The sequence below is a fragment of the Ornithodoros turicata genome, chromosome 1, assembly GCF_037126465.1.
Source record: "Ornithodoros turicata isolate Travis chromosome 1, ASM3712646v1, whole genome shotgun sequence".
Taxonomy (NCBI): Eukaryota; Metazoa; Arthropoda; class Arachnida; order Ixodida; family Argasidae; genus Ornithodoros; species Ornithodoros turicata.
In genome coordinates this window covers 183,050,229-183,194,407 of record NC_088201.1, presented here as the reverse complement: position 1 = coordinate 183,194,407, position 144,179 = coordinate 183,050,229, and the positions used below count along the sequence as shown (strand labels likewise).

The 144,179-nt window shown below is 45.9% G+C and overlaps 1 protein-coding gene and 1 long non-coding RNA gene across 2 annotated transcripts; one reads left to right on the top strand and one right to left on the bottom strand.

Moving 5' to 3' along the window:
• Positions 1–22,911: 22,911 nt before the first annotated feature.
• Positions 22,912–102,002, bottom strand: LOC135373742 (uncharacterized). Its single transcript, XM_064606833.1, has 11 exons — positions 101,868–102,002; positions 93,852–93,893; positions 86,695–86,804; positions 80,372–80,440; positions 64,902–65,092; positions 58,725–58,774; positions 51,138–51,249; positions 48,056–48,211; positions 35,299–35,431; positions 26,435–26,536; positions 22,912–23,010 (listed from the first exon to the last, which is right to left on the bottom strand). The coding sequence occupies exons 1-11, from the start codon at positions 101,923–101,925 to the stop codon at positions 22,957–22,959; spliced, it is 1,077 nt and encodes a 358-aa protein (XP_064462903.1). The 5' UTR covers positions 101,926–102,002; the 3' UTR covers positions 22,912–22,956.
• A 10,412-nt stretch (positions 102,003–112,414) lies between these two features.
• On the top strand, positions 112,415–113,333 carry LOC135373735 (uncharacterized). Its single transcript, XR_010416570.1, has 4 exons — positions 112,415–112,708; positions 112,931–113,010; positions 113,077–113,141; positions 113,207–113,333. It is a non-coding gene; the product is annotated as an uncharacterized LOC135373735 (long non-coding RNA).
• Positions 113,334–144,179: the final 30,846 nt, after the last annotated feature.

Below are 144,179 nucleotides of genomic sequence, written 5' to 3'. Positions count from 1 at the left end.
GTAGCACTGGCGTGATTCTTAATAATTTTGCCATGAGATTAGTTGAGAAAGTAACCGCTAGAAGGTGCAGGTGCGGGGCTTTATACAGGAGAAAAAACCATTGCGAGGCAGTTCTCTGCCTGGCTGTCGGATGGAGCAGTCGCATCGTTCTGCGCTCCTGTTGCGGTGGGCTCATTTGTTGTGTAACTAATTCTTTTTGTTGTTAGCTATTGAGGGTTAGCATATTTACTCTTGCTTTCCCAGTCTCTGTATTACGAGTGTTTTTCTCCTCGCATGTCCAGAGCTGTCCTAACCTTCCCAGACATGTCATGATGGCGTCACAGCTGACGTCACAGGATGTCCGGAACTTGTGGGCTGAGATGCTTTGCAACCTGCCTCTGTGCTCCGTCGCCCGGCGATGGTCAGCGGCCGTTCCGTACCGCTTTCTTCAAGGTGGCGTCGTTGATCTTCAACTAAACTCCTTCTCTCCACTCTATCTCTATCTATTTGTTTTATTTTCTACCTATTTTTTGTTTCCTGTAAGCCCAAGTAGCCGGAAACTCACACAGTGGTCTGGACACGTCTTAGAGGCTCCCCAATTAGTGTAATGACTCACTGAATGATCCTAATTACTGGGGGGTCCTAAATTGCTCTAATTGCTAATTAATGGCGTTGTTAAGTTCCTTGTTGCTGTTGGTAATAAACCTTTTTGTTCGTTGTTTATTTGGCTGCGCTGCGTTTTCTCTGCTCGTTGAACGGACGGGCCGACGCCCCGATAGTGGGAACATTGGTTCCCACAAGTACCATATTTCATATTCGAAGAATTTTGTGTAATTTCTGACATAATATTAGTTGTATGGCTTTCTGTTCCAAGCTACAGGCCCTGTTTCTCAAGATGGCTGCCGGATTCTTTTATGTTCAGGAGCCTGAGGGGTACGCGTTTCAATGGGAGTATACGTATCAACAAAGCAAGTGTAGTGCAAGGCACGCGAGACAATTAAACATAAGACGACCACAGCGGAAGCCTCACAACGCCCATTTACAGGCTACAATTGTACTCCTAGCACTGTTCCTAAAGGTATAAAGGTGTAATTTTATATATATATTAATAAAAATTAAAAAGGTGTTATTAAAATTATAATTTCGATTATTTTGATAAACACCAGATACGGAAAGAGGGTCGCAGCACAATGCATGCATTATTTATGTATATTTTAATGACTCCTTTTATTCTGTAATGTAGACAGCATGAATCATTGCCAAAAAATTTTGTGCAGATAACTTTAGTGCATGCCTTCCATCAGCCCCGCAATGTCCCATCCCACCAGACACAGACCTTTTGACCATCATCCCTCAAAACATCACGGTTCATCACATTCTACCTGATGTACAATTAACCTTCCACAAGGACCCATCAAGAAATCTTCATGGTTCATCAGACTCCACCAGAAGCGCCCAGACTTCCCACTAGCCCAGATCGAAAATCTTGGTGGGCCACTAGAATTCCTGGTGTACCACCAGGAATTCTTGATGGACCATCACACTGATTTTCAGTCGGGTAATGTCATGTGCGGGGACTGTCGAGTAGATTTTGCGTTCGGAGCTTCCTTTTTGGTAGTGGTATTCAGTGTGAGTAAATGGTTGAAAGTGCGACGTCTATGTCTGTGTTGCTCTTCACCTCCTGTCGCCTCGCTTCAAGGTACCTTGAATGCTAGCATTCCATTGACAAAGCAAAGCAGGATCCACCTTGGCCCCATGCTGCTAACGGCCGTCAGTATCTATATACGTCCCGCGGTACAGGTCCCGTGGAGCGACCTCGAACGCTTACTTGGTTCTCTGGAAGCCCCGGCGCTCGTGCTGGGTTTTTCAATGCCCATCACCCGGCCTCGGGAAGCCGAAGGACAAACGGTAGGGGAAGGAGGTTGTTGAAGGCAATGGAGAATAATAACATGTGCCTGCTGAACAATCAGGAGCTAACTTACATGCGATCCCCAACGTCACTCGATGTATTGGACCTCTCGTGGTGCTCAACCGACATCATTCGCCACTTGTCGTGCGCTACGGACGTCGACACTAGAGGTAGCGATCATTTTCCTCTATATATTTCACACGACAGACTGCCCCTCTCAGCAACTACTGGTCTGATTTCTTTCACAAACTGGATACTTTTTTGTGAGGGCCTCAGGACATCTGTACACACTGGTATGTCCCCAGAGGCTCTATCGCAAGCAATTAGCCGCGGTATTCAGAACGCGGTGGTCATGTGTAAAAGGGTAACAGGACATGTCGGTCATTCTCCAGCAATTAACCACCTTAGGGCATTACGTCGCCGAGCACAAAGAACGGCTCATCGGACAGGGCAACTTACGGACATTGTGGAATACCGCCGGATGAAAGCTAAAGTAACACGGGAACCTAAGAAATAGGACAGGAAGTTTTTTTCACCATCTTTCACCCTTTCACCCGGCCACGAAGATCTGGCGGACAATCCGATCTCTGAAGGAGGCGCCCCTTCAAAAGAATCCTCTCGCGGCCTTGGCAATCGTTAAGGGTGTAGACGAAAACACGCTACCGACTGTGTGGTACTAACGACACCGGCAAAGCTATTCTTCACAGGATAACAACAACAAAATACCCTTCGGTCCCTGTTTGCTCGAAGCCTTCGTCGCTGCCTCGGGGTTCCAAGAATGGCTGAAACACAGCAACTACTGGCTGAAGCTGCTGAACTTCCGGTTGAGGTTCTACGTGAACGTGAAACGGCTCGGCACTTCCTACGTTTGCGTGCTCACATTCCTCGTCACCCGCTCCTCAGGAAAATTCGATACCGCCCTGAAAACGACTTCTATCGAGTAGCGCAGAGGACACTCCCGACTCTCACTGGCTTCATAGCTAAGGACATTATACTGCCGGAAGCCCCCTGGTCTCTGCCGGTACCGCCGACTTTCGTAAACCTTCCGAACCTTCTGGAAAGAAGGGATCAGGTCCCCCCTCAAGTCCTCCGAGTCCATTTTCATGCTCTGGTAGACGAGAAGTTTTCTACGTTTACGGCAGCATATACAGATGGTGCATCCCGCAACAACAAGTCCGCCTCAGCAATTCGTCATACCATCCGAAGGCGTAGTGCAAGGACGACGCCTTTCACATCCAACCTCCTGAACAGCTGCGGAACTCTATGCCATCCTTTTCTTCCTACAACACATCGCTGATTTTACCCCGCGGGAATGGGAAGTCTTCACAGACTCCAAATCTGCACTTCAAGCTATTGCAATTTCCGGCATATGAGGCCCATCCACACCCCTAGTCACAGATGTGTTAATGGCTTACCACACTGTCTACGCAGCAGGCCACAGGCTAGTTCTCTAGTGGGTTCCAGCCCATTGTGGTGTCGTGAGGAACAAGCAGGCCGACAGCGCCGCAGAAGCAACACTCTCGTATCGGACACGGACCAGTATTGCTCTGCTGAGAGGAGACCGCCGTTCCATTCTGCGACGCCTCGTGACACCCCCGTCTTCCCGCCAATGGACAACCTACATTCTCCCCCCATCTATGTTGAGCACAGTTGATCCAACGCTCGCTTTCCGCATGCCACGAAACACCTCTCGTCAAGATGCTGCATTAATCCACCGAATGCACCTCGATGTGGCCTTTACAGCTCAGTGGCGTTACCGCTTGAGCCAAGTTGACTCTCCCACCTGCTGCCACTGTGGTGCTCTTGAGGATCTGGAGCACATTCTTCTTCATTGCCCCCACTACCAACCTTCTCGAACCGCACTCTCCGAGTCGCTTAGTCAGCTGGACTCTCGCCCCTTCTCCCTATCGAAATTGCTCGGTCCCTGGCCCAATCCAGCCCAGAAACGATCTGCGGTCAAAGCTCTTTTGACATTTCTGGACACCATCGGACTTCGATCGTTATTGTGAAGGGGCTCATTATTTTATTCCCCACGTCCCCACCAGTAATGGCCTCTGGCGATGAACCTCCCCTACTCTTCCTCTCAAAATAAAGTTGCAGTTGTTGGCTATAATGCGCCGAAACGTTGTTATAAGTGTCGTGAGTTATAAGTGGGATGATAACGTTATAAGCAGTACATGGTTTTAAAACAATTGTTTGCTTAAAATTACACGACATTTAAAAAAATGGTGTCTCTAATAAAATTGTAGACTCTGCTAACGGTTAAAAAGCGTCGCACAGCAGTAGGGCTGGGTGGAGCGGTAGGTGATTTCTATAAATCTCCCGGTAGTGACGATGACGACGCGGTCCAAATAAATGAAACAGTCCAGTCCTCCATATGCATGTACAGGACTCGTCTGATTTATGGTTGTTTCATATTATGTAGAACAAGAGAGAAACCTGATGTTCTGAGGCTGGAACAACATAGAAGGGACAGATACAAACAAAGCCTGGACCGGTAGAGCCTGGACCGGGTAGAGCCCTGGACCGGTAATCCAGAGGATGTGGGTTCGATCCCTACAGCTGGCTAACCTTTTCAGTGACTTTCATCTTTCATATTATAGAGTGTTGTTCTATACTACGATTCACTGTCCTTAACCGACGTTGCAAGGTTCTAACCACTGATCTCTATAGTAATAGGCTGGATAGCGGATTGAGGGTGCAACCGTACGGTCACCGGCCGCCATCTTGGGAAGCTCAAAACATTGCCGTCCGCGACTCAGCTGCATTATCTGCATGCGCCTTTGCGTAGCATTTTTGTAGTGTCATGCCCGCCTGCTGTGGTTATGGATGTGCTGACCGTACTGGCAAGGCTAAGGGGACGACATTTCACAAGTAAGTGACTTGGTTATACAAATAAATGTGATTTATTAGTCCACGAGCGGGGTGACAGAACGTTGCTGTTGAAGCATGTGCGCGGCACTTTGTGAATCGTATCTCAAGATCTAAACGTTAAACTTTAAGCCGTACGTTATCTGGATAGAGTCATTGTGATAGTCTAGACTTCCTGCACTTCACGGGTATGGTGTCGGCACGCAGCAGGCGTTGAAATGCGCTTGTCAGGTGTGGTATCTACGGCTCAGTTTGTTGGTCACGGTATCGACGATTGCTTGCTTGGATTAGCCTTGTCATACCTTCCGTAATTGCTGGCATAAATTGTTCAATGCAGGTTGACTGGACGCCGTCGACGACATCACTGGTCTGCAGCAAACATTTTAAAAACAAATGCTTCGACAGAACGGGCAAAACCGTTCGACTGAGGCCTGACGCTGTGCCCAACAAGTTCGACTTCCCAGAACACCTCCAGAAAGTAATAATGCATGAGTCATATGTAGAGGCCGTATTTATATGCACTAAAAGCTGGTTGAACACACATGCATGAAAAATTCATTAATCTTGCTCAAAATGTGCACCTCTAGGAATTCACTTGCATGCATTTAAAACACGCAACAAATTCACAGGGGCAAAAGTATCTTACTTTATGTAGTGTACAAAAAACATGCACAGTTGAAAGCATAGATCGAGAAGTTGCCCGTCAAAAGGAACTCGTTACAAAGTTACCGTGTGAAAAATGTAACTAAGTTAATAACTAAGTTATTCAGCCCGAAACGTAGCTCGCAGTTACAGAGTTACTTAAAAAAGAACGAGTTACTCCCAAGTTACTTCGGACACAAAATAGCACTACACAGGTGCAGTTGAGTTCGACCCTGAGGTGCCTGCGTTGAGTTTTCGTTTATGTCCGTCAATTCGAACGCTTTACATCTTATTCCCTGTGGGCACACGATGGTTGAGCTTCATTTCAATAGCAGCAGTTCTTACTTCATGAACAGAATACTGTCATTGACTGGACATCACGTTTTATGACATAAAATGCCGTGGAAGAACCGTAGAGAAAGCAAGGAAATAAGTGGACGTGAGTGAAAAGCGAATTAAAAGTAACTTGGAACTTAGCTTAAGTTACTTTGGCAAAGTTACCTGAAAAAGGAGTTCCTCTGAAAGTTACCACGGTGTAAAAGTAGCGAGTTATATAGTTACCAAGAAAAGGAACAGTAACGAGTTACCTCGAACTATGGTTGAAAGTGTGTATTTGCATGAAAATCTAGCCTCTAGAATTATGTTCCCTAGTTAAGAGTTTCAAGCGATGGCTGATGATCGCAATTAGTACTGCACGAAGGTCCAATATATGAAAACACTCCTGAATTATGCATTCATATGCAGTAAAAGCCACTCCATATTGGATAGGACAATACTAAGATGGGCAAAAGCATATAAAGAAAAAGTATTGCATGGAAATTTTGCCTAACGTACAAACTCGTATTAGTGGGACATACAAACACACCAGCCACATGTCTCTTTGGTGCGTTCCAGCATGTTTACTTTACTTAGAGACAATAAATAATTTTTCAACCTCGAATGTCTACTCTTTATTCTCCCTGCTTAAGTTTGCGACAATATATGTTTGAATGCAGCCCAAATGAAAACAATGTGATCCGTCTGATCAAAGAAGTTTCCCAGTGCTACAGCAGTATCGGACTGTACCACCTTGCCAATGAATATACAGAGAAGGCGACAGCCAGGCCTCACTACGAAAGAAATTGTCAAGGTTGATCATATTCAACAACCAGTAATGCACTCTGCCCACTTACCTGGTTGACTGCTTCAAACTTGCTGTTGCAACTGGACTTGTGATACTTTGATGTTGGAGCTTTCACCACAAGACCTTGCTGCTTAGCCTTTTTATGACTTATTCACTCTACCTCTAGTCATTTTGAACTGTCTTTACCGCCAGTTACTTCCCCAGCGCACATATTTCTAGTCGATATGTTTTTACCGTCATATAGCCTTTATATCACATATCATTCTAGTCCTTTGGAAGTGCTTTAGTGCCGTACGGCATTTCGTGTCATAAACAAACAACATAAACAAACGTTCGGTTACATAAACAAACGTGCTAAACATTCCTTGGCATTCCACACCCCCGAGCAGAAAGGAAATGGGAGAAACACGAGAAGCAACACGCTGCACAGGCTGACAGACGACAAAGGAAACGTAACACAACAAATACAACACCACACAAAACCAGCAAATCACATAATCGAAGTTCAAAGTACAAAATTGGAACGACACGACCTGACACGAGTACAAAATAGACAGGAAATAACATGTATGTGACGGGATCTCACACAAAAAGCGTCAGGAATCCAATCACGAGGGATTTCTGCAGCGATCCGTGGCAAAATTTTAGCGAAGCAGCAAGGGAAGCGCTCACAAACAGCAAAATTTGTCACAGCTTACATGCATTCCAATGGGCTGTAATGGCTCTTTTGAGCACCGCAATATGGCGGCCGGTTGGCGTACCCTTTCCCGCGATACCCTCACCCATCCGCTATCCAGCCTTTATACATAGAGATCAGTGGTTCTAACAGTGTAGACAAAATAGCGCGGGTGTACCGACGATGAACGAAACGAAATTTATAATCACAAATGCCATTATTTGCAAATATACTTCCACATTTTAATTGGGCGCTCTGGACGCTATTGGACGATACCTATCACTACAAAGTTCTAATTCCTTCGCAGGTCTCCTGAAGGCGGCTCTTACGATCACAGAACTACCGAAGACAAAGTGGTGCTGTAGCTGGTGTCGGTAAGTAATGATGGTTGCGCCGTTGATTTCTGGATATACACACTAGGGGCAATGTTCAACACATCCACGCTGTTGCCCTCACCACTGTAATTGGCGCGTGTCGACTTGTAAGAAGAATTTGTAGAGGCCATCATATGCTCGGTCGGCGAGGAGACAAAATCCTTGCTGGAGGTGGCCCCTGACGAAGTCCTTTTGTGAACCCTCGATGGGCCCAGAAACGCAGCGGCGTACGCACTTCGAAGAACTCGCGAAGCACTCACATTTATGTGGAATAGCGAAGGTGTCGTAACATCCCTTCTCCTTGTCGTACTCAAGACGAGTTGGTCGTGCCGCTGTGGCGAGGAAATCAACTTTTGGGGCTTTGCTTTCTTTGGTCGCCAAAACCACCAACCTTTCCTCCGAGTGGGCACCACCTTTCTACTTGTATTCACACGCTTCGTCACGGTTGTATTGTCAGACGAGATTGGAGCGAAGGGCACAGCGGACGACGATCTAGTCTGGTAGACGAATAACAAGATGGAAATAGTTCCGAACAGCATACAGACTATCCCGTAGCACATAGCGCATTTGAGCTTCCAAGGCTGCGGAAATGTCATTCTCTGCACCTCCTCTGCGGAAATGTGAAATTGTAGTTCCCCGGTTGGCATAGTATAAGCAGGACGAGGCTTTCATGTGATAAAGATAGAAACGAACCCCCGTTATTCGGCTTCCGAGTTGCAGTGTTTCTTCTTCTTCAATTCGCTTCGTACTTGGCCTCTTCTTCCTTGCTCACGCGACGCTCAGTGCTCCTCAGAACACAACAGAATGTATTATCGACGGTTTGCTTTCTCTCTCATAATTGGAAAGCTAGCCGGACCATTCATTATCGCGCGTATCTTTAAGGCCGTCACAAGCCGCATTTACATGAACTCGACAGGAGCGGGTCGAGTTGGGATGACGGGTTCGACTCGCTCATTTAAAGGCGTGTTGACCCCGCGTCGCGTCAAGTCAACCCGACAGCAGGGTGTAGAGCACGAGTGCCGAAGCGACGGCATGTGGGTCGTATGCGACCTGTCTGCGGTTTTCATGCAGCCCGCATGGCCCATCAGATAAAACCGAAAAAAATATTCGGCCCAAGCTTTATGAGCGGTCGTGGTGTTAGCATGAGCTATGTACTGGTGCAATTTACAAGCAGCAAACCCTGCACGGGTGCCTTCAGTGGCACCAGAAACGGACATGTTCAGTCGCAGGCTTGGTGATCTCCCGAAATTCCAGCAAAGATTCTTCGAGCGCGGTAGACTTGGAACTCAGCTTTTTTCTTCCCGATATTCCGCAGCCATCATCAGAATTCGGGGATACGACACAGAAAGCTGGCTACGCATGATAGCAGATGCACGAAAGCCAACTCGACATATTAGCACGAGGATATGTGAGGAAGGAAAATTCGGGGAAGGACGAGAAGGAGAGATAAGAAAGATAACTTTTAACGTCATCTATCCGGCAACTCCCGACCGAGGACGGTAGCAATGTGGGGGAGGTAAACATTGCTTCCAGCACCGTGTGTAGGAGATTTCCAGCGCACGTCAACAGAACCCCAGGTGGTCCAAATTATCCGCACGCTCACGCACTTTTGTCTGAGGTTTGCTTTTACGTCCCTCCAAGGCTAACTAGGTTTCCTTCTACATTTTACCCTGGTTTCCCTTGTATATCCTCTCCGATTGTTCGAATGCAGTGTTTTTACAATGACTTCCAAAATAATGATGTTAATATTTTTTCTGATTTTAAGGTTTTTGGAACTGCTGTCTATTCTTGTTTGTGTGTCTGATGTTTCTGTTTTATCTGTATTATGTACTGTATTGGTGTTTTGTCAATTAGAGGGCACCTCTGTGTAGGCTTCAGCTGTTGGCGGGCACTGACAATAAATAAATAAATAAATAAATAAACATCGCGACACCATTGTTATTATCCGGCAGCGCTTGCGCATACGATGATCAACAACACCGAAGGCAGTGGGGCACGCACCTAGGGCTCGTGCTCAGGTCTATGAAAAAAAAATGCAGTGCATGGCTATGGTGAGCTAGAATGACTGGTGTGCTTACCGGCCTATCCAATGCATGGGAACGCTTGGTCGCGGTCGTGGCACCACACCACGTGCGATTGTTTACATGGATGCGTTGAAGCTCGCTGCGCGCCTTGCGGAAGGATTTTTGTGGAGATCCGAGGTACTCTTCTGTTTCGTATCACATGCCCTTTCCGTGAAATGCAGATGTTCGCACCGCGCCGGCCGAGAAACGGAACAGTGTCGATGGATGGTTTATCAAGGGCATCACGAGCTCAGTGCAAGGTCGTTGCTTGCTGAGGTTATCTCTCATTCTTCTCATCTCTCGCAACGGATAATTTGTTGCTTACGACAATGATCATAAGCGATTCAACAGTGGTCGGTCTGTGCATATCGCAGTATTCTCGCTCAGACTTGAGGGATCTTTGCGCTTCGGGGAACCCTTCCAGTAGCATTGGCAATGTGTTGGGCGTTCGCTCGCTGCGCGTGCACAATCTATAAGCAACTTGTACAACTTGTACCCCGCCGAAAAGCTGATAGCCTCCTCAGCCGGAATCGAATCCACTACCTGACGCCAAACAATTGAGGGTTCTAGTAAGGGGGCCTCCATAAATCACTGATTGTAAAGTACGCGTAGACTTGGTTAGACGATGTGCAATGGCTATTGCTTGCAATTTAACTGTGCTTGTTTTCTTGCGTTCGAAATCGGCTATCGCATAAGGACCGCGTCCAGGCACAAGTATGCCAGGATTGTGTATCGAAGGCACGAAGGCAAGAGAAGGGACACTACAGGACCACACAGTATGACCCGAGACAGCACGGTTTCAATAGAGAAATCAGCAGCAACAAATTGTTGGATGTTATAGTTTCTAATTTCACACAGTTTTCAGAAACCGTTTCTCTCAGTGATTCACAGGTTAGAGCACAGCGTCGGACTCGTGCGCAGTGCAAGAATTATCGAACCTGGTCAGAGTTTGTGATGCGTATTATTTCGCGTTTTATTAAGCCGGTAACTGGCCGGGATAAGTAGGGAAGCGCACCAAGTGTGCGGATAAACAGTTTTCGACAGTTTAATCAGGGGTCAGATAAACCCTCGTCGCTTCGGACACTGACCGGGTGACAAACGTAGGACCGGGCAGTGCTTTACAGACGATTCCCTAATCAAATACCGCGATCATATGTATTAAACCGCATTGTATTTGATGCGATATAAATTACATCTAAGCATGCGACATTATCTTCACTTGTTACCCCTTAACGATAAGCCACCCGTCGTTTCGTTTGCTTTTCTATTCATCCTGTTCTGAACTCCTTAACTGGTGTACGTACAAGTGGAAAGAACTTCGGCGATAATGTGCCTGTTGTTCACAGTCACATAACTACTGCTTGTTGCTCGCTATTTTCAAGAAATGAGACTCTATATAAGAACCGAAGGAAGTGTGTTTGGGGAACCCACTCATTGTTTTGGCCCGTACAGCCTGTATGTGTATATCTCGGGCTTTTTTTATTGTACACACCATCAAATAAGGCCAATAAAATTTCTTTATATATAACTGGTTTGTTGAATGCCAGTATTCAATAGCAAGCAATGGACGAGCGTCGCTAAAGTTGGAAGTAAGAACAACAAGATAAAAACTGCAATGAAGTAAACATTACAGCGTCCTTGTTCCCCGAATATTCACCAGCAACGCGTGAAAGTGCGGGTAGTCAGACAACAATACTGGTGGTAGAATTTCTGAAGAAAAAACCTAAGTTATGGAGCAGCTTCGTTTGCAGCGTACACACAAAACTTTTCCTTAAGAACGAAGATGAAAATAGCAGCGGCGCTCGGCATGTATCGTGATACCTGATAACAGCGAGACCATGTCTTTCTAGAAATGAGAAAGATTAGTGAGATTACGGGGGGGTAACCCGGAATGCTGTTTCAAAATAGGACGGTATACACTTTCTGCGTAGCATAAAAGGTGGTGGATACTTCCGAGCGATCTTCCTGCTTGTCTGGCGGCACATGCTGCTCGAACGGGGCGGGGGTGGGGGTGGGGGGCGCTCTGGACAGACTTCATAGGCAACTGTGCTGACATTTGTCTTAAAGTGTACGAGCAAAGCCCAGCCTCAGACAGCACAGCTTCCTCCGAGATTCGGAGCCGGATTACCTCCCAGTCTTGGCATGCCATGTCAGCATAAAAGGGCACCTCACAGTCTAACACATAGTGACCCCCAGCACCATAAGGGCCGCCGCAGATTTGTTCGCGGTGTGACCCGGGCTTGACCCCGTTTGGGATTGCTGGTTCTGGTGCAGCTATCTTCCCAAATTTGGGTGGCAGAACAGCTGGACTAGAAAGCATGGTATGCTTTCTAGTCCAGCTGATTCATTCTGATTATATATCAACTGTGAAATAAGCTTGTTGCATCGCGAAAAGCCGGGAAAGGGGGAGAGCAGTGACATATATGTATAAACCCTGTTTTGAAATCGTACCATTGCCTCTACCACGAAAGTGTAAAAGAGACAGAGTGTTCCTACAGGATGTGTCTAAACAGGATCTCACCTTACACTACGTCTTGTACGATGTTCGCGGCAAATATATAGTACACCCCGACTTTTTCTTGTCAAACGACGCGATTACATGTTATGAGGTAAATAAGGAGATGTCCTTCAGCTTGCATAATCTGATGTCAAGAATTCGCTTAGGTATCTGACTGATTTTCCCAATACTCTGCATCTATTAGTACATGACACTGTTCTTGGAAATGGCGTCTTCAACAAAATTTCAGCGTGAGTGTGGAAAGATTTGTGTGACTTTCAGAGCGTGTATCACGATGGTCAGTCTGTCGCGCCCAAAAACTTTATACATTGTGCACCAGTGTATCATTGCATTATACGACAAGCGCATCATGTTGGGTTGTACAACAATGGCGTGTAAAAAAATCCTGCAGCCAAAATTTTAGCAGCCTTCCACCATGTCTCAAAACGGAAGATAAGTTGAGTGACTTTTCTTTGAATGTTTCAAGTGGGTCGGGGCATATACAGACAAGCAGCAAACGAGTATGTACTCTGCTGTGAATGCAAACTACCTCAAGTATACCTTTATGACTATCAAAGGCACTTCCAAGTACATTCATCTATACATAACGTATCTGTGTGATGTACCCAAGGAGACTGGAATGGAATGCCTTTGTGCCTTCTCACAAAACATGTGAGAGCTTCAGACAGAATTGTACATAACAAAAATACTCTACTCAAGTTACTTTACCTTAAGTGCTTTTGGGAGTAACTTGGTATCTTACAAATACTTTTAAAAGGCAGTATTTAGTATCATGACTTGAATACTTTTTTAGTATCTTGTACAGGCTTGTCTCCATGATATATTGCAGCAGTGAAAGTCCACTCCATTCCTCCTTTTTTATTATTTCTTGCTTTTTTTTCCTTTGAGTTATATATGGCTAGGCGAACATTCCCTCGAAGAAAGTATGTAACTACAAGGTCACTAATTACCTAAAATTCATTAATTATCCTCTTTAATTAGGGGATTTCGCGCAGAAGCGATGTAGCGAAACGAGAGGTATTCCTTATCCCCCGAAGAAAATTATCTCTCGATTATCCCAAGAAGGAATCGAGAGGCTTTGAAAAACTGCCTTTACCACAACATTCCAAAATGCGAACTCGTCCGTCCGTCGTAATCATATCTCCGAAGTGTGATGTATCAGCACGCCCACATTTTTTTCTTTCTCCCCCTGTATCTGCCAGATCGCTTCAATTTCGGCAATCGCGGGAACTCCCTGGCTCTCCAAGGTGCTCTTTGCGCACGGGGTCACATGGCTGTGAGGGCACAAGAAGCGGCAGCGGGTCGAGCCCTTGGTAGCCACCTATCGGCAGGCCCGTCGTCACGACCCGGTTTCAGTCGCCGTTCAGCACACCATTCATTCTAGCTCACCATAGCATGGCTACGCAATGAAGACATGCGTCAAATCTTTTATTGTGCGCGAATATCGTTTCAAAATCAAAATTCATGCTACAGAAGCTCGTGAAGCGAAATGATTGGTCCGCGTTACAAAGGCACGATCTCAATATTAATAATTTGTTGGCTTTACGTTTACGTTTACGACGAGCTCTTTTACAAGCACTATCACCACTACGGCTTTACGTTTGTTTGGCTTAACAACGACTACACACGACGACAACGACGGCTTTACGTCGCGAGCCGACTATGACCATGAGCGAACCCACAATGGTCGGTTTGTAGATACATTGTCATAGTGATACAATTTAATGATGCAAAAGCCGCTATGGCTTTAACGTAACCTTTAATTAATAGACGAAAAAAATATACTCCAAGACCTGGGAGATGAATACATAATGTAAAATATTTTACTACTTCCCCCTTACGTAACAATATAAAACGAAACGGTTGACGTTTCGCCACACATACAGGCGGCATGATCAGTACAAATGGTCAAACAAGGGTGCACGTCAACCTGTTGATCCAGGACAAATGAAGACAGGGCCCGACAAATGAAGAGAGGGCAGGTGGCAGAAGTCCTGGGACATGTGGTTAGTATGCGTCCTGGGACAACTTCAGGGGAAGTGTGCCGACATTCGCCTGGAAAGTCTCCCGGAAAACCCAGGGGAAAACCTCAGACAGCACAGCCAGTGCTGGGGTACCCGTGTCACCTCCCAGTCACGGCGTAGGAGGCGACATCCTAACCACACACCCTGCGAGCTGCTCAGCTGGAAGTGAAGAAACAAAATTTTATCTTGATATTCACCTTTATCCTATACGTGCCGTTCGGGTAAAGCACAGCTGTCCGAAACACCACAGGACTCGCTCCATTCAGGCTTGTTCATGGCAGGGAAGCCAGCATAAAGGGATGCTGCCTGATGCTGAAGACGATGACATCGATCCCGGCGTAGACGTTCAACGCGCAAAAGAGGGTCGCCAGTGGACATATAAATTGTCGGCCACGCCACTATACAAGATGCTGCAACGTTTGACGCATACGCTCACAGTGTCAGCGCGGTGTCTGGATCCGGTCACCCATCAGATGTCGAGGCCCCATCGAGGAACTGTTTCCCCGTCACGCTGTCCCATACAAGATATTCGACGTCGGTGAAATCCACTATGAAGTCTTACCCGACCGAATTCGGCTCTCGTCGCGACAACGCGCGCAACGTTCCCTGAATTCTTGTACGTCGTCCGTCCGAAACCAAATAACAAGAAACGAAATAACAGGCTGTCCAAGTCCAACCAACCGAGTCTAAACCAAGTCTAAATAAACAAATGAATCAGTCCAGTCCTCCATATGCATCCACAGGACTGGTCTGATTTATGTTTGTTTCATATTATGCAGAGTTGTTAAAAGTGCACACTTAAAAACGAACTTCACCACATAGTACGCTCCTAGCCTACCGTCCTCTAGAATGATAACGTTATCAGCCCTGGGGGCTCAATCGCTTCATCGTCGTTACGGTCGTTACAAGCTAACGAGTGGCGGGAAATTCAAAAAGGTGGGCACGTGACACATTGCGCGTGACGTATACCACGACCTTCACGTATCGCGCGAAGAGCGCCGTGCACGTGCTTTATCACGTGCCAACCTTTTTAAATTTCCCGCCCGCCTTTTTGAATTTCCCGCCACTCGTTAGCTTGTAACGACAGTAACGACGATGAAGCGACTAAGCACCCTGATTTGTTGGAAACGGGAGGCGCACGTCTTTTTTGTAACACTTATGCTCTTCATAACTGTCACAAAAAAGGCGACTGCCTTCCAACAAATTATTCGAGAGAATGGTTGTCTAGGAGCGTGCTATGTGGTGAAGTTCATTTCGAAGAGTGTGTCATGAGTTATAAGTGAAATAAGGTTAAAAGCAGCACGTGATACAAATTAATTCAAGTATTCTGTTTTTTAAGAAAATGGCTTGTTTAAAATTACAAACCGCTTTTAAAAAACGGTGTCTCTAATAAAATTGTAGACTCTGCTAACGGTTAAAAGAGCATCGCCCTGCACTAGGGCTGGGTGGAGTCGTAGGTGATTTCTATAAAACTCCCGGAAGTGACGATGTCGAAGCGGTCCAAATAAATGAAGTAGTGCAGCCCTCCATATGAACGTACAGGACTGGTCTGATTTATGTTTGTTTCTTATTATTCAGTGTTGTTCTATACTACAATTCACTGTTATTAACCGGCGTTGCAAGTTTCCAACAGTGTAGAGAAAATAGCGCGGGTGTATCGACGAAGAACGAAACGAACTTTCTAATCACAAATACCATCATTCGCAAAGATACTTCCACAATTTATTGGGCGCTGTGTCGCTCTCGTCTCAATCTTCCACGACGACATATTACGACGTTATTTCATTTGGGCGCAAAACACATCAACGATACCTATTACTAGAGAGTTCTAATCGCTTCGCATGTCTCCTGAAAGCGGCTTTTACGATGACAGAACCACCGAAGACAAACTGGTGTTCTAGCTGGTACCGGTAGAGAATGATGGCTGCGCCGTTGATTTCTGGATATACACACTAGGGGTAATATTCATCACTCCCCCGCTGCTGCCTTCACCACTGTAATTGGCGCGTGTCGACTTGTAAGAAGAATTTGTAGAGACCATCATATGCTCGGTCGGCGAGAGGACAAAATCGTTGCTGGAGGTGGCCCGTAACGAAGTCCTTTTGTGAACCCTCGATGAGCCTAGAAACGCAGAGGCGTACGCACTTCGAAGAACTCGCGAAGCACTCACATTTATGTGGAATAGCGAAGGTGTCGTAACATCCCTTCTCCTTGTCGTACTCAAGACGAGTTGGTCGTGCCGCTGTGGCGAGGAAATCAACTTTTGGGGCTTTGCTTTCTTTGGTCGCCAAAACAACCAACCTTTCCTCCGAGTGGGTGTCACCTTCCTACTTCTATTCACACGCTTTGTCATGGATGTATTTTCAGACGAGATTGGAGCGAAGGGCACAGCGGACGACGATCTAGTCTGGTAGACGAATAACAAGATGGAAATAGTTCCGAACAGCATACAGACTATCCCGTAGCACATAGCGCACTTGAGCTTCCAAGGCTGCGGAAATGACATTCTCTGCACCTCCTCCGCTGACATCTGGAATTGAAGTTCCCCGGTTGGCATAGTATGAGCAGGTCGAGGCTTTCACGTGATAAAGATAGAAACGAACCCCCGTTATTCGGCTTCTGAGCTGCAGTTCTTCTTCTTCTTCTTCTCCAGTTCTCTTCGTAGTTGGCCTCTTCTTCCTAGTTCACGTGACGCTCAGTGCTCCTCAGAACACAACAGAATACATTATCGACGGTTTGCTTTCTGTCTGATAATTAGAAAGGTAGCCGGACCATCCATTGTCGTGCGTATCTGTAAGGCCGCCACTAGCCGCATTTACATGAACTCGACAGAAGTGGGTCGAGTTGGGATGACGGGTTCGACTAGCTCATTTAAACGCTGTCGGATCAGGTTGACCCCGCGTCGAGTCTAGTCAACCCGACCCGACAGCAGAGTATAGAGCACGGGTGCCGAAGTGGGGACCGCGGGCCGCGTGTGACGCGTCTGCGGTTGCTATGCGGCCCACGTCGCCCCTCAGCAGGAAATCAAAATCTTCGATATTCGGCCCAGGCTTTATGAACGGTTGTGGCGTTATCATGGGCGAGGTGAGTGCAAGGTGAGTACAACAAAGTGAGTACTGGTGCAGTTTATCTTGTGTTAATCAGTGATAAAAAACTGTTGTCACTGACGTGTAACAACCGATGACTCTGTAAGAGAGGAACGGTAGAAGTTGGCACGTGACCACAACGGTGACGACAAAAGTAAAACAAGAATAGTCCAACCTTTTATCCTAATCAACCTTTAATCATATTATAGAAGATTGAAAGTTGGACATTCCATTTCTGCCTCTCTGTTGATTCCGTCGTCTTCGCTGATGATTCTCTCAGCCTGTCCCATGTGTGATTTTTATTTTATCGATATTACTAGTACATTATGAGCAAACGCTACACGGGTGCCTTCCATGTCACCAGAAGCGGACAGGTTCAGTCGCAGGCTTCTTCTTCGAGTGTGGGAGACTCGAAACTGAGCTTTGTTTTTCGCCATATTCCGCAGCCATGATCAGAATCCAGGGACACGACACAGAAGTCCAGCTTCTCATGAAAACAGATAACTATGAAAAAAATCCAACTTGCCATACCAGCACGAAGATATGTGAGGCAGGAACATTCGAGGATAAGGAAGAGAAGTTTTAACGTCATCTATCCGCAGCTCCCGGCCGAGGACGGTAGCAATGTGGGGGAGGTAAACATTGCTTCCAGCAGCGTGTGTCGGAGATCGTGGACGCACGTCAAAAAACACCGAGTTGTCCAAACTATCCGCAGTCCTACCCTGTGGCACGTGCAACAAACTATGGCAGACTGCGGCAGACAAAATATGGTGAGCTAGAAAGACTCCGTTCGCGATGCCACGGTGCGCCAACGCGCGACAGCTGGGTTACAGCTATTGTTTTATGGTGGGCTAGAAAGACTGGTGTGCTTACTGCCACATTCAATACGTGGAATGCACGATGCCCCTGTTTTGAACCAAAGCTCCCGAGCTCCTGCGCTATGGGCTAGCTGCGAACCAAGTGGGTTCTCGTTGAACTAGTCCAACATGTCCCGTGTGTGACGGTATATCTATGCTCGACTATTCTTATAGTGACTATATTTGGACCAGCACTACGTTGGCTTCCGTACTGACCGATTCCTAGCATTCGTACCTCTTTGTAACGAAACCACGTGACATTTTTTACCGTCACGTCTCCCTAGCCGACGATCCCTGCAAGCGAAAGATATCGGAACGTTGCGAAGCACGTGCCCACATGTCTTATCTTCGTCGGGTGATGGCAGACGGGGCGAAAAACAAAATAAAGAGTGATTACTGCTTCAGAGAGCTAGCCTTCTTGATGGTTACTTTTTCTTCTCTCTGTTTTCAGGCTAGATGATCGAGTTGCTGCGTGCAGGAAGCTGGGAACATTTTGTCACGGAATATAGGCTGATGGTAGATGATTCAAGTAAATTGTCGTTTAGCTAAAATATAGCTCATTCTATGCAGTGTACCTTGCCGCACATCTTATTTGTTAGGTAATTCTTTTGCTTCTTATATAGCTATAAAGGAACACTGTATCGGCGATAAAACACGAAATTGTATACTCGTGTTGTAGTGGCATGCGCCTGTACAGGACACGCGTGGAACTTACCTCTGCCTGTAGGACCGCAGTTATATTATCTCTGCGCGCACGACTTTACAGTTGATCAGTAGAACAACGGAGTTATATATAAAACAGAAGAAAAGTGTCCAACTTGTATTATTACCTGAAAATGCTTGGATTGAAGCGATACTATAGAAAGGTTCCTAGAACATCATGTTAAATGCATTTTATCCACTGTTTGAGCGGTTTAAGAGCGATCTAAATGTCTGCTTGGTATGCCCCCCCCCCTCTCCAGTGAGATTACTTCTGTTATCCTACCCTCACTCGATCTGAAACCTTTGTCCTACATTTTGCACGCTAACCAGTTCACCATATGTGTATCTGTGTGCATTTTCTCCCCTTGTAGGCGTCCTGGGGTAGCCAGTCCGACCCTGTTGTGGCTAACATCCCCATCTTTTTCTCTTACCTCATCATCACCATCCTCAGGTTATATTAAAAAGGGTATAACGTAGTTACAAATGGAACCTATTGAATACGGTTAAGGGTTTAATGTCACGACTCGATTCTTTAGAATATAGGCCCACCTGGCGATATTCGTGACGTTGCCCGCGTAAGTGTGGAACGACTACGGGAACAGGTACATGCCTTATTTCTTGAACACATTATATGGTTACATGATTTCCGACAGTAACACACCATCAAAAAGTTATCCTTGCGGGCGATTTGATGTGTAAATTAGGAAACATTAACAGGAGTTGCAGACATCATGGATGGAAATGCAACACTGGATATAGATAATGCAACACTATGAACTATACCAGGTCGTCAAGAGCTGCACTAGAATTCAAGAATTTTCTGCATCAATACTTGATCTGTTCCTCGTTTTAACACCTTTGACTGGAAACGGGACTGCCATGTACTTGGTGCACTTTCAGATCACAAGATGATCATTTTGAGGTGCACCGTATAAAGTAAGCCTGATAGACATTCCATGCATTCTACGATTTTCCTAGGGCACATCCTTGTATAATTTTAATCAGATCTGTAGCACAGCGAGAAATGATAACATGGCCTGAAAATATTTCAAGGCCACTGAACACACGTGCATAAGTACCCAAGTTCGTGCCCAAGAAGTCTCGCAAGGTTTACACTCGGAGACCATGGATAACACGCAACGTTTAGCATCTTAAACGTCGCATCATCAAAATTAGACGGCGATGTAAACTAAGCCTGGTAAAAGGTTTAACGATGGTTCTAAAGCATGAAAATAAGCGAGGCTAAAAATAAATATTTCAGCCACGTATTTGTTGCATACCTCCAGAAAATTTGGCGTATGATTACTCGAGTTTTGAGCAAAACAGGAACATAACGACGCACAGCAGAGAACAGATGATATAGAAAATGTGGCGAACTCCTCTAATCATAGGCCTATCACCGTTGTCTTACGACTTAAAGCCCCGAGTTATTATTAGTATTACATTACTTTAAATCGGTACTTGCATCTGTATATCTTATTATGCCACTGACGAAGCTAAATATCTAGAAGTCTACTGCGGGTTGGTTGGTAAAGGAAAAAAAAGTGGAGATGCTAGTCCGAAAAGATTCGGGACTGGTTACTACAGGACGTGTTATTGAGGTCTTCTGGGTTAGACATTATTCCGAACGATTTTCTTAGAATGTACGCCGTATGGGTTGTGCAATTCCTCAAGATTATTTTCCAGATATCGCTGGACGAAGGGACTCTCCCGAACGAATGGAAATGCCCTCGTGTAAAACCGATACGTACGGCAGGAGACCCGTGTTTCGTTTTGAATTATCTCTTCTTTCCTGCTGTGGATTATTAGAGCACATCTCTTTCCAAACAAGTAGCATCATGATCAAGTAACACCATTCCTGGAGGAAAATAGATTGCTAACTCCCTTGTAGCATTGATTTCGTGAGGATTACTCCGCTGTCACGGCCCTGTCTGATTTCATCCACGACTTGGCACTAGCTTTATATAGTAACCTACAAATTGACATGTTGTTTTTGCATCTCTCCAAGGCATTTGACCTTGTACGTACCCTTTAAAAGCTGACACCTAATACCAAGATCATGGTTTGGCTCCGGGACTCCCTGTGTGATCGAACTCCAGTTTGTGAAATATAATGAACTTAAGTCATCCTGCGAAGGCTGGGTACCACATCTGGGGTACACCAAAAGAATCAGTCTTGAGACCTTTGCTGTTTCTTCTTTATATAAACGATATGTTAAGTAACACTGATTGTAAAGCATGCTTATTCGCTAATGACTGCATAATATATCGCGCGATATATTCTGAAAAACATAGGGATATCTAAACGCGGGTCCTAAATATGCCGATGGCTAAGCCGACCGCTTTTCTTTTTTTCTTTTTTTCCGGTGTGCTTTGCTTATGGCTCACTATGCTGATCGGCCTTGCTTATCCGTATAATGAGGATGCACCTTTAAAAAGCAGTTTAGAACACATCAACGAGTGGTGTCAGAAATGGCAAATGACGTTGAACATCGACAAACCTGTACGTATGTAGTTATATGTAGAACAATGGCTCTGCCAACATCATACTACTTGCAATGTGGCTTAGTAGAGAACCGGTACAAATATCTTAGGGTCACCATCCCGTCCGATTTGAGATAGAATTTTGACGTGCGCTTAATAGGGATTATTATAGGCTTACATTCAAGAGAAAGCTCTTCTATTCTAGAAGAACACTGCACTACGCTACTGCTTAGGTGAGACTATCGGTATAGTTGAGCACTTGTGTTAACGATCGTCACGTACAGAAAGGCAACTTGGGACCCTTTTACCGCCACAATATGAGTGTATTATAATTAAAGTACCTTCCCCAATCCTTCCAGGGTCCCTTCTGGGACCAGCAGTATTCTGAAATTAATAAATACATTGTTGTATTTTCTGTGTCGTCCTTTTTGTCTTCTGGATTTTTTCCTGCTACAGACTGCTCATATACAGACTGTAATCATCGACTCTATCGTTTCCGTTGCTTAGCTGCAATTTACATAAGTATATCTCACGCTCAAGGCCCAAAACATTTCTATCATAATTCCCCGTTACTGGACCTCGCAACCTAGAAGGTAAATGGCGCTCGAATAGAAGAAAGGATGAGCACATATGACCAATATCACTACACAAACGCAAAACCGGTTGCTCGAACACGTCTTTAGCGTTATCGCAGTACACATGTCTCAGATCCGAGGGGTGATCGGGACGCGCCAGCGGATATCAGGAGTGATATCTAGGTGTGCCATTCGTTTGCTACTGTAGGAAACACTTAAGGGGTATTTCGCATGCAGAGCAAAAAAAAAAAAAAAAGAAGTCACGCTCATGGGCTAACGGCAGGTGAGTAGTCACGTGACATGTAACACTGAAATCAGCCGCAAGATGCGTTTAGATCGCATAGCGCCGAGGTACGTATGGCGCCATCTCTCAGCAGGAACATCGGGTAGCTATGACAACCGGCGCACGGCACAACAGTCTTTCTAGCCCACCATACAAGGGGGCATGTCAACCTGTTTATCCAGGAGGGCGTAGTAAACTTCCGGTAGGGGGCCCCGATTTCTGTTAGACGCCGATATATCGCATCTAATAAACCAGCATTCTAACAACTTTCTTGGGCCCCATTCTGCCGCCCGTGCCAACGTTTTTTTGCGTTATCAAAGTCACACACGTGTCCACTTACCCAACACTCCACCCATCATCGAATTCAGTCATCATTCGTGTGGCATTCGTGGCCTTGGCAACGTCCCTTCTGTTATTTAAAACATGTTACTCGCTTCCTGCCTGTCTCGCCGATGTAAGTTTTGTCGCACTGTGGTGTACTCACGCAAACGCCACTGCTTAGGGCTGTGTTGTTTGAATGATTTCTAACTCGCGTATAAAAAGGACAAATTTTCTGCCTATTTCGCGGAGTACATGTGAAAATCCAGTATATGTTTTATTTTGTTCTTTTATATATATTTTTTATTTGATAGTATTTTGTTTACGCGGGACCAGCACTATGGCACGATGCGCGAGAGAAACCGAGAGACTGCTTCTTCTAAATTTATAAAGTTTATTAGGCATAATGTACAGTTAATTAGGTCAAATGGCATGGTCCGCATGTTGTCACACGGGCATGGTCCGCAGTCGTACTACTCGTGACCGGCCGGTGCGCGATCGCTGCACAGGCCGCCGTAGCAGAATTGCTGAAAAAGCGAGAGACACACAGGCAGACATTATGTTGCCATTGTAGTATACCGAATACTGGGCTCTATCTAAAAAGCGTTAAAAACCGGGCTGTTTGGTGGTACATTCTAAAAGCGATAAAACCCCAGTGCAGGGGACAGGGACGGACGAAGCACTGTCGTCTGTGTTTCATTTTCCGTGTTTTTTTTTTTTTTTTCAGTGCTTCGTCTGTGTTTCGTCTGTCCGTGTCCCCTGCACTGGAGTTTTATCGTCTCTATTTAAAGACAGCAATAACAAGATGTCGCACGCACTGTGTAACGCTATAGTTCTGAAACAGAATGCAACAAAAGAAAGTTATTGAACACTGGGATATATGAGATCGGTACTAGACTAAAACGCATGTGCCAATACTGCATCAACTTGGGCCCATTGGGTATTCATCATTAAAATCGGTAAAACTATGCAATAAGGTGTTTTAAGTGCGGTGCTTGTCGTTGTTTTTTAGTCTCCGTCTTATTGCACTGTTTTACCGACTTTAACATGCGCCAATGAGTACTAGATCGCAACTAGAAGATGGCACAGGGGTATTTTCAGTGTAAGGCAAACTAAAAGGACAGCGAAAAGCTTAATCCGTATGAAAAGGTTTTAAACTTTCCAATATGATTTTTTTTTCTCGCGTCCTTTTTTTTTCTGTCATCGCATCACAACGGTTATAAGATACTGCACACTAATTAATTTTGGTAACACGATGATGAATAGTGGCGGCAGATATTGCACATGTGTAATGGAATTCATGCGTTCATTAAACAACGAAAAACAGCTTCGGAGCACCTTGCTCCTGCCGCTTCATAATGTATGCTCATGCATACAGCATGCAGACGTGGACGGATGGAGAGACGACAGCAGGAAGGAATAGGGGACAGGGTGGTTATTATGCGTCTTGGGCCATAGCTCTTTTTTTTTCTGTTTCCGTTTTAACGCCACGAAGCAACTGTGGCTATTTAGCAGCATACATACGTGGACGAATGGAGAGAGGGCATCAGGAAGGAATGGGGGACAGGGGGTTAGTATGCATCCTGGGCCATAGTTCTTTTATCTACTTCCGTTTTAGCGCCGCGAAGCAACTGTGGCTAAGAGCAGCATACAGACGAGGACCGACGGAGAGACGACAGCAAGAAGGAATTGGGGAATAGGGCTCAGTATGCGTCCTGGGCCATAGCACTTTTTTTTCTCTTTCCGTTTTAGCGCCGCGAAGCAACTGTGGCTATTTAGCAGCATACAGAAGTAGCGGCGGCAGGTCGGCGCCACCGGAAGGTACGCGCCAAAAATAAACGACGCGCGCTCACGGGCTCCTGTTCTTAGCGAGCCGAGTGCAGCCTCATTCTGTTGCCTCCTTGTTGTCTGCCTGTCTACTTTTTTCTGCGACACTCCACACAGACGTGGACGGATAGAGAGAGGACAGCTGGAAGGAATGGGGGACAGGGGGGTTAGTATGCGCCCTGGGCCATAGTTCTTTTTTCTGTTTCTGTTTTAGCGCCGCGAAGCAACTGTGGCTCTGAGCAGCATACAGGCGTGGACGGATGGAGAGGCGACAGCAGGAAGGAATCGGGACAGGGGCTCAGTATGTGTCCTGAGCCATACCCCTTTTTTTCTGTTTCCGTTTTAGCGCCGCGAAGCAACTGTGGCTCTGAGCAGCATACAGGCGCTGACGGATGGAGAGGCGACAGCAGGAAGGAATCGGAACAGGGGCTTAGTATGCGTCCTGAGCCGTACCCCTTTTTTTCTGTTTCCGTTTTAGCGCCGCGAAGCAACTGTGGCTCTGAGCAGCATACAGGCGTGGACGGATGGAGAGGCGACAGCAGGAAGGAATCGGGACAGGGGCTTAGTATGCGTCCTGAGCCATACCCCTTTTTTTCTGTTTCCGTTTTAGCGCCGCGAAGCAACTGTGGCTCTGAGCAGCATACAGGCGTGGACGGATGGAGAGGCGACAGCAGGAAGGAATCGGGACAGGGGCTTAGTATGCGTCCTGAGCCATACCCCTTTTTTTCTGTTTCCGTTTTAGCGCCGCGAAGCAACTGTGGCTCTGAGCAGCATACAGGCGTGGACGGATGGAGAGGCGACAGCAGGAAGGAATCGGGACAGGGGCTTAGTATGTGTCCTGAGCCATACCTCTTTTTTTTTCTGTTTCCGTTTTAGCGGCGCCAAGCAACTGCGGCTCTGAGCAGCATACAGGCGTGGACGGATGGAGAGGCGACAGCAGGAAGGAATCGGGACAGGGGCTTAGTATGTGTCCTGAGTCATACCTCTTTTTTTTTCTGTTTCCGTTTTAGCGCCGCGAAGCAACTGTGGCTCTGAGCAGCATGCAGGCGTGGACGGATGGAGAGGCGACAGCAGGAAGGAATCGGGACAGGGGCTTAGTATGTGTCCTGAGCCATACCTCTTTTTTTTCTGTTTCCGTTTTAGCGCCGCGAAGCAAATGTGGCTCTGAGCAGCATACAGACGTGGACGGATGGAGAGGCGACAGCAGGAAGGAATCGGGACAGGGGCTTAGTATGTGTCCTGAGCCATACCTCTTTTTTTTTCTGTTTCCGTTTTAGCGCCGCCAAGCAACTGTGGCTCTGAGCAGCATACAGGCGTGGACGGATGGAGAGGCGACAGCAGGAAGGAATCGGGACAGGGGCTTAGTATGTGTCCTGAGCCATACCTCTTTTTTTTTCTGTTTCCGTTTTAGCGCCGCGAAGCAAGTGTGGCTCTGAGCAGCATACAGGCGTGGACGGATGGAGAGGCGACAGCAGGAAGGAATCGTGACAGGGGCTTAGTATGTGTCCTGAGCCATACCTCTTTTTTTTCTGTTTCCGTTTTAGCGCCGCGAAGCAACTGTGGCTCTGAGCAGCATACAGGCGTGGACGGATGGAGAGGCGACAACAGGAAGGAATCGGAGACAGGGGCTTAGTATGTGTCCTGGGCCGTAGCTCTTTTTTTCTGTTTCCGTTTTAGCGCCGCTAAGCAACTGTGGCTATGAGCAGCATACAGACGCAACGGATGGAGAGACGACAGCAGGAAGGAATCGGAGACAGGGGCTTAGTATGTGTCCTGGGCCGTAGCTCTTTTTTTCTGTTTCCGTTTTAGCGCCGCTAAGCAACTGTGGCTATGAGCAGCATACAGACGCAACGGATGGAGAGACGACAGCAGGAAGGAATCGGGGACAGGGGGGTTAGTATGCGTCCCGGGCCATAGCTCTTTTTTTCAATTTCTGCTTTAGCGCCGCGAAGCATCTGTGGCTATGAGTGGAGAACAGATATGAGCAGATGGAGAGAGGTCAGCAGTAAGGACTTAAGGACACTGGGACGTCACGCCGATTGACGATCACACCTTGTTTAGAGTCGATGGCGTTGCCTAGGCATGTGGAACGTAAGAAAATGATAGAGCTGCTAAATACCGTACCTCATCTGTGCAATGCTGTCCGTCAAGCATCTGATATGTAAACAATCCTCCGACTGATACGCCAGTGTGCTGGCATTCTAGCAAACATTGGTACTTGTTCCTCTGAAAGTATATGAGAAAAATAGTGACGCCTTTCATAACGCCAACGCGCGGTTACACAAGCATACCCGCACATTCTTCTCCCGCACAAACTCTTAAATACCAGAGCAGCTACACATACCCCAACCCATCCGACCTATTTTCTTAGATAGCACACCGCCTCCGGAGTGAGGGTGATAGAGGGAGTGCTGTGGATGATGGTAGGTGCGAATGCTCGCCTTCGTTTGCTAGACTTCCATCGAAATTTGGCTGCGATTGCAACGTGATAGAGAGGTATATGAAGCCTTTCTTATCCACCAAAAGGGGGAAGAATGTGTCAGCACTCCCTCTTAAATTGTAATAGGTTGTGCACAAAAAGTTCTCAAGGTATTTATGTGTGGAGGTCATCTTCTTTTGGTTAACACAGACTGGCATTCTAGGTTAGCAGCGGAAATAAAACCAGCTGCATCTCTTCATAATATTGTAGAGATGCAGCAACGAGGAAAACAGGACGACATAATCAGACAGGACGGCTGCTTCGCTGTCTGATTCTTTTGTCCTGTGTTCTTCGTTACAGCGTATCTATAGTATGATGTACAAGTACCAACTACCTAACCTTTTCACCCAACTTTTAGACCTGCTCCATCAATCATTTTCATTGAGGCACGAATTATCCTCAGAAAGAGTAAAAATTGGTGCTATATTCCTTCGCTGCAACTGCATGTGTCTCCACACGACATAGAATGGTGTGTACTTTTAAAGCAGATGCAATAAATATTTACGCGACGATGCTGCCAGCGTGAGAACGAGTTCAGACAATGCGACCGCCACACCTTCTGGTGTTCGAGGGAGTTACGACAGCTCCATACAACGGCACCCGCTTTTAGAGCACCGCTTTCACCCATACGGGGTGAATGCGGTGCTCCTCACCTTTCTAGAACTCCGTACCTGTGTCCGTGCAGCAGCAGTCGGTGTTTCATTATTCTGTCTGTCTCTGATTTTGTGCTGATATACGTGATCATCTAGAGCGCGGATAAATATGCACCAAAATCTCCCGAAATATTCATGCAACTATACACTGAAAATCCTCAAAATATGCAATGTTGCAATGCAAATATGCAATGTATGCGATATCATTGTTCTTGGTACGAAAGCAACAACAACAACTTTATTGTGAGATGATGAATCGGGAGTTTCATAGCCAGGGGCGAAACTCTACCTCATTGTTGGTGGTGATTCGGGCAATGAAATAATGAGCCGCTTCACAATAAGGATCGAAGTCCTATGGTATCCAGATAGGTCAAGAGAGCTTTGAGGGCAGAGCGTTGGTTGGCTGGATGTGGCCCGGGACCAAGCAATTTTGTGAGAGAGGGGGGGGGGCGTGAGTCTAGCTTGTAAGGGATCCAGAAAGTACGGTTCGGGAAGGTTGTTAGTGTGGGCAATGGGGACGAATGTCCTCTAAATCTTGCACAGCACCGCTGTGACAGCATTGGAGAGAGGCAACTTGTCTCAAGCGGTAGCGCCACTGCGCTGTAAAAGCCACATCGATGCGCATTCGATGAACTAATGCTGCATCTTGACGAGATGTATGTTGAGGCATGCGGAAAGGGAGCGCTGGATCAACTTTGCTCAGCATAGCTGGGGGGAGAATGTCAGCGGTCCATTAGAGGGAAGCCAGCGGAGTCACGAGGCGTCGAAGTACGGAACGACTATCTCCTCTCAGCAGCGCAATACGCGTCCGTCTCCGAGACGAGAGAGCTCCTTCTGCGGCGCTGTCGGCCTGTTCATTCTCTTCGACACCTCATGGGCTGGAACCCACTGAAGAACCAGCTTGTAGACAAGGTTCTAAACCATTAACACAGCAATCGTCAACGGTGCGGATGAACCTCGGATGCCAGAATTTTCAATTGCTTAGAGGAGCGCTGATTTAGAGTCAGTGAAGACTACCCATTCCCGCGGGGTAAAATGAACGATGTGCTGCAGAAAGAAAAGGGTGGCATACAGTTCCGCAGCTGTGGATGAGGTCTGATGCGAAAGGCGACGTCCTTCCACTACACCTTCGGATGGGATGACGAATGCCGAGGCGGACTTGCCATTTCGAGATGCGCCATCGGTGTATGCTGCGGCAGAGGTGTTAAAGTTCGGTAGAAAAAATCGCGTCTACCAGACCATAAACATGGACTCGAAGGACTTGAGGAGCATCCTAATCTCTTCATCCCAGGAGGTCCGGAGGACGTACCAAGGTGGGTGGCACAGGCAGAGTCCGGCGGAGCGACGTCCTTAGCTATGAAGCCAGTAGGTGTGTCTGGCGTGTCCTCTGCGCTACTCGATGGAAATCACTTTCAGGACGGTATCGAATTTTCCTGAGGAGTGGGTGACGGGGAATATGTGCACGCAAACGTAGGAAGTGTCGAGCCGTTTCACGCTAACAGAAAGCCTCCACTGAGAGTTCACCAGCTTCAGCCAGTACGAAACCAATGCACCAAATGCCTATTTGCCTAATTAAAAAATGAGTATTTGATTAGGGATAACATGGTAAAATAAAGCCGCCTTCGTTCTGCTGTCATTCCCCACAGCACCATCAGCAATGGGGTAGAGTATCGCCCCAGGCGATGGAACTCCCCATTCATCATATAAAAGTTGTTGCTGTTGTTTCGTTCTGCTGCACCCAACACATAATACCTGCGTCGCAGATATCAATCAGAGCTAAAGATTTTGCGCCCGTTATTGATAAAATAGCGTAAACGCAGGCTAGCTGGTGGATGAAACCCGTGACGAAACAAGCCAGAGAATGGGCAACATGAAAAACAGGAATATACAGTACATGTTAATGTTTGTCGTGTTGCCCCATACGCCTTGTTTCGGCTTGGTTCGTCTTGCCTTTGCGTTCAACACTGCATTATGGCGATTTTGTCTCTGTTTATGAAGACGATTCGTCAGAATCTGATCCTAGTCCACCATACACTACAAGGTATGGACGTGTTACCAAACAAAGCGTACCTGTACGTATCTACGGCCTTATTTGAATTTGTTCACTCTTCGTGCAAGCGTTGCAAAGTACACGCGTTTCATAGAGACGCCTCAGTAAATGTGGTTCATTCACGGACAGGGGCGCTCTGGTCCATAAATGACATTGTACTTCGTACTTCCTTTCTTTCAATGTGTGGCAGTGTCTGCAATGTGACTTTCTTCCCTTCTTTTTTTTTTGCGGTCATATACATATTCTCTTCGATTTTACTTTTTGAATTAGCTCTCTCACTTAGTCACACACTTCTTAACCAACACGCTCAATCATAACCCCACACACTCACACACATTTACATTGTTGCCGTTTGGCTTTTCTCATCCACTGACCCCTTCAGATCAACATTTTCTTAGTGCACATTTCGAATTTAGTGTCAGTTCAAGTATTTTTCCACTCATCTTAGTACGGAACTTCGCATCATTCACCGTGTATGCATTACATGTCACTTTAACATGTGATAACATACCCTCTTCAGTATTAACTTTAGCGTATTTCAATGTTAACCAATTCACAATTTGTTTAGAATCAGGAGATTCTACTTCTTTTGAGGGTGGATTAAGGGGACCATGAAACGATATACAGCGAGATACCTCTCTACTAAAGCATTCACTCTGTGAAATACGAAGTTTAAAGTCGCTCAAATAACGAAAATATTCTATATCAACCACGGCCGTGAACAGCAGCTGCTACGACCGTTTTGCGTCTTGGCTATAAATTCTATCAGAGTGATTATTTGAATCTCATAAGCACGTGTGCGTCAAAATGAACGTGCCTCAATAAACGGGTGATGTATGATTCGTTCGGTCCGTGGACTAGCCTGCCCAAGTCTCATGACTTCGAGGTGGCCCCGCGGTACGAGAAAGAAGATCATCCCAATTCGCCTTCTGTGGCCGGGTTGTGTGTGGCGAAAGATCCCTGTAGTATCCACCCCTATATTCCTCGTTGTAGGAGGTTTAATTGATCTACTGTAGATTGCTGGGGCTTATTACTTCACTTGCGTACATCGCCACTGGGACGGCTGTTGTTTGACAGTGTAATCTTCCCACCTGACATGGCTGGTAGGAATGCCTAGCCAAGTGCCATGTGTGACCTTTGCTTCTCTTGAGCTTCCGTATTAGCGACATTTCATGTCTTTTCAGTTAGAGTTCCGAATTTTCGATTACTATTGCGAGGTAGGTGTAAGAGGTATAGTAGGCCACATCTGCATTTTGCAGCAAGATCCGTAGTAAGTTCGTGCCATCCCGAAACTTCACTACGTTGCTCTTCTCCCTGCTGAATCTTCTGGCCGCAGCAGTCTTGTTCTAAGTTAAATATGGTGAGGGCTTTAAATGCGAACTCTACCCACATATGCTCTTTGAACTTCTTTGTCTGTTTAGCCTTAATTAGCTGGTGCCTACACAACGATTAATAATCTATGTTTTCCTAGTTGGAGTGTCCCGCTATAGGTTTCTGTGTTTGAGCTTCCATTTGCCCTTGAGCGTAATCCACCCAGTTGTGTTGGGGACATATAGGTATTAGAACAAAAGAAAAAAGGAGGAAAGGTCAGTCAAACGGCATGTCGGCTAGAGCGTTTTGGATGTTCTGCGCTGATTGACTGTTGTTGGCCACATGGTTGGGCTGGATGTGCAAAGCGGTATCTGAGTAATGCATCCCCCCTTGACCGTAGTAGTAGCTTGGTGGTTTCACTGCTAGCTGCATCTCTCCTGGAGACGTTCTCTGGCCTGCTTGTCTGTGGGTCGAGGGATTTTAGACGTATAGTTGTTGCTGTTGCTGAAAGCGTCCTCGGGGATGCGTATTGTGTTCATTGTGGCTGGTGCGTCGTTGTTGTTGCCCGCGGCTCTGCGTAACGTATTCCAATTTGCTTCTTCGCGGGATGTTCGGTCGGTAGCTGTACCGGTGTGTTCTTGCGTGTGGCTGCCTTCGCCACCACGGGCGCCAGTTGTGCCGCCTCGATTGTTCCTGTCCACCGTACGCCGGAATAGTGAGGTCATGTCACTTTGTATGCCTGGCTGGTGGGGGCACCCGTTTCCCTTTGGCTAAAAAAGCCTTTTCTCGCCTTCCCAGCCGGGTTTTGTTATGTTCTGTGTGCTCCGGGCCGGGCCGAGACCGAGCCGACAAAATACGCCGGCACCGCGCGCCGGGTCGTCAAAATACGCCACCACCGCGGGCCGGGCTGGCCACGGGCCGACAAACATGTTTCCGAGAATCAGGCTCGGCCGGGTCACGCAGCTAATTCCACACAATGGAACACTATTACGTCATATCATCACGCGCTTGCGTCATTCCGGTGCATATACTTGCAAAGGCAAAAAAAAAAAAAAAACAACAAAAAAAAACACTGCATTATGCGTATGATTCGACCCTCTAGAACATTCTCAAAGCCACTTCGCATTGCTCCTCACTCCTCACGTATTTCACGATCACGTTGACAAAGCTTAGTGAGATGGGGTAGGGACTGGGATAAGGAGTTTGTCGACAGCATCCTCTACCTCCGCAAAAACTTGACAGTGTAACGATAACGCCCATGCCCGCGTGCGTTCTGGATTTAATTTGGTCTCGTGCTGTTACGGTGCTAAACCGCCAGCACTTGTATGTTTGTGGCCTTGTCTTCTCTTCTTATAAATTTTCTAATAAATTTGATTGGTTACCGCCAGAAACGCGTACGTCACGGCTGGAAATACTAGGTCGGGGCCTGGGCCGCGCCCGGCTCTACTACCTGTGCCACCGGGCTGGGCCGCACAAAAATTTGAAGGTCCGGGCCCGCCGGAAAAGACGGCCCGTGCACGGCTCTACGCTGTAGTAAACTTAGTTAAAGAGGTAAACAACCTGGAACGGGATTATTCGCAGGTCCACCAATTAGAGTATCTTATTCAGGCAAAGGCATTCAAGGTCTTCGGTAGCTGTCATGATAATGGTTTGGGCTTCAGGGCCAAAATGTGTCACCTAGGGTATTGTGCAGACCTTGAATGCAGCTTCTGTATATCCTCATGCCAGTTTTTCGATTTTGTTTTGGATGTCATCCCAGTCTCCCATGTCTAGGCATTTCATCCAGCATACACGATAATGGACAGGCCTTCATTGCGGGTCATCCGGGGCATTTCTTTGCTTAGGATGTCTCCCACAGCTTTGATTGCCTTTCCTGGGAGGGCTATCATCTTTACGTCCTTAGGGTGTGGGACGCCATCACCCTGTCGGAACGCTAATCGCAAGTCACGCAAGTGTGGTGATTCATGGGGCGTGGCGGCACCGGCACCTGCGTTATCAGCTCACCCGAAGCAGGCAGTGCGCATTTAAGACGAAGGAAGCGAGGGAGGCGGAGGTAGTCTGGAGGCAGCAGCGGAGCAGTCGAGTTGATCCGTACGTCGTAAAGAAATAAACCTTATGTCTTTTGTTAATTACTGTGTTCGTGTTCATCGGGGTTACGGCGGGTCGGACACGGAACCACCCCGGGTTTGTGGGCCACGGATCCCACAAGGGCAGTGGTCGGTGAGATATTTATCAAATCGTCTCACCTTTAAGTCGAGTACTCTCCTGTTGTTCTCACTTGCCACAGCTTCATTTGTGTTCCCTGTCAGAGCAGTCCTGTTGTAGTCTTCGGCCGTTGGGCCGAAGACTACAACAGTACCAGACGAAGACTACAACGGTGGTCCCCAGGAATGGCTTGTGATTGGGCCTGAGTGATGGTTTCTGTCCCGCTTTCGCATCCAACCTCACCAACAGCTTCGGAACTCTATGACGTCCTTTACTTCACGCACCACATCCTTGATTTTACCCCGCGGGAATGGGCAGTCTTCACTGACTCAAGATCTACACCGAAAGCTATTGAACAATCTGGCATATGAGGCTGATCCGCACCCATAGTGACGGATATGTTAATGGCTTACCATCTTGTGTACGAAGCACAGGCACAGGGTACATGCTGGTTCTCCAGTGGGTTCCGGCTCATTGTGGTGTCGTGGGGAGTGAACAGGCCGACAGTCGCAGCAGACGCTGCTCTCTCGTCTCGGAGACAGACGAGTATTGCGCTGCTGAGAGGATACCGTCATTTCATTCTTCGACGCCTCGTGACTCCCCTGGCTTCCCGCCAATGGACAACTCACATTCTCCCCCATCTGTGCTGAGGAGAGTGGATCCTACACTCCTTTCCACATGCCACGAAACACCTATCATCAAGATGCTGCATTAATTCATCGAATGCGACTCGATGTGGCTTTTCCAGCTCAGTGGTTTTACCGCTTGAGACAAGTTGACTCTCCCAGATGCTGTCACTACGGTGCCATAAAAGGTCTTCATAGAAGGTGTTGTGCACATTCTTCTTCATTGCCCACACTCCCAACCTTCCCGAACGCTCTCCCCGGGTTTCTTAACAAGCTGGAGTCTCGCTCCCTTTCTCTCCCAAAATTGCTTGGTCCCTGGAAAAATCCAGCCCACCAACACTGTGCCCTCAAAGCTCTTTTCACGTGTCTGTACACCAAAGGACTTCAAACGTTATTGTGAAGGGGCACATTATTTCATTCCCTGCATCACCATCAGCAATGGTGTAGAGTATCGCCCCTGACGATGAAACTCCCCATTCATCATCATCAAAAACTTGAAGTTGTTATTGCATTCATTGCATACATTCATTGCCCTTTGCATTGTGGAATTGTCTTATCTTTCACTACGTCGTCCTGTTCGAAGTATGAGGCATTCCTCCCGGAGTTCTTTTACATACCCAACGAGCGTAGAGTTAACCTTTTCCAGAAGCAGTTTCTGCTCGGCGTGCGCCTTTGTCAGGTGTTTGGTTTCATTTGTTATTTCTGCAAGTGCCAGTTCCCTTAGTTTGCATATTTTGCACTGAAAGTCGCATTCCCTGGTCTCGTTAATGGTTTCGAAAAGTGCTTCCTTTAGCTACAGTCAGGTATTGCACTTGTAGCACTGTATTTCTGGGACCTCCTTTGGCAGCTCCGGTTTTGATCTCGTTTTCTTTGTTCGCGTTGTCCCCGCCGGCCATGTGAATAGATATTTTGTCGAGGACCTCGGGGGCTTGAAAATGAATCAGCTGGGGATTTCAGGTGTGCTGCGTAGGCCTAATCGTTCTAGTTTTCAAGTTGTTCGCGTACCTTTCTTACGGAGGGAACCACATTCAGAGTGGCATTCGCCTTCTTGCTTGTCGGCGTTTCGATGCGGTCAGCGTTTGAAAGCAGCTCGCTTAGCTGCATCCGACACGAGCCGACACTCCAGCACTTCACGCATCCGCCGCAATTGGCATTAGTAACCGAAACACCCAAGTTATCCGACTAGGGCACTCGGGGTTTTTAGAGACTGTAAATGGCCCTACCTATTGCTTGTGAGTCCAGAAGCTGGCGTTAATATTGTTCCGGCTGCTGCAACCACAGAAGCCCAGAGTATAGGCTTTGTGAGTGGAATAGCCCTCAAGTGCACGGCTAAGGATAGACCAAACGACGACAGTCGTGGCCATAATATTATGCCCCTCCATTTTGTGGCTTTTTAATCTCCGGTTTACGAAATGGGCATCCCTTCTATGACGCCCCGGCAAACTGACAGCTGACCACGAAGGTCAGGATGGGATACAACGTTTCAACAACACGGGTACCAGAAGCTGAACACAAATTAGCCCTGTTGTCTGAGCTACCTATGTCCCAGGTGGTTTTAATAAAGACGGGACAAGAACCTTTGACCCCACTTGAGAATAGCTCCAGGGAAACTGACCTTACAGACGGCATGCGAAATGTTGTTATACAGTAGACGCTCTACGTACCCCAGCCGCAACATAATTGGGCCGAATCTTTTTACACTGGACTTCACGACTCATGTCTTCGCCAGGATATTTAATCGTTGAGTTGATCTTGTACTCAGGTGGCTCGGGCCCTGTATCCGTGCACGTCATATTTCTGCAAGGAAACAAATCGATCCAAATTGTTTTCGCATCAGAATACAGCAAACAAATTATAGATTTACGCTTTGTTCGTCGACAGTGTGAAGGGTAACTCTCATAATTATTGCGACAAAGTAATTATTTGCACTAATGAAACAGACAAGGGCCTGTCATAACGGAGGAACAGCGCTTCGTCCGTTGCGCTACATAATCCTGAGTTCAATCTTTTATGCGCTTGAACGAAACAGTGTATTGATAGTGTAAGTGCATGTGGGTAGACCGATACACCAAGGTTGTATTATCGAGTACAGCTCCTCTAGGTGGAGCATGGCACTGATAATATACCCACCAGCCACGCCTGTGCCCGGGATTTTCAATGCATTGTGCTGGTTTGGATGTTACACAAAGCCACCTACATGCCCTCACATGGTTCGCTTCACCTCCTTAGCAAACAGTCTCAGTCACAAAAAACGGTGTCTATGGCTCCTGGAAACATTCTTCTATTTAGTGTGGACATCGGAATTTTTGTATTTGCAGCATACATTAAGAAATACGCCTTTAAAGACAGCCTAGGAATCGGTACTTTTTTTCGATATATTCGAGGCCACCACACACAAAATAATAATAACAACACACAAACGAAAATTCTGTTCTCCACACTAAATAGCTTTCGGCTTTCTCTTCGTAATGACACCATCAGTGTCAAAATTGTCTGATTGGTTGCTGAAACAAGGCGTACGAAACTTTCCATAGAAAATGTATGGGCAACGACGAGCTGGTGTGCCTTCTTAACTAGGTACATCAAGGGTAAATGCCCCGGGGTGCAAGGGTGATTTCGCACCGGAGCCTACATAACACACCCACCCATTGGAAACACTCTAGAGTCTCGGATAAAGCTAATCGCAGTTTATTTATTAGCCCATTTTCCTTTTTCCAGCGAAAGCACTACTGACGAAACAAAAGACCTGAGCGAATGTGAGAGTTTAAAGGGCCCCAGTCTACACCTGTGGGCCACTTGAGGCGGATCGGACAGACGTTTGCCTGTCGCAAAAGTTCCTGCACTTCAGCGTCGTTAGCCGGTGTTTCACTTTAAGCGGTAACTGTATCCGGCGTCTCTGCGACGGAAAAGCGCTGAAAACTTTTTCGCTCGACTCACGAGACCCCCCCTCGCCCCGCCGCCGCCGACTCGCCTTCCCGTTTTGGCGACTCTGCGGTTCACGTGATGCCTCAGTCGCCATCGTCCCATGTATTCTTCTTCTTCTTCTTCTTTTTTTTTCTATTCCGCGCGGTAAGCGTCGGCGGCAGTTATATCCTGCCACAATAGTTATCAGCGTAAAATATACCTCATCCAAATCTTAGTCAAAGTTGAACTTATTTGCATGCATTGTGCTCCGATGTCTGCTCATAGCGGACTGTAGTGTGCAACGAATTCAGTCCAAGTTAAAATTGAACCGCTGCAGCGGTAGCCAGAACACTTTGTGACATAGACTTCAAACAGCTATAAAGGATTCCAACGTTTCATAGGAACAGTAAAAAGCACGCTTCGCGAATCATCGCTTCGTCTTGAAACGTTTTGTTCGCCTTAGAAACACATTTGTTATGAAACACCTGAAAGCTTCCGATGGGCAACTCTGGGCGACTTCCATTATTTGACATGCGTTCGTGATGAGCTAGGGGCACCCGCGGCCGTGAGCAGCTCCTTGGGGCGAACGAAGGAAGTGATTCGCCCGTTTTGACCATTCGAGAGCCTAGCAGGAAGTGTTACCAAGCATACCGGCGCATAGGACCGGAAGCTGAAATATGAAGAAATAATTCGAGCTGTTACGTTTTTGCGTATGGTGTTTATTAAGCCCTGTGGACTAAATACATTTATTTAGTTCTCGTCTTCGTTTCATACATTCAACGAGTGAAGTCTTATATGTATATTTTGTGTATGCTCTTGGCGATGGCGTATGGCTCTGTATATGCCGCGGCCCCAGTGGCAGCGGCTTGCCCTGTGATGTCAGAGCACACGAGTTTCTTTATTCGCGGTCCCCTTTTTCTCCTCTTCTATTACTCTTTTCGCTGTGAAACTTTCAAGTTCAAGTACACACTGGTGCAAAGAACCGTCTTTTACGTTTACCAGGGATAACGTGGGATAACCTGTCTCAAACCCTTTAACGTCTGCATTTTCATACGCCTACTCCAACAGTAGGTGTATGAAAAGGCTTACTCGCTGCTGTGAGCTGCCTTACACCGTGAGCCTGTTTCCTTATCATTCCAGTGCGTTCATCTCACGTTTAACAGATATATCGAGCTGGTTGGTATATAGCTGACATATAGCGACAAGGAACAAAGGACAGAGACCCGTAGGACAAAGAAAAGGGGCAACACGTCCCGTCTCTGTCATTTTTTCCTTGTCGCTATTTCACGTTTGATTTCACCCTCTTTAGGGGAGTATCCCGAAATCTCACAGTTAAGAACCCACAAGTCTAGTATACCGGGCGTTCCAAATTCCAAACCGACACAATCTGATGCGGGCATCGCCTCGGACACTCGCGAGGACCTCTAGTCACCAGACGTAGACTAACCCGGGTCTTAGTTAACCATAGAACGTTGTAAGTAAGGGCTCTGCCTAACGTGCATTCTGTCCCTCGTACTCCGGTACGTCTACTAAACGATCGTTCAGAGCAACGAGCGCGATACGCGCCCAGACAAAGTTTTCAGAGGGATCATTCGTTTTCCGGCCTCCCCTTCCCTCTATACGTCAAGCGGCAGGAACACTTACGCCTACATTGGCGCACTCCGACCTGCAAGCTGAAGCGTGAGAGTTTCATCACGCTCGCGAGAACTCTCGTGCTCCGCTTGCAGGCACAGAGCACATAAGTGCCGTAGAGAGGTAGAGTAAATGGGAGCTGGAAAACCAATCAGCGGGCTTGGAAACTGCGCATGGGCCCATATCGCACTCGAGGATCTCACAGACCGTTTAGTAGAAGTACCGGAGAACGAGGAACAAGGAATACCCCGCGCGTCGGGTGAAATCGCTACTTAACGCGCCCAACGTCTGTTCGTTTTCTGCTGCTCCAACCACCCAGTTAAGCATAACCATGGCTATGTGGCGACCACCTACCGTCGACGACGACGATGTCTATCGCAACAGCTGGCACGCGCTACGCGCCCGAATAAACAGTTGACCTCTGGGCTTCCTCCTGTGTGGCTGTCTGCTAGCTAGTTCCCACAGTTGGTGACCCGAACATTCGAACACCTCGGACTATTCGGCCTTCTTACCACCCTAAATTCTCCATCTTCTGCACCAAGCTTCCCAGGCCCACTCAACGTCATTCCCAGGAGGAAGCTGCCTTTTCCACCCGGCAACAGAGGTCACTCACCGCACGGCAAACCACCACCATGCGCCAATTCCACCTTCGGCAGCCATCGCCGTCAGCACCGCGTCCTCAGGTGAGCTTGGAAGGTTCGCACGAACGTCACCTAATTACCACCGCATTACCATCACCTGCCGGCCGTGACAACAGAGCCTCGTGCTCGCCGAGCGGTCGCGCTCGTCACGGCAGCCGACGTCACCCTCCCTGCAGCCGACGTCTCGGCAGTTCATCAGCGCGGCGAACAACGCCACACACGCGCAGCCAACACGGCTTTCAACCTCTCTACAACCAACTTGTCAACCTCTCTTCACGGCCCCGCAAATCTCTCTCCACGGCCTCGCAAACCTTCTGGCGCACATCGCCAAGCTCTTCCAAAGCGACTCAAAGCCACTCACGCGACTCAAAGCGATTCAAGCGACTCCTTCAGCACCGCACCTGCCCCCCATCATCGCATCACCCATCTGCGTTCCATCCCATGCTCCAGCTACTGCTGCAACCTGCAACCACAGCCCCCGCTGTCTCTGGGCGGGAGTACCTGTGGCGACCACCTACCGTCGACGACGACGATGTCTATCGCAACAGCGGGCACGCGCTACGCGCCCGAATAAACAGTTGACCTCTGGGCTTCCTCCTGTGTGGCTGTCTGCTAGCTAGTTCCCACATGTGCATGCAATGTGCATTTCATTCGCTAAAATTATTTTGACCGACATCGAAAACACACGAAGCTTGGCCATTCCAGCCAAACCAGCCAAAGGTGTAGCTCTGCCCTCGTACATTTCTCTAGCAAAAGTTGTGTGCATTCCGTTAGGGGTGTGTATGTAGGATATAAACCTATTTGATTTTGTTTCTTGAACACTGGGGCACCCCGAACTTGGCCCAAACAAAAAAAAGTGTTGTTCGTTCCACGCGTCTTTCTGACACATACAGCATTACTGCGCTTTCTTTTCATTGTGTTAGAGGGGAAGGGTCCATCTAGCTTCACGAAGAGCATATGGAACGAGAATATGTTGGAAAACGACGACAGCTGACATTTGGCACGCACATCCCTCGCGCACCAGTTCTTCTGATCACTTGCGCTTTCGCATCCAGACAGTAAAGCTGTTCTTACTTTCGCACCGTGGCTCGTCCCTTTCAACAGAAGAAATTCGATGACGTCGTAAGAGCTCAAGAACGGAGCGCGTTTTGGGTCAAGTTTACGATATATATTTTGCATGTTAGCATTCTCTCAGGATCCTGATATTATTTATGCTCATAAACCACTGCATGGATATCATTCTTACGATCTCGATTCGCTGTTTAACTAAGTGTCCGAGAATATCGAGCAATCGTAAAAACAGACACTTTTCAGATAATGTCTTCACATACTTGAGGTCGTCTTGGAAGTGAAAGAAATCGTGCCGTTTGTTGAACAGATCCTGTCCTATAACCAGGCTCTCACTGGCTTCATACCTAAGGACGTTACCCCTCCGAATGCTCCCTGGTCTCTGCCTGTGCCACCCACCTTCGCACTTCTTCCAGACCTCCAGTACCGCAGAGATCAGGATCCTCCTCAAGTCCTTCGAGCCCATTTTTATCCTCTCGTAGACGCGAAGGTTTCTACCTCTGCCACCGCATACACCAATGGCGCATCTCGAAATGGTAAGTCCGCGTCGGCATTCGTCATCCCTTCCGAAGGCGTAGTTGATAGACATCGCCTTTCGCATCAAACCTCATCCACAGCTGCGGAACTCTATGCCATACTTTTCTTTCTGCAGCACATCGTTCACTTTACCCCACAGAATTGGGTGGTATTCACTGACTCAACATCTGCGGCGCAAGCAATAGAAATATCTGGCATCCGAGGCTCCTCCACACCGTTGGTAATGGATGTGTTAATGGCTTACAAACTTGTCTACGAAGCAGGGCACAGGCTGGTTCCTCAATGGGTTCCAGCCACTTGCAGTGTCGAAGGTAATGAACAGGCTGACAGCGCCGCCCAAGCAGCTCTCTCGTCTCGGAGACGGACGCGTATTGCACTGCTGAGAGGGGATCGTCGGTCCGTACTTTGACGCCTCGTGACTCCTCTGGCTACTCGCCAACGGACCGCTGACATTCTCCTCCCGCCATGCTGAGCAGAGTTGATCCAGCGCTCGCATTCCGCATGCCTGCACGTATATCTCTCGTCAAGATTAGTTCATCGAATGCGCCTCGATGTGGCCTTAACAGCACAGTGGCGCTACCGCTTGAGACAAGTTGCCTCTCCCCACTGCAGCCACTGCGGTGCTGTTGAAGATCTAGAGCACATGCTTCTCAATTGCCCACACTACCAACCTTCCCGAACCGTTGTCTCCGGGTATACCTCAACGAGCTAGACTACCACCCCCTCTCTCTCATAAAATTGCTTGGCCCCTGGCCACATCCAGCACACCAACGCTCTGCCCCCAAGGCTCTCTTCACCTTTCTGGACACCACAGCACCTCGATCCTTATTGTGAAGGGGCTCATTATTTCATTCCCCGCATCACCACCAGCAACGGGGTGAGCATCGCCCCCGGCGATGAACCTCCCCCGTCATCATCCCGTAATAAAGGTGTTGTGGTTCCTTAAATGAGAAACATTTCGTCACCATACTCCGCTGCAGCTCATTGGTTAGTTGAGGTCGTCTAGTAAGTAAAAAGTGATGTCTTTATGACCCTCTCTTGTGAAAAGTGACGATTTCCTTTTTGATTTCGAAAAATTACAGGTGCGTCTGTTCTTAGGCGAGAAAAACGGTTCGTCAGCGCACTCGCATTACGTCTGTAACGTACCATTTTCACACATTGAACGAATTTCGCCTTCTGCTGTTCTGTCATGTTCTACCGAATACTCAGAGTCGCTGTTTCGTAACAGCTTCACGATTTACGATTTTCACATGCATGAAGTCGTCTCGGAAGTAAAAAAATCACACCACATCAAGAACATATCCTATGCTGTAACCACAGTGTAAGATACAGAGAGATGTTGACACCCACGCCAGCGGAGCGTCCAGATAATGTTCGCTTTCAAGACCCCTCGTCTGATCGCCATCTCACGGTGCGCAAGATAGCTGCCGAGGCCAAGAACCGAAGACCCACACTTGCAACGCCTGGAGAGGCGAAGGTCACATTTGGCTGTACTGTCAGTCCTACTACGCACCGAGAGATGGCGTTCAGAATAGGGGGCTCAGGAGACGAACACTATCTACACGCGGCCTTCGCATGGCGAGATGAGAGAGTGTCATCGCCGCTTATCTTTATCTTTCAGCGTGCCTATAACATACTAAAAAATCTCCGTAGGTATTTTTTCGTAAACAGGAAAACATTTTGTCAGCGCATTTGCATCCCGCTCTGTGAGGTAGAGGTCCCGATACAAGTTTACGGAACACGCGATCCTGGTGCGACGCCCAAGCTGCAAGTGGTGATGATGATGATTGGGAGTTTAATGGCGCATTGACAACAAAGATCATAATGCGCCATAAACTGAGGTATGGTTGAGACAGTGGTGATCTTATGGTTATTTAAGAAAAACACGATGACTAAAAAAGATGACTGTATACATGTAAGACATTACTCTGAGGCTACAAAAAAGCCGATAACGCCAACGTCGAGAGCCTCGTCACCAAGCAATAGGACTCGGTGAAGAGGTATGAAGTATTTATAAAATTCCTTGAAATCATGTTTGCGATGTATTTCATGATGTGTGCATGTGATGAGTATGTGTACAACAGACAGGAGCTGACCACAGTACTGAGGTGGCTCCTCTCTCCGAAGTAAGAACCCATGAGTAAGGTGCGTATGGCCTATACGTAACCTTGCTCGTAAAGTGCACAACAGGCGGTTTTCCAGCCGGTCTCCTATATCTTGAATGTGAGGTTTAATGAAGTGGAGCTTGTTATTTGTTTGTGTGTTCCAAAACGCTTGCCACATTCCGTGGAGTGATTTCTTGAGTGCCGATCTTATTGCCGATCTGGTCTTGAACAGACATATCGAAAGGTGTGACGTCATTTTGGAGACCAGCTGCAGCTACTTGATCTGCTAACTCATTGCCTTTGATGCCTACGTGGCTGGGCACCCAGCATAGGATGAGAGAGTACCCCTTTGTTCTTATCAAACTGGCTAAAGATCTCGCTCGCTGCACAAGAAAGTTGTTTGTTGCGTGCTGATTACAGATAGCGTTAATGGAGCTCAAGGAGTCTGTATATATAACAGAAGACTTTATGGAATCTTGAAGGATGTAGTTAAGCGCCAACATAATGGCGTAAACCTCGGAAGTAAAAATTGATACAAAGGTTTTTATACGGTGAGACCTTGTGTGCGTGCCACAAATCATCACACAAGTCACTCCTGCACTGGACTTGGGCCCATCTGTGTAAATCTCAGTATGGTTATCAAAGCTCTCTTTCAAGTGTGCAAACTCTTCTTGAAGTACTGAATTCTGCCAAAGAGGTGTCATACCTTGGAGGGGGTTCCCAGGGTGGGACCTCTCTGCTACACTCTACAACTTGTAGGTCACACGAAGAGAAACCGTGACAATCAAACTCTGATGCCATTCGCAAGGAGAACGGAGGGATGACAGAGGGCTTGTTAATAAACAGCTGTTTAAAGCGTGTGTGCTTGACGCAAGTCGAGGCTGAATTTTGGGGTAGACTACTTATTCTAAGTGCGTATGACGTACCGAGGTGAGAACGCCGTCTTTTCAAGGAGCATTCCTTCGATTCAACGTATAGACTCTGTACTGGAGACGCTCGGAAGGCCCCAAGCATGAGCCTGAGCCCCTGCTTGCCCCACGCTTTCTTTTAATAATTTCCTAATCAAGAAATGAGCTATTTCCACTGCGAGTGAACCCAAAGCCAGCGTTCTAGAAGCCTGCCCTCGATACAGAGAGCCCCGTCCTTCCTTTGAGGCCGCACTAGCCCGCCTCGACAATCGACCTTTCTCCGTTGGGAAGGTTCTAGGCTGATGACCTGCCCAACACCAGGTGCCGGCATTGCGCGCTCTTGTGGACTTCCTTACCGCCTCGGACTTGCTTGACACTCTGTGAAAACTTCGGTGACATTGTGTTCGCACTATATCTGACATTGTGCAGTGAGTGTTTCTCGGCGTCGAACGTCTCCCCCTTTCCTTTCCCCCGTTTTCCTTTATGCTTTATGCTGCTACACCCACTCTACCCCTTTCTTGTTTCCTGTTTATGATTGTTTGTTTGTTTGTTCTTCTATTTTACGTAGCTAACCTTTCGTAGCATATTTTTCTTTCTTTTTCCAATTTAATCCAAGCCGGCGTTTCTCGCGTCTGTGATGTTGACTTCGCAAAAGCTGGGGTGTAACAAAGAAAACGTTCACTACAGTCAATAACTCGACTTCGCTGTTGTTCGCCATCTTGTCAAACACGGTCTCAGAAGCTCTCGCGTTGGACGAGATCTCGCTGTGGAGAGCGGCGGCCGGAGGCGTATTGCTGGGGCGGCATGCATACGCGCGGCAAGCGGCAGGGGGTTGCGCACATCTCTACCGCATGTGGGTGGCGGCCTTTCTTGATATCTCACCACGTCACCGGGGGCTTAATCGCAAGTCCACCTTACGAACTAAGGACAGCAACAGCGATCGTTAAAACTAGCGCGAGACGGGTTTCACGGGGCATATTTCGTGCTCGCTTTGTCAACGGGACAGTGGCGTAATCTCTGACCACAACTTCGACCGAACATACTTGGCTGCATACCGAAATGGGGGAAGTACAGAACCCGAGCGATGCCGCGCGGTCCTTCTCATCATCTTCTCCGTCCCTAACACGGCAAGCGAAGTAGTAGGCTACCGAATAGAACAAACGTAACGACGATATCCCCTTTGCGCAATCGCATTTCTTCGTCAACCGATGTCGTTAAGCTGTCGGTGTCGCTACGGCCGTGCACGTGATATTAGCTGACTACGCCTGGGGCGCGAGCGCGTCAACGTCATTTCCGTCACTTTACATCTTCAGTTTTTTTACTATTCTTTGGAAGGCAGCAAGCATGCCGTCGTCTCGTGGTTCTCGCACTGCTCGAACAACTGTCCAGCAATACGAGGTTCTGGCCCGATGCTTGCAAACCAACGGTAATTTAGGGTGTAGTTCCGTATGGGGATTACTCGTTTTTAGAAAAATTAGTGAAGGAGTTAGGAAGGGGGGGAGTAAATATTGTAGAGAAGAAGGTCATATACTGAATCTAAAAATGTAACAATTATAAAATTCTGCGGACTATAACTTTTTTATATGCATTTCAACAACCCCACCTGATTCACTTTTAGCGTAGCAGGAACACGGGACTGCTAACCCTAACGGAGTCGAAACTTGCCATCTTGCAAGAGGCAGGGTCGTTGAACTCGCCATCTCACATCAGTGAGGTTAGTCTAGGTTAGGTTCTACAGATTGGGGGGTCTGGGGGCGCCCCCCCCCCCCCCCCCCCGGCACGCACTATGCGGTCCGGGCGTCGAGACTGTGCCTCGGGTTCCTCAGTAAAGATGGCGGATCGCCTTCCAGAAACGGGCGATAAAATTAAATTGTTATACGTTTCACGCAATATATGAGGGTCATTCCTGTTAATTTCTTTACTAATTAGCTCCTCTTTCACGTAAAAGCGTTTGATTTCTGTTTGTTTGTTTTTTTTCTTTAAAAAAAGCCTGTGGTCCCGATCAGAGCCCTGCACGGGCCGACTTTTCCGGGCCCGACCCAGCCCGGGCGAATAAAAAAATGGCCCGGCCCGACCCGGGCCCGGACCTTCAGGGTTTTATGCGGCCCGACCCGGCCCGATGGCCTCGTGAATAGAACTCGGCCCGGCCCTGTGACTCAGCGAATAGAGCCCGACCCGGCCTGGCCCGGTGACTCAGCGCGTAGATAGCGGCCTAGTATTTCCAGACGTGACGTACGCGTTTCCAGCGCTTATAACACAAATTTATAAGTAAATTTATAGGAAGAGAAGACACGGCCATAGACATTCTGTCGGTTTGACACTACAACACCAGGAGACCAAATTAAATCCAGGACGCACGCAGGCAAGCCCGTTAACGTGACACTACCAAGTTTTTGTGGATGTAGAGGATGCCGTCGACAAACTCCTCCCAATCCTTACCCCTTTCACCAAGTTTTGCGAACATGTTGTGAAATACGTGAGGAGTCAGGAGCAATGTAAAGTGGCTTCAATTGAGAATGTTATAGAGGGTCGAATCATACGCATAATGCAGTGTCCCTTGCTTGTTTCTGCAAATACTATGCACAGGAATGACGCACGCACGTTATGACATGAACTAATAGTCCTTCATTGCGTGGAATTAACTGCGTGACACAGTACAGCCTGACTCTCGGAAACATGTTTGTCGGCCCGGGCCCGGCCCGGCCCGCTGTGCTGGCGTCTTTTGTCGGCCCGGGTCATGCCCGGCCCGCGGTGTTTGCATATTTTGTCGGTCCGGGCCCGGCTCGGCCCGGAGCACACAACCAATAACAAGCCCGGCCCAGCCCGCGGGCCGGGCCCGGGCCCGTGCAGGGCTCTAGTCCCGATACGGAACTACATCCGTAATTTATTCCGAGGAGCATTTTCGTCCACATATACTTGTCAACATCGGGCAGAGACTGGAAAGACTTCGCAGCCGGGCAGAATGCTGTTGGAGGTGCCGTGAAAACCGTGCCGGCGAAAACGGCCCCACGTTTTCCGAAACCATGTATTATACCAATATCTGTCCTCCATTAAATCCTTCCACGTTGCTTCCTGCGTGGCGAGTAATCTGCACGAGCTCCACTCTACGTTCTACACCTGCACATTGTGAATATGAGTTTGCGGGTACGTTTGTGTGCGTGCGTCTCCAGGGATTTTCTTTCTCCCTTTCCCTCTCGCCGTAGTTGATGTTATTAGAGCACTTGTCCTCAATATTATTTTCTTCTAATTGTGTTACGAGCTAGATCATGAGAGTGCCACTCTTATACAAAGCGCTGAAATAAATCGAATATACCAGTTTTCCAAGATTAGACCCCGCGTTTGCAAATACACATTCAACGGGATATATGCTTATACCATTAGGTGCAAATAATATGCCTTCAGGGAGGTATAAAATTACTTTACCTCGAAGCGTTTAAACATCAAAAGGTATGCGCCCTGGAACAAGCCGTTTATACCCTAAAAGGTTGTAGTACGTGGGCTGCTCTTTTTGACAGGCGGAATAACTTCCTAAAATCTATTTCATCCAACTGAAATCCATCTTGACGGTTACGGCTGCCTGGTTCACGGTTCGCAGCTTCCGTTATCTTCCAGGCAAAGAAACCTTCCGCCATTTTCTTGTTCTCTGTGGGCCCATGCAACGTTAACGTCTTTTCACCTGGGTTACCCTCTCGTATAATACCGATCACGGTATGTAGTTTGCCAAACATAGCGCCACTTTTAACGAAAACGAGGAAGTTACGTCATGCGTCACGAGGAGCAAAGCACGGGCCCGCTGGGACAGCCTTGTTTCCTCGTTATGCGTGCAACTTTGTTATCATTTTTCGTTTCGGTAAGATAACGATTCCTTATGTCGGTTCGTTTCGCTCGCGCAGCGATTAAGCCCCCAGATTTGTTATCGTTCCATATGCCTTTCACTCTAATACCAGGTAAAGAATGCGCAGAAATATCATCTGTTTGGGCAAAGTTCGGAGCGTCCCCAATGTGCAAGAAAACAAAATCTTGAGAAAATATGTTTATATTCTACATACACACTTTTTTTCTTTTTTTGCGAAATTTAAGAGAGTCGAGCTGCAACATCCTGCTAGTTTGGTTTGGCCAGGAATGGCCTATTTGATGTTTTGGCCAGTGGTATCCTATTTTGAAACACGGTCATTCTCAGACCTCGGAGATACAGGATTTTGTCGTTATAAATTTTGAGACCTGAGATTTCGAGAGCTGGGATGCCGCGGCATCCTCGTGTTTCGTACGTTTCACTTGTCTTTGGGGGGATCTTGAATTCAAATTCGCGCCTGGCTTTCTCCGCATTGTACGACGAGGCTTTTAACTCATGCAGCAAACAGAAAAATGTTATTCGGTTGCATTTTCAACGTTGTACTCTGTTCCCGGCGTTGAAATATCATTTCGCTCAAATGCCAACTTGGAAAATCTGGCGACATTGATAATCCATTAACAGCTCTGCTCACGATTCAGCGCCAATTCCCCAATGCACGAAATTAGAATGCAGCACAAGACACCAATGCACTGAATGAATTGCACACAATTTGGGACAAATCAACTAAGTAATGTAGTGTGACAAAGGGACTTGCGTAGTTCCAATTGACTTACTTCAGTGTTGCCTCCATTTCCTCCAAAGAGCAGTCAGAGAACCTGTTAGACTGCTCCTTGTTTTCAAAGCGAGACATCACGAAACGGTCGGATGCTTGGCAGTCTGGGTTGCTTGCACCCTTGCCTTTTCTCAAGTCATCATACTCCGCTCCCATCCTGGAAGAGAATTTGTGCCGATGCAGAGGAGTTTGCACAATTGCGGAAAAATTATTCATGTAAATGGTACGAAAACTTTTCGGTTATTTCAATATGCTGTACTGCTGCGAAACTAAAGGATACGCAATCTATCAAATTGAACAGTATTTGAGGAAGCATTGCATTGTGATATACAAGAATGTTCCTCCCCCTAGGGATCATGTTGGGTACGTTATTAAAAAGGGTTGTTAGTCTAAAGAGCAAACATAAACCGTCTATTGGTTAAGCAGCTTAATATCCCTGTTATACGAACAGTTTTTTCATTCCGTGTTAGCGCCGCGAAGCAACTGTGGTGATGAGCTGCGCACAGACGTGAACAGATGGAGAGAGGACAACAGGAAGGAGCGCAAGACAGTTGGGTTAGTATGCGTCCTGGGCCGACTTTGGGGAGAACTGTACCGACGGAAAACCCGGAGAATGCCTCAGACAGCGCAGGCGGGGGTAGGTTTCGAACCCACCACCTCCCAGTGTTTTGTACAACCTGGGCACACAATGACAGTTTTCAATTATCATTGAAACGGATGGCCGTTGAACATACGCATAGCGCAACCAAGCGTGTGACGTAATAACTTCTCAAAGGACATTAGATACAATGCTCTCTTACAGATGACACGCTATGCGCTTGGTGGCGATACGCGCATGTTCAATAGTCAGGATGTTTTTTTTTTTTAATGGAGATAGATTTTTCATTAAAAAACTATATGGGCTATAGCCATGCTGTTTACACTTCTATCATCTCTGGGCCGGCGGACGCTCTTGGCCATATGATGCTCGACCGTCAAATGCCTAATTACCTAAAAATCGCTAATTAACTTTTTCATTGCAAAAGCTACGAAGTTGTCCCAATGAGAACATCTGTTCCTTTCGGTGACCTGATATTGTAGCCGTTTTCAGAACAAAAATCCGTTTGGTAGATCGTCCGCAAAAAATTCGTGAAGGGGCACCATTTTTTTCTTTATTTTGTTCATTGCGCATCTTCAGAGACCCGTCTTTCCTTCACCCCCAATGTGAAACTGGGGGTGAAGGAAACTCTTGAGGGTGAAGGAAGGTCAACTCTTGCGTCCTTGAAAAAGATTAAGAGAAAACAGAAAATGCAACCCAAGATAAGGGCAGTTCCGATAACGTCTCCCGATATACGTGTATTTTGTGTGCGTGTGTGTGTGTTCTTTTTTTTTGTACGTGTTTGTTTCCGAAAGTTAAGGCTAATCTTCGACGCATGAGGTAGCAAAGTGGCGGCATCTTCGACGTCATGAGGCTCTTTCACCATCTCACACTAGGGGTGAAGGTAATACCCATGTCACACGGCAGATTGAATGTCATTCCCAGCGAATGATATTCGCACTGAATGACATTCGTTTCGTGTCACACGGCGAAATCAAATGGCAATACTTGCGAATGATATTCGCCCAGCGAATGAGTTGGGGGAACTCATTCGCTTTTCTCTCTCGCGCTGACAGCGTACCCTCGCAGTAGAGAGGCATCAAAAACAACAACGATCAACCGTTCGAAGAAATGAAAGATGAATGAAAAGCTGTACCATAGTTGTACTCCAATATTTTATCACAAATTTGATAACTTTTGACACGAAGGAAAGAAGGCTAAACACTGTTTTTCGAGAACTGCCCTCGTTCCCAGTCGCTACCTTGCCAAGTGCGGTGCAGATAGGCTTCTTAGTTGTCTTTGCTTGCGGTACTTAGCCAATTATGTGTCTTTGAAAAGGCAACGATTTTGTGAAATAATCGATTGTTTCGCTAGTTTCGAGCAAAAGAAATAAAAACATAACTAATGTACCTGTATAATGCTTCAGATGGTCGGCCCTGGTGTCTTAATTATCGACACGGACATCATTTGCGAATGACATTCTGTTTCTTCGTGTAGCTCGATGTAAGAGACGAATAACGTTCGGTGCGACTGTCATTCGCTGGAAATGCCATTCGGTTTGCCGTGTGACAGGGGCATAAGACGCGTCTCCGAAGATGCGCAATAAACAAAATAAAGAAAAAATTGTGTTCATTCACCATTTTTTTGCGGACGATCTACCAACGGATTGTTGTTCTAAAAAGGGTTACGATATCAGGTCACCGAAAAGAACAGATGTTCTACGTGGGACAACTTCGTAGCTTTTATAATGAAAAAGTAAACCAACGATTTTTAAGTAATTAGTCATTTGACGGTTGAGCAACATATGGCCAAGAACGTCCGTCGGCCCAGAGATGATAGAAGTGAAAACAGCATGGCTATAGCCCTTATAGTTTTTTTAATGAAAAATATGTTTCCATTACAAAAAAATACCCCGTAGAGCTGTGTATAAAAAACGGAGTCTGGCTGTTAATGGGACCTGTCTATTGAGGGCCCTCTGTTTACAAACATGTGACGTCATGGGAAGACCAGTTCGATATTAAATTTTGCTGTGCTGGGCACGAAGGGGGAAAACGCGTCCGCTGATAAGCTGCTAAAGCTGCTAAAACCCACCAGCAAGCTCTGCGCGGAGGCGTTACGTAATGAACGACGTAGTTGCTAAGGTCGTCTATACTTGAAGTTCCACCCAGAAAGCCACTGAAGAATGCAACAGAAAGCTCCTGAATATGTCGTTCAGGTGAAGATATCTGCAGGAACACCCCAGACGGCACAGGCGGCGCGGGGAGTCGAACCCACGTCACCTCCAAGCCTCGACGTGGAAAGCGATCATCCTATCCACTATGCTGCGGGAGCTGGTACTGTGTGATGTCACGAAGCCGCTGTTGAGCAGCCGTGGTTGCCATCATGGCTTAAAAATAGGATCGTCTATTGCCTTGAAGAATAACAAAAACCCCATTGTCCTAATATAAATAGCAATTTACAGGATTTCGGCTTTAGAAGGAAATATTCACATGTTGCATTTACTTACAGGTGACCAAGTACTCTCACGGCTGCAAGCACTCCAATGTAAACTCCCGGCATGTCGGGAGAGATCGCCAGGTTATCCTCAGTACATATTCCTGCTTTTTTTGATGCAAGACCTGCGTGAGCGTTACAAATGTATATTAATCTCTTGATTAAATAACGTCTGTCGATCACCCCATGTCGTGACGTTTTGAGGTGGTGCACACAGCGGTTCAAACGCCCCATACGTCGCCGTTGCATGGTATCAGCAATACTGTGGATCACACTGTGCACAGAAAGAAAGTAGATACTAGAAAACAATTGAAGCGAAGATTACGCAATCGTAACGCGATTTTAAGCGTGGGCTGTGTGTGAGTCAATGTTTAATGGTTCTTGTAATACAATGGGGGAAATGGTGCATCTTCATGCGATGTCTTAATCCGATCGTGCCTTCGTGATCACCCCATGCATTATAGACCTTTCTGGCCTACACTCGAACCGTGTTTCCATACCCTCGGCAACAGGTGGGTGTTGTTTTGCACTGAGCTGCTATGAACCATGCTAGCTGCCGTGTTTCGTAAGGGTCGTGGGTTTAAAGGGACTACGGTATGATTTTTTCTCTTTTTGTCAGAAAGAAAACATTATTCTGAGTCGAGAACCAAACTTTTACCTTCGTCATGCGAGGAGTATTCTCAGGAGCGAATTTAAACGGAGCGGCGAGGGGAGTACTGCTGGCGCCGCGCCGTGGAAAGCTGCCGCACGGAAACACACCGAGCAACTTTGCAGGACCACGGCCGGGTCCGCGACACGTCATCGTGACACGTGATCGCGCCGTATGATCCCGCGTATGCATTCATCGGGAGTGGAAAACCAGGGTGTCGAACCGAAACGTTTTTCGTTCTGGTTCTCGTTCCGGTTACATCGTAAACGATCCGGTACCGGTTCTGCTCCGGAGCAAAAAAATAACGGTTCATACCGGTTTTTAACCGGTTCCCCTTCTACTGGGAATATTCATCCCCACAAAAAAAATCAACGTTACAAAATGTAAACTCGTTTATTGCGCATACATGATATTTAATATTAATAGACAGCTGTGAAATTGGTAGCTCCTGGTTCCTGTAGGTTACTGTCTGTTCAAATGGGCTTTCTCCTTTCTTGAAGCACATGCTACAAACGGACTTGTTTGTCGTGATGTCATACGTAAAGTACTTTCTTGCTGGATTGGAGCGATCGCGTCCCATCCGAATGTGTGCTGCTACTGTCTCGTCAGCAAGCACCACCGCACGAGTAGGATGCAAATCGAGGAACACCTTCACTCACAAACGCGCTCGACGGCTCCGTTTTATTTTCTTCGTGTCCTGTCTACAAAAGAGTTGCCACTTCGCACGGGCTTGCCCTCGCGTATACCTAAATGTATTCAACTTAGCTGCTCTCCAACAAGGGACGCGTTGCGCGACATTGCCGATAAAGAAGCCGTTATGCAGCCCCCTTGGGTCGCTGTTTAGTTGAGGAGAGTTTGCGGGAATCAAATTAAAACGAACACTACGGCACATTGCTGGAGAGTCACATGTACCTCTAAGTCTGTGTGCGTGCGCGAACGATAAACCATTACAAAGGGAGCCTAAGGGTCATAGTATACCGACATACATGCCACCGTAACCGTAACCCTCGTATAGTATCAATGACATGACCACAGAGCACACGACGTCTGTTTCATTCGCCTATCCGTAGTCCAAACTGATGAAGTTTTTTGTTGGACCAAAAACCGTTAAATATATTTTTTCGGTTTCCCTCCTGAGCGAAAAAATCGTATACGGTTTCGATTCCGTTCCGGTGCGCACCACAATAGCGGTTTTTTCGGTTTTCGGTTCGCTCCGACACCCTGTGGAAAACCCCATGAGCGCCAGCTTCCGCGCGATGGCCGCAGTCTATTGCAGTCGCATCCTGTCGTTCGACGACATGCCGAGACGATGTTGAATGGTTGGTTGCCCTAATTCACGTCAATATTCGACGAGCATGCAATTTCATATGCTTCCCAGTGACGAGACGGACATCTTTTCACGCCACGACGCAATCGGACAGCCTATGGAAAGACGATGCGGTGCCATCGACTGCTCGTGTTTGTAGCGAACATTTGCATGATTGCGATTAGGAAGGGGATGCTGAATCTCTTCATCGTACTGGATAACGAGCTCAGTGTTGTTTGAATCAACCTGTAGCACCATCACAATACCTGTCCGCACCAGGGAAAGAACATCCACCTAAACAGCGCAAAAGTGTGAGTGCTTTTCGTTATTGGTGCTAACAAAGGTCTCTCAGTCCGTGTGGTCCAAATGCTACAACAAATTTCAGGATTGCGTAAATGGGTTAATTCTCATCTGCGTGACGTGGAACGTTGCGGCCGCTTACGGCACACAAGAGGAAGAGAGAGACAGTAAAAAAAAAAAAAAGGCAAAATAGAAGTTACCGAATCTAGTCACTAAACTCAGGTGGTGCACTGTTGATAAAAACAGACTTCGTTTAGCACGATCTTAGAAACCATACCTTAAGAGAATATTTATGTAATATATTGAACATATGTATCCGTTCGTTTCTCTTCACTCATCTGCTTTCATGTTCACAGGTAACTTCCTCAGCGGAGCCTGAAACCCCTGAGGTGAGACAGCATGATCACTGCAACCCGAGCAGACAAATTTTCTGCACCCTCCTTCCAGATTCCTCTTCCTCTTCCAGATTCCTCAGACACTTTCTATTGGTGACGACGATATAACCAATACAACGTTGCGGTGAATCGCTAGAGGCCCACGTAACTCGTCAGCAGAAACCTCATAGTCACGGAGATGATTGGGTTCCTTGTTGTGAACGGCAGCCGAGCAGAAGACGATCACATCGCATCTGCTAGCGCAACTGCAGCGAACGATTCACACAGTTCGCACACAATTCACGCAATTCACACAGGAAAAGAGTTCGTACAGTTACTCAGTCTACAGGAGAACGCGCGCGGGAGAGGAGGAACGCGGAAGAGACACTTTAGGCGCACGCTTCTCACAGAATGAAGCGATTTCGCCCGGAAAAATTTCTGGCATATTAGTTTCATGACGGGAAGAACAGTTTCCAGAAAAAGCACCTCCAGCAATGGGTAGAGTATCGCCGCCGGCGATGAAACTCCCCACCCATTATCCTGAAATAAAGTTGTTGTTGTTTTGCCAGCAAAAATAAAAAATAAAAAATGTGGGGGTTCGGGAAATTTGATAGTCCCTTTAAACTCTGCAGTTTTCGACTTCGTGGAGTGCGGGGTGTAGTACGTGTTCAAAACTGTCTGCAACGCATAGCATTCTCTTTGAAAAACAGCGGGTGGCAGCCCAGCGGGGGCAAGATGGCGAATACCGAGGTTTTAGGGAACGTTTCGCCTATAGGCTGTCTCCCCACCAACCTTGTGTCTCCGTGCTTTCCGGTCTTTCAGCTCATGCTTTAGCACTCTGGGTGCTATAGATGAACCCATTCTTTTCTCGAATGTTTTATCTCACGAGTACGAGTTAAAGCGCTCTGTATTGCTGGTTGGATTACACTGTGCGGGGGTCACGTGACGCGCGTTTTCAGCTCTCGCTATCAAATATCACCTCCGTTCACATTTCGAACCATAACTCCCGCGCAAATTGTGATACGCGCGTGCAATTTTAACACACGATAGAGGAATAAATTTTCTATGGCTTGACGTCAAGATCGCGTTTGTGGACCAGATTTCCAATCCGCGAACAAAGTTTCATCTGCCTACAGCAAGAAACGAGCGACGCGCGGCAGTTCGGCGTATAGGAAATTTCCGTCATACGCTGCGTCTCGAACGCTTCGATTACACTCTGCAGGCGTCATGTGGAGCGCTTTTTCTGCGGACGCCGACCACGCGATCTCGGGTGGGTGAAGTATAGGGCTGCACATGAAATATTCGTTCATTCAAGAAACACACCACTATTCCATCTGAACTCTTGCCGAGATGCACTGCAATCCCTAAAGCGTGTCACACCCCTGCGATGTTACAGTGAGTCACAAAGTGGGTGAAACGGTCGTCCCCAGCTGGGACAGGGTCAGCCTTAATCAATAAAAATATAGCGGGAGAGGCCGGTTGCGGCTAGTCATGATAATGGCGGCTGAAAGCTCTACTCTCTGTCCATCCTGGTGAATGATTAGCCACCGGCATTATCGAGAAACTGCCATAAGCTGAGAAAACAGGGTAATGATCTGTTGTTGTAACTTGAGAAGTCGTCATACAGTGTCTTCTTCTGTCCTTGTAGCTCGTCTGCTTCGGTGGGCTATGTCGACCTTAGACCTTATCGACATACCAACAGCCCCCAAGTCTCCACGTTGCTACAAGTTGTAATTTGAACATAACGTTGGTGATAATGTTCTTCGTTGGCGCCAGCCAATTTATTGTTTTATCATGCAAAAGAACGCTGACGGGTTACTGACAAAGTTCCCTCGTGTGGCTATCTCAATTGACTCCCTGAAAAGCCTTCGCCTGGTTGCTTCCTCTTTCCAAAGAATAAAGGTTTCGGAGAATATGGGTTGACAATTGTTGCATTCACGCACGTGTTCAACAAGTGCGCTAGAGATGTAGGTTCTTTCAATGCTAGGCTGATGCTCTCTAAGCTTCTCGTTAATACACCTTTAGGGTGTCAATTGAGCTAGCCACACGAGGGAATTGTGTCAGTAATACCTCATTTATTCCTAGGGTTCCTGGTTTTCGGTGCTTAATTTTTCAGAGATTCGGTGGGAGAAATCGGTGGCTATTTCGCTATCCAGTAATCGGTGTGTTTCGGTGGTAATATTTTAAAACGTGAAGACACCTGTTGGAAACCGGCGAGGAACGTGACGGGAGTTTCCCATGCATACAGTGAACAAACACGGATGTGCTTGAGTTTTTTTTGTTTTTTTGTGTTTCATTACTATGCTAACTGTTCAAATCAGGGGTTAGTACGTTTGCGATGTACATGTTAGCGATGCATGTGACATCGGACACCGCTCTTTTCATTGTAAGGAATTAACATCGGAGCTTTCCTGTGGAAAGCAAATCTTTCATTCGGTCCGTGTCCTAGTTTTCAGTGTTCGTGGAATAGGCGAATCGTTCGCACTGGTACACTCCATGGTCTCTAGGCTCTAGCTGGGGCACTTCCTGACCAAACAGACCTATTCTCATTATGCAGATCTATTTGTAACTGGCCTGGATCCTGACTAGGGTTCGGAGCCCGGGATCCCAGGATCCGGAAGTCCCGAGATTTCAGCATAATTTCATGTCCCGAAATCCCGATTTCGAGATTATAAATTTCGGCTTTTTTGACAACAAATATTCGGTGGTACGAGTGAAAGGGAAAGAACGGTGTCCAATCGACTTTTTGTTTCAAGCGTCCCTTCCCCGAAAAATATCATTTGCAATCCGAAACCGAACTAACCTTGTCGTCCACGACGCATTACAACAACGTTAGCTGCTGGCTCATGTGAACTACGCTAGCCATAGCGGATAACAGCCCTCAAGTAGCATAAAACTCGCATGAAATCAGAAGGAGTCTTCCAATCCTATACAACAAGAAACACTGCATAATCTCTCTCTCTCTCTGCAGAATCTCTGTTTTTGTTCTTTTGATCCTCACATGTACGTATATTTCAAACGTCAATATATATATATATATAATGCAGGGGAAAAAGTCATCGAAGACACAAGTAAATTACACTAGACATGTTTGAAATTCAAAATTACAGATTAAGATGGCTTCTATGGCTGCACGCAGAGAAACAGATACTCATGGAACGATGCGACAGCACCAGAGGACACGTGTTTCGCCGTGTTTGCGGCTCGTCAGCTCTGGGTAGCTGTGCATCGTTCGGGATTGGCAAACCAGGGGTCGCTCAGCGAGCGATATACACCTGGGAGGGTGACTGAGCACTCCTCAATGCCACAGTGCAAGCCAAGACAGTTTTTTTTCCTGCATTATAATCCACTGGCTTGCACTGTGGCATTGAGGAGTGCTCAGTCACCCTCCCAGGTGTATATCGCTCGCTGAGCGACCCCTGGTTTGCCAATCCCGAACGATGCACAGCTACCCAGAGCTGACGAGCCGCAAACACGGCGAAACACGTGTCCTCTGGTGCTGTCGCATCGTTCCGTGAGTATATATATTTGAAACTGAAAAGAGAAAATGGAGACAGCCTTTTCCGAAAATTATAGACTGGGCTTCTGCAGACTAGAACACAACAGTCACTGTGGATGAATAAAAGGCAAGACGAGCAAACCGCATTGTTCCATGTATTCACACAAGTGACATTCCCCAGAATACTCCAGCGGATGTTGATGATACGTCATTGATTTTAGCGGCTGTGTAAGTAGAATTGCTGTGCGTCATAAGTATCTATCTTCTCGTTCACTGCTAACTGCGGGAAATATCCTGGAACGCAGCCACAAGATATTCCGTAGCAGACGACAAGAAGGGGCGCATTTCATTGCGAAGTTGACATTCCGGCACGGTGCGAATGCTTAATGAAATACGCAGGTTTTGCCCCTTGAGCTGTTGTTTTTTGTTTTTTTTCGCTAGAATGTTGCGTGAGGATGACAGAAGACGCGATCTATATCGCAATTTGTGATAGCATGGCTGTGCAAGTGGATACAGTCCTATACGACATCCTGGGTATAGTTGCGAAAAAATCCCGATCCCGTCCCGGGATCCCGGGATCCACATTTCGAAATCCCGGGATTGTAAAAACGGCTCGGGATTCCGAATCCTACTCCTGACTACGGGCAACATTAAAACTAAAGGAGAAATATCTGTTCTTTCAAGAACGACCTCATGTCCACTTCCGTGGCCAACCAGTTCATAGCGAAGGGACAGGAAATGAAATCAAGACATTTGAATTCGACAATAGGTGAATAATTATTTCCACCGAGCTTGTAAAAAATTTACCGGCGTACGTTTATCGGTGCTTTTCGGTAAATACTGAAGACCGGGAACCCTATATTATTCCTTTGCATCGTCTCTGGAGTTTTCTTTTTTTTTTTTTTTGTATATAAGGTTTGATGACCAACTTGTCAGCTTCATTTCGCTTTTGTTGTCATCTCGTTCTTCGATTTGTTTACTGATCCAAGAAGTAGTGTAGTTGTCTCTAACAATGCACATGGGTGTTTGAGACGTGTAATATTGGATGATGATTGGATTGGATATTGGATATTGTGATGCGGTGAGTTAGCGCCGCACCACTTTCTTTCAAAGAAGACGAATTGCATTAACAGAAATGCGGTTCCCAATTATGTACCCAAATTGCCCTTTAATTAGAGTATTTCTTATTCTCCTGCAGTCTGTCCCATACATGCTCTGCAATGTAACCACGAACTGGTCAAAGTGACGCAGATGTATGAGAAAGCTTTCCAAATGTTTGGACATTCATAATATTTGTATATATTAATAATCCAACGAAATCGCGAAAAACCTCATTTCGTGCGAGCATAGAAAGGTTTGTAGAGCATAAAATGTCTTGAAAAGCATCTAATGCGTATATTCATCTTATCTCCGGACGGGTGCTACTCGTGGTGGACAATTCAGAGACCATTTAAAATATGAATAGCACATACCTGGCCATGGCTGGAATCCTGCGATGCCTCCTACCTTTCTTGTTTCATATCTGAGGAGATGCTCTCATTAGCCCCTTCGAACTTTTCCACGTAGAACATTTATTGTATAACAAGCCCGCGTATATCACTTGCATTTATCAAGAAGATTTTGCATAGAGCTTTTGAATAACAGATTTCAACTTTTTGTAATGCATCCACATTAGAGTGCTCGCTACGACAGATTGCGTCAGACAGCGTGGTCTGTCTGGAGCCACGGAGGTGGAGAGAGGCGCTCCGAGGGAATGAGCAGAGCAGATTGGGAAGAGGAGGCATGCCACGGAGAGAGAGAGTACAGGTGGAGTGCGTGCTGAAGTAGGTCAAGGGGGAGAGGAGGGCACTAAGGCGTGGTGAGTGAAAAGGGAAGGAGAGGGCGCGTGAAGAGCGCGGCGCGCCGGCAGTGCAGCTGAGGTAGTCGACATGTTCAGATGTGTCTCCATGGGCACGCCGTGTGTTAGGAAAGCTGTGCAGAGGAGCGTCGGTGAAAGAAGGCTGAGGCTGCCAGACGGCGCCGCCAAGCTGAATCGCAGGAAACCCGAAAGGCATCTTCACCTGCGGATGCTGTCTTGCGTTAGCGATGTATAGGGTCGTGCGAAGGGATGGGTAGCATTGGGAAGGGAGTTCCCCAAGGATTCTTAACTTTTAATGCTCACGGATTTACGCCGTATACACTAAAGGCTCGAATTTTTGCTTTGTTTTGTTTTTGTTTCTTTTTTTTCAATTAGTTCAGCTGTATACCAACATCGTCTGTCTAGTGGCCTTCGTGCCATCGCATTACTGTACTTGTAATGGCTTATGGGGAACAGATTCTTTGAGCAGCAGGTTTCAATGTGACGTTGTGTCACAGTATCGATACAACATCTATTTGTTCCTACTGATATGGAGATTACGGGTGACCGTCACACACATTTTGCTGCAATGCTTATTCACAGCATTGCCAGTATGCATCCGTAAATTATATATATGTATCTCATTTTGTCCTCGCGATAAGTACTGTTGATAGTTTATAATGGAAATAGTTTAATACATTTCCTGGAGCAAATGCTTCGCCTTCTTAGATGCCGTAACAACAGTGACCATTCATGAGCACTGCTGTGGATGGTTCGCGGGTTAAGTTTGCCAGATGATGGTCGTGCCACGCACGCTGAAACGTCAGCACACTTTGTTTGAAGGGGCGCAGAAGAGGGTGCACTTTTTCATGTCGAACTTTGCTACATTGCCGACGATGAAAGTTTCCCAAAAAGTACATAACGCCTCGCCTTCCGAGCCGACACAATACTCATTACATTCTCTCGTGCTCGTACCCTGCATGCATGCTAGGCCCTGCCGACAATAACCACGCGTCCTTCTTACATGGCACCCTATCAGCCATACAAAATATGGGTCGCTTATGCATTAATTTACTGGAATAGTAAATTAGGTAAATTCGAAACGCCTTTCCTCTAGAAATCTTCAAGACTGCGAGCTCAGACCGTACGAGAAGCCCGCACAATGTTCCATTTAATCTCTCCGCTATGTTTCCAGCACTGTATTGCTCCGCGAGGTCAACCCGATGTTCCAACAACTTGTCCACCCCGCGCGACGCAGCTTGCGCCGAGCTCAAAATGCCAGAGACTCTCAGTGCCTGAAACGTAGCGTCGCTACACTGGTGAGATTCCTGGCATAGCTGCTCTCCGAGACAGAAAGAGAGAGTCGTGCTATGTTTTTCAATGCATTGTTCCCTTTTAATCTCTCTTCGCGGCGGACGAGGTGTCAAAAATGACAGACAGCACCAAACTGTAAATGCCATCAGCCACGTTCGAACTGATAACCTCAGTTGAAAGAGTATGGGTGGACTGACCTGTCCAGGCCGCTATTGTTTTGTCTTTTTACTACCGCGCCTTTATGCTCTAATATATCACTTGCTGCTAATGTAGGTCGTCTGGAGCATGTCGATATAAAATATGGCAGGTACCGAGGCTTGTACATCCAACAGAAAACATGCCTGACTGAAAGGCTATTGCAAAGAATAGCCATTTCCTATATAAAGCCATAATAATGCATCCTATATTAAAACATAATAATCTAATGACCCGCTGTTGTCGTAGCATTTCAAACGGCAATAGAAGTCATCATTCCCAAAAATAGACTATTGCCACGTTGTATCGCAGAGTGGAGTCGTAGTCATAATAAATCGGAAAATGAATGTCACCCGCTCCTCGAAATACGAGTACACAAGTACCTTTGTCAATCTTTGTCTGTAGCATATAATGAGAGGGCCTGCTGTTAGTCGTCAAAGTTGTATCATAAGTTTAAACTGAAAACAATCGAGTGGATGGCCGATGGAAACGGCGAACCCAGCCCAAGATAACACCTCAATCCCATCATGATGTCAAGTTTACTACCGCTACCAAAAGCCCTGGACACAACTGCGGTCGACACCTGGCAAGAGTAGAAAAAGTAGATCATGGAATTCTACTTATTTTCGATGGCGACCCAATTCGCAGAAAAGCCTGGTAAAAAACTCAGCACAAAGAAGACCGGAGGTGCCTGGACTCAACCCGAGTCACATCCCAGTCTCGGCGTGGAATATGTCGTCATCGCAGCCACCAAGCCACGGGAACGGGTGACTACTCGTGTTTAAATACGGAATTTTTTCGATTCCATAACCGCCATTAGTGCTGCCACCCTTGGCAGTCATAGGAAGTGTGGGTGTTTGGGCTGCCGTTAGCCGAGTTCCTTCAGTTTTCCCGTGTGTGCACTTGTTGATGTTCATGTTGTTAGTGTTCATTTCGTGTTGGTTCATTTTCCCCCACCCGGGATCCGGTGTAGAAACTATATCGCATCCGCCGGCTCACCTCACGTGGAAAACTGTGCATATCGCACGCGGAAGCAAGCAATCTTGTTTTTTGTTGATCTTTCAAATATTAACACAGAGCTCAAATGTTGATGTTCAGATGATTACCGAATGACCAGTTATATGGAATGATGACGGCCTCGTCAGTCATAATCATTAGCGAGTTTTAGTACACCGTTGGTAACGTCACCGTCAAGTTACCGTGGCACCCCAACCGATGACAGCGTACATGACTCAGAATCTTATGACTTCATTCGGTGCGGTAGACGCCGTTAGTGCCGGGATCACGGTAGCAGTATACTAAAACTCTCTATTAAAGATGGCGGCCACCGCCACTCATACCAACGGAAGCAGACGGTCTGGGCAGACCACCTCTACTGTGCCGTCGCTGTGAACGAGGCTAAAGGGCGCACGGATACAGTTGGACAGGTGGACAGAGTAACGCGACAAGGTATGTTCCAGAGAAAGGGAGAGAAAATTTTCGAGGCCTTCGCTATCACTGTTCCTCTTTTTTTTTTTTTTGAGATGGACCAGAGTATTTGTTGCCGTGAATTATGTCTATTCGATAATAAACTAATTGAAAGTGTGCGCTCGTTGCCGTGCGGGTCGCTTCTCATTTGGTATTGTGTTTGAGCGCCACATCAGTTAGACATCACCAGGGTTGTTAAAGGACAACGGAAACGAAATTTGTCCATTGCAAAAAGGGGACCGAACAAGGTGTAAATATTATGTAAAATTATGGTGCCACTAGTATTTTGCAAGTACGCTGTGCGGATGGCCATATTTCTGACGATTACGAGAGCGCTGGGCCGCCCACTCGACACGATCGCCCATGGAGCGCGCCAAGCATTGCGGGAAAATCTGAGGAGCGCGTGACGTCAAATATCTCTCGCGCTCCATGTGCGGCTGCACGGTACAAACACGGCGAATTCTGAATAACGCCTGAAGATGGTTGATTCGGAGATCTCGTGGAAGTCTGAAGACAATATATCCTATGAGAGATGGGTTCGTACATGCTTCTTCGTCTCCGTTCTTTCCCCGTAGCAGAAATTAGATGTACGCCGAAACACCAAATGAAATGAAGCGAAATGAAAGTCAGGAACTCCAACAGGAGAGCCAACGTGCGTCACTTCCGCGGTATGCTACGGCGGCACGGCGACGCTCACCAGGGGCTCAGAGTGCTCCACGGCCGAATTTTATATCGCGATTGTGGCGGCGTTTCAACTAATATACGCAAATCTAAGACGAATTCCGGATTGTTTTGGTACACATCGCGATATGAGGCAAATAGTTTTGCAGCCTATTTTCGTTTCCGTCGTCCTTTAAGTAACTTAGTAAAAGTATCTGAGAACATGTACTTGGATACTTTTTGTGTATATTGAGGAAATATTAGATGCATTTTCAAACACGCACTTCTAACTGTAACTTAATTACTTTTTTGAGTAACTTGTATCTGTCTGTTTGAGTATTTTTTGAGTAAAAACGACGAAACACCGTCGCCGAGCAGGAAGTGGTGCGAAGGGTGCGCCGTCACTAGGGATACTCCATGAGCGTGAGAAGCAGCAGAAACTAGAGCCCTGCACGGGCCGACTTTTCCGGGCCCGACCCGGCCCGGGCGCATCGCAAAATGGCCCGGCCCGACCCGGGCCCGGACCTTCATATTTTTATGCGGCCCGGCCCGGCCCGGTGACCCAGTGACTAGAGCCCGGCCCGGCCCGGCGTCCAAGCAAATAGAGCCCGGCCCGGCCCGGCCCGGCCCGGTGACCCGGCGAGTAGATCCCGGCCTAGTATTTCCAGCCGCGACGTACGCGTTTCTGGCGATTATCAAACAAATTTATAAGTAGATTTATAAGGAGAGAAGACAAACATAGAAGTGATGGCGGTTTAACACCGTAACCGCACGAGACCAAATTAAATCCAGGACGCACGCGGGCATGGGCGTTATCGTTACACTGTCAAGATTTTGCGGAGGTAGAGCATGCTGTCGACAAACTGCTTCTCCCAGTCCCTACCCCTCTCACCAAGCTTTGCCAAAGTGATTGTGAAATACGTGAGGAGTGAGGAGCAATGTAAAGTGGCTTTGAGAATGTTCTAGAGGGTCGAATCATATGCATAATGCAGTATCCTTTGCTTGTCTTTGCAAAATATGCACAGGAATGACGCAAGCGCATGATGATATGAACTAATGCATCTCCATTGTGTGGAATTAGCTGCGTGGCCCGGCCGGGCCTGACTCTCGGGAACATATTTGTCGGCCCGGGCCCGGCCCGGCCCGCGATGCTGGCGTAATTTGTCGGCCCGGGCTCGGCCCGGCCCGGAGCACACAGCCAATAACAAGCCCGGCCCGGCCCAGGCCGGGTCGGGGGCCCGGGCCCGTGCAGGGCTCTAGCAGAAACCCGTCGAGTCTCCCTAGCCGACTCCCAGCACGAGCTCCACTCCTCCTCGCCCTTGCTGCACGAGCTCACGTGCTCACGCCCTCGCACTCGCAAGTGACATTCCTTGTTCCTCGCCACTCTCTTGGAAGCCTTGGCGGTAGTGAAGAGAATGGCCGAGTTTGAAAGTGTCGACCACCTCTGGCGCGGACGCCGTCTGTGAGGCTGTAACTACGAGTAGCCCAAGCAAAGTTGCCTCCGTTCTGTCAGAGGTACCGTGGCCACAATATCGAGAGCAGTTTAAATCATCAGAACGAAGGAGAACGGGAATCTTGAGCTGAAATGTCTCCGCTGTGAGCCGAAGACGAAGTTTCTAAGCGTCTCACCTGTCCCTGTCTCGGTTACCCCCAGTTTACGCGTTCCTTTCAATGTTTTGCCTGCAATTACGTAAGAAGGGATGTCTCTGTGGCTCTAGAGTGACACAGTCTATTATGAGCAAAAGGCGAAAGATATGGTCTACGTACAGAATTGCAAAAAGTAACTCCACCCGTACTCGGATACACTTCCAAGGTATTTATAACTGTATCTCAGTATTTTTTCCTGTCAGTAACTCTAACTGTAACTTAATTACCTTTGAAGCTGAGTATCTTTAACTGTAACTTAGTTACTTTTGAAAAGTAACTTTAACAACCCTGGACATCACCACCATTAGTTGAAGCTGAGCGACGATAATCTTGGCGCAACGATGTATCTGTTTTAGATTTTGCGACTTCTTTGCCCGGGTACCTCTGGGTACTTCACATCGAGGAGAATTGGCGACTCTCACCACTATCATTACTTACCACATATTTCGTGCTCCTCCCCAGCACGCATACCGAAATACACCAACGTACAGGCACAAGCGATGAAAAGTAAACTGGAAGGAGGACTTACGACGTCAAGACGAGTACTAATGAGGCATTGTTGGTTCTGTATGCAGGAGAAGTTGCGTTCTTCGTACAGTTCTTGAACGTTCTTAATGAGTTTTCAAGTTTAACATACTTCGTGGGGCTGCGGTGACTGGCGTAGTACGCACTGTGGTTGAATTCTCCATAACTAAAGCACTCGTCTTCCACTTTCGTGTCCTAGAAAAATAGGAGAACAGAGCAGACGCATCACTAAGTAAAGTTTCATAAACTGCCCCTGCATAAGGAAAAATGTTCCTTGAGCCAGGTAGAAAAGGTAGCATGTCGTGCGTTGGTTGACAGGTAATGTTTCACTAGTTGATGAGCATACAAGCAGGAGGTAAGCAAGCTGGTGGAAATTCGAAGACGAGATCATTGCTTGTGTTGCCCCTACCTGCTATCCTCTGACTCAAGGTCATGTACCCGTCTCTCGCTAGTTGTTCGGGCATCATATTTTTTTATCCCGTGTTAGCGCCACGAAGCAACTGTGGCTATGAGCGGCGTACAGATGTGGACAGATTGATTGAGAAAGGAAAGCAGGAAGGAGTGGAAAATGGGGGTAGTATGTGTCCTGGGCATACTTCTGGGGGAACTGAGCCGACTTTCGTCTGGAAACTCTGGAAAACCCAGGGACAACCCCAGACAGCACAGACTGTGGTAGGGTTCGGACCCACCACATCCCAGCCGTGTCCAGATCTTTCAGCATCCCTTTTTGCTTCCCTTTTTTTTCGTTTCTGTTTTTTGGGGAGAATTCGTGCATGTGACATTTATCCTCCTGTACAATGCTTGTCAATAGTCCTACACCTTCGTCAGAACACGTTCCTATTCATATTGCCAGGTGAATCCTCAGGGGTTAGGTACAAGAAAACACCGGCATATATTTCCTTGGACACCAAAGCAATGCACACGCACCAGAAGTTGAAACACTCGAGCTGAAAAGCGGCAGCGCGCCCCGGTTCGTTTTCAAATCACCAGACTTACTGATGACATCAAGAACATCGTCAGCTCGCCTTCTCCGTCCAAGGAATATCTGGAGCTCAAGCTCTGTCAACAGCCAAGGCATCTATACTGTCAGACATGGACCGCGAGATCGCTGCGGCTGTACCGGATAGTTGTCATCAATATTCTGGGACCAATATGTTTCCGGCATACATGACAACCGTACCCTCTCTACCATTGCGATGTGCCAATAGCTTAGGACACTGGTCAAGGGCAAAGCGGAACTTGCGATCAAGGGGCTGGACTTGACCAACGAAAATTATCCGACAGCCATCAATATTCTCAAGCAGCAATTTGGTAGCCGTTACGGTTTGAATTCCGAGCACATGAGTCATCTCCTCGAGTTACCAAATGTGCGGTCCTCTGACGACGTAAGAAGGCTGAGGCAACTCTACGACGTTTTGACTGTCCGGATGCCCAACCTCAAGAGCCTACATGTTTCAGATAGTTCCTACGGCATTGTGCTGATGACAGAGTTACTTCGGAAGCTTCCACCTGACCTCGAACTGGAGTATTACCGTCAGAGAAGTCATATTACGAACGAATTGTCCACTGTTGAGTGTGCTGCTCAAAGTAGCAGTGAAGGTACTGTCGAGTCTTATGCTCAAAATAGCAGTGAATGTAGGACTCTCGACGAAGATTCGAATTTTTCATCTCTGATGACTTTCCTTCGTAAAGAAATTGAACACAGAGAATGCATGGAAAGACGAAAGAGGGGTGGAAATTATGGTGCCGAAACCCGGGAACGGGGGCCTCCTGTACTTCGGCTTCTATCCTGACTACACAGGCGGACTCCCCTGTTACCAAGTGTGTTCAGTGCAGGGGCGCCGGAACAGGGGGAGCAAGGGGAGCGACGGCTCCCCCTCATTTACGAATGGGGGAGCACGGCTCCCTCAGTGTCAGCCCAGTGTCGTGATGTTCTACGGTCTAACGGAATGGCCCGTGCATGTGTCCTTTCGGCGGCCATAAATTTAGAGAGAAATAAACAGAGAGCCTACCACTGGTCACTGTGTGCGGAGACCGTTTGAGAAGAGCTACATACGAATGATGTCCGGTTCACAGGGTTCTGGAGTTGACCATGGCAAGGTTTCTGGTGCGAAATGCACCGTCGAAGTTTCGAAGTGCAATAAATCAGTCAGAAAGTGTGTACCGGTAGGCGCGAGCATTACTAGACTCAATCTACGGGGTGGGGTGGGGGGACAGAGGCGCAAACCGGAATCGCGAAAGGCACGCAAGACACCAGCTATCTGGGGGAAATAAGGATGCAAAGAAACCGCCCGGTTGAAGACAGAGGGTTGTTATCATGGCGGTTTGCGAGGCGCAGCCACAGATTTCAATCGGTTGTGGCCAGGGTGCCCACTTCGAGTTGGCGTGTAAGACCTGTAGTACGACAAGTGCGATGGACTGAGACGAAACGTCGCACTGGTGTTGTGTTCATGTGTTGGCAGTGGCAACGTCGAGGGAGCGCCATCAAGGCCTCGCCTGCAGCAGCGTTACAGGATTATCAAACGCCATAGACATCGGAGAAAGCCACACCTCTGGTAAGAGATATGTATCGCAGCTTGCGTGTTGTCTTCATATTACGCATGTATATGTTCACCTGTCATAGTAAAATATTCTATCTGTTAACCTGGTTGCTGGCTCCACACTTTCCACCGTACCGGTGTCCAAAGTTACCCGCTGTTGTAATTTATCCGGCTTTTCTTATTGAGTCGCCCTGGAGTGATAACGACAGCGTGACACCCAGTCAAAGGGACACATTCTTGCTGAGCTCCAGACGGCCCCAGAAAAGGCTGGTTTATTCGCAGAAGGCTTGCGGATCAGACGATATTCGCTTCCAGTACCCACACATGTACATGCCGCGACGATTCCCAGGGACAAGTGCCCGAAGTTCCTTACACATTACTTGCCATGAGGTCTAGGCACTGCGCAGAAGTAAAAAAAGCCGGACGCACTGAACTCATACCAACTAGCCCACCACCAAGCGCTATTTAATTACAATACTTCTGCAATGTTATTTTAGATCTACTGTACAAATATGCACATGTCGTTTGCTGGGAGCACGTTTACAGTTTATGTAGCAACCCTGTACAACGCCAGCATGAGCCCTCAAGGAAAATAAGTGATGATGATGATGATGTTTACGGTAGCACTTTTTTTCGCTCCCCCAGTGGAAAAATAGTTCCGACGCCACTGGTTCAGTGCGACTCATCCCAGCATCATGCCCCAGATTGTAAGCTGCCCCTTACCCCTGAGGAGAAATTCAACAAGCTCAAGCGGTCCGGGTGCTGCTTCAAATGCGACAAACGACGACACCTCGCAAAGGACTGTAGGTCGGCTGCTCGTCTTTCCTGATCCCGCTGCAAAGGGAAACATCTCACATTTCTCTGCTGCAAGAACATGCAAACTTCGAATGTTTCTTGGACCGGCCCAACCTATGGCACCCCCACTGTCCTCCTGTCGCTCTTCTTGAATCGACGCTGCCAGACACTTCTCGAGTCAACGTGTCGACAGTAAACACAAGTTCCATTGTACTGTTCCAAACAGCAAGGATTTGGGCACAGGGTCGGACAGGAGCATGCAAGAAGCTTCTCCGCATTTTATTAGATGGCGGCAGCCAACGTACCTTTATAAGGCGGGACACGTCATGCAAGTTCCGATGCGGCACTGCAGGATATGAAGAGCTCGCCATATTTGCCCTTGGACACCGTGCAAACACTGACTCACCGTCTCGTAGAGTGAACGTAACTCTTCATTCTACATTCTCGCAAAACTAGGTTGAGATTGAAGCCCTGGAATTTGAAGACATCTGCATGGAAACGTTACCCGTTCCAGATAACCTTCTCGTCTCCCATCTGCGTGCTGACAGCATGTCCGTTGCTGATGACCCGACTCTTTTTCTGGACATTACTGGAGTCTCGTTTCTCATAGGAGCCGATTACTATTGGAAGATTGCCACAGGCAACATGAAGAAGCTGCATCACGGACCCGTCGCTATTGAGACCATCTTTGGCTGGGTAATTCAAGGTCCACGTGCGCTCAACTCCTCATTGAAAACCTCTACTATGCGAGTCCATGTGACCCACATTCAGACTGACAACATCAGCATTTCAAAAGATCTCCAGAAGTTCTGGGATCTGGAACATCTCGGCATAAAGCAAATAAATGAGCTATCATCTCTGGACATATTGTCGGATAATCCGGTTTTGCAGCGCTTTCGTGAGACTACATGCTTGACTGACAAACGATATGTTGTGCGCCTGCCTTGGAAGGGAAAGCTTACAAACCTGGGCAGCAACAGAGACCTGGCTCGACGGCGTCTGGATGCACTTACCCGCACTCTTCACAGCGATCCAGACCTGCTGGAGGAATACGACCGGACTATTCGCCAACATCTTAAAGACAATCACGCCGAAAGAGTTGAATATCCCATTGAATATGAATGTTCAAACTCCTGCCGAGTTTATTACATGCCTCACCATGCAGTAATTAGGAGAGACCGTGAAACAACGAAAGTTCGTATCGTTTTCGATTTCAGTTCTAAAGCTCCCGGGAAAGAATCTCTGAATGACCTTTTGGACCCTGGACCCAACTTCAATCCTGATGTTGTGCATCTCCTGCTTGTGTTCCGATTGTTGAAAATTGCCATGAGTGCTGATAAAAAGCTTTCCTGCAGATTATCCTCGAAAGTCGTGACAGAGATTTCCTGCTGTTTTTCTGGTACAGCACTCCACCCGCTACACAAGGAGAGCTACCACCTGTGGAAGTATGGCTCATGACTCGTGTGCCCTTTGGCGCAACTTTGAGCCCTTTCTTGCTGTGTGCCACTATTTATCATCATCTGCAGCTCCTGGAGTCTGCCTTCCCGTCGACGATAGAAAGACTGAAAGAGCGATTTTACGTGGACGACCTTCTCACCGGTGCTTGTGATCTTTACGAGGCCACTCGCGTGTTTGAAGAGACACTTCAAATTTTAGATGCTGCCAGCATGCCTGTTCCGCAAATGGATCAGCAACGCAGGCCCTCTTCAGGAAATTTTCGTGAAAAGAGGTGTCACCAGAACAGCGACTACCGTAAAAGTGCTAGGCGTCACTTGGAACACCATTGATGACGAACTTTCATGTTCCCTCGCCTCTGTTCTCGATTTTTTGAGCGTCAAGAGAGATACGAAGCGGTATGTTTTGTAAGGTGTCTCACGGTTGTATGATCCCTTCCGATTTCTTGCGCCATTTACCATCACAGATCCTTTACACATTTACCATCACACATCCAAGATCCTGTTCCAACGGCTATGGGAGAAAAAGACTACGTGGGATGCTCAGCTGACCCCGGAAGATGCCCAAGTTTGGAACACATGGTGTTCAGGATTCCGTCTTCTACAGAGTTTTTCGCAACGACGGCTTCTGGCTGATACCTCGACCCCTCAACGTCTCGAATCTACGTTACATGCCTTTGACGACGCCAGTCCTCAAGCATATGGCGCCGTTGTCTACTACAGAAGCGCAACTATGTCTGAGGGCAAGGTCTCGTTTGTGATTGGAAAATCTCGAGTTGCACCCCTTAAGCGGCAGACACGACCCATGTTGGAGCTGCTTACAGCTCTGCTTGCGACGCGACTGTTGACGATTGTATCCGACGCTTTGCTCATTCCTGTTTCGAGCTGCTATGCATGGACAGATTCCATGATTTTCCTTTCGTGGATAAAGACTACACCTTCTCGTCGACCACCATTGGTGAGCCACCGAGTTTTGGAGATTCAAAGTCACCTGCCTTTGAGTTGTTGGAGACATTGTCCTGGCTCTGACAACCCTGCAGACCTTGTAACACGCAGTGTGTCCGTAACTGCGATCTTAAATGTAACTCTCTGGTGGGCTGGACTTGCTTGGCTTTGTGAGGAGTCCATAGCTTGGCCTACAACAACGAACAAGCCTCAAGCTACCGTCGACGAGTCTCTGAATACATTTGTGGCTCTTGCGCAGGACTCTACTCAACCATTATTTTCGTTGGATGATTACAGCAAGTGCTCTCATGTTTTGGCAGTAACAGCCTGGGTCCTGCGCTTTGTTCACAATAGTAGACATCCAGAACCCAACAGATACGTCGTAACAATCACAGTTCTAGAACTGTATCATGCCGAAATAAATTGGGTAAAAACAGTACAAGAAAGCATCTTGGGTTGTCATCCTGATAGACATTCGCAACTGCGGCCTTTGTCAACCTTTATTGATGAAGAGGGAGTCCTCCGCTTTCAGACGCGTTTGGACCTCAGTAACTTGAACCAGGCAACGACCCAGCCGGTTGTACTTCCGAGCAGACATCGATTTACTTGGCTATTGATCACGCATGTTTACGTTCAGCAAATGCACGCTGGACTACAAGGAACTCTTGCACAGCTTCGAGAGAAGTACTGGGTTATTCATGGACGTCAGACGGTTAAGAAAGTCCTTTATTCTTGTGTGGTCTGTCGTAGATTTGGAAGCAAGCCCACATGTCAAAAAACTGCTCCTGTTGGAAAACGTCCCTGTCAAGAGGAAAAGAAGACGTCTGCTCGCGGATGAGTTGCATGGCGCATGCTGGCTGATTATTCCTCCAAAAAACATTGCTCGATCAACAGGGCATTAAAACATCGTAGCCATCAGGGTTCCCATTATTCTACAGCTCCTCTTCCTGGAGGCCGTCTTTCTTAGACGCAACCTTTCGACGTCACCGGACTTGACTTCGTCGGCCCTCTGTACTTTCTTCCGTACTACTCCGACGTCACCCACAAGTGCTACATTTTATTGTTCACATGTGCTGTCGCCAGAGCCAATCCCAAAATTCGCGGTCACCCCCTGCCGGCGCACTCCGCCACTATGCTAATAGCGCTATGCGGGAAGCGCCCTTACAGGATGTGAATTCAATTGTAGACCGTGTTTATGCAAATTAACAGCAAAACAGAATAACATTTTTAAGATGTCATTGTCTAATAGAAAAGAACACCATGTAAAGAACCCCTGGAGACACGAAAGGCGCTAGCAGAATATAAACCTAGTGCACCCTGGCCAAATGAATTTTAATGCATTGCGCCTATAGGGATTCCGTCGATTTTTGCACAGCGCTCATGTTTAGACTACGATTTTTCGACAAAGACAATTAAATTCTGGAAATGTCATCGCCTATATTTGTTCAGTACGTCCTCCAGGCCACATACCAACCACGGCACGATGTGTCAGTGTTAATTCTGATGCACCCAGGGCCTTCAAAGTTGCGACTCAGACAGGGTTCTCCTCCTAGGCGCTCGACGGACTAAGTCCTAGTATTATCGTAATACGCATGCGCTGAGACTGTACGGCCGGTCTGAAGGAGTTCGAAAGGCGAACGGTCATTTTTTCCAGAACTTGAAAAGGCTGACACAATAGACAGCTTTATGTTGAGTGAGTAATATACAAATGATACCGTTCTGTATTTTATATCGCTTTTATATGAAACTATACAACTTGATAAAACTGTGAATTTAGAGTGCCGTTTTGGAAGTGATTTTGTCAAACGTGACCTTTCAAGGTGCAACAGGGGAACAAGATACGGGGTTCAAAGCCCGTGATCTTACTTTCACATAGAGGGTGTCCCAGAAAACGTGTCATTGAATTATAATAAAAAAACTATGCCACCTAGAATAATGCGGTCAACAGCATTTGTTCTAATTAGGTTTTTGCCACCTCCTAATGGGAATGTCATGTACTCCAAGTTTAATTATGTAAATATTTGCGAACTGAACTCGGAAATTTGCCAAGTAAAGGTCACTTTTTTACCCCACCAATGTGAAGAGCGTGCCGAATTCACTCAAATTAATGATAATTCACAGTGATATTCACAAGCTATCCCATCGGCAAAAATAGCCGAATATCATGCTTTTCGGAGCACCGGACCGTAGCGCGCGATGACTTTTTGAGCGCAATCGCTGTCAGTGCGACGAAAGGAGGTTCCGAAGCCAGCCCACAGAGTGACAGTAGAAAAAGTAACAGTTCCTAAACTGGGAGAGGGAAAGCTTTATCCCAGCGAAAGTCGGACGTGATAAGCCGTGCCTGTTTTATCTCCCTCTGCGACGTCGGGGAGGGCTGGGTTTCCAACCTCCTTTCGTCGGACTGACAAAGATCGCGCTGAAAAATTCATCGCGCGCTATTCTGTGCGACCTCCGTAGAGCATGATGTTCGGCTATTTTTTCCGATCGGATAGCTTCTGAATATCCCTGTCAATTCTCATTAATTTGACTAAATTAGACATGCTCTTCACATTGGTGGGGTAAAAAAGTGACCTTTACTAGGCAAATTTCCGACTTAAGCTCGCAAAAATTTACATAATTAAACTTGCGTTACACGACATTCACATGAGGAGGTGGCAAAAACTCAGTAAGAACAAATGCCATTGACCGCATGACTCTAGGTGGTGTAGTTTTTTTATTAAAATTCAATGACACGTTTTCTGGGACACCCTGTATACATGTTACATATCAGCTTAGGATATCTTTATTATCATCGTTATATCAAATGATATTAATCCCCGAACTTATTGAAATTCGCCATTTGGCCATTTCGAGGGCCGTTTTGGAAGCGATTTTGTCAAACGCTACCTCTCGGGGTGCAACAGTGGAAGATATGGGGTTCTAACCCCGTGATCCTACTATCACATATGCATATTGCAAAATCAGCTTAGAACATCTTTAATATTATTTTTATATCAAATGATATTAAACCCTGAAGTTGACGAAGTTGGCCACTTGGCCATTTTGAGTGCAGGTTTTTGAAGCGATTTTGTCGAACGCGACCTCTCAAGGGTGCAACAGGGGAACAAGGTACGGAGTTCAAACCCCGTGATCTTACTTTCTCATATACATATAACAAAATCAGCTTAGGACATCTTTGATATTATTTTTGTATCAAATTATATTAAGTCCCGAAGTTGACGAAATTGGCCACTTGGCCATTTTGAGTGCCGTTTTGGAAGCGACTTTGTCAAACGCGACCTCAGGGTGCAACAGGGGAACAAGATACGGGGTTCAACCCCCTGATCTTACTTTCACATATGCGTACTACAAAATCAGCTTAGGACATCTCTAATATTATAGTTATACCAAATGATATTAAGCCCCGAAGTTGACGAAATTGGCCACTTGGCCATTTTGAGTGCCGCTTTGGAAGCGATTTTGTCAAACGCGACCTCTGAGGGTGCAACAGGGGAACAAGGTACGGGGTTCAAACCTTGTGATCTTACTTTCACATATACATACTACAAAATCAGCTTAGGACATCTTTAATATTATTGTTATATCCAATGATATTAAGCCACGAAGTTGATGAAATTGCCTATTTGGCCATATCGAGTGCCACGTTGGAAGCAATTTTGTCAAACGCGACCTCTCAGGGTGCAACAGGGGAACAAGGTACGGAGTTCAAACCGCGTGATCTTACTTTAACTAATTCATACTACAAAATCAGCATGGGACATCTCTAATATTATATTTATATCAAATGATATTAAGCCCTGAAGTTGACGAAATTGGCCACTTGGCCATTTTGAGTGCCGTTTTGGAAGCGATTTTGTCAAACGCGACCTCTCAGGGTGCAACAGGGGAACAAGGTACGGGGTGGAAACCCCGTGATCTTACTGTCACATATACATATTACAAAAGTAGCTTGGGACATCTTTAATAATATCTCTATATGGAATGATATTAAGCCCCGAAGCTGACGAAATTGGCCACTTGGCCATTTTGAGTGCCGTTTTGGACGCGATTTTGTCAAACGCGACCTCTCAGGGTACAACAGGGGAACAAGATACGGGGTTCAAACCCTGTGATCTTACTTTCACATATGCATACTACAAAATCAGCTTAGGACGTCTTTAATATTATTGTTATATCCGATGATATTAAGCCACGAAGTTGATGAAATTGCCTATCTGGCCATTTCGAGTGCCATTTTGGAAGCAATTTTGTCAAACGCGACCTCTCAGGGTGCAAAAGGGGAACAAGGTACGGAGTTCAAACCGTGTGATCTTACTTTCACATATGCATACTACAAAATCAGCTTAGGACATCTCTAATATTATATTTATATCAAGTGATATTCCACGAAGTTGATGAAATTGCCTATTTGGCGATTTCGAGTGCCATTTTGGAAGCGGTTTTGTAAAACGCAACCTCTCAGGGTGCAGGGTGGTGCACGATTAAAGGGGCTTCGAACGTTTTAAAGGGCTCTGTCTTCTGCCGAACGTTGCGGTAGCCTCTGTTACAATCCCAGTACAAGCCGTTCATAGTATCTTTTTGGCACCCTGATACAAGTCATTTGAGTCATTGAAAAGGGCCCTGCTGCCGCCTTTTCCAAATTTTGCGGTGGTTTCCGATGCAATCACAGGAGAGGGGCATAACATAAGCCGTCGCGTCTTTATATGTGTGTAAAATGTCTGGCATCATAATTAAAGGGGTTTTTGTCTGTTTTAAAGGGCTCTACTGGAACGTTTTATGGAGTTTGCGGCTGCATCCGTTATAATTCCAGTCGAATGGCAATAGCATAAACCGCTGCGAATACGTATATGACTTTGGAACTATGACACGAGGGGTGTCGACCGTTTTAAAGGGCTCTGTTCCCGCATTTTCCGTATTTTGCTGTAGCCTCTGCTACAATCCCAGCAGAAGGGCATAGCACCAGCCATTGGTGATATGTCATTGGCAAAGTGGCGTAGCCACGGGGGGGCTAGGGGAGGCCCGAGGCCCCCTACCTGTCACTGACCGACCCACGCAAATCGTGCAAATCGAAGGAGAAAATAATATACGGGAGCGGGGGGGACCAGTGTGACGATCGCGAAAGTTCTTACAGTTCATGGCGTCTATCTACGCGGCACACTTGAATGGTTTCCAAAGTATGAGGTTTTCAAAATCCTTCCAATCTCGTGACACCACCTCTTTGGACATCACAGTATAATCGTATTGTGAATGTCCAAATCAATTATTTTCGGGTTTTTTTTCAACCGCATGCTGCGGTGTGCACAAGTATTGTGTGTTGTCGCACCCAGGATCAGCGGGGGGGGGGGGAGTGGGGCGGGTTTTCGTATAGAGCCCCCCACCCCTACCTTGGAGGTCTGGCTACGCCACTGCATTGGCAGCATGATACAAGGGGTCTCGCCCGTTTTGAAGCGCTATGCTGCATCCTTTTCCGATATTTGCGGTTGCCTGTGTGTGATATGATCTCGGCAGAATGACATAGTATAAGTTGTTGATAATAAGTGTTTGGCAGCATGACACAAGGTGTTTTGCTCGTTTCAGAGGGCTCAGCTGCCACGTTTTCCGAATTTGGTGATCGCCTGTGTTATAACTCCAGCAGAATAGCATTTCACAAGCCACTGATAACTTTCTTTCTTTCGCTCCATGATACAGGGAGTGCCGCCCGTTTTAAAAGGCCTTGCTGCCTCCGTATCTGAATTTTGCGGTTCCATCTTGCGCAGTCGCGGTAGAAAGGGATAACGTAAGCCGTCATAAATATGCCTTTGGTACCACGATACAAGGGGTTTCGTACGTTTTAAACGAGTCTGCTGCTGCCTTTTCTGAATTTTGTGGGCGATTCTGTTGCAATCCCAGTAGAAGAGTATCATAAGTCTGTGATAATATCTGTTTGGAACCATGAATAAAGAGGTTTCGCCCGTTCTAAAGGACTCTGCTGCGGTCTTTTACGGATTTCGCGGTCGCGTGCGTCACAATCCCAGTGGGAAGGGCAATAGCATTAGCCTTCTCGAATATGCCTTTGGCAGCATGATACAAAAGGTTTCGCCCGTTTTAAAGGGCTCTGCCGGCGCCTTTTCCAAATTTTGCGGTCACCACTGTTAAAATCCCAGTACAAGGGCCTAGTATAAGTGGTTGATAATGACTTCGCTATGCAGAGTACACCAGTGACTCCTTGTGGTGTATTCCTTGGAATCATCGGGGTTGCAGAAAGGCTACTTTTTATTTTTCTCAAAGAAGTTGGTGAGTGATGCAATGTTTCAGAAGGAGACTGTGGGTCATTTCTTGCAGGTAGACGTGTAAGCGAATCATGGACTTCTCTATGCGTGCTGCACTTCGAGAAAAAATGGTTGATTACGATGAACAGTGAAATTCTAACGGTTTCGTAACGGATATGTATTTTCATCTATGGTGTCTTTTCCTCAGACTTTAGCACCAGGTGTCTGTTGCCGTGTAAATGTTCGAACTGCCGGCGATTCGCAGGTATCAGCTTTTAGTCCTTTGCTTGCGTAACTCGTATCAGCACCGAAGAGCAACGACAATTTCTTCTTTGTCATTGTTGTAGCAGCTGCAGTTTGTTGTAGCAGTTCTGCAACAAAATCTCTGGTCCAACGAAGTCGCGTTCGATCAAATCATTGCCACTCGCGTAATTACATGGTCTGTATATCCATGCTTAATAGCTATGAGTCCGCGGCCCATACCTGTTTCCCTTGCTACAGCCTGCGAAGTAGCGTTTGGTCAAATCGTTAATTTTCAAACGGCCAAAGAACAAACAGGAAACAAGATCACACACAAGACGCTCTGTTGTTGTTTCGTGTTTGTTCTTTGGTCGCTTGTGGATTTACACCAACCAGCCCAATCCATTTACTTCAGACATTTCGCCAAATCATCGCCCAAGTGGCACTCACTGGCGCCAAATTGTCAGTTCCCTCTATTTTAGCTCGTAATAACTCTTGATACCAGCTTGATACTGACGGTATCATCATAAAATTACGTAGTCTGTGTATCGTCTGCGGACCGCAGCTGTTGTCCTTGCTGCACCCTTAGAACTCGCATTTAATCACTTTGTCGTCCAGAAGGCTATCACAGGCGCCAACTTGCCAATTTCATCCGACAACCTCCCGATATCTGGAAAGTCTCAAGGCTGGTTCACACTGTCACGTTTACGCTTGCGGCTACGGGTTACAGGCGCTTACGGTGGGGGTTGCCATGACGACGAAGAGAAGGCGCCCGCAAGATCGTTTCCGCAAGGAGTTTAGGCAACTTCAACTTTTCTCCCGCAAGCTCCGTAACCGTAAGCGCACTGGCCAGTAGGATGGCAGAAAAGTTCGGATGCCGCGCATGCGTTTTGTCTCGCGCGTCTCCTTGCAAAGATGCCAGGCTACTCTCTGGCTCCATTTCACTTTTCTTCGGAAGGATGGCGCTCTAGGAGGCCCCTCCTCATTGGAGGAACGGAGCGCCGGAGAAACGTAGTAATGTGAACGATGGAGGAACGCAGCCGGACAAGATGGGTACTACGTGAGCGCAACCCGTAGCCCGTAAGCGCGAACGTGGCAGTGTAAACCAGCCTTCATGCTCGTTCCCACAGTTGTACATCACGTCTTATTCTTTATCTTACGCGAAAGCTCCCGGGCGTGTTATCGGCGTTGTTATCAGGTCAGGGCGCGAAAAGGGAATTGTTCGCCTCAGATATGTCCTCCTCTCCCAGCCCAAATCTGTTCCTCCTCATGTAGTCACGCACAACCCTGTAAACTTAGCTTCTTTGTGTAGTCCTCTGCTATCAGGTCAAGCCGGGTTTCAGAGGGGGGGTGTCCCGGAATGCTGCTCTTGCTGTACACCTTGAACTCACCACGTCAATGAATATTGAGAGTTTCATGCAGGCCTTCAGAAGATTCATCTCTCGCAGGTCTGTGCCATCCAAGATATATTTCGACAACTTCAGCACCTTTAAGCGGGCCTCCCGTTTCCTACGAGATATCTCTAGTATCATCAATGGCGAACCTTTCGAGCGATATTGTGACAACCACAACATCACCTGGCATTTAATTGCTGAGCGCGCCGCCTGGTGGGGAGGATTTTGGGAGAGACTCGTCAGGACTGTGAAAGACTCCCTCCCGAAAGCTCTCGGACGCAGCAACCTCACTTTGGAAAGCCTGATAACCATCTTGATCGAGGTAGAGGCTATCGTTAACTCAAGACCGCTGACTTACATGTCCGACGATTCCAGAGACTTCTCTGCACTCTCTCCGTCTCACTTTCTTGTGGGGAAGCGGCTGACTGCCTTACCGCAAGTTGATCATGACCAAGACGATCCGGAAGAGACACACTCGACTTTACTCGAGAGGAACTGCAAGCGAGAAGAGGTGCTCGCACAGTTTTGGACTCGATGGAGCCGGGAATACATCTCCGAGCTACATAGCGGCAATCGTCCCCAGTACAGGGCAGTCGTTCCGTTTCGAACAGGGAAGCTAGTGCTTGTACCTTCAAGGTTTCAATCAAGGGTTCTTTGGGCTCTAGGCCGGATTATTGAAACCTATCCCGGTGGCGTCGGGGTGATCCGCGTTTGTAAGATACAGCTTCCTGATGAAGCTGTCATTCGCAGGCCAGTTCAGCTGCTGAACAAGCTGGAACTCTAGGCCATCGACACGACTTCGTTCATCTGCCGCCCGGAGCGCTGTAAGAAATCTGTAAGACGACTAGGAAGCGCGCAAGTCACAAGCCGCAAGGTGATTCCGCGTGTTTTGAATTTCTTTTGTTTCATTCGATGCCAAGTCGCGTTCTTGGTCGGCCGATTTGTCGGCATTAAAGCGTTGCACCTCTTCTGGTTGTCTTCTCCCTACAAGTACTCTACTTAAATTACCTTCAGTTTTGAGTATTTTGTACTTTATTTAAACTGGGGTCACCAAAGGCGGAAGATTTATGGAGGCTTTTGATTATCTCTTTTAACTTCAGTTATAGATATAGAAAACATATCGTGTACGCGATCAAGCTGAGCAGGTCCCCCAAACTCACCTCGGAAAAGCGTGCAACGAAGAAGGCCGCCACTAGATACCCCATTGTTGCCGTTCCGGATCACTTCAGCGCGCTAAGTTTAGCGGCAAAATGTTTTTGTTGTTTCTGCGAATGAATCTAGTCTTTATATGTCCAAATAAAACGCGTATAACAACTTTCTCTGTCGTGTTTCACTTTTTGGTCCCGTTTTTAAACGTGTTGAGCGATCGGAAGGATCTAGTGCACGGCTGCGTGCATCACATAGCGTACCTGTCGTACCAGGCGCTGTAGGCGCTGCAGTCGTCCATTTCTCCTTCGGTGACTTGGCCTGGCTTGGACTGTGCTTCAACTGGATCTTTAGCGCGCTACAATCCACGCAAGCCAACGTCTGGTAACAATGGGGTATCTAAGGGCGGCCTCCGGCATTGCACGCATCGGGATAGGAACAAATACATGGGAAAATGGCGACCTTGGGGGACCTGAAGCTGAGGAACGACGTTATTGAGGAAGAAGACCTAAGCTTGGACACGAAGCCTGACATGATGGGCACGCAAAGAGACGACGACGGACAGCGCTTTCAAGGGTCGACACAAAAACAGCCGTGAATATGTCGTTCTGTCGAGAGTATTCCTCCAAGCTCATGCTTTTCTTGTTGAGAAATATTTGATATCCTATGAAATGTTCATCGACAGTGTTGAAACCTGGCCTAGTCTACTTACGTTTAGGAGAGTTATGTTCCGTAAATACAGTTTCAGGTGTGGGCGTGCCTTTTGGAACCGCAGGAACACCTGGAAAAGTTTTTGGAGAATATATCAAACGTGCGGATATACAATGTTAAAACCAGCTACGCGTAAACCTAACGCGCCGATAATTACAAGGCAGTTACAGTAAGAAACAGCTGTGGTGCGCAACACTGTCCTTTTTTTTTTTTCATGTATACATTCGGACCCAGTTTATGTAAAACCCGTTAATCTCGCATCCTCCCTGACCATTTTGCCCAGGAACATCCTCTGCACACGTAAATCCTATATTCACAAATTGTTAAAAGATGGAAACATAGACTTTTCTACGAGAACATCGTCGTATAATATAAAATCCTCCTCATTAATGTGATAATTCGCATATCGAACAACGACCGACATTTTTTGCACGAGCGGGAGCAAATGTGTGCATTTTACCCCGGATATTATACAACCAGTGGTTGAACAAGTGGTCCTGCTGACATAGACGTGCACAATTGTTTGGGGTAACACAAGTGGTTGCCGTCCGCCCGGTTTCAGGACGTCTCATGATGCTCTTCCTGACACCGGAAAATAAGCTTAAAGGAGCATGGAAGGCACTTTGAACATATATTGTCTTACTGCGGCATATAAGCATACTACCTTCAGAAACCATCATGCAAAATATTTCATTTGGGAAGAGCGAATTTGCCGAGAAAATTTCTTTCGAAGAGAACGCGCAGGAGCAGCGGCCTCGTCCAACGTCACCTAACTACAGAAGGCCTCTCCATAGGTCCTTGACGTCACCACATCTCGTCAGACGGGAATACGACATGGTGTCTTCTTGTCTAGGTTTTGTTCGGCACAGATGCTATTTCGAAAACGAAGTCATCCGTTCTTCTTTTTTTTTTTTTCGATGAGAAACAGCGAACCAGCGTGTACTTTCGAAAAATAGGATTTGTACTGCGGCCTTTGTGCTCATGAGGTACGGAGTAATTGAGTACACAGCGGCAAGCCGAGCCACTTACAGCTTCCTTTGTTATGAATATACGATAACACGAACGAAGGTGAGGGGGGATATGTTTATTGAAGAAGAAGAAAAAAGAAAAGGAAAGAGGTCAGACAGGCCGAGGTCGACTTGCTATTCCCAAAAGAGAAAAAAGAAGCAACAAAAAGGAAAATAAAAAGTGTCGCGGGACGATGGGGTGGCTCAAAGGCTGCTGAGCAGCGCAGTGTCCTTCAGGTAGCGCAGGAGGGCTCGGGTGACTGCCCACTGTCTGGAGTGCCGGACAGGTCCCAGCAGCGTCGCCAGGGAAAGTTCCCTGTGGCCTAGGGAAGTGAGAGTTGAGGCGAGAACGGCTCAGGGGCCGGCGTACCGCTTGCAGTGCAACAAAAGATGGCATATGTCGGCGACTGCAGCACTGCAGGGACACGTCGCGGACGTCCGTCTATCCATCTTAGAAAGGAGCAGCGGGGTCAGGGCAACATCAAGGTGTAGGCGATGGAGGATCGACTCCTCCTGTCGCGACAGCCTCTGGGAGAGGGTGAGTTCCATCCTCGAGTCGATGGAGCGAAGGAACGTGTTTGCCGCTACAGCGTTTGAGCTAAACGCGAGGGTGCTGCGAGACGTCTGGCGGCGGATCTGTATCAGGCAGGCCGATGGAGTGAGAGGAATGGTGGTGGTCATGGTGGTGGCAGCTGCCCCGTGCGCGCCTCTCGCCGTAGCGTCAGCGCGGGTATTTCCCGGCAGGCCGATGTGGCTGGGGACCCATTGAAGCCACACGCTGTGGCCGCAGGCGGTGAGACGGCAGTATGTCGTGAGGGCTAGAGAGCAGATGTCTGTGACGACCTTGGAGCAAGCAGAACATAATATTTGCAAGGCCGCCTTGCTGTCCGTAAGCACAGTCCAGTTGTTTGGGGGCCTCGTTGATATAAGTTTCAGGGCTTCATTGATGGCGGCGAGCTCTGCTTCGGTAGAGGATGTCTCGTTAGGAAGTTTGAGCGCTAGTTCGTAATTTTCAGAGGGCACAACAACGGCTAAAGTTGAGGCGCCCGCGGAGACCGACGCGTCCGTGTAGACCGCTACTCTTCGGGAGTGCACGTGACTAAGGTGTTCCAGCATGAGTTGAACCAAAGCGACTGGAGGGTGGTCGCCTTTTTTGAAGGCGCCAGGGATGCTGGAGTACACGGGAGGAGTAACGAGGGTCCACATGGGAGGGGGGTGGGACGGCATGTTGGAGGGCGAGGGGATAGACGTCCTCAGCCGCAGAACGCAGGACCCGAAAGCGGACAATGGGCACTCCATGGCGATACGTGCCAAGTAGTGGTGCGGGTGACGTGTCAGGTACCTTGTGTAGATGCGGAGGGTCTCCTTGTCACGCAAGGCGGGCATCGATGACTTCCTCGCCTCTGCGAGAACGGAGATGCTCTCTGTCGTCTTAGGGACGCCCAGGCAGACGCGAAGGCTGCCGTCCCGGAGGTTGGGGAGCTCCCGTTCGCTAGCTCTGCTTAGTCCATGTAAGATGGGGAGGCTGTAGCGCAGCGTTCCAAGTACAAGGGAGCAGTGGAGAGACCTAAGGTCAGCACACGTAGGGCCCCACGACATTCCAGAGACGCGACGAAGAACTGACGATGTTGTTTACCTTAGAAGAGAGACATTTGAGCTGCTTCGACCAGGTCAGGCCCCTGTCGATAATGATGCCCAGGTACCTGTAGCTCGGTGCAAAATGCACTGGAGAGCCCGCGACGTGAAGTGGGAAGCTACGGAAGGAGCGGCGGGTAAATGCCATGGCGACAGTTTTGGTTGGGGAGACAGGCAACCCACGATCAGAAAGATAGGCTACGGCCGTGTCGAGGGCTTCTTGGAGACGGCCTTGGATCCCATCGCGGCGCCGGCTGGACGTCCAGAGGCAGATGTCGTCCGCGTAGACTGTGATATTGGTGTGGTGGCGTAAGAGGGCCGGTAGGGAAGCCATAATGACGTTGAAAAGAAGAGGGCTAAGCACACTACCTTGTGGGACCCCGCGGCAGACGGAGAAGGATCGGGTGTCACCATCAGAAGTGCAAACAAAGAGGGACCGTTACGAGAGGAAGTCCTGGATCCAGAGGAGCATGCGACCGCCCACGCCAGCCTGCTGCAGCGTCGCCCCGACAGCACTGTGCAGCACGCTGTCGTAAGCCTTCATGACATCCAGGAATACCGCTGCAGTAAGCCGGCCATCGGATTCAGCTTGTTACGTACGGGAGACGAGGTCGACCACGTTATCTATGGCAGATCTTCCCTGTCTGAAACCAGCCAGTGTTTCCGGGAAGTACCCCGTGCTTTCTAGGTACCAGTTCATGCGTGAGAAGACCATTCGTTCAAGGGTTTTCCCGACGCAGCTGGTGAGGGCAATCGGTCTGAACGAGTCTATGTTGTGCGGTGACTTTCCGGGTTTGAAAACGGGGATCACCATTGCCTGCTTCCACTCCATTGCAAGGGAGCCTGAGAACCAGGATGCGTTGAAGATTGCGAGTAGTAACCGGCGCCCACACAGCGGCAGGTTTCTGAGAGCCTTGTAACAAACTTGGTCCGCACCAGGAGACGTATGCACGGGCGGGTTCGTTAGTGTACAGTTCCAGCTCCGCAAGCGAGAAAGGCACATCCAGGGAAGGTTCTGCAGAGGCCTCCAGAACCGCTGAGATGTCGCTGGCCGCAGCCAGTGCTCCGACAGGTGCAGCGGTCAGACGGTCGCAGTATTCTTCCGCAATCTCTAACTCCGTCCGGCCGGTGGCAAGCGAGAAAGAGCGGAACGGCCGATGCTGAGTGACGAGTTCGTGGAGTCCTCTGAGCACTGTCCATATTCTTGAGAGTGGTGTGCGGGGAGAGAGGGAGGTGGCGAAGCTCCGCCAGTGGGAGCGTGACAGCTTGCGGAGATGTCTACGTATTGCCTTCTGTAGGCGGCGCGCTTCGGACTTGTCGGCGGGTAGGTGAGTACGCCGGGCACGGCGTTCAGCGCGACGGCGTATGGCTCGCAACCTCTCGTACTCCGCGTCAACAGCAGCAAACTTCAAGAGAATCCGAGCTACTGGTGTGGCGCAGTGCACAGCGGTAATCATAGTCCGGGTGAAAGCGCTTCGGCTTGTGGGCGTGGAACCGGGGACAGCATCTTCAATGATGGCTCTGTACGACTGCCAGTCGGTCCGCTTGATGTAATGGCCAGCCAGGCTGCGCTGTGCGAAGGTGAGTTGAACAGTTTTGCTACTCATTTCGACTTCTGCACCTTATAATTACAGCCCGGATTTTTACGCGCGAAAAACGATGTTTTCGGTGCCTATAAGATACCTTCAAAATCCCGATTTAGGCAGTAAAAGTGGCGTTACACGCACGGTAAATTGTCAGTTTTCTTTTTAATCTGTAGCACTGAAAGTGCAAACCCAGATAGAATAAACCAGTTCCATTCCCAAGAACAACGCTGTAAATATGGGTTTTAACTGTTTTGCTGACGTTTTTGCTGCACGAAATGCAAAACTTATCCATCCAATACTACGGTCACAAGCCATTGCCACCGTCCCGCGACACTTTTCTGAAGGACTTGTCGCGGCCAGCATACTGGCGATATGCGAGATGGGCTTTGAGCACCGAAAGCTTTAGTCTTGCGCGCAAATTTCTTAGTCCTTGAATTTCTTAAGCTCCGTCTTCTAGATTTCGTTTTCGGCGATACCACAAGAGTCGCAACACCAAGCAAATACGGGGAAACAAGTCTTCTCACAATGGACGGAGCAACGGGTTTGCTCGTGTGACTTGCTGTCACTGACTGCACGAAAGGAGGGCAGCATTCCTAGTTTAAATCGATAAAAACCGGGCTAGGTTAAAAGCGATAAAACCCCAGTGCAGGGGACACTAAATGACGACACCACACGAAGCACTGACTGACAAATAAACCTTAAATGTAACAGACACACGCTTATATAGACTACTGCTCTCACCGACCCCTAGTGGAAACCGAGGCCAACAAGCCGTAATCACAAACCCTTATCACACAACAAGAGCAACCAAGCAAACGCCCCCGAAAGTTTGTCCTCCTGTTAGTTTTCAATGATTTGCTGAATTTTGTCTGTCAACAACACCGAAGGTACTCTAATAGCTATCGCCTGCCTGTTTTATCAGTAAAGCTTCCGTATAGCTGCCCGAACACTTAAGGGCTTGTTCCGGGTGCGAGCCGCAGTTCAGAAAACAGAAAGTGTTGTTTAAAAGTCCTAAGTTAGGGGTTCTTCTTTGTAACGAAGCTTTACTGATAAAACAGGCCTGCGATAGTTGTATTAGCGTGCCTTCCGTGTTGTTGACGGATAAAATTCAGCAGTTCATTGATGACTAACTCGATTCCTGGTTCTCCGGAGGACGTTTACTTGGTACTCGCGTTTGCGTGATAACTGTTGTGATTACAGCATGATGGCCTTGGCTACCACTAGGGGTCAGTTCGGTGCAGTTGGTGTACTTAAGCGTTGTCTCTGCCATTAAAATGCGTTTGTCAGACCATAGGCGCCAACTGCGGGGGGGAGGGCCCTTGCCCCCCCCCCCCGGCCGAAGAAGAAACCGGCCGGTTTCTTTTTTCTTCTTCTTTTTTTGCTCCACCAGGGCGTAGCAAGCCGACATAGGTCTGACTGACCTCTCCTTGCGTGGACGCCACCTCCTGTTTATTAAACTTATATATACCCCCCCCCCCTTTTGCCTCACACGTGAGCAGAACTCTCCAATTTGCGGAAGGTCAGGAAAGGAGGAATATAGTGTCTGTTTTCTCTTTCGAGGGAAATGCCACTGGCTGTATGGGAAGTGAGCTTTTTAGACTCAGTGGTCCAGGAAGCATTTATATACTTCTTCTTTTTTTTTTACTTAACGCCGTAACGCCGCAACGTAAAACGCCGCGCTGTTGTGCGTTATAGGCAATGCAAGAAACGAACAATTGACATTTAAACATTTAGATGATGTAATGCACCTTTGATGGTGATGCATTTTAAAACCGAAACCGTTGAAAATTTGCATTCGCCTACTGAAAATCAGAAATCAAGCAATCTTTCTATACATGTTCCACATAAGTCTCGTACACATCCACGTTGTACCCGTAAGGATTATTACAGGATATCCACAAAATTCAACAAACGCGGTCACCTGGATGCCCACAGGATGTCCTGTAGACAAACATACACAAAATGATCAGGTCCCATGAATATCCCGATCTCCCAGCACAATATCTGTGGGATGTCCCATGATGCGCTTTGTCCCCTCTAGGAAGGTACGTAAGAACTCGTGCCCAAAATGCAAAAAGAACTGATATTGTACGTACCGACTTGAGAAACCTCAGCAAGTAATCCGTTGCCTCCTTAGAAGTACTGAAGTGGTTCGTAAAATTGACATCCGTGTAGACGTGTACACTAATATTCAACACAGACCCAGCTGGCGGTAAAAGAGACCATAAACGAACCCTAAGTAATTGTACACCACTTTCCGTCGCACATCACGACAACGTTAGTTGTGAACATTGGAACTAATATATATATTATGATGATATTAGTCAGTGCTAAAAGAGACCATAAACGAACCCTAAGTAATTGTACACCACTTTCCGTCGCACATCACGACAACGTTAGTTGTGAACATTGGAACTAATATATATATTATGATGATATTAGTCAGTGCAGATTCGTCAGCTCAAACTCGTTGTGTGACAATCACTGATTGCAGGTAATATTGAACGTACCGGTTGCATGTTAGAGGACATTCGAAAGACTTTTTACCGCGTTGTTAACGTTGCTTGTCTCCATACTGCATCAATGTCGTATGAAGAGAACGGGTTACCAGGCCTCAAGCTCTGCGTTCGTCGCCCTGTGTTTAATTCCCTTATCTACCACTAGTCCGACTAGTCCCTATGCCTAACGCAAGACGGGGACACCTCTTAATTGGTCACAGTGTCAAAGGATAGCGAAATGTGACCACTTTCACGTTCTCTTTGTGATTTCAGTGTTTTATACACAGGCTCTTGCACTTGAGGAAAGACAGTTCGGTTGGTGACCAGGTAAATCAATCGCATATTGTGTAGCGAGTCTGGCATTCATTTTGTTCCGATAAACATATGTAGTTGTGTCCAGTCATTGTGTTACGCACGATTACATGCTCAGACACATACCAGGTTTCCCTTAATGAACCTTTTCCACAGTCGCGTCGTGCCCTAGCGGCTGTCCAGCGAAACACGATCGGCGCACGCCAAAGCACTACGGGTCCGTTATTGGCGCTATCTGTTGAATATGTAGGGAACCCTCTTCGGCGGCGCCAGGGTCACAGAGCATGCGCAGAAGCGTTGTGAAAAAGGTCCATAGAGCGCTACATGAGAGGTCACTAGGAACATTGCCAAACCTCGAGGTCGATTTGCAGTGTTTTCCTCGAACGATGAAGTGTTCCTGTGCAATACACCCAGTTGTCACTGAACTGTCGGGAAACCAGGTTTACCCGCTTAAAAACATGTGCAGCTTAGTCAAAATATACTTCCACTACTTCCGCCGTGGCATTCCAGCCTGAATGTTCGTCTTCGACAGAACTATCTCCGCACGTGACGAGAACAGGAATGTGGATCCGCGCGCGATCGGAGGCTACAGGGTATAGGTGCTGCTGGTCTGAAACCTACACGATGAAAGCGTAAGGAGGTACGAGTGATTATTATAGGTCGCGGAATAATGCATAAGGCCAATATCCGAAAGCTGTTTTGCCAAATATTTGATGTCCAAGCATATACGTATCTGCCTTGTGCTGGGTATGCCGAGCATGAGTATCACGTTGGCTTTCCTGAAGCGTTCTTGTAAGTTAAAGTAAAACAGAGCCAGAGGAGATATTTAGATCAGAACTCTGTTGCAGTTGCAGGGCACACATCCTTAGATCCTTGCACTCGCTGGAATTGTGCCTCTGACACAAGACCTTGAATTCCGATTTTCCAGATACGTCAACTTAGGGGGACTAATGGACGCAGTAATGAAAATTCCCGGAGAGCAAGCATGCGAATGAAAAACTGAGAAAATGGAAAACTCAGAGGCAATCCAAAAAGTAGTTGGAGTATTGAGTAGAAAATACCACAAAATGTATCTGAAATAGAGCGCAAATACTCACCCGAAAAAGTATTGAGTATTTAAAAAGTATTTATTTAGTTATTGAGTAAGGCACCAAAATACCAGAAATAGTATTTGAAATACAGGGATCCAGGACAATTGCTCACCGGACAATTGCTTACCAAAAAACTGCTGAGGCAAGACAGATTTGCTCACCACAGAACTGTTGAAGCCGGACAATCGCTCACTGCCTCTTTCACCGCACTTATATGTAATTTTATGTCGCGTTTTTATGTGGTTTTATTTTATTTCTCGTTTATGGCGCTCATATACTTGACTTTTTATGTTGGCTGAACTTGGGTGTACCTCGAAATAAAGTGATCGAAATCCCCGTTGCAAAATAAACTACTGTAAAGAAATGTTATCTGACTATAAAATGCACAGTCGCGCGGGGGAAACTGCCAACAGCGAACTTAGACTAACCTGGACATAGCAATGCAAACACCCAACTTGGACTTACCTAATAATAAACTAACCAACGTGCTGTTCGGTCGTGTCCGCCCTGGTAAGCCTAACGGGTGCTAAAATGTGGCTTACGTTCACGAAAACGACTTGGACTGACTTAGAAAATTCATGAATTTTAGTGGTTAAATAGTGATGTGTTTTTAAATCTCCCCCGTGTCTGTCAACCTGGCTTGTGTCTTGGAAGACCGTGGTGACGCAGGCATGGGCGCACCGAGAGTGGGGCAAGGTCACTTGGGAAAATTGTGCACTCTTTACGGTCATGATTTTTTTCTCAGATGTCATAATAATGTGAACCTGTGAACACCCGCACAGTCTGTAGCGTCCGTCCTCAGGGAAGGAGGTGAGGTGGTTGCACGCTTTGCCCCCCTGGAAGCATTTGGCTGTCCTCCCGCCCTTGGAAAAAAAATATATAGGAACGATCCATGGATGCAGGTCCTGACAAAGACGCTTCAGGCCTGCCTGCAAGTGGACGACCTCTCGCCTCACCCTCTTCACTGGTGAATTTCCTAGATCTATTTGAAGCAACTTAGACAGCTAAAAAAGAACTTCAGCTAACACGAAAATGTCAAGCGCCATAAACCCGAAATAAGATTACAATAGAAGTGTGGTGCATGGTGAAAGATGCGGTGAGTACTTGTCTGGCCTCAGCGGTTCTGTGGTGGGCAATTGTCCTGCCTCAGTAGTTTTTGGTGAGCAATTGTCCGGAGAGCAATTGTCCGCGCCCCAAAGTACAGTATCTTAAATACAATACTCTAAATACGTACAAGACAAGACTGGTGTGTGCCTGGCGGTATTGGTATAACCCACCTGCTGAAACGGCATCTATTTTGCTCTGCTAGTTTTTTTTTTTAAATAAGAATTATGTAACGAATGAAAAAACGCCCTGTATAAAGAGCACATCTGTACACTTATTTTGTGTTGTTCTAGATTACAGGGTTCTGTTTTTTTATGTTATATTATTGTATTATACTATATTTGTATAAATTACATGTTGCAGTTTCTCTACTGACCCTGTATCATGGAGCTCTCGACTTGTGTATGCACGTACTTGTTTGCATATTCATATGAATAAATTTCAGTTTCAAAAAGCGTCTCCTTCCTTTTGCTTGTGTGTCTCCTCCGAACGTTAATTTCCGTTCTCGCAGACCCTTGCGAGTAGTTTCCGTGGCCTCAATGCGTACGATTTAGATTGTGGCCAACTATATACCGTGAACGGCCGACTGACTGATCCAGTTGATCAACAGAACAATGGAAAGGTGAAGGACATCACAGGAAACCCTTGCACCGACCAAAAGGGTCTAGAAAAACTTCGTGCGGAAGTCGGCATTCCTCCTTCCGATTTCCCGTCGATGGACGGTAAGACACGTTGGGTGCTTTTGCACTCATGGAAACAAACGCAGGTCTATCGTGTGAAGTGTATTACAAGCAACTCGCAAGCGTTTCAGGAGTTTCATAGTGCGGCGCCGTAATTTGTAGAATTTGGATGCCGCTAATTTGATTATGTGTGCTGGTTGCAGTCTATTTATCTCTCACATCTCAGTCATTCATTTGATGTGATCTACGAAGGTCTGTGATACGTGTGCTTTGATATTAGAGTAGGAAATCGGCGTGGATTGCCCTAGCACAGCGCCATGAGCTGAATGACTTGCAGACTCAGCTCTCAATAATAGACTGTTGTGCGGCGACCACTTCACACTGGATTGTCTCTTGTGGTTGGGTTGAAAAGATCAGCTTCCCGTGTCGGTTGAAAAGAAACACATCAGTGTTCCCATCACCGGAAACTTCAGCTGTACTTATTGGATATCTGGACTGCGATTTGTTGAAACTGCTTTTCAGTGTTGAAACACGTAATTCTCCAGTGAAACCTGTTGCAAGACATGTGTATGTACCGTTATATTTTTAAGACAGTTCATTAACGCAAGTAAATTTGTGATTCATAAACCTCCATCGCTTTTCGTTCTTCAGCTTTTGAGTAACACGTTCCGACATTACTGGCAAGCGCGGAAAGAAAATTGGAGAGCGAGAGCAAACGAAAACCTCGAGGAGAGATGGTAATAATAATAATTGGGTGTTTACGTCGCGAGACAACTGAGATCATGAGCGACGCCACAGCGGTCGGTCTGTGGATTGCTTTTGCCCACCTGAGGGTTCTTTAACGTGCGATGAAAGCTCATCACACGGCACCCCGTATTTAACGTCCCTCGCGGAAGACGGCGTGTCTAAGCAACTTGTACCCTGCCACCAAGTTGCTGGCGTCCTCGGCCGGGTTCGAACCCGCGATCTCGGGATCAGAAGGCGAACACGCTACCGACTGAGCCACCGAGGCCGGTCGAGGAGAGATGGACGAGGGGGTTAGGAAAGCCACTCTGTCTGCGCATGCGTACTTTCCTTGGAGCCTGCGTGCCGACAAATGCTGTTAACGGCTCCTGGAGAGTGGTTTGAAAGCCCGCCGTTTTCTCTGGACAGTTGCAGCTATGGGAAGTTCCGGCAGCTGGTACGCTACCATAGTGCGCTTTCAAGCGAAGGTATAGGTGTCAACGAGTTTCACACAGATCGATAATAATAATAATAATAATAATAATAATAATAACAACTGAGAGTAGTTTTACACGAGCAAAGGTAGGAAATAGATGTCTCACTGATGCACTTTTTTGATGCAAATCACCAGCGTCGAAGCCATTCTTACACACAGTGATGTCACTAGCGGGGGGGTGCGGGGGGTGTGGTCCGCAGCGGGTGACGCGACGGTAGGGGGCGACGTGCCGCAGCAGTACCTCTCTTTCTATGCGGCGACATGTAGAATCCTCCGCAAGCACGTGGCTTTCTTTTCTGCCTGTGGTACGATATTGCTGTATGTCGCGCACCGTCTGGAAAGGGTTCATTGTAGTAAGGAGGGTGACGCATACCATAGTGACGCCACTGGTTACACAGCTGTCACGTCATTACGTGTGGGACGTTCGGTATTCCAGTAACAAAATACATATGAGAAGGACTAACAGCGCAACTATGTCCGCGAGAAAGTGTTTCAATAGCTTTTTTAGTGCATCTTAAAGATCGTGTAATAAATTAGGGCCGCTTTTTTTTACATTTACAATGCCGGTCTACAGCCAGTAAGGGCTAGCTCGCAGTGCGCCCATGAATCCTGTACAGCTAGGACGGACGTATACATTGTGCAAATGTCAGGCTTAAGATAATAGGTTCTTTTCTGCTCGTTTAGTTCGTTTTCCATGCGCACTTCCAATGGGTATTCCATTCGGTATACCTCCACAATAAGGATTACGAGAAAATGCTGCTGCATTTGTACCCGACAAGTGTGTAACATAAATTATTCCAAGAGCTTGATCTTTTAGGTAAGGATACGTTGCTTCAGAGCGAGGGCTGTACCCCTGGTTATAACTGACACAACGAATGTCGCGTCTCAAGAATTATCAGACTGTATGTACTGCTCGACATCTGCATCTGTTCTAAACCGACGCACTGACAGAGCTCAACGGCAAACCCTAAAAATGGGTACTGCACCCGAGCCAGGTATTGAGAGAGCTATGGTGGGCTATCATACGAAAGTTGCCTGAGAAAGCATCTGAAAGCGATGACGCGAACGTTTTCAATTTGAATTGTTTTCCATTAGATTGAGTCGCTAGAACACAACAATTGAAACTCTGTATGCAATGAGGATATTCGACTTATCCGCTTTTTTGATTATCTTTGCTGCAATGTCATCAACACGTGCAAAGGGAAATTTAGGATCGTATCGCAATTTATTAGCCTTCTACAGGAGGGTGCGAAACGGGACATGCATATCTGTCAATTTAATGGACAGCCACATCAGGCCCCTTTTCTACGCACGCATACAAATGGTGTATCTTAAATTTTGCTACGATGCGGAAATTAACTCAGTCTTCCACTCGAAAAACACGTTCTTCGTGCCTCATGTGACCGTGTCAGCAGAGCCTTGTAATCGGAAAAACGTGTGTGTATTAATTCATATACTAAACTAAGTACTAAGTAAACTATACATGTGCTAAACTAAGTCATATTATACTGGTCATCTAGGACGTTATTTTAAGGATTGTGCTCTTTTAGCAGCACGATGAGCCTGATCCTGGCTCCTCCAGGGCGCAAAGGTGACTTCGCCCTGCCGGGCATCACGATCAAAGTCCGACTCGTGAAAAGTGTTTCTTTTTTTTTTTTGCATGAAAACCCTGTGCGATGTGCGAAACTGCGTGCGATGTTACATTGAAAAAGAGGATGTGTCATGCGCCTGAATTTTGTTCAATTTCTGCTCAGTAACACACCTCAGAAAGATGCCAACAGGATATCCATGTGTAGTAGACACATACATACATGTTATCCATTTCACATTTGTGTTATTCGGGGAAACCCTGCTGAAATTACTTTACCAAATATTGCCTTGAAGTCGGTGGTTGACTTCTTTGAGGCGACAGGCCCAAAGGACTGATTATGGCCTCAGCAGCGCCCTCGGACATTCCCACCATCACGATCACGTTCAGCATCGCCATCGCCACTTTGATAATTCCCGTCATCTCTCATTGTCATTACTCATCATTGTCACCACTCATATTAGACCCCCAGCTATGGGGTAGCGTTCCACTCCTAGAGTGGAAAACCTCCCCACTTCATCATCACGATATATATGTTGTTGTTGTTGAAGTTTTCTGGGTTTAGGATTTTTCGACTTATCCCCTTATCGCACATACAATTGCGTACATAGGTTCAATGACCCATTCGTTCAATATATTGTAAGTGTACTGTTACTGACACAGTGTCAATATGCCGTAACAATAAGCTTGGAAGTGAAATGACATTCTAACGTGATAAATCAAGGAATAACAAAATTGAATGTCCCGACTGTAATACTCACCGGCCTTCCCATTGTCGTTACGCGCATCAATGGCATTCCCCGCTGGAAAGGACAAATAAGTTGGAAAAAACATTATTTTGACATATTGCGCGTATTGCGAATATTGCACCATTACTGAACTAGATTCCAAGCAACCATCAAAAGAGGCGAGTGCAGATAGCAAGAGTACATTCTGCTAAGGAAGGCATGATAACCACATGGAGTAGTCGCCCTAACACCATCTCCGCATATCATTTTTCCGCAGAAAACAAATCTCTTAAAGAAGACTAAATGCATTGAAGAGTTCGACCTAATCGGCAGTGAGGCTAATGGAAATATTCATCATTTGGTGCAAGGCTACGAAAGTATTATTCACAGGTACTCAAGCCAAGAAAACCTTAAGTTCAATAATGTAAACTTATTTTTATTCACGAGTATTTAATTTCGCGATTCCGGGGCTCTTTCCTTCCGCCGAATAAACGTCAAGCTGTGTTCGCAAATACTATATTTCGCGATTTTTTTTTGCGGTCACGAAATTTCCGAAAATTAGTACATAGCGAATGAAAATACGTTTACAGGATATCAGGATACAATAATCAGGGTAATATGACCACCACGGTTCCCGCAAATTTTTGTCACAATGCGAATCGTCCTACTAACGAGAAACGCAGAAACCACAGAGACCGCTTCGCCAGTATAAAGCCAATATGTTTATCGGGGGTCATATTAACCAGGGTTCACTGTATTTCCCCCATTAGAAAAAATAGATTTCCCCCATTTCCTGTCTTTTTTCTTTTTTTCGCTAATAGAAAAATCGGGAGCTCAGACTCGGTGAAAAGCATGGCGGCAAATGATGCGCAATGGTTCGTTGTGCTTTGTTTCTATGATGTTGTTTTACGCTTGATACACATAACCAACCAGCCAAGCAAATACAGTCGACACTACAGTACGAGAATACAGTAGCATTTTAGTTGTTACATTATTTTTCTCTTTGGAATACAGCGTACTGAGGAACATCGCCTGGGACAACGTCACACGCGAAATTGATACTTTAGGGAAACGGCACAGGGAAATGTGACGGGGTTTTCATTTCGTCATTTCGACTGGGACATTTTACCTAACGCCGTTTCATCGAACGCCGATTTATCATCCCTTGCCTTTCGTCGTCACTCGTCTCGGGATTTTACTGTCACGCAAAGACAATTCTCCAAAGCATCGGGGTGCACAATCGGTTATGAAAAGCAGAAAGCGTGAACGCAAATACAAGAAAACGTACATCTGGTAAAAACGTCTGTGATCTTGTCAGCCTGCTGGCCGGCATGAGCCCCACGCCATCATCATGTCTTCGTGTGCGTTTGTTGTTGTAATCTTGTATTTTGTTTCGTTAGAACGGATGCGGAAATGTTTTCTTCCCTGTCTCGCAATAATTATACTTGAGCCACTACACGAGGAGTTCCTCGTGGCATTCGCACTTTACGAATTAGCTAACTCTGAAATTAGCCGGAGGAATACCGCTTGTAGCCTGAATAACGCGGTCAGTCGCGGACATTTTTGGGGCGGGAATGGGACGTTTCGGTGTACGGACTCCTTTTTTTTTCGGGGATATTGTTTCCTACAACCATTCTTCGCTGTTTGCGAAGGCAACGCCCAATATCTACTGTCATAATAATAATAATTCGAGGCTTTGCGTCGCGAGACAACTGCGATCAGTTACTGTCATGAAACAGGTTCTCCGTTCACGGGCTTATCCCCTTTACTATATACTCAGCCTATACTGAGATTATGACAATAACCTGAAGGTAATGGCAAATGCTATGAGCACGATATGGAGAAATGCAACGAAATAAAAGCAAGTTTCTCACAGACACGTAGCTAATTGACGTACTGTCACTGTGACTTCCCTGAGAGAAACATGCGATGCATATCACACGCTACTGCTATTTCCTTTTCATGTTCACTCCCAAAATCGAAAATTCTCTTTCCACACCCAAGGTCATCGAGTATAGCTTTAGAACAGGTTTGCTAGCCAATTTTAGATAGCTTTTAATTATGACACCTAACTACTCATAACGTTGTACTCGCGCGCTTTAGCCCGAAGAGGAAAAGCCAGTTCGCCGCGTGACTCAGAAGAGGCACCTGAACATATGCATGTATATCCAATATCTTGTACATCCTCGGAGGAGGAGGAGCAGTCGCCAAGTAAAGATGCTCCAAAGCAGTCATGTGTTTTGAGCATCTAGACGAGCGAGAGGTTGTCTACACATTGAACACGCGACCATTAGGATATCCCGCGAAACGCTATGTGGGCAAGCTTACGCTTGTCCCATCCTACAGTTGGCAGTGCAAAACGTTCGTCCTGAGTGTCAGCTGGATAGACTGCTTGGAGGGGACTTTGCCCCAGCATGATAAAGTTCCGAGGGGCGGGGGGGCAGACACTCAAGCCCCCACGTACTTGTGTTAGTGTATATCACACAAACAAATGTCGTTGACTAACAACGCAGTGTGGGGTTGGTATGACATTTCAGACGCGACGGAGCTATACGGCAGACGAGGACAATACGGAAAAGGGCGGTGCCTTTCCGTCCTTTCCGTACTGTCCTTGTCTGCCGTAGCTCCGTCGTGTCTAAACGCCGTTGATCACACATTTTCCGCGGCACCCTTTTTTTCTTTTCTTCTTGTCTTGATGGGAAAGTTAAGCATCAACTTGTACAACTTCAGGAAGGTGAATTGCATTGTGCATTTTTGGTGATACGATATGCCATGTAAAACAGTTGACATGGTTATACTTGTATATTAATGTATATTATGTACTAATACCAGGGTTTTATTTTTATTTTACTAAGTTATTTAACTGACTAACTACTAACTACCACGATTTTGTGGCTTCATAAGAAGAACTATTAGCTGGGAAGCCACATATGTAAGGACGCGTACATGTTCACTTGCAAGAGTCAAGGACGTCGGCAGATGGAAGGAACGTTATATGGAAGGTTTTCGAGATTGTGCAATGCGAAAGACAGGAATACATAACACAGAAGTAGTCCCACAGCATATGCCTAATCTAATTTTGTGAATCCCCCCCCCCAAAAAAAAAGGTAAATTTTATCACGATTTGCTGTTTCTTGTTCTCTCTCCTTCTTTTGTTTTTCTTTTTGCCATAAAAAAAGGATTTGACCGACAAAATCCCCTTGCCTACATAACGAATCTTTATCATGGTGCAGACGGTACCTGAATTCAGTCATACGCGTTACATTACGGCACACACGTGCGTGATTCGGGGACGGTTTTTTCTTTTGTGTGTTTGCATGTGTGGCTGGACACGTTTCCTTGTCGACAGACAGTGCTGTGCGCAGCGGCGCTACTAACAGAGCAGCTCTTTTCGCTACTTTTTCAGTAGCGGAGGAGCGCTCGCGATAAATTTCTAACCAATAGCGGAAAAATAATTCCCGCTACAAATTTTGGTAACGTGTCCGATGCTGCTACCGCTACTGTCCCGCTACTTTAGTAGGCAAGACAAAAGAAGTAACTCGTATTCCACGCCATTTCACTTCGACAAGGCAGTATCCGTGTCACAATCCGGCATGACCAAAGTGATATTTTCTAATTTCTGTACGCTCTTATTCTGCCTAGAATAAAGTTCAGAGCTGGTATCGACATTTTTCGTGCTTATTGCTCCTGCATAAAACAATATTTTATTGCCTAAGCGTTGTGTGGGCTCTACTCATCATGGTTACATGGTCGTCATGAAAAAATACCTTACGAGGCAGCTTGGCAGTAGCCACGGTACATATTTCCTTCCGGTAGCGGTAGCGCGCTACGTTTCCGAATGAGTAGCGGCGTTTCAGAGGAGTAGCGAATGGCGGTACTCCGCTACCTAGCTGCCGACCGAAGGGACAGGACGCAGGCAAGCTGGTGCATAACCCGGTTCCTTCCGTTCGACTAGAAACAATGAAGTAAAAAAGAAATAAAGGAACAACACGAAGGAGCGTGTGTTTGGGAGACGGAAGAGGATTAGCTCGTAGCCTTTTCTGTGTTCACATTCATTGCCTAGCAGTGACAATTCTTTTGTAGGAGCCTGCTTGTTGCCCCTAACTGCTTTATCTAACACGCAGGATGTCAGTGACACTTACAGTAACCGAATATGATTCAGCATGCGCGGCGAGGTGTGCAACTGTTCAAACGTATTGGGATAATTAGGTTCATTACGATAATTATGTTGATGATACCGATTACAGTTTTATATTCCCTTGAGACCATGGCTGCTTGCGCACCGAAGATAGTGCTGCACGAAATGCTACAGTCGTTCATTGTACCGCTAGATTTGGTCCACAGGCACACTACACGCACGTATTGCTCTCTAGGCGCAAACACAGGGCTCTACGATTTTTAGTTCGTTCACAACAACGATTATGAGCCAAGGCCAATATGTTAGGCCGAGGACACGTTGCGAGAATGCGAGAAAGACAAACAAGGAAACACACAAGAGACACGTTTCGAATAACAGCCTTATGCGTTCCCCCACGATTTTCTTTTACAATTAGACAGGTGGTACAACGACCGAAGGAATGTGAACGGGCGCGCTTTCCCATTATTTGTCTCGGTCATCTGTCCTCCTCTGGCCGTGTGCCATGCTAACCCGATTGCAGCAGGTCAGTGGTCGTAAATCTCGTGCAAGTTGGTCTATTTCCTGCTCTTGCATAACGTATTCAAAGCGTTAGAAGACTTTTGTGGGAGAAGAATCTATACGATAACTTTTCATGAGACCGCAGGACGTTGAGGAAGGTAAAAAAAAAGAAGACGAGAACATATGGTGAGACTAAAGGAATGTACGGGTCAAATTTCAGGTATGTTAGTACGGGCATTGTGATATTGCTATGAACATGCCCATGCTGAGTTCATCATACTGCGGAAGCGGCCATTCGCATGGCGAGGGTAAAACAACGGGATGGGGCAGTGAGGCAACTGTAGCAAACATAGAAAAAGAGGAGATGGAACACAGCCATTAGAAATTGGTAAATGCATATATTGTTTATGATAATATCCGGGTCGACCTGAACCGCATCGCATCGTGCGCTCTTGGATAGCCGCAAGTGAAAGTTGGCACCACTGTGGTAATCTGAAAAAGGCAAAATGCACAAAAACTTGGCAATGCTCTCATGGGCAGAAATGAAATATCGAAGTGAGATACACAGCAGAAGACAGTTCCAAACCTAGAGAACGCTGTCCATTCTCCCCCTTTTACTCCTGTGCTGTACCTCAGACTATCAACAACAACAAAATCATCGGGGGAGAGTCGTAATACAGGTGCTTCTCAGTCTTGCCCCCAGAGTCAAGGCAATGACACGAGACTAACACCACTTATGCCTAAGGCCATACAAGGGGTGCAAAGACCACAGCTTGGGTTGCCTACGGGGAATAACAAATAAATAAGAGTAAGCGCACTGCACCAGTACAAAGTTACAATCACTTGGTTACAACTTACCGTTTCTCTCTCACCAGCCGCCGACGCAGCTTTCGGACTGATTTCCGACCGCAACTCCGCGGTTTCTGAGGATTCTTGCACGGCCGTGTCATTGCCGCGCCTTTCCAGTTTGAGCGAAGCGGCAGCAGCAACGATACTATGAACGTGCAGCCTACCGCAGTATCAACAGTTCAAATCAGAACACGACAGTCAGCGCCTGTCAACACGGCGTGGATGAACGCGTCCCGCAGCACAGCGGCACAGCCAGAGCAGTACGCAACCAACGTGACGTAACGAACACAAGCGACGCAAGCGCCACCTTTCGCAGAATACTGGAGTTGATCACACATTACATTAGTTACATTTAACATTACATAGTTACATGCTCCGCCACGACGTGGCCACCAAAAATCCTATATAGTTTCGGTTTGGTCGGAATGTTTTGGAATGGCTTGGGAATGTAATAACCTGCGCTGTGCTCTTCCAGTCATGCTGAAATTTTCAGCAATTGTTTTGCGCATAATTGCCCATTCACTGCCACTTCTATGCTGGTGTGGTGACATTAGAACACCTCGAAACAGGAAGCCAAAGAAAGGCATTTTTTCATGTTTTTCTGTAGGCGCTTCCGGATTACCGGCGTCATATATCAATAAGAGATCACAGAACAACACAACGTAACAAATTGTGCGCCGCTATCTGCTCTCTCTTTTGCGCCAGATTCGTACAAAGACCACCCATAATCGGAGATATTGGCATGTTCCAGGCCTTATGGCGCCGCAACCGCATGCCTGGCCCAAAATCGGAAGACGGTCCCCCCGAGTCAAGAATCATAGCTTCCGAATGGCACCAGTTTCACCACCAACAGACGAAAATGAGAGCTACAGGTCTGGTACAAAGTTGCCTCCTTTTAAGAGGGGAGTGAGACCATAGCCTTAATGGTGTCGTATTGAATCGCGTCAGTAATTTCAAGTACCTCGGTGTTCATATTGAGTCAAATATGTCATATAATTTACATGTGGACATGGTAGCTGAAAAAGCATCCAAAAAGCTGTGTTTTCTTAAACGATCGCTAAGACACGCTACATCGGACACAAAACTTATTGCATACAAAATGTTAGTTTTACCCATTGTGGAGTACGCAAGCCTTGTCTGGCATCCGTACACTAAATCCGCAATGCAGAAAATTGAAAAAATACAGAATAGAGCTTTGCGCTTCATCTACAATGAGTTTCGTTCGACAGTGTCTGTTTCTGGGTTACTGTATTAGGGCTGGTATTCCAACTATGTCTAAACGGTTTGACACGAACCGACTGAAGCTTCTCTATAAAATTTACAGTGTTATGGTAAGTGTCGACAGGTCAAAGTATCTGCAACCGATGGTCGGTCGCCCACTTCGGCGAGCTCATGATAAACTTTTCACTGAGTTCAGTTTTCACTTTGATTGCTTCCGTTATTCATTTCCCCTCGTACCATTCGCGAGTGGAACCGGTTACCTTTATTTGTGATAAACTGTGCTAGCGTTGACACTATCATGTCAGCATTAGATAGATTTTTTGAGTAGAATTATATTGCATTGTATCTTCTCTCTCTCTCTTTTCGTTGTATCATTGTTCTGCTGCCACTCCTATTGTAGCCCTTGGGCTGATAGTATGTTCTAAATAAAAAATTAAAAAATAAAAATTGGCGACATACTCGGCAGAGGATTGTCGGACTTGCGGCATTTACCTTCTGGAAACTTTTGCCATCATTGAGGAAGGCTTTCGACAATTTTTAGTTGCGGTAAATTTATTTTTTCAATTGAACTTTGAAAATTGCCAAGCGAACCTCACATTTTTTTACAGAAATATGATGTCCTCCACGGATAACCGCAGACCCAACACAAAATATGCACAGTATCAACAGAAATATGCAACACAGACTAAACACAGAATATGCAACAGAAATAGTCTAAAAATTAGTAAAAATTACGCTTTAGCCCCGCCTGCTTGATTTTCGCAGAGAAGCGCGCGCGAAATCTCCGTCTAGACGAGAAAGTGTCCCCGTCTACATTTGCCTTGGCTTCTTTGTGATAAGGCGGTCGTTTTGTTTTCTTTGTGATAAGTTGGCTGTCACCAGCATCAAGGGCAAGGCGGCGCAAAGAACGATAAAAGAAGAGGCGGGAACACTTCCTCCTCTCCCCGCAAATACCGTGCGCTATTCTTTGGGACAATTAAGCAGGTGGGGCTAAAGCCGAATTTTTACTAATTTTGTTACACTATATCTGTTGCGATACTGTTCATAGTTTCGGTTGGGTGTGTGGTTATCCGTGGAGGACTTCATATTCCTGTTTAAAAAAAAGTGAGGTTCGCTTGGCAATTTTCAAAGTTCAATTGAAAAACTAATTTCCCACATTTAAAAATTGTTCAATGCCTTCTGCAATGGTGGCAAAAGTTTCCAGAAGGTAATTGTCGAAAGTCCGACAATCCTCCGGCGACTACGTAGACACTTAGAATTTTTTATCCCCTTAGGTGAAACACCCTGTATAAACCCGTAGCGCATTTTGCACAGCAAAAGATAGAAATCAAAGCATTCCTTACCGGTGAGAGTCGACAGCAGCACGAGCAAAATAATACCCGACATTTTGTCTTTCCTCATGTGAGCGGGAGAAATATCTGAACATATATACCACACCTTCAATTCAGTTCCTGGAAATCGCGTACGAAACAAGGCAGCTCTCTGACTCAGTTGCGACCGCGTATGTCAGTTCATTCCGCAGCTGAGTTCGTCCTTTCTGTAGCCGCCTCTTTACAAGCAATTACAGTGATGTTTTACAAATTAAAACCGTTTGAAATGTCATGAAACAAATTGTAATGTCAAATGAAACAGTAAATTTCCTATTGGAAACGAGAATGTGGTTTAAGTCGTTGAACTACGCGCTCTTTTCAAGATTTCTAGATCCAAGAGTTCGAGAGATGCTTATGATTATTGGAACAGCTTCGACCTTAACTCTCTGTAATGAAACTCCCGTTGGAAAGGGCAGCGCGAAATGGCATGATTGAAGTTGAAGCATCTAATTGAAGTTGAAGGATTGAAGTTGAAGCAAATAATCAGTATACACTGATTATTTGCCCTCAGCCTTCCGCAATTAATTACTTCTCGTAAACAAACTTGTCGGCGTTAAACGTGTACGGTGCCAACATGATTGCTAGGTGTCGCATTGTTTCGTTACGGTGAAATATTCGTACGTGGAAGTCAGCCTCATTTTTTTTATTTCTTGTGTGTGTGTGCGTCTATCCCCTTGATGTGCTCGCACTTTGATGAATAGTTTCCTGTAGTTCCATTACTCTGTTTGATATATTTTGATATATGGCTCTTCTTTGTGTGTGTGACCCCTTGCCATCGCTCTCCGTGAAACGCCCTCACGGGCCCATGTGGTGTACCGAAGTAAATAATGGACAATAAGAGTAAAATAGACAATAATGAATAAGTAGTTATGCAAAAGACACAGGTTGGAGAAAGCCTTTGTTGCAGTCACCACAATACAATTACATAACAATTTTCAGTGTGTGTTTTTCAGGCGATCCAAAGCACTTAACAAAGACAGCGATGAAAGAAAAAGCAAGCATTATTTTTTGTAACTGTTCTGTAATTCAAGTGGCAGAAAGTTGCGTTATTTTTTCTTTTATCACTCGCTTTGTGAAGTGCTCTGTATTGCCTAAAAGAACACACCCTGTACACAGTGTCTGTACACAGAGTGTGCACAGTAAGTATTGAGATTCTCTAACACATGGTGCTCTCAAACAAAACCTGGCAGGTCTACTATGACGTTTGTTACAGACAGCCTTATGTAGCAGCAGCTGGCTGTAGCAAAAACGCCTGAGGGGAGCTGTCAGTTTTTCCTTAGCAGCACCCTGTGTTAGAGAGAATTTCCATGGTTAGCATGGGCACCATGTACGCAGTGCGTTTCTCTTGTTCAATACAGAGTGCATCATGGAAGGTGCGATAGAAAAAAAAAATATTTGTGGCACTTGTATTAGAAACAGGTGCTATGTAGCTCCTATTTCTAACTCAACTGCCACAAAGACAGCCTCCGATTTCGTTTTATTGCTCTCTCTCTCTCTTTCTGTGAAGCGCTCTGTATTGAATAAGAGAAACATGCTGTATATCCAATATGACTGCCAGTTCCGCTAGCCGCTATCAAATTCCGCTATCGTCCTGTCGCAGTGTCATGGTACACCATTTGGAATTCCGAAGGAGAGGACCGATATCTGGGTTGGCTTTCCGGAAACCAGACATAATGGTGTAATAGATTGGCTCAGACGGTCGTTTTCCATGGACTAAGGCTGTTTTGTTGTGGTAACATAATTACCGGTAGTTAGTAACTTTAATTAGCTACTTTTTAGTTATTTGCCCAATATCATTATTCCTCTAAAATATAACTTACAAAATACAGTTCAGAATGTGAAGTGGTACAAGAAAAGAAAAGGATAGCAGCCACGGATGGCATTCTGCTGGCTACAGAACCATAAAGGAAAACTGGAGACAGGGGAAGAGTGACACGCATGGTCTTTGTTATCAGCTTGCTTGCTGTTTAACTGTATTAGGCATGAATTTTACTGATAACAACACAAATCGCTGGCAAAGGATGGCGTTGGCAAGTTGTACTTTTGTTAGTAAATTCTTGCTACTGCTGTGAGACATTACCCCAGTATGGTGACCAGCGCAAGCGGCATGGATCTCTCATCTTACAGGTACACTGAAGTATGCTGCAGCCGCGCAAGAAGTTTTCATTGAGAGGACTCATGCTGGCGTGCTCACGGCCATGAAACTTGCTGTTGTCCGAGGAAGAGACGTTGATGGAATAAAAGGTCCCAGCCCTATTGTTGAGTTAAAAGGTCTGGACACAGTTTGGGGAGTGCCCCCTGATTACATGCATTGCGCGCTACTCGGGGTGGCAAAGCATCTTACCGAACTTTGGATATCATTCGTCGGCAAGGTGTTCTACACTGCAAGAAAGATGAATGTCATCAACAAGCGGCTGTCTGCTCTGAGGCCACCAACATCCTTCATGAGACTGACTCGTCCCCTCTCAGAGCACTCATTTTGGAAGGCCTCCGAGTGGAAAAACTGGGTCCTGTACTTCATGCTGCCCAACCTGTACAGTGTTCTTCCTAGGCCATTTCTGCTCCATGCCTCACTGCTCACAGAAGGCCTGTTCCTGCTCCTGCAACAAAGCATTACAGATGCTGATGTTGCAATGGCTGAACAATTGTTCAAGACGTTTGTGTGGGACACTGCAAGACTGTATGGAGAAGAGGCCGTAGGTGCATCGGCTGCTGCACCTTGGCAAAAGTGTACGCATGTTTGGTCCCCTGTGGTGCACTTCTATGTTTCCGTTTGAGGGTCGAAACGATAGACTTGGAGACTTTGTCTCCGCAGGTAAAGACGTGTCCCTCAAATTGCTGGGAGGGTGGTCATGGGAGACACACTGCGTGACATGGTTAAAGCCGTTCCACTCTCCAAGCACGTCAGCACAAGAAAATGGGTCTTGCCATGGCCTAGATGCCGCGAGGTGTGACATAGGCCTTTCTGACACAGCTGCAGAATTGCTCTATCAGGAGCTACGAAAACATGTCAGAGTTGAGCACTATTACAGGGCACTTGCAGAGCACATAACTGTTCATGTTTCCGACCACTCTCGTGCCCAACGGACTTGTTCATGTTACCTGAAAATGAGTGACAGTAGCTATTGTCAGGTCAGAGAGATATACTCATTTTGGGATCACCGTCAAAGGGTAGCGTTACTTTATTCGCACCTTCGACGGGCTACAGGGGTCGCTACGAGCGCAGCCAAGATGGCGGACGAAACGGGGGACGTGTTTGTGTCGCCGGCGCATCCGGAGCTGTTTCCAACAGAAGTTCTGTCATTCGTTGACGCCACAAAATGTACACGGAACTTTCGTGAAGGCCAGCAGGCGCTGCTGGCGGGGCACTTGATTGCATTTGGCAAAAAAGATTGCACTAGTAACCCTATTAACGTGCACGGCATCTGTTTGAGTACCAGCTCTGTGAAAGGGGAACCTCACACCATAAACATTGAAATAAGTGTGGGAAGTACATGCAAAATAGCTAAGGCAAACTGCTCATGCAAAGCAGGACTATCTCAAGCTTGCAAGCATGTTGTGGCACTACTTCTTCAAGTGAACAGGTAAGTCTTACTTCCTGTCCCAGGCGAAAATTTTTTGAACTGGTACAAGTTGAACTGTGTTATCGAACAGGGGCCACTTCAACCGGCCCCACATCAACTCGTACCAGTTGATCTGGGGCCGGTTGAACAACTGGTCCCTGGTTGGACAACTGGTCCCTGTTCGATAACACAGTTCACCCAGTCCCAGTTGAGACTGGGACCGGTTAGAAACCACTTGGGCCAACTGGTACCAGTTAAGACTGGGACCGGCCAGAAACCAGTTGGGCCAACTGGTACCAGTTGATCGAACTAGTCCCTGTCCGATAACACAGCTCAGCCAGTCCCAGTTGAACTGGTCCAGTTGCAACTGGGACTGGGCGAACTGTGTTATCGAACAGGGACCAGTTCGATCAACTGGCACCAGTTGGCCCAACTAGTTTCTGGCCGGTCCCAGTCTCAACTGCTACCAGTTGGCCCAACTGGTTTCTAACCGGTCGCAGTCTCGACTGGAACTGGTTGCAAACCTCATTGTTGAGCTGGGACTGGTTGAAGTGCCTTCACTTAGAGCGGCCTGTTCGGACAGAGGTTAGCTTGTATGTAACTGGTGCCCCTTTGCAGAATCGCTGTTCCCAGCAATGGCAGATCCAAAGAACTGCAGTACAAAATTGCATTTTATTTGTAGTCAAACATTACACATATTCTAATGTACATGTAGCGTAACTATAACATAATTAAATTATAGCAGTAGGTGAACTACAGAGTTACATGGAATAGATCATACTTCATGGTTGATTGGTCCCTTGCTTGACTGCCTTGTAGACGTCTTGAGTCATTCAACAAAGTATTTGAGATGTTCTTAATAGCACACGATGGATCGATATTTTCCTTTGAGCCCCAGCAGCTAAGGTTTCCGGAAAGTTGGAAAGGCACAAGTAAATATGCATTCAATTGCAACATGTAATTGTGGTGTGTGCCTTGACAGTCAGTCAATTTGAGCAGTCGTGGCCCTGGAAGGTACGCGAATCTCTCAACATTTCCGTTGTGCAGTAGTTGGACCTTTCAACTAAGAGATTCGCCGGCTTTCGGGGGCAATGAGTACTACTCTGGCGTACTACGCTAGTTCGACAACATCCGTGGTGCGAAGGATCTAAAACACGAAAATGAACAAAAAAAAGCAAAAACAAAAACATGAATGGAAAAGTTGCTGGTAACGTTAACATAAACCGGATATTACTCGTAAAACGACATGTACTTGCAGGTGCCACGAATGTGACGCAGAACAAAGAGAAGCGGTTGTAGTGGAAGTAATATTTCTAAATGGTGCACAAGGGAAAAGCACTTAAGCATATAGTACTCACGATATAAAGCGGTCTCCACAGTTGTAGTCGAGCTGTAATCCTATAACACCCACCCGCCCGGCCGCTGGCGCTCATTGTACTGTCGCACTGTCGTAACTTGCAGACAAATCCTTTAGATTATAAAACCAACGCCTATGTCACACATCACGCTAAGAACATACCGGGCAAAAATCGCTTCTACAAGCATGCTGCTAAGCAAGCGACCGTTGCACAGTAAACGCATGATTCATCGCGGGAGCAGGAACGCACAAAATACAAATATAAGAGTTCCAAATCGTTAACACTAACGAACTTTACCAAAAATTGAAATATGATTATTTCTACTAATAAAGTTACTTTCTGATCGTTTTTATGACTTCATCTTGCAATCTTCATATTAACCTGTCCTGGCACTGAAACCGAAACTTCCCCCAAATATGTAAACTGGTCCAGTTCGAACTGGCACCACCTCACTTCCAGTTGCTACCAGTCCAGCTTGAACTGGTTGCACACAGTGCCCACTTGCCACCAGCAAAGCTTAAACTGGTACCAGTTCACTTCCCAGTTGCCGCCAGCCCAGCTTGAACTGGTACCTGTTCATTTCCCAGTTGCTACCAGACCAGTTTGAACTGGTACCACAAAGTGCCCAGTTGCCACCAGCCCAGCTTGAACTGGTACCAGTTTACTTTCCAGCTGCCACCAGTTTGGTACCAGTTGGTTCCAGTTGACCACCAGTTGGTGCGAACTGGGAACGAGCTGGTACCAGTTGACTTCCCAGCTCAAATTTTCGCCTGGGGTTGGAAGACACTGGCGGGTTTTGCCACGTCCGTTAATATTTCAAACCAAAATCGGTATCTAATCATGAAGTTAAACTTGAGTTTTGCACCACAAACTCCGGTAAGCGAATTTCACATTCAGAAAATATCAACTGGAGAAAGGGATCTTAATCTGAGCCAACTCTCACGAAGTAGAAGCTCGCCCTGGCCCTTTTTCAATTTTGTCATGTGGAGACAGTACCCAAGCCATTTGCCCTTGATGAAGCAGAGGCTCTGTCGTTGAGGAAGGACTTAATGGGGTTATGTCCGTACGCAGTGTTAGCGAGACACAGGTAGGAAACGCCGGTGTCCATGCAAAATAATGCATAGCATAACATGAATCGATAATTTTAACTCTAATAGCTATCCACGGTGCATATCTTTCATCCATCTTTTCTTTCATGTTTCATACATATATCTTTCTTATTTCACAAATTTCCTATCATTTAAACAGGGTTAAAAACTGGGCTTCTTGGTTCTGCATTGAAATTTGTAATTAAAATCGAAGTGTACCATTTCACCGACGTGAGACGTTCATAGACGTGAATGAAGATGCTGAAGTTACAAGTGGCGTTGATACACCAAATATATGTTAATTGTCATGCTATTGTTGTCAAAACAAGGAGATGCATTATGTAACCTATTAATATTTTTCCATTTGTATTTTTCCTTTTAGTGAATGCCGCTGGCTCACAGAGGTTCCCCCGGTTCAAAACAGCAGGTGAGCGCCAGTTTCATAAATGAGACATGTAGGGAAAATGACAATTGCAGTGTTTCTTTCTGACATTCATACTGAACACAATTAGACAGCCGGAGTAGCAGAATCGCTCAAACAACTCTCAATTATCACTTCTTTCCCTCCAGGTGTAAGGGGCCTACACCGGATGTACACGATCTGACGGCTGTAATGGACAACGCTTTTCAGAGTGTTGTTATGCGTGACCTTGCAGCATGGCCCCGTGGGGAACTCGGCGTAGACTCAGCTGACTTTTATGTCAAATTCATTCAAGTCACACGTGACAGTGCTTCCTGCCTTGCAGCAGACACAAAGTAAGCTCTTGTGGATGCAAGAAAGGAGGATCCGAATCACAGGTTCTCGGTTATGAGCCCTCTTTTGTGGAACACAAGGGTGTACAGAGAAAAAAAAGAAGAACACGAGCGCACCATCTTTGACTCTGAGGGATGAAGGGACACGGGAAACACAAATGAAACGACACTACTCATATTTTTTTCGTTTGTGTTTGCTGTGTCCTTTCCTCCCTTGTATTCAAAGGTGCTGCTTTCACCGATTTCACATTAACTCGCCTGCCCTCCTCGTACTTTGTTTACACAAAATCAGTGACCACTGTTGTATCATGTCATGACCGGTGTACAAGAGAGAAACTGATGTTCTGAGGCTGGAACAACATTGAAGGGACAGATACAAACAAAGCCTCAAAATGCCTAAGAAATCAACGATGAAAGTCACTGAAAAGGTTAGCCAGCTGTAGGGATCGAACCCACATCTTCTGGATTACCGGTCCAGGGCTCTACCAATTGAGCTAAGCTAACGCGCCTCTCCAGCGACTTTCGGGGTGCGTCATCTGAAGGGACGACAAACCAGCCACTCACTCTCACTCACCCTCCTTTCACTCTTACATTTTTTGCTCACTCATACACACATTCATACGACGGAAATCGACGCAAGCGGCACCTGTTGAACAAGAGAGAAACTGATGTTCTGAGGCTGGAACAACATTGAAGGGACAGATACAAACAAAGCCTCAAAAAAGAATTTTGAAAGCCTCAAAAATTTTGAGGCTTTGTTTGTATCTGTCCCTTCAATGTTGTTCCAGCCTCAGAACATCAGTTTCTCTCTTGTTCAACAGGTGCCGCTTGCGTCGATTTCCGTCGTATGAATGTGTGTATGAGTGAGCAAAAAATGTAAGAGTGAAAGGAGGGTGAGTGAGAGTGAGTGGCTGGTTTGTCGTCCCTTCAGATGACGCACCCCGAGAGTCGCTGGAGAGGCGTGTTAGCTTAGCTCAATTGGTAGAGCCCTGGACCGGTAATCCAGAAGATGTGGGTTCAGTCCCTACACCTGGCTAACCTTTTCAGTGACTTTCATCTTTCATCGATGACCGGTGTGTTAAGTTTCGCTATTGAGCATTCAGGTACTACTTCCTACCCACTGTACACGTACCGAAGACATCAGTGGGAACCAAAGGTGGCCTCAACACTTCATTCAAGCTTCAATGGCAATGAGAATACGAAATATGGACAAGAAACTGAAGCTATCGCAAGGGCTGACCATTAAAGCCGTGTTCAAAATGAAGTAATCATCCCAGGACCGGTCTTCCCTGTTGAATGCCCATAGGTTGCTTGCACCCCAGATGGAGTAGTGCTGAAGGATGGAGTGCCTACAACACTACTCGAGATTAAATGTCCTGTCAAAGGGAAGATAGAAAGTGCAAGTTGTGTTGCGGAGTCATGTAAGTTTATTGTGAAAGATGAAAATGGAGGCGGCTACAAGCTAAAGAAAAACACACTTATTTTGGACAAGTACCACTCGGTATGGCAATCCTCAATGTTACGGAGTGTGATTTTGTAGTATTTTGTAGTTCAGATAACTTCTTTATCAATATCAAAGTGCCGTATGATCACGACTTTACATGGGGAATGTTGACTCACCTGAAGGGGGTGTACTTCAAGCATATTCTGCCAATTCTTAGCAGGAGCTCACAGCAGTCTTAATACGATTTGCCTAGCTTCCATTACAGTTCACATCCTCTGAAGTGTCCACAATCTATTGACCAGGTACAGTTCAAATAGCGTTGATTCACCGCTATCTGTTTACATACAACATTAGTCAGCATTAGACAACGTAGATTCTACATTACACCAACAGTCGGTGTTGACTGGCAGCTTATTCTGCGAGAGCATTTTTATTTGCTCTGTTGAACATGTCTGAAGTGAGAAGTTATTTATTTAAAGATAGTTGATAACATTTTGATTCAAAAAATGAAATTGTCACGCATTCTGAGAATGCTGGAAATGGCTGCTATTGCCACAAGAAATCTTTATTGTAAAGTAAAGAAACGTCATTCTAGTGATATTCGTAATATATCCACAGAATCTTCACTGGGGGATATTTGTGACGTCTCATGGTGGATATACAGCGGACATAGTGAAGATACAGGTGACATCTGTCACGCATGAGACCAATTTGGGAGGTCTGTGGGATATTGATGGTCTGCTGGGGCGGCATTGCTGGTCGCCACCTCCTTTACCGTTAACGTTGTGTACAGTCTCGTGCTTAACTGATGAACTGTTACATTAACGTGGAATCACCGTTTATACCTTATGCAGATTGAAACTTTGCACAAATCTCATAATGTACATCAGTTAAGAACTACTAGTTGCCATAAATAGTTGTTGTGCTTCATTAACTTCCAGGTAATGATTCATCGTAGAGGGGGTTGCCTCTGAAAGCCCGCCTTATTTAGTATTTTTCGTGCTACAGCTGTGAGACAGACACCTCTGAGGTTGCAAGAACACAGCACCTATTCTTGTTATCAGGGGTAAACTGGGAATTAATTTGGAATAGCAGCAAAACGTTACTCGAAGGCATGAAACAGCATACGGAAAGATTTTGAACACAGCGCGTGTTACTGGCAAACTTCTGATACAGTAACAATGGCAGCATCAACGGAAAGTATGCAAGTGTTACTTGGATTCTGGGCAGCAGCATCACCAGCCAGCACATCAGCAAGACGTTCATGCTGTTGTCAGAAACCTTTTTCATTACGTTTTGCGCATTTTTCTAGGAAGAGTTTCATATCGAATCACATTCCAATTTTTCTCCACGGTAATGAGAATTCGTTCTGTGTCAGTTCGGAAATTCACAGGTACCATTTCCGTATCTGCAGTACATGAAATATCACACGGGTGGGTTTTTGAAGGCACCACCTTGTAGATGACGTTTCCTCTGACCGCATGAGGAAGAAAGAAACAAGAACAAAAACATTCATCCTGGTCAAAAATTGATTAAGTCAGCTGTTCACTCGAACTGGATGAAACTGGTTTCAAGAAGTGTAGGACAGTCGATACCCACTGCGCTGAGCGACTGGTAGTTCTTAATCTATGTGGATAATCAGATTTGTGCAGGGCCTGTGCACAACGTCAAAGTTGAGGAGGTGGTTCAGGTGTTTCAATTTAAAGAGCAAAGCGTGTGTACCCAGGCGAAAAAATGAACTGGGAAGTCAACTGGTACCAGTTTGTTCCCAGTTGGCCCCAACTGGTCATGAACTGGAACCAAGTGGGATCAAACTGGCGGCAACTGGAAACTAACGTGGTACCAGTTCAAGCTGGGTGGCAACTGGAAAGTGAAGTGGTACCAGTTCAAGCTGCGCTGGTGGCAACTGGACATGAACTGGTACCAGTTCAAACTGGGCTGGTGGCAAGTGGACATGAGCTGGTACCAGTTCAAGCTGGGCAGGTGGCAACTGGAAAGTGAAGTGGTACCAGTTCAAACTGGGCTGGTGGCAACTGGACACGAACCGGTACCGGTTCAAACTGGGCTGGAGGCAACTGGACATGACCTGGTACCAGTTCAAACTGGGCAGGTGGCAACTGGAAAGTGAAGTGGTGACAGTTCAAGCTCCACCAGCTGACATGTTTCGGAGAAGTTTCGGTTTGGGTTCCGGGATAGGTTTGTAATAACATATATGAAGATTACGAAAGAAAGGTTGGGGGACGATCAGAAAGCAACTTTATTGTAAAAAAATCATATTTCTATTTTTCTGAAGGTGCGCTAATGTAAACAAAAGCTAATTTGGAATTATTATGTTTGCATATTTTGCACGTTCCTGCTCCCCTGATGAATGACGCGTTTGAACAAGGTGTAACGGTCGCTTGCTGCTTCCAGATGCAGCGTTCGCACTTGTCTGCCGTGTTTTGACTTTTCGCGTTCGTCTCAGCATGCGCCAAGTGACATTTTTGCTCTTAATGTTATTAGCGTGACATGCGACAATATAAATTACAGTGAGCGTCATCGGCTTCAGTACGACCAGACAGGTGTCATGCGATTGCGGCTCTGTTACAGCTGCGAAGACTGCTTCATCGTGAGTACTATGCTCAAGTGTTTTTTGCTTCCTGCGAACAAAGCAGAAATATAAATAATGGTACCGTCCTGCTGCACGTAAAGTTTGTCTCCCCAGTGTGTTGCACGAGAACATATGGACGCGTTTCTTTCACGACCAACGCCCGGTTTATGCCCGGTTATTCATCATGTGCCGTTAGTCTGCGCGTTCCCGCTTTTAATGCATGTCATTCTCGTGTTTCAGATCCTTCACATCGAAAACACTGGTTGCTCTAGAACCCGCATAGCTCACCAGAGTACTCGTGGCGTGTATTGGAAAAGCATGTGAGTCTGTTGTGGAGTAGTTGTGCCTTTCAATTCATGTTTTGGTGATAATATTGTGCTTCACAGGACGACTGCGAAGCAATATGTCGGACTCCACAAGCCCCTCCTGTAGCGGGGGATACACAGGAAAGGTGAGTGTCTGCGACATATGTGTGTATAGTGAACTAAATGAATTAGTAATGATAGTCTTCTGCAGCTCTATACGTAGAAAACCAACTGATGACATGACTTCCACGGCTGCCCGGAATGCTTCCTGTTTTCCTCAACCGTTTCTGTAAAGTCAGTGAGAAACTGCATCGTGAAATACAAAATGTCTGTTTCAGAAGTGCATAATAAAATAATTCATGTTTATTTCAGTATCATGCATCTGTGGGTTTCATTATGGAGATCCAAATGAGCTCCCGAGTGGCTCAGTTCCGCTTGGAGGAGAAACGTTGCTACTTCGGCTGCGACCAGTTCAAGCTGGGACCAGCTGCCAACTGGTTTTGAACTGGTCCCAGTTCAAACTGGGACCAGCTCAAGCTGTGTTATTGAACTGGGACCAGTTCAAGCTGGGACCAGCTGCAAACTGGTTTTCAACTGGTCCCAGTTCAAACTGGGACCAGCTCAAACTGTGTTATTGAACTGGGACCAGTTCAAGCTGGGACCAGCTGCAAACTGGTTTTCAACTGGTCTCAGTTCAAACTGTGTTATTGAACTGGGACCAGTTCAAGCTGGGACCAGCTGCAAACTGGTTTTCAACTGGTCCCAGTTCAAACTGTGTTATTGAACTGGGACCAGTTCAAGCTGGGACCAGCTGCAAACTGGTTTTGAACTGGTCCCAGTTCAATAACACAGTTTGAACTGGTCCCAGTTGGAAAATTTTTCATCTGGGTAACCTAGTCACTGCAGCCTATTGCTGCTATCATGTCTCAAAGAAGTGCTAATTGTCAAAGCAATAAAAATCTCCGATTAAGCTTATAGTCTGGAACCATTCAGCAACTTGTCAAACATGCAAAATACCATTTGCAATAAATTATGTCGTTCTGCTGAATGTTCTAACTGCCAGTACACCTTGATGTAAGCGATCAAGCGGAATTCATGTTTGTACGTTCAAGTCAAGAACTGGCGTAGTTAGCGAGTACTGCAGGTAAACAGAATTTATTGCAACGGTGCTTCGTATTGATGCATTTTTTTGTGGGGGTGGAAGGTCCCCCCACTCCCTGGGACATCAAGTGACCCCCCTCCTCATGGGGTTACTTGATGCCAGTAGGAGTCAAAACATATCCATTCCAGAGCGAGTCAAATAACCCCCCTGCATTGATGGAGCCATAGTGACTCCAGGAGAGGTGTTATATATGTGGCAGGGTTTGACTCCCCCAAAGGGAGTCACCCTGACTCCCTTATTTTTTAGAGTGAGGAGGCCTTCTTCAGTGTTACCCTATATAAATATATTCGTACCATCTGCATATAGAATGAATTTCTCGTCAAGAAACTCCGGAAGGTCATTAACAAACAAAGGGAAGAGAAATGGAGCCAGGATCGATACTTGAGGAACCCCCAATGTGTTCAATGTGAAATATGAGGTGACACCATTAACCAGTACGAATTGATGTCTATTTTGTAAGTAGCTTGAAATTAATTGAAGTGGTACGCCCCTAATGCCGTGCTTTTCTAACGTGTACAATAAAAAACCATGTCTAACAAAATCAAAGGCCTTGGTTCTACAAATATGCCCAAAGTAAGTAGCCTTGAATCCATGTTTGATTTGATATGTTCTATAATATTACTAAGCACAACTACTGTTGAGCGATTTTTCGGAAATCCAAATTGAGAATCTTCTAGCAAGTGGTGAGATTCAAAGTAATGGTCTAGGCGTTTTAAAGTAAGACTAGTGAGAATGTGATCCAACAACGTAGCAATGCCACTCAGACTGTGCCGTGTGAGAATTTCAATAAGCTGCTTAAAGCAATAAGCGTTAGAGATTTCACGATAGGTGATACAACCAGTGTCATTACTGAGCACGTTGATATTCATATATCCTAATATTGCATTGTATTTACTATATGAAAGATGGGATAACACTTTCTCGAGCTCTTCCAAGAAAAGATGCAGAGAGTTATGCAGAGAGCGATATACAAGTCCAATAATGAAGGGGTGATTAGCAGGTTAGAAGAGGCTAGCATTGTACACCATTCCAGTGCGACCATTTTTGCACGAGTGACGCTTTCACACAAATTCACTTGCCATTTCTTTCGATGTACATGTTACCAGCGTTGTACCCGCTACCAAAACTAAGCAACGAAATACCGCTACCCGCTACTCCATAGAAAAGTAACGCAATATAGCGTTACTACAAATTTGAAAAACTAACGAGATACCTAAAGACGGTATATATAAGGTCGGTATATAATATTTAAGGTCACTCACATAGCTGGCATGCAGTATAAAGTACACCACTACCTACAGCAGTAATTTAATGCACGTAGCCCATGTAGTAGTATAGATTAACTCTGCAGCCAGGAAATGACGTCATCAAGGACGTATGACGTCAGTCCAAGCCGCAGCCGCTCCGCCCTCATATCAGTGAGGTCAGTGGATAAGATAGTTAATCAGTGACGTCACATAGTTAATCTTAGTGATATGATATCAATGATAAGATTAAGTAACAATAATGACGTCATGGCGAAACACACTAGGAATCGAACTTGGGTCCTTTAGGTTGACAGACGAGCAGCTTAAGCCACTGGGCCACGGGCTCTACATGTTTACTTGCGTCGCTAATCAGAATAGAGAATGTGTGGGGTGGAGAGGTTGTTTGATTTCTTTTACGCCAGGTGGCGTCATGGGGAGTTGAGTTCGTTCATCTAGAGATGGCAGCACTTCCAGCAAATTTACCACCGTTCAACAGATGGCGCTACTCGCGCCCCCCTTCGCGCCCGCAGATTTTTGTGTCATGTTCAACAGCTTACAGCATATTTTAAATTTGCCCGCCTTTTCTGACATTTTAAACAGATGGCGAATTCACTTTTGCCTCAACAGATGAAGCCATGACGAATTAAAAAAATTCCCGCCATTAGTCCATTAGACTCCTCACGATGATTTCGTTAAAAAAAAAATTACGAAGCACTTCTAGGTCAGTTTACTGTCAAACGGCTCGAGTGATGTATTTCTTAGTAACACAAGGAGCAACCCTAGTAACACAAAATGTTGCCGGAACATTGTTGCAATGTTGTCCCCAAACGTTGTCAAAACGTGGCTAATGTCCTTTTGAAGCCACATTCTAGTAACGTTACATGCGAACATTGCTCCAACATTGCCACAATGTTTAAATTAGCTTTGCAATGTTGCTGCAATGATACTGCCACATAATGACAACATGTTTTCAACATTGTTCCAACATTGCTGCGATGTTACTGGCAGCAATATTTGGTAGACGTTTCAGTGTGACCTTTTGGCGACGTTGCCGTGCGTAGAAAAATGTTGACCAACCAACATCCAGCAATGTTGCCAAAATATTGTTGAATATTGTAAAACATTGCTCCACTATTTACAACATTCGCAACGTTGCTGCAACGTCGTGGCAACAATATGTGTTACTAGGGAAGTTTAGAATGAAACTCGCTCACTCAGTGCAATTAGATCGAAAGTGGCAGGTTGCTCTGACTGAGATTAATATTCCATTGGCAATTAACAATAACACGAGGAGAGCCCCTCCTCGATACTGTAAGCATGAGAGAGCAAGCAAAATGTGGGAGAAAACATTATTGTAAATTTTTTCTCCATCCCTAACGAAACAGTAAAAAATAACGAGTATAAAAAAAAGAACAAAATCATTCGCGTTTTCATGACTTATTTTTATTATGACAGTTAGATCACAGTTATCTTTCAAGTCCATAGTCATTTCAAAGAATGAGCAAAGCATAGTGCTACTCTAGTTTACAAAACAGTTGAGCTTCGTTGACATTTGGATTTTCATACTCTAATTCACTGTGTTATGCAAAGTAAGTAACGGACATATTGTAAGACATTTACACACATGTCTCGCTGTAGGGATAAATATTCCTTCTATTGACGTTACATGACACAGTCAACCTAACACAGCATCGAATCGACATTTAAATTAAGTCGATCCACATACCATGTGAGGACGACGATGAGGCAATGTTGATTTTGTGTTGGTGATATCCAAAGCGAACAGAAAGTCCAACAGATCACTGGTCTCTTTGCGGAGATTTTCCGACAAAAGGAGGTCATCACACTCAAGTCTTGACTGATGAAGTTGTAGGACAACTTTCCCGTTGCATGAGAGAGTCTTAGAAAGGCTGTCTCGCTCCGATGAGGAGCAAAGTCGCTCTACACATGATGCCGACGAGCCGCTGAAGTTTCTACAGTGAGCCAGACGGTATGGGGAAGTGACTGAGACAATCATGAACCGTTCGTACTGCATTTCCGTGAATGCTACAATGAACTCGGATGCTATGAACATTGAGCAAAGCTCAGTCTCACCAGAGAGGGGCTCGCAGTGACGGCGAGAATATTAGGATTTGACAGGCAGGCCACATGACTGCCCCCCTCTCTGGATTCGACGCTGTGCTAGGAGTTCTGTTGAATGTTTCAGCCATCTTTATGTTAAGGTTTTCTTTCCCATACTTTTATTGACAACTTCCACGTGACAACAGCGTGCCTTGTAGACGTCATAGACACTAATCACCTCTTTCCGCAAACTCATCGCTAGCCTAGTCTCACTTCGTTCCGCTTGACAACTTTTGCGCATTCGACATCGTGTTACATCTTTTCCTTCCACGTGATCGCTCCATGCATATGGCTTCGTGTTACATCGTTGCAGTCAACATCCTCGTTACTCACGGTCCGCAAACTCTTCGTTAACCTTTTTTTTCTTTTTTCCTTTGCAAAGTAGAGCGTGGGTAGCACTTTCGAAATCTGCTTTCGCAAAGGAAGAGATCCAGTGTCGTCTGCTTTTCATCACTTTTCCGAAGAGAGGCGAGCATGGAATGATAGCGACACATGTTAAGAACTAAAAAAAAAAAACAAGTTGAAACGAAATAGTAATGTCTTCAAAGAGTGCTTGATTATTATGTACATATTTCTACTCACTTAAAAACAAAATAAAATAAACTAGTGATTCTCCGATTAAATCTTTTTATTGAGATACTTTAACAACAATATAACAGCCCTCTTCGACAGCGTAATTCCATATCCAGAATGATGTTGGCCATGTGTTCGACCGAGTGTGTATACATTTTGTGGGCAGCGGTGAACTTTTAGCTCCCGATCCTCACACAAACAACATACTTCTACACATTCCTGATCGTAAAAGCTATGACTGACATTCACCAATCTCAAGCACATCTGTAGCTGTTGTGTTTCATTGTGTGTGAGAGTAACTCCATAGCGTGTTGGAAGACCAGTCTTGTCCCAAAGTCGTAACGCCAGCAGTGATGCATTAGGAGGACACGTATGGGCATAAACGTATTCTTCCAGCTCAACTTCTTTGCTACAGTTACCTTGTCGAAGTGAAGATGATGACTTCGTTAACTCAAAAGTTACTATGACGAGAAAGAATATGTGACACAGAAGACAAAATAGAAAACACACCCTATCCATTTCGCTCTTTTATGATGAAGTGAGAAAGTCTTAGTATTGAGGATGAATTTATTTCTTATTGACGATACATTTTTCTTATTCACAAACAAGTCGATTTTTCAAAAGGTCCAGAGTAAATAAAGTTATGTACTTGGCAGTTGAATGGAATCCATGCTTTATGGCAGTGTCGATAAAACACAGACTCTTTGTAGCAAGTTGCATGGCATCGAAACGAGTCGAATAGTCAAATAGCTCACTCATTTGCCGTGACCATTCGGTTAGTAAAACGAAGGATGAACTTGTTAAAAACGAATCGTCTGTATGAAGCATGGAATACATTTCCTTTGCAGTTTCCCAAATGACTTGATTTGGAGGATTATTCGGTAGAGCTCGAAACAGCACAATGTTCGTCACAATTTGAAAAGCTTCCGCTAATGGCGTCCTCTTGACCGTTGTTAACCCACAATTTGATAGCTGCTTCCAAGAGGTATGTTTCTCATTACATGGCAGATGGAGTTGAAATATGTGGGACCTCCTATTCCATTTACCGCATTCATCTTCTCCTTTTTCCGATTGCTCTGTTTCGTCGTCTGTGGACCATGAATCGCCAGGCTGGGTTTCAACGTCGGACCATGCTGTACTGGTCATTTTTTTTTTCAACCGAGGTAATTTTCTGCTATCCACTTCTTGTCCGCAGTTCCACTGAATCTAACTAAATACTGGAGCTTTCCATTTCTAACTCGTCTTTTTATAATCTTTTCTACTTTCGGTACTTCTCTCACTCTTACCATTTCACTCTCGTAGAAACTACCAATGATATCTTCATTGTTAAGGTCACGCAGTAGGTATGTATTAGGATAACCTATTTTGATTGCTCTCACCGAAAAAATCTCTTTCGTAAATGACTGTAAATATCTCTTTGTTAACTGGTGTCTATATTTGGCAATTCTAACGAGATTACCAAGATTGTAACGTGGTTTCTTTGGGGCTTCAGTTGGGGTGGGGTAAAGTCTTTCTCGGAAAATGTGCTCGTTTTCTTTGGTTACATCCACAGGTCTCGCAGAGAGAGTCCTGTGCACTCGATTGTTGTACGCTTTGATTACTTGAGGTAGAATCTTCACATAACGTTTATGACCCTGATAGGTAAAGATACGGTAAAGTGTAGACACAATACTTCGCTGACATCTCTCAACGATCGCACATTTATAAATAGACATAGAATGATATAACGTTATGCCTTTTCTTTTCAAGAACTCTCGCACTACCTTGTTCGTAAACTCTGTTCCTCGATCACTATGTATCAGCCGTGGAGTACCGATCCTCTTAAATGCAACTTTAAATGCTCGAAGAATCTCAGGAGATTTTTTATTGCGAATGGGTACAACAGCGAGGAGCCGGGAAAAAGCATCTATACAGAAGAACAAATAGCGAAAACCATCATTTTGCCCTTTTAGAGACTGCATGTCCTTTAGGTCGATTTGGAACATTTCCTGCTTTCCGAGTGCAATTATTTTCCGAAAGGTCTTGGGTCGCTTGTACTCCTTATGTAAGCTGTAAACATCACTTGTCTCCAGATATTTAGCAACTCTGCCCTTCTTTTCACCGATGGCTTGAGCGAGTCTCTGCACTCCACCAAAACTGCCGGCATGTTCTGGGTCGTAATAGGCGGCCATTAGTGCTTTCTTCTGCTGCGAACTCGAAGAGCGTCAAGGGATAGATAGGCATTTATTGTAGCTGACACGTCTCCTCTCATCCAGGAAGGTTGTCTGTTGTGAAGTTCATACTTCAGCAATTCGACAATGGACGAGTGTGGCACTACCTTCCCGTGACATATAACTCTTCCGTACTCGTCGTAAGCTAGAACAGTTGTTATCAGTTTGAGTATTGCTAATACCTTTTTATGATGCCTTGGAGGGAAGTGCGACAATATGGTTTCATCTTGAAAATAGTCTTTCTGTTCCTCCTGCACAGGCTTCAATATGGGCTCCATGTTAGGTTTCGGCGGGCACGCTTTGCAGCACGTGTGATTGCTGGCGAGGCACCTTCAGGTGTGCTTGCTTCACTTGTAACAGGCGATGCTCGACTGCTCGATGCTCCCGTTACTCTGTGTTTTTTTAAACGATTTGGATGCACAATAAGTGTTGGTAGATTCAGTTTGACCAATAGCGGCAAGATGCGATCGAAGTAAGGAGGAGTTGGAACATTTCTCGCTCTTGAGACAAGATAATAAACGAGATCGATTATATTACTATTCTCCAACGTTTGACCGTCAACGATTACTTCGAAGGTTTGCGCATTCCAGGAGATTGTTGGTTGTAGAAGTTGCAGAAGTTGGTTTGCTCTGACCTTATAACCACTACTCATAAAACCAACAATTGTGTCACTTTTCTCCCCCTCCTCGGTCTGTGTTCCTTCTTCTCGCGATCCAGGAAGTGTTTCGCTTGTATGTTGTTTTGCAGCTCTACTTGAATGTAGCAAAGAGTGAAGATACTGAATTATCTCTTTTGCCTTGATGTCATCCGGTTCATCTTTCTTCAATATATTTGGGATGTGATCTTCTCGGTAAGGTACAAGTTCGTATTTCTGCATCGATTATACTCCGATTGCTTTTGCAATCGCTCTTCCACCCAATGAGGAGATGAGACCCAACAAAGGTGGTAATAGAAACTGCAGAAAACCACCTGATTGTTGCAAGACCTTTTTAGCTTTCTTGACCCCCGTTGCGTCTCGTTTTGCCAAAATGCGAATTGATGCTGCGTAAGGTTTTAATTGCTTTCTTACTCTCGGAGTTACTGTGACGTTTCCTTCACAAAGGTTCATACAAATTTCTCTGACCGTATTCAACTGATCCTTTGTAGCATGCTCCAAAAGATAATAACGTTGCTCGGGTGACGTAGTTTCTGCGAGCAAGTGAAGAAAATGAATATTCTTCTTTACACGTTTCATGTTTTATATACTATTTGGCGATGATCGTCGGGAAATATGTTCGTCCACACTCGATAGTGGTCTGAACAATTTTGAGACAAGTCAATTACGATGTATGAATACGGTTTCTTACAAGCATCCTTATATATGCTTGTCAATAAGTCGCTTTTGTTCCGTCCAAACAATTGTCGTGAAAGTATTTGTAATTGATCCACAGTTCGAGCAGAACGACATAGAATTAGAGCACTGCTATTGAACTGAATACATCTATACAGAGGATCATTAACAAATAAATATTGAGTAATGAAGATGGCCGAACAGTTGAGATGGTGGCATCCAGCTACATAGAAGTTACAGATTTCTTTTAGCCTTTTCTTGTCAGCCAAGCAATCGTCAAATATGATTAAAGAATTTCTAACATCCTCCAGGTTAGTGGGAATATCTTGACTGAAAGTTACCTCGGGAAAATCGTCAAAAATAGGTTGCTTGTACAAGTATATGTACAGTATACGATCGAAAGGTTTATCGAAGACAGTGGCTCTATGCTTGATCAAACGTGTAACGAGTGTCGTCTTTCCACTTTGACTTTGTCCAGATATAGTCATTGAGACAGGAGTGATAAACCTATAAGGTCTAACCTCAGTCATCTCTTCCAAGTAAATGAAGACTGGTATAAATAGCACATTACATAAGACTTTTACTCTTTTTCTTCAAGCATGTGTGTTTTTTTATGAAAACGATAAATGGCAAACAACACTTAACCTTTATGCACTCCTTTAGTTTGTCAATGTTGGATATGGGAGCTGAGAAACTCATATCTGTATATCTTGTGCAGCAAGTCAGTGTAGAATTCTCAAGTTCTAGCACTTTCAGTTTGTGCAAACACGCAATATGAGTCTGTGACTGTATCTTTTTTTTTTCGGAACAAGTCTGTTCTAGACGTTTTTTTTTCTTACTTTTTTCCTGTTCAAACTTGTCTAGACATGTGATGAGCACGTGATTGGTTACGTCAGAGAAGGTAACCAACAAAGTCAAACATGTCTATGCATGCACTGTTCGCAAAGCGCTATATAAGACTGCCCTCCATGACGATTCTTCGCACAGATCCTCACAGGAGGAAGGGTACGTTACACTTTTTTCCTTTCGCTCCGATATGTGGGAAAGTGTGCTTATATTTATTCTTATTTTCAGCTTCACTCTGTGTGTAGAAAAGAATAAGTGAGCCAGAGTGAGAAGTCACCACAAGAGAAGGTATGACATCTATTTTGGATAAGCTCGATAAACTCAAGAAACCTGGAGATGGAGATATTCAGAAAATGAGTACCCTACCGAAGAATGAAAAGCTGGAGGTCTTGGATTTGCGAAAGATTGACACGGTGTACGGCGAAGCGGTCTATGTAGAAGTGTTGATGGAGAATGACAAACGTGTAAAGTTCTACCTTCCTAGTCGCTTTAAGCGTTTGACAGAGGATGATCTAGAGGAGATGAGACAACTGCCAAATCTTAAAATTGAGAAAAAGGAGAGATTCAAAGATGGCAAGAGAGTTGCCTCGCCCGACATTCTATTCACTCATGGGAAGAAAAAGTGATGATACATCGACATATCGGCAGCTCCTATCCTGAGACACTTCTCTCCACATCATGGTGACCTGTCACTTATGTCCTCAACACGAACGTCAGTACTATGCAACAATAGAGGGACTCCAAATTCATCTGGCAAACGTTCACGAACTCCAGACACCCTGCATACCATTTTGTGAGACTCTCTGCACACTACGGAACTACACGAAACGCTTCGAGTTGCATCTACATGACAGAGACGAGGCGGGGCATGAAGTGACAACGTTTTTTCATGAGTATGAACACTATCTTGCTAATGTATTGCGACACTTTGGATTCCCACTGCGCTACTTCACATTTCTTAAAGTAGAACTTGGGCGACATACGCCCGATGAGGAGTTACGACTTGAGATTCATTTTGTACCTTCTAAAGTGAGAACTGTTTGGTCAGAGGGAGATGTACTGCCTTCGATTGCGCAGTCGAGTAGTGAGATAGCACAAACATTAGAAAACTTAGAAATTCAAGGCTCCGGTTTTTTTCTCTTTCGCATTCTTGCTTGTATTCTAAACATTGGACGTTTGGCTCCTCAACTAATTGGATGTTCCCAATTTGAGTTACCGAGTGAATTGAAACGAAAGTATCGTTCCCTGTTGAATGTGGATTACGGACTACATGAAGATGAAGAGAACATGTGTTTTGTCTTCTCCGTGATTGCTGGACTACATCCTGCCTCGCATCACAGGCGGAGGGCATCTTCCTACAGACCATACATAACACAGTATGTATTTCCTGATACATTTCCCGTAGCTTTCCCAAAAGATGTAGAGATATTTGAGAAACGTAATGAAATTAGCATTAATGTGTACGCGTACGAAAAGGAAGAAAACTACATTTACCCCATCAAAGTTGTTGATGAGGAGCGTCAGAAACATGTGGACTTGTTACTAGTTGACTCTCATTTTGTGCTCATCGCAAATTTTAATGGATTGTTTGTTCCACGTGGACAATTTCATTGTAAAAGATGTACAATGGGCTTCTGCTCAGAGGGAAGTCTGAAGTGTCATTTAAGTATGTGTAAGCAACAGAAAGTAGCCAAGACCATTTACCCAAAGAAGGGAGAGACATTAGCATTTGCAGGGGAACATCTCATGTCAGAAGTTCCCTTCTACTGTGTGTATGACTTTGAAAGTGTGCTGTCACCGTGTCTGGATTCAGGAAATGTGTATGAAGATCACATCCCCTCTTCATTTTGTCTGTTAGTGATACGCGCATCCGACTCATATGTCCTCCAAAAGCATCTGTATCGTGGACCTAATTGTGTCACTGTCTTTATGGAGCTACTGCACAGACTCCATGACGACATTTTGGAATGGATACGTACAATTGCCCCTCTAGAAATGACCGCAGAAAACGAGCAGCAGCATGCCACAGCAAGTCACTGCAACGTTTGCCAGGAATCTTTTGCAAAGAAGCAAAAAGTTCGTGACCATGACCATGTAAGTGGAAAATTTCGACAAACTTTGTGTAACACCTGTAACTTAAAACTGAGAGTGCCTCCTAAGATTCCAATCATTGCACACAATGCCAACTATGACTTGAGTTTTCTTTTGTCTCACTTGCATTTGCTTAAGAAAGTAGACATAAAGGTGATTGCCAGTAGCTCCCAAAAATTCAAGGCTATAGACGTTGGCTCTTATCGATTCCTAGATAGTTTAAACTTCCTGAATGCAAGTCTCGAAACATTAGTGAAAAATCTACGTGAGAAAGGTGAAGACAACTTTCGTTGTCTTCGTCAATTTTTTCCAAACGAAGAACACTTTCAACTAGTTGTTCGCAAAGGAGTGTTTTGTTACAATTTTGTCACCACTTTCGAAGCCTACAATGAGCTTTCTCTACCTCCTCGGGATCAATTCTTCAACACTTTGAATGGGACAGAAGTAAGTGAAGAAGATTATTGTCATGCACAGAGGGTCTTTGAAAAATTTCAACTCCGTAATCTGGGAGAGTATTCAGACCTATATTTACTCACAGACGCACTGCTTTTAGCAGACGTGTTTCAGGGCTTTCGTAAGTGGACACTTGACTTTCACAAGATTGAACCTTTTCACTTTGTGTCTCTGCCCGGATTAAGCATGTCTTGCGCCCTAAAAATGAGTAAGGTAGAGCTAGAGTTGATTCACGACCCTGACGCATACCTGCTGATTGAAAATGGCATACGAGGAGGTATTACACAGTGTTCGCTGAGGAAAGCGACTGCAAATGTACCAGGAACAGAGCAGTTTGACCCCAAAAGCCCAAGTAGCTTGATCCACTACATAGACGTTAATGGGCTTTACGGTTCAGTAATGAGAGAACCACTACCTTACGGAGGTTTCGAGTGGCTCACAGAGGATGAAATCACGAACTTGGATATAACACACCTCCCAGATGACGCACCTATGGGTTACTTCCTCGAGGTAGATCTAGCATATGACAAAGAAATCCACCAACGTCACAGAGATCTGCCAGTTGCCCCCGAGAAAATGTCAGTTCCCTATGATCTGCTGTCAGAGTATCAAAAGGAATTGATGAAGAAGTTTCACCTTCCTGAGAAAGCTACCGATGCAAAATTACTGTTGACATTATTCGACAAAGAGAGATATTTTCTACACTATCGCAATCTGCAGTTGTATATGCATTTGGGCTTGCGTCTCACCAAAGTTCACAGGGTTCTAAAGTCAATCAAAAGCCCTTTCTCCGATCCTATGTGGACTTCAATCACGATCTTCGAAAACGAGCTACGAATGCCTTCGAAAGCTCCCAAGCTAAGATTGCAATTAATAGCGTGTACGGACGTTCGTGTATGCAGGTTAGAAAGTTTGTAAACTGTCGTCTCACAGTAACCGACGAACAAGTGCTCAGACTCCTACGCAAACCAAACCTAAAGGAGTTCCGACCGCTGAGCTCTCATGTTATCCTCTTCCAATTCTCTCAATCTGTGCTCCGCATGAGACAGCCACTGTACCTAGGATCCGCGATACTGGAACTGTCCAAGCTGAAGATGTTTGATTTTTACCACAACCACCTTCTTCGTGTAGCTCCAGATACTAGACTGTTGTATATGGACACAGATTCTTCATCATAAAGTTGAGTGAAGAGAAAGCGCTTCTCGAACTAGCTGACAAGCATCTGGATAACTCTAGCTATGACCCCGATCATCCGTTATATTCGGCGAAAAATAAGATGGTACTGGGAATATTTAAAAACGAGATGCCTCGTGATCACATTCTCGGTTTCTGTTGTCTAAAACCAAAACTGTACGCTCTCGAACTAAGTAGCAAAAAGCAGTACAACCGTGCGAAAGGTGTGAAACATTCTGAAGCACAGAAGCTTCTTTATTCCCTGTACACCGACGCTCTTGAGTATGGCAGAATACACTCTATTAAACAGAACCTGATCGTACACAAAGACAATGTAAACAAAAGTGTCTCAGTGACAAAGATTGCTCTCAACCCTTTGGATACAAAGCGTTACATTTGTGCAGATGGAATTGAAATGTTCCCTTTTGGTTTTCACACCTAATCATATGTATGCATCGGACAAGTGTAAACAAAGATGGAAGCATCAGGATGGTAAATGATGGAAAAGCCAATTACCATCAATATAGATGTTACCCTTTCTTTATTTCTTGTGTTTTTTTTCTAACAAGTGTTTAACACTAAAGGAGTGTTGATTGTACATATCTTCATTTGACTTATTCAGTGCACCTTTTCTCCTAAGTTTTTTTTATGTGAATGAGAGAGTTGTCACTTCCTTAAATAATGAAACTTTTTCAAAGTGTTTGCAAAAAAAGTGGAGTATGTACTTTGCAAAACAGCTTGTTTCAGTTCTCTTGTTTTCAAAGTGATGATGAAATAATTGTGACTGTATAGTACTTTTCGCCATTTTTGTGAGCTGTCTGATGTAATGTATCCTACTTTCTTGCTAAGATGACTAAATAAAGGCTCTTTTCTTTTTAAAAACAAATTTATTCACTTTTAGAGTACACTACAACATGACATATTATGGAACACTCTAACACTCTAACAAAGCAGCCATTCACTCCGGCCGTAAAACCCCATACGGAACCTTTCTTCCCTCCGGGCTGTTGACCCACAATTCGCATGAACCTTTAAACACGTCACACCTAACCCTTTAAATACCATGCCAATGATGAGGACGGTGCCCAGAAGAAGAACAGTCTCTGTTCGAAATATCGGCGGCTTCTGTCCTGAGGCAACTCCTTCCTACATTCTACCGGTTCGCTGGATTTCTACCCATCTATGACATATTATCTGTTTTTCGTGGTATCTGTTTACGCACAAGTATTGCTATCAACCTATCATTGAGTTTAAAGTTGGTGTGTGAGAACCTCCGAGTACACTCTTCAAGTAGAAACCCACAGCAGAGAAGACTACCTACATAGAGACAATAAAGTCCACATGTGGCTGAGCCGTATCCCTGAAGTCGTTTCCTGTTGTAGTGAAATGAAGATGCTGGGTGTATGAATTTGTAGAACTCCTTGTATAGTGGTCGCATTCCGTAGCTATCGAAATAAGAAATGCTCCTATCGTTAGAGATATGGAATAGAGTCCAGTGTTCTCCCGGGGAAGATCTTGGAGCTGTATTCACCACATAAAGACCCGGTCCAGCTTTTTGCAATGCAATTTCATCGCGAGCGAAAGTTCCACGAAAGCATGTCCTTGTGCAATGGTTCCGAGCAAAAGCTGCATAAAATTCCCATTCTTCCATTTTGATTCGTTTATACGAATTTAACGCGTCTGTCTTTGTTTATTTCCAGAACACGAGGTGTCTCGGAAACAAATAGCATCGTGACAGCTTCTGTAAGGTTAGCAGCAAATGTCAGTGTGAGACGAACATTAGCTTGAAGCACTGGACTTAGTGACTGCAGTTCCACATCCGGTGTGAGGTGATAATAAAGCATAAATGTCTCTTTTGCATATGCAGCCGGAGCTAGAGGTATATCCTTGCTCTTAAGTTTGTGAAGCAAATTCATGTATCCCTTTGCATAGATGTCTCGTTGAAAGTCGAAGTCGTCGGTGTAGTGTTGACCGCCAATGTCGAGCACTGCTCTTTTGAGTTTAAAATTTTCAAGCTTAAAAGGGTTCCGTTCTCTATGACCCTGATATGCTTCACTCTTGACCATCAATACGGTCAACTTAGAAGGAACTCGTTCACTATAGAGATCATCAAATATCACCTGAGATTGGTTTGGAGCGATTGTCCTATACTTAATCTCTAAACCTCGAAGAAGGTATGTGGCGGGTGTCGTTTGAAGTCTTCTTTCAATGCCAACGAGTACGCTTGGAGAAACCTGCACACGTCGGAGGTAGAGCACAATTCGAGAAAACTCTATTGTATGCTTTTCAGTCTCGCTGGGACCAGAGAGGAGCCTAAATTCGTCAGTGGCTTGTCTTAGCACCACTCGTATATCGGTGTTATTAAGGACATATTCTCTTGCTGACAGATGTCGCTAAAGATAGGAGAATAAAGATCACAGAGAGTTGGTCCTTTGGTGCGTTTATAGCGTGCGAAAAGTCCTTTTGCTTCGTTGGGGACAGCAAAATTTTCAGATTCTCCCACTGGATCTGGTTCGTAAAGCATTGCAGACAGGGTGTGAGTTTGAGTAACATTGTTTCATTTGTAACAATGTCCAAGTAAGAACGATAGGCATAATGTTCGAAATTAGATACCAGAGTCGAATTAAGATAAATGTGGACATGATGAAAGAGACAAGATGCAAATGCTTGTACAGGAATAACGTTGTCAGTTGTCACTGTACTGCCAGTTGTAGTCAATGCTGTGTCTCCATTTTTACGCACAACTCTACATTGAATGTGTAAGAAACTCGACTGGAGATCAAAGAAGCCGCCACCGAGACCTGGAACATTATATTCAATCACACCGCTCGAGGTAGGTGCAGAAATGGGGAAAACTCCATATTCTGACTTCTCCAGAGAAAAGTTTGTCGGTGGAACAGAAAACAGGTCCAACTGATTCGTTGTGCAGAAGCAAGAATTTTTATGTACTAAGGCGATGGTAGACATCTTTTTTTTTCCTCAGGTGAAAAAGTCAACCTTTCTTCGTTTCTTCGTTGGTTTTACTGATCGATCAATTCTGTTGCCCTTGCTTTTATTACGTTTCCTACCCTTCCCTCTGAGTCTATGCAGCAACTCGTCACGAGTTGAATGGATGGTGCGACCAACCCCTTTCCTTAGTGCCTCCCTCCAAATGTTGTTCCCTGTTTCACTTCCTCCGCTATGTGACGTCCTGTGTCAAGAAGTTTCCGACCTACATAGGGCGCTACCTGTTTAGTCAGTATAGGTATAAACCACTGCACCAACTCAGAAAAAAAGCCAGATCCAACTTGATAAAGAGGAGCTGAGTAATGTGGCAATGGTTGATCTCGTTTACCGCTGCCGAAATGCGATATACAACAGGGTGTCTGAGTTATATGCATTTTCGAAAATGTAATGTTACTCCCACACGACCAGAACCAGCAATGAAGGGAATGAAATCACCTATCTCGTTTGCCAGTTCGATTTGAATGCTAGTCAGCTCCTTGACAGTCACATATTTATAGCAAAGATTTGTGAAAGAGTAGGACATAACCTCATTCCGACTCTGCAGTCTAAATGGGAGAAGTCGAAGAAGGGGTGCGGTTATATCACCTACAGCTTCACTTTCGATGATATCGCTGTAAACGAAAATGTAATTTTGCGCTGGGAAGAGGCAGACATCACGCTGAGCAACTGTGAAACTGGAGAAGGTTGTTCGTTTTCCAAATCCAAGCATCAGAGCTAAATATGGGTGAAATGTAACGTAACCCTCATTGCGACGTTCCAGTTGACAGACTCCACTATAGGGATTGTAAAATATGAGACGAGCATCTTCTGGTAGGTGTAAGTTTGCTCGATATGCGTGATTTATCGCATCGGCGAGGTCCTTCCCTGACTCATAATACCCTTCTGGAACTTCGTATTTGGTTGTACGTGAACGACACGTGATTAGGGTGACTTTCTCTTCAGTGTCCACCTGATATTTCAATACTTTTACTGGCTGCCCTTCATCCAATTCCGAAGAACCGATAATCTTTTCAGGAAGGCCAAGCTTAGCAGAGAGAGTTGAACTTAATTCCAGACCAGTATTTAGTGGAAGTTGTATTTCATAATGACCACTGACTCGTATTATTTTGGCTTGGTTTTTGAAGTGTTTCGTTAGAAGTTGTCGAAAAGGTACAATAATGTTTTCTCCCGCAAGAAACTTAACTTGCTCTGTCGTGGTTACGCCACCGAAGAGGCTAGTCTCCGATATACCATTAACGATATCTGTGACATTATTAATTGCAAATGGGATATTCACCTCCGCCAGAGCAACCTCCCACTTTCCATCTAATTGCACTGGCTGAGCTAGTTTAACTCTGAACTTGCTCATTGTGTTACTAGGAAATACATCACTCGAGGCGTTTGACAGTAAGTTGACATAGAACTGACTCGCCATTGTTTTTCTTTTTCTAAAATGAAAACAACATGATCGTGAGGAGTTCTTTTAAACCAAGAGCGAAGTCAAATGGGCGCGAAATTTAAAATTTGGGGGCGCAGGTAGCGCCATCTGTTGAACGGCGGTAAATTTGCTGGAAGTGCTGCCATCTCTAGATGAACGAACTCAACTCCCCATGACGCCACCTGGCGTAAAAGAAATCAAACAACCTCTCCACCCCACACAATTCTATTCTGATTAGCGACGCAAGTAAACATGTAGAGCCCGTGGCCCAGTGGCTTAAGCTGCTTGTTTGTCAACCTAAAGGACCCAAGTTCGATTCCCAGTGTGTTTCACTGTGACGTCATTATTGTTACTTAATCTTATCATTGATTGACACACAAGTATTGCTATCAACCTATCATTGAGTTTAAAGTTGGTGTGTGAGAACCTCCGAGTACACTCTTCAAGTAGAAACCCACAGCAGAGAAGACTACCTACATAGAGACAATAAAGTCCACATGTGGCTGAGCCGTATCCCTGAAGTCGTTTCCTGTTGTAGTGAAATGAAGATGCTGGGTGTATGAATTTGTAGAACTCCTTGTATAGTGGTCGCATTCCGTAGCTATCGAAATAAGAAATGCTCCTATCGTTAGAGATATGGAATAGAGTCCAGTGTTCTCCCGGGGAAGATCTTGGAGCTGTATTCACCACATAAAGACCCGGTCCAGCTTTTTGCAATGCAATTTCATCGCGAGCAAAAGTTCCACGAAAGCATGTCCTTGTGCAATGGTTCCGAGCAAAAGCTGCATAAAATTCCCATTCTTCCATTTTGATTCGTTTATACGAATTTAACGCGTCTGTCTTTGTTTATTTCCAGAACACGAGGTGTCTCGGAAACAAAGAGCATCGTGACAGCTTCTGTAAGGTTAGCAGCAAATGTCACTGTGAGACGAACATTAGCTTGAAGCACTGGACTTAGTGACTGCAGTTCCACATCCGGTGTGAGGTGATAATAAAGCATAAATGTCTCTTTTGCATATGCAGCCGGAGCTAGAGGTATATCCTTGCTCTTAAGTTTGTGAAGCAAATTCATGTATCCCTTTGCATAGATGTCTCGTTGAAAGTCGAAGTCGTCGGTGTAGTGTTGACCGCCAATGTCGAGCACTGCTCTTTTGAGTTTAAAATTTTCAAGCTTAAAAGGGTTCCGTTTTCTATGACCCTGATATGCTTCACTCTTGACCATCAATACGGTCAACTTAGAAGGAATTCGTTCACTATAGAGATCATCAAATATCACCAGAGATTGGTTTGGAGCGATTGTCCTATACTTAATCTCTAAACCTCGAAGAAGGTATGTGGCGGGTGTCGTTTGAAGACTTCTTTCAATGCCAACGAGTACGCTTGGAGAAACCTGCACACGTCGGAGGTAGAGCACAATTCGAGAAAACTCTATTGTATGCTTTTCAGTCTCGCTGGGACCAGAGAGGAGCCTAAATTCGTCAGTGGCTTGTTTTAGCACCACTCGTATAACGGTGTTATTAAGGACAAATTTCTCTTGCTGACAGATGTCGCTAAAGATAGGAGAATAAAGATCACAGAGAGTTGATCCTTTGGTGCGTTTATAGCGTGCGAAAAGTCCTTTTGCTTCGTTGGGGACAGCAAAATTTTCAGGTTCTCCCACTGGATCTGGTTCGTAAAGCATTGCAGACAGGGTGTGAGTTTGAGTAACATTGTTTGCATTTGTAACAATGTCCAAGTAAGAACGATAGGCATAATGTTCGAAATTAGATACCAGAGTCGAATTAAGATAAATGTGGACATGATGAAAGAGAGAAGATGCAAATGCTTGTACAGGAATAACGTTGTCAGTTGTCACTGTACTGCCAGTTGTAGTCAATGCTGTGTCTCCATTTTTACGCACAACTCTACATTGAATGTGTAAGAAACTCGACTGGAGATCAAAGAAGCCGCCACCGAGACCTGGAACATTATATTCAATCACACCGCTCGAGGTAGGTGCAGAAATGGGGAAAAACTCCACATATTCTGACTTCTCCAGAGAAAAGTTTGTCGGTGGAACAGAAAACAGGTCCAACTGATTCGTTGTGCAGAAGCAAGAATTTTTATGTACTGAGGCGATGGTAGACATCTTTTTTTTTCCTCAGGTGAAAAAGTCAACCTTTCTTCGTTTCTTCGTTGGTTTTACTGATCGATCAATTCTGTTGCCCTTGCTTTTATTACGTTTCCTACCCTTCCCTCTGAGTCTATGCAGCAACTCGTCACGAGTTGAATGGATGGTGCGACCAACCCCTTTCCTTAGTGCCTCCCCTCCAAACGTTGTTCCCTGTTTCACTTCCTCCGCTATGTGACGTCCTGTGTCAAGAAGTTTCCGACCTACATAGGGCGCTACCTGTTTAGTCAGTATAGGTATAAACCGCTGCACCAACTCAGAAAAAAAGCCAGATCCAACTTTTTTGATTGACTTTTTTGATGATTGATATCATATCACTAAGATTAACTATGTGACGTCACTGATTAACTATCTTATCCACTGACCTCACTGATATGAGGGCGGAGCGGCTTGGAGTGACGTCATACGTCCTTGATGACGTCATTTCCTGTTTGACGTCATTTCCTGGCTGCAGAGTTAATCTATAGTACTACTCAATAATGAAGGGGTGATTAGCAGGTTAGAAGAGGCTAGCATTGTACACCATTCCAGTGCGACCATTTTTGCACGAGTGACGCTTTCACACAAATTCACTTGCCATTCCTTTCGATGTACATGTTACCAGCGTTGTACCCGCTACCAAAACTAAGCAACGAAATACCGCTACCCGCTACTCCATAGAAAAGTAACGCAATATAGCGTTACTACAAATTTGAAAAACTAACGAGATACCTAAAGACGGTGCAATATTTAAGGTCACTCACATAGCTGGCATGCAGTATAAAGTACACCACTACCTACAGCAGTAATTTAATGCACGTAGCCCATGTGTGCATTTAATAATTTTCCCGTCCAAATGTTTGAAGCACCGAAGACGATTTTTCCGCAGTGATAGGAAGGGAGTTGCCTCAGGACAGGAGCCGCCGATATTTCGAACAGAGACGGTTCTTCTTCTGGGCACCGTCCTCATCATTGGCATGGTATTTAAAGGGTTAGGTGTGACGTGTTAAAGGTTTAACATGTCACACCTAACCCTCGAAATATCGGCGGCTCCTGTCCTGAGGCCCTTCCTACATCTCTACCGGTTCGCTGGATTTCTACCCTTCTACATTTCTGCAGTGATAGTATTTTGCCCGAGATATCCGCAAATCCTAAACTACAACTTCTCTTCCGTCTGCTTCCTGTCGACGGATTGATCAGTGTGATCAGGTGGCGCAACTGCCATGATAAGCGACCATACATCGAGTCATCAATAAGTGGCTCCCATGAGGTGAAAACATCAAACGAATGCCATAATGTTTGTTCTTGCCAGGGATAATGCCGTGCTGTTGGCATACCGTACCAAAGCTTAGGTCTCAGAGAAATTAGGAGTTAGTGTTGTTGCCGATCCCCTGCTTCCCTTCTTCCAGCCTCACGACGGCTTCCCTTACAAAGCGTTTGATTATACGAAAGTCTACGTTTAATTATAGGCTTTTTTCCCGGGAGTATGGATTCCTGAGTAAGAGTCTACCCATGTGGGACTCCCGGATAATAATATTATTTCATCATTTTGTGTGGCTCATATACCCACGGTGTAACGTATGTAATGTGAGAAAATAACTAGACCGCGTTCGGCAACCTGTGTAAGCTTCCTATCTCACCAGAAATGCTTCACCTGAGGCACAACACCTTAAAGCAAAGTCGGCGGTACGTTTCGTTTCGGGTGTAATGATTGACCATAGCTATATCTTATTGTATTTCCAATATATTTCCATGCCTATTTCAAAAGACACGACACTTTTTTTAAGCTGCACCGAACAATAAAGTTGCCAAACACAGTTTTAACTGAGCTATCAACACGCTCACATAGTCTTGCAACTCATTGTATAACGGAAACGAGCTTCGTAACCAATATTATGAAGTGTGGTGTACATAGCTGTGCGTGTTTCGCAAATGCGAGCTAAGTTAGAAACACACAGCACAGAATAACACAAATTATATTACTATTCAATTGCACTTAGTTTATAAACGTTAGTGAAATTGAGGAATATCGCCACATCAGTCTGCCTGATTAACAAGTAACTAAAACGAATGGCAAGAAGAAATAGACCTGTACCTGTTCGTAAACAACTGACGTCATAGTGTTCGACAGCACCACGAATTTGGTAGAGTTGAACTACGTTCAAAGCTAGTGGCGCACGAAAGCCACGGTCTTGAGGGGATTAAGATGGTATCTGAAAGGGACGCGACCTTCTGTACTAGTTTTCTTTCAATAGGAGGCAGCGAACAAATGCGCATTCGTGGAACCCAGCTCTCCCCTTCCGATCTCTTTCGGTTTCAGTCTGTCTAAAACGTCATGATGGCGTTTCTCGAGTAGAGGTTTGTTCTGCTTCATCGTTATCTCACTTTTTCTCTCTGTGTTCCACGTCTTCCATATTATGAAAAGTAGATGTAGTGGTAGCGGAGTAGCGATCGCGCTACATTTTAAATTAGCTACATTAGCTAAATTAGCCGCTACTGGTAGCACCGCTATGCACAACACTGCGTGTTACAGAGCTGACTTTTAAAGTGCCGGGTCATCGTCTACTAAAGTGATTCATGCGAGCCATTACTCAGTGTTGAGCTGAAGTCGATAATTCTAGGACGCAATTACCATTGTGTGATGAAGTTCGGCCCGCAGAATATGTAAATAGGATGAAGACCTTTGATAATGACTTGCGCATAATGGCGCTGACGCGTGATTAGGCATCCGCAGTCGACATTGAAATTGGAGGAAAGAATTGGTCTTAAACTAAACGACGCGTAAGAACGAGAAGTGGTATTGTTTCACAGCTCTGCCCGGGGTGATCGATCGTTTGTGTAGCATACAATGACAGTTCCAGGATTTAGGCAGTTCAGATTGAGTTCTATAGCACTGGGAGCAATTTACAATAAATGAGTTCCTCACATATTTTCCTTTCGTTTACATTCATTCGTTACCCGAGATCAAGCAAGCATTACTGGGTAAAGTTGGACTGACAACTGAATGGCCGGCGTCATCTGTGCCTTCTCGGAAAGGCATTGAAAATGAGACTGGATAACTAGCGGTAATTGATCACACCCAATTTTCGAAAACAATAGTCAGTGGTGCAGTCACTTCCGTCAGTGCGTAATTGGCAAGAAAAGGACTTATGCGTAGCACGTTGGTAAAGAGTTTCCAGTGCATAAAACCATCCCAGACAACCATGTTACATCCTCCGTATATCCATCTGATATCCACAAGATGTCAGAAAAGGTCAGTTGACATCCACTAAGTTACCTATGGATATACCTATTGACTGCTGGTGGATTTCCACAATATGTCCAGACGATAAGCATGAAATATCTCCAGGACATCATCTGGATATACCTACCGAATATATATTGTGTAGGATGTCCACACAATAACCCTAAGATATCTTCTGGACATCCTGGGATGTTTCTTTCATGAAATTTCTCTTATTCAGGTTTTATTTTTGTGACAAGGAGGAGACCCTAGACAAAGAGAAAAATTAACAGACAACATATTCCCCGACACAGCAACGAACTGTAATGGTACACCACGCTTTTATACACAAAAACCTCCGGAAAGGTCATTCTTGTGCTTATTCTTCCTCTCCTGAGATTTTTGTGTATATAAGCGTGGTGTGACATTAAATTTCGTTGCTGTGTCTGAAAATTTATTGTCTGTTAAATTTTCCCGTTTTGGGTCTCCTCAATGTCATTATGAACGAGCTAGCCTATCGATTATTTTCCTGTTCGCTTGCCAGAAATTATTTGAATTCAATACATCGCTTATTAATTTTTTTTTAATTGTGTGAAATCTCAAAAGGCCATTCACTTGCGTGTGATGCATTAAGGATCACAAGGAGCTGATGCACTTTGTACTCTTTCAACTTACAATAAACAAATCGTAACACTTTTGTACAAGATGCAAACATTTTTGCATCAGAAATGAGGAACAGCACAATCAGGCAGTATCACAGGTCCACCCCAGTACCAAAATAGTTACAGTTCAGAGTTAAGTGAGAGTAACAAACAATGGAACAGGAAGGGTAAAAGAAACGCGTCGGAAACTCAGGCCCACTGTACATCTGCCACGGTAGTAGGAGAGGGAATGCACCAATCGCTGCGCATGAGAGAAAGAAAATGTTGGGATAAGAACCTAAAAGTAGCAATAAGGTGGCATTTGCAGACTGGTCACAACATTACCGTGAAAGAGATGAAGTCACTACTGCGGTACCTTATTGAGAGCAGTTCAATGAGACCATTCTGCGTGCACGCGAGGAAAAGGAAAAGCTGTGGGACCGCGCAGAAGGCTGACCTACTTGCATAGCGTATTAAATGTTCGACACCACCTTTGTGAAAACAGTGTCTGCCCTGTCTCATATCCACGGTAGCTTAATACAGTTACCTTACCCGACTGCCTACTGGACCTGGCAATAAGCAAAACGCAAGTATTTAGTGAATAGGTCGTCATCGCACAATATGGTGGGACACATTTGTCTTGGCGAAGCTATGAAGCGAACATCGGTGTTTTAAAGAAAACGCAGAAAGCTAATAGAGCTGTTTCACGTGAGCATGCTTCCCACCTGTGTGTTTCACATAACCAAACAACCAATGGGTCCATATATCACTCATTTAAACCGCAGCGACTCGCCTATACCTTGCTCATTAGCATATGCTCATTGTCGAAATAAAGTTTTTTTATATTTTCCATTCTGTTCAAATTTTGTTATTGTGTGTGATTCTCGCTCCACGTGCAATGAGGCACTCACAATGTTGTGCTCTGGATAGATGAACAAATGACTGCATTGCAGCACTGCTCTGTGGAAAAATATTCTGATGTGAATCCAATTCATTACTTAAGAGCCCTGCTCCCCCTTGTTGACATTATGTTTCTAGGTGAAAAAGGATATGAGCTTTTCACAAAGAAAAACATACCCCAGCCTTTTTTGCAACCCTCTCTTCTTGAAGCTTGACATGGTCGCGAGCATGCTGCAGCCACTTTTTTAGAACGGCCTCAGTTTCGTCAACTGCCGCAACAAATGACTTGTTTGACCTTGCTGCATCTGGAAAGTGTCCAAACAAACAGAACAAGTGACACCTAATTTTCTGTGCAAGAACAAAAATTGTCTCTGAAATTGTGCTCCACTGCGTGTCACATTTGTATGAAAGCGGAGAACATACACAGAATTGCACCTTTACATCCTCTGCTCCACGGGATGTAATCGGCAATCGACAACACTGGCAGATTTTATAAGAGCCTACACCAAGGCATGCCACTCAGCCTATGAAGCAGCCTACTGGCACCTAAAAAAAAAAAAACACTGATAGGCAACGCGAAAACAACAGAGTTTAAACATAGCCGGGGGTCCGGGTTTTCGGAGTTTATTGTGCAGCAAAAACGCAGTTCTCGCATTTACTGCTTCAACACAAAGGAGGCACGAGCTTAACAATACATTTCGTGCGATGCACACTCGGGTATTCCGCAATTCCAGATGCAACTTTTTCGTGTGCAGTGCTCACTGTTATGTGGCAGTAGTTACATACGACAATCTCTGCATCGCGATCACAGGACTGTGTGAGCGCCATGAAATCAGGGTATTCCTTGACATAGTCGCAGGGTAGCTTTAGCCTGTGTCCCATTTTGTCGTCAGCATTGCAACTATCATTGACCTTTCAAAAAGACCACCGCGTATGACCTCATTCGATGCTTACTTTAGTGCTTATAGTCAGTGACAACATAAGTCATGCACACATATCCGTCCCCGCCCCCACACAAGAATCACTCCGCGTGCGCGAGTTTAGCTACATCTCGAAGCGGGGGAATCGTGGAAAGGCTGGTAGCCAATCGCAGGAGCCTTCCACGAATGAGTGGGACTTGAGTTGTCACTGACTATAGGTCACGTGTAGGGCAAGGAAGTTGGGAAGCAGACTGGAGGGAAACCCAGGCGACGAATCCACAATTGGTCGAGGTGACAGCCGAAGAAAACATTTGGTCACAGAAACCATTATCATGCTGTGGTGGGCCCGGTATCCGAGGTCAGAAGAAACCCAGGACACAAAAGGAGGCGAAAGCAATAACCCAGTTACCAGGGAAAACATTTGCCAAGCGGAGTCCTTCGGATTAATCCCAAACAGCGCAACCCAAACCATAGCTTACAAAAGATGTTCATATCATGTTCCAACCATGTTGGCTCTTGAGCCCGCTTCACACCATGTGAACACAACATGAAGAAACAAGAATGCATGAGCAAAACACGAGATCGAAACTGTTGGCGAACAAAGTTTCCAGCAGAATACTTTCGCCAAACATCATCCCGCAGTGCATAAGCAAACAAAAAGATATTGGATGGCAACAAATGTTTTGTTAGTGTGATCGAAATCGCAATGAAATTACGTAAACATGAATAAAGAACATTTTCGCCAAACAAAAAGCTACGTTCTGGACATTTCTCGATTTCCGTAATGTAAGACACCGCTGCTGTGGTGGTGGTGGGTGGTGAAAGGGCTTGCCGTTGTCGGCCTGCCGCTGCTGGAAGTATTAGCGGCAACAATCACAGCGAATCACGTGGCACATGCATGGTAGTGTCAACTGTTGTTTGCAGGAGAGACCATGTTAATTCATATTATTCGTAAAATCCTGTACGTTTGGAATGTTGTACACAGACTTTATGTTCTCATAGCATGCTGCGCCAGATGGGGTTTCAACAACTCACATGTTCATCATCGTGCCGTACAACGTTTCTGCTTCGTACAGCAGTGTAGTAGAGCGCAGGTGTTGCTAAAGTGTCACCCTTGCCGTTGCCCATGGAACCATCAGCCACGTAGCACATCAGCATCGTCAGAATGACCTCCACGATGGATTGTTACCCTAGCATGCTATGTTGCCCTAGCATGTTACCCTAGCACCAGCAGAATATCAAGTGTTTTGAGAAACAATGTTCACCAGCACTGTTGTTTATCGGAGTTTCTCGTTTTCCATGTGCGGTGTGACCTAGAACAAAAGCAAACCATCTGCACGGACGTGTTTTTTATCCCATGTTCTTGTGTTTGCCAGTGTGACGAGGTCTTTATCATATGAGGGTGGGGGAACTTGTGAAGGAGTTAAAAACACTGCTAACATGCATGTTCCGCTTCACATATTGAAGCTCTGTTCAGCTTGTAAGAAATGGGTGGGAGACAGCAACCTAAAGCTGCACTGAATCAGATCTCAGATTTCAGATGATCGCTACCTAACCCACCACAGCAATTTTGCAAGAACTGTCTCAAGCTGGAAAAGTACATACCAACTATAAGCGGCCTCACCATTGACGTTGCTAAACTTCTCCTTCCCCTTGTTTCCAACCCAACTGTAATGCTATGCAACGTTGTCCGTCATAATGTAGGTCAGTATCTTCTTTGTTGCGATGGTCACAGTCTTTCCGCGAAGACCTTTGAGTTCCGAAAGCTGCAAAAGGGTACAAACATTATCTCAATGCCCATTTTTGACATTGGAACTCACAAATGCAATTAACATCAGTTTGGAGATGGTGACTACCCTCTACAAACCCAAAACCTCATTGCCCAAATATGGGGAATCAGTTACGTGCGGGGCACATGTTACATTTTTGGTTGCTTAGCACTGCTAAATTAGAACTGCAGTATGTGAGCAGCAACTTTGTGAAATGCTGTTTTTCAGCCTTACTTTATGTTGGGCTAACAGACCCCCCCCCCACACACACAAAGATAACACAAAGGTAAAATGGAAAGCCTGACAACTATACTCGGGGAAAACTGCAACATTGACACACCTTGATTCACATGATGGAACTTCCGTTTCAGCGAAGCTGCTATTCAGCACCTTGTGTTAAGGGAGTAGTTGCAACTCCAGAAGCAACCTGCGAATTACGTGGCCCCTCATACCGAATGTGACAAACTCGGACCGAGCAGCTCCCCTCTCGTAATTTCTAGGATGGAATTTCAGTAGCAGCTGTGCCTGCTTACAGCAATGCAAACATGAAGTAATTTTCTTTAGAGTTACGTGCGGTCGCATTGAAGTGATGATACTGAGTTTCTCCGCACCATTTTAATAACGGTGTCACTTCTTTAATGCTCCGACTGGCCCAGTGCATGAAAGTGTCCCATTGGGTGCCACTTCGGTTGCAGGCAACTACTGCAGGAACAGAAGATGCACCAGAAAATGGCATTGTGTTACTCAACCATTAGCGTAGCAATGCAACAAAGCAAAGGTCACTGACAATGGAACAGTCATGGTGCTGTGACAAGCAAGGGCGTACATATCAAGGCAGTCCACTACACTACTTTTATAAAAAATTATGTTCCAAACAAGAAAGAAAGCACACTATTAAAAGGGAAGAGAAGATGTAGTGGGGCAAACAGGACCAAAGGTACTTGGAAATTTGACCAGTTACTTGAAAAACGGTTCTCAGGGTATCTACTAAGTTACAGTTTTCAAATTCCTTGACTTTTCCAGGTTTTCACTGACCATTTCAAGCAACTTCCCTGACCAAAACGAAAGGAAATCTGGCGCTTGCTGCTACTTTTTTGTACATATCTGCCATAAAGAGTGTCATTTATTGAATATTAGTGAGGCTGGCCTGCCTCAGGCCTTGTCGTATTGGCAAACTGCTGCTCACTGCATCGATGCTGTCCCATGGCTGCTCAACCACTAATCGGCAGTAACGATTCGTGGCGCATCGTAACGGCACTTGTCCGTGATTTTCCAACTTCTCTGCTACTTTAAAGTAGCTCGGAAGTTTTCCGGAAGCTACGGTAGCACCAGTAGCTACGGTAGCACCAGTCGGTAGTTTCAGAAGCTACGGTAGCACCAGTAGGCTACCGTACTGCATTCAGTTGGTTTTGTGCTACTTTAAAGTACCTCAGAAGTACTTTAAAGTCACGCAGAAGTCATTTTTAACATCCTGTTTTCTTCCCATAAAACCGTTAAATAAGCCAGTAAGATGCACCGAAGTAATTCACACCACACTCATAATTATCGCAGCAATTGAATTTAAAGTACGCCGCAAAAAGCCACCGTGCGCAACGATGGTGAAGAGCAGTACCAGCCTGTGATCTGCCTGGAACCTTGCACTAGACACTATAAGGAGAACGCTCGCTGATTGGTCTAGAGAAATGTTGTCTGCTGCTCCGCATTTCGGGGTTCTGAAAAAGCCTTTCTCCTGGCTCGGTAATGATTCGGCCGCTCCTTCTATCCCCAGTTCTCAGACTTCAGACTTTGTACTGTAAACTGTGTTGTAAACACTGTTTTGTAAAAAAAATCTGTGTACTATAAATGACAGAGTCATCTGCGAACACTTTTACAGTATTTGAGCTACTTAGGTCTGAGGCAATATAAATTAAAACTGATTTACGGCTGCAAAGGGACAGGGCGCTGACCCCCACTGACCAACGAACCCGAACGAGTTGTCCTTACAGCGTCATCGGTGAAGTGGCATCATACCTTCTCATCCTCTTTATACCTGGAGTGACAACATAAGGGTGAGGGTGAGGTAAGGGGTGCGGAGCCATGTTTCTGTGATTTTTTTTTCTGGGAAACAAATTGCACACATCAAAACCCTTCGTGCTATCCGGTAAAATGACACACACACCTTCATCAGACGTCTTAATCTGGAAAATTTTTGGATGACCCTCTGTACTCCTTTAAGCTGCTTTTTTTGCAAATTTCGAGACAATCCCCTGACTTTTTTAATCGCATCAAAATTCCCAGACAAATCCCTGTTTTCCAGATTGGTAGATACCCTGGGTTCTGAAACTTTTATCGAAGTTGTCCCGGGCAATTAAAGACGCAGTGTGACATCATTAAGAACAAAAGTAGAACACTGCGGAGACAAGGGTTTGGAAACCTCCGCTTTGATCAACCTGGATGGGATCAATGGTTCTAGTACAGGCACAAGGCAGCACATCTTACTGCTGAAAGATCAGGCTTAAATTAACAGAGAATTGTGTGACACTACGTGAGAGAAAACTAATATCTAAGCATTAAATGAATGAGCACTGCTCAGAGTACGAAAATACTCTCACCAGTTGGCCTTTAACTTCTTCTACAGTTTCATCAGAACGTTTGAAATCTTCCAGGTTGTCAGTTCGTACCTGCAAAAGTGCACATGGTGCTACACACTCTTTCTGTGTGGCTGGCAAGTTGTTGAGGACATCTTGCTGCTATTCGATCATCAGTCTGATTATATGGAGCTGCCGCAGGACTTGCTTTTGAAACTCTGGGCGTAGAACAATGCATAAGAAAAGTGAACCAAGACATAGAAGCCCAAAAACTATGTTTGTTTGCAAGGAGAGAGACTCGTACTGCATTCAAAGCAGAGAAGCCTGGTTCTGCCTCCTTGCCTCTCTTGGAAAGCCTGCCTCCTACCGTTGCTCACTCTCTGACAACGCTGACCAAGTGCATGAAAAACGCATGAATCGCACCACTAAGCACGCACGTAAAATTTCTGTCTTACAGCGAAGCTATATTGACTAGGTGGACCACTGGCCATTTGTGTAATGCAGCTGCAATATCTGCAGCTTTCTTTCAAGATTTTATGAGAAAGATCCCCTTTCGTACGGAAGTCAAAGTTCTCCTTTCTTGACCGCTTGCTATATATTCCGCACCAAGGAAGGACGGCACCAGTCGGCTACCGTACTGTAAAAAATGGAACATAAAATAAATTGAACACAGCGAAGCATTAGAAAAATCTGGAAATAGGTACTATTTTGAGGAATGCCACCCTTCTTGGCAGATGTTGCTTCCGCTTGTGCTGAATGAGATTTGAGTTATTGGTGCATTGGTTATTGCGTACATATTCCACAACTAAATTTTTGCACACCTGTTGTGCCGGAACCTTCCGCAGCACTAAATACTCGGTTCCGTGCGTGTTTCTGCAGTTGGCTTTGTGCCCTTCCCAGCTGTCGACTCCTTGCCCGGACCAGATGTTGGCTCTGTGCCTGACCTGAATGCTCGTTGTGTCTCTGGCTCAGCAGTTGGTTTTGTCCTTGAATATGCTCTGGGCTGTGCTGCTGACTGTGCACTGGCGTCATCCCTTCTGTGTCTAGGAGGGCATCTGAAATGACATCGATGTTCATTTATTTGTTTATTTACCAACACTGCAGACGGTTTAGCCGCCCAAGCAGGAGAGGTTTCATTTTAAGAAGTAAAGCAATGTCTAGTGCTCTGCTCAAATGCACGAACATTTGGCTAAAATGAAAAAAAAAACTAAATTATAGTTATAAAGATGTATTATAGTTATAAATAACACATTATAGTGCACACCTGACACTGTAGGTGAAGCGAAGCCTTGTGGTGCTGTTGAGTAGCGATCAGAGGAAGATGCTGCCGACATCCTAGACCTCTTACTGGAGCTGTCACGTGATGAGTCTTCAGAATCAGATCCA

Coding starts and splice junctions, on each gene's coding strand:
- LOC135373742 (XM_064606833.1), bottom strand. CDS start 101,925: ATGAGGAAAGACAAAATGTCGGGTATTATTTTGCTCGTGCTGCTGTCG. Junction 51,250..58,724: donor AGGATTCCAGCCATGGCCAG/GTATGTGCTATT, acceptor ACGCTCACGCAG/GTCTTGCATCAAAAAAAGCA. Junction 48,212..51,137: donor GTGAGAGTACTTGGTCACCT/GTAAGTAAATGC, acceptor ATTCTCTTCCAG/GATGGGAGCGGAGTATGATG.